Source organism: Gymnoscopelus braueri (genome assembly GCF_963280865.1).
Source record: "Gymnoscopelus braueri genome assembly, chromosome: 4".
NCBI classification, from domain to species: Eukaryota; Metazoa; Chordata; class Actinopteri; order Myctophiformes; family Myctophidae; genus Gymnoscopelus; species Gymnoscopelus braueri.
In genome coordinates, this window is record NC_137605.1 from 10450804 (window position 1) to 10594982 (window position 144179).

Here is a 144179-nt window from a genome sequence, read left to right on the forward strand (position 1 = left end):
TACATCACTGTAAAAAGCTGTCAAAAATAAAACAAAAACAAAGCATAGAAAAAGATTCAATTTATTTGTTAATGAGAGTTTTTTCTGGATTGCTTGAGCACATTTACTCCAAACAGTGTATTTTACAACAGGGGTTCTCAAAGTGGGGTCTAGGGACCCCCAGGGGTCCTTGAGGGGGTTGCAGGGGGTTGCAGGGGGTCCCCAGCAAAATGATGGTTGTGAACCAAATGGACCCTTACAGATCTGTAACTCTGAGAGTGTACAAATGGAACCAAATGGACCCTTAAAGGTCTGTAACTCTGAGAGTGTACAAGTGGAACCAATTGGACCCTTACAGGTCTGTAACTCTGAGAGTGTACACATGGAACCAAATGCACTCTCAGAGTTATGGGCATCGATGGCCTAATGGTCGTCGTTGAAATGTTTGAGAACCACAGTTTAAACACTGTCCTAAAACTAAATGACACTTTTAATTTACAAAATGCACTGAGGTGTTCAAAACAATACAAACACAATTTGTTTAACTTCAGTTCAAATGTCACTATGGTCCAAAATTCAGATTAAATAAGAAATACAAGTTTAATATAGTGAAAACTGCAGATGCACAACATGTCACATCGTAACATGTGAGCCTGTATACCCCCCTTCTTCTTGTTCTTTGAAATACTAATAATGATAATATCAATCATTACATCTATAAACCACAACCCCATTATTCTACAGTCTTCTTCCTCCTCCCTCTGCCACACAGAGACACTGAGGAGCGTCCATACTTCCAGCAGTAGAACGCAGCATAGAGAGGTTCCGTGAATGAGAACTGGAAGGTGTACAGGTGTGTCAGTCTGTCAGAGGACACTGTGTAGAAGGACACAGTGCCAGCAGAGCAGTCTACATACACTGATACTCTGTTGGAGGAGGAGGGACGGACAGGGAGGACAGTTGTCTTCTTATTGTGAATCGCAGTGTACCTGTTCTTAACACCATCACATTCCAGACTCCAGGACTTGTCATTGAATCCAAACCCAGTGTCACCATGACCCTGTCTGTTGATTCCTCTGTATGTCACTGCTATATCAACCCCTCCACTCCACTCTACCTCCCAGTAACAGCGTCCAGTCAGACTCTCTCTACACATCACCTGTGCTCTGTTCTCAAATCTGTCTGGATGATGAGGATACTTCTGATCCTTTCCGACATCTACCACATTCATGTTGTCCTCAGACAGAAAGAGCTCTCTGTGCGCTGTGTTTGGATCCAGTGTGAGTTCACACACATCTGATGGGAAGAACAACATACAATACAGCACCAGTTTACAATCACACATAATTATTATTGATAATATTAATAATAATACAATTGTGTGTGTGTGTGTGTGTGTGTGTGTGTGTGTGTGTGTGTGTGTGTGTGTGTGTGTGTGTGTGTGTGTTTACAGGTAGGGCTGTCACGATTCCAAATTTAAATCGTCAAATAATTGTCACAAAAATAATTGAGATTTACGATTTAATTGTGTTTTTGAAATTGAACATTGGAACATGAATAGAATTTATTTTTTTGTTTTCTGTTTGTTTTTGTATTTGCTTCATAATCTGTTGTCACGATTACTTCACAAACTGCACAGGGCAGATATGACAAACAACTTAAATATGCAAAGAAATTACTGACACATTTAATAATTTTATATCAAACATTTTTTTAAATAGCGGAAATAGCTGATCTACAAGCTTATAGATCACTTTGTGACGTGTTGTAAGCTATTTACACTATTTTTGGACGATGTTTGAAAATCTATGAACATTTTCAACATGGAAACGATTATGACGATTATACAAAAAATAATCGTGATTATCTCAAATAATTTCAATTAGGCAATTATGTAATAATTGTGACTGGCCTATTTGCAGGCGATAATTGGCTGCCATCTTCAGCCCTATGTTATACTTTTACTATTTGAAAATAGCAGATCTACAAGCTCACAACGCGCCGTGACGCGTTGAGCTCTCTCTGTCTCTGTCTCTGTCTCTGTCTCTGTCTCTGTCTCTCTCTGTCTCTCTCTCTCTCTGGACACAATGGTATTTATATTATTCTATAACTGTGAACACATTATTATCTAGATGTGTTCATTGATTAAGTTAGATTAGCTGACTTCACAGGCATATTTGTTGATTCATCCACAAGTTTCCTAAGGCATGGTGGGCATCACTTCCTGTCGATTTGACACATGATCAAATCGACAGGAAGTGATGCCCACCATAGGAAACTTGTGGATAGCCTAACAACTGTAGACTATATTTGATTTACCAATGTGTAATTTGAAGTTGGGCTGCTGACTGTGTTAATTGAAGACATACAGTATGCATTGATATTCACTGTCTACCCAGGCACATATTTCACCTCACATTACTGTAACAGACCATCCTTCAGTCCTCTGGTTTGACTGGTAACAGATGGACTGTAATGCCCACAGGTGACAGCTAGAGGGCACATCATGCCCATGACAGACAGCTATATGGTGACTTGATGACATACAATGACAGTCACTGTCAGTCTGGTGCTTGGAGGTATGTTTTTGTTAATATCACATACTGTATTAGCCAACACATTATGGTTATTGTCTCCGCCAGGCCAAAAGGCATGGTGAGAGAGTATGTTTTACCCCCTGTCCGTCCGTCCGTCCGCGTGTCCGTCCGTGTGTCCATCTGCCTGTTGGCAGCTAATCTCCGGCACCGTTGGCCCGGTCGCTGCGAAACTGTGCACACGCACTCCCTGGATGCCAATTCAGAACCTCTGCCCCAATTATTTTACATGGGCCTATTATAGCGCCACCAGGAGGCCGATTTGTGCGAAACCCATTTTTTTATATTACTCCTAAAGATTTGATCCAAACATCACACAAATCAGTACACATTATCTCTATAGTCATGTGATCAACACTGATCTGTCCGATTTTCCATATTCCATCCTTATTGGCTAAGGTTGGCTTCCAAAGTTTGCAGGATTTGTCTGTTTTGAACAAAATGCCTAAAATCATGAACGCAGCTTGCGATTTCCGTGAAATTTCACACGCGCATTCCCACTAGGCCGAGGAAGAAATGCCACCCTTTACAAATTTGCCTGTTATAGCGCCACCAGCAGGTCTAATTTAGCAAAACACATTTTTGGCACAAAATGCCTCAAATCATGAATGCAGATTGCCGTGAAAGGCTTAAGAAGAAATGGCACCCTTTTCACATTGGCCTATTATAGCACCACCAGGAGGCCACAATAACGTACCTGACCTGGCGGAGACCTGTGCTCCGAGGAGCACTTTTTCTAGTTATCATCTTCATTCAGAGTAGGATGTGAATGAGTGAATGTCACATGCTGATGTGTATATGAGCTGCTCATCTAAATAGCTGGATGTAATGTTTTGATTTCATGATTACAGCAGAATAGACACTTACTTATCATGCTCTTCCTCAAACCTGGTTTCAGCCAACACTCTCCACCATGGTCCACACTGGAGTTGGAGGAGAGACAGAAAGTCAGGCCTGAATATTCTCTTTAATCATATAAACTATGATTGATAATGATTTTACACCATTAAACATCAAACAATACAGAATAGCATCACAGTATGATTGAGAAAATTGTTCCCTACTCTAAACCTAGTAGATCATATAGACATCAAGGCTGTGGGTGAAAGCTCATACTGTCTATTGTTCAGTGTACTGATATGACAGGATTTGACGGGATGTATAGATGTACATAATCTCTTTCTGTGTGAGTTCTGTATCTTGATGTAAGTAAGTAAGTACATTTTATTTATATAGCACATTTCACAGAGGAGTCTCACAAAGTGTGTATCAATGAGGACCAGAGGGAGTAATGTTCTGAGTGGAAAGTCATTCGGATCAGCTGTTGTCCAAAACCAAAAACCCACATATCTCTCTGTATCTGTCTTTCTCTCTGTCCCTTTTATGCCCATAAATGGAGATCCCTGATGTCATCAATATGACGTCATCGTACTTACATCATAGACTGGCCTCCAAGTGGTTCTGCCAAGTTACTATGACAACAGGTACAACAGATATTGCATAAGAGAGGGAGATGCGTTCCGAAAAACATCACACTAGCACTGTATTAACAAGACAGGGTGTAATAATGGTGTGGCTTCCCTGTAGATCTCTGACATCAACATTATGACATCAATTTACTTCCTTGACCTACTGGCAGTGTGCACAAGACATTAGACACTGATTGGTGAAGTGGTTTGCTATATTAGCTGAGGACACACACACACACACACACACACGCACACACACACACACACACACACACGCACACGCACACGCACACACGCACACACACACACACACACACACACTCTTCTAGATGGACACATAGGCCTCGTCATCCTAGATGAAAGTTCTAGATGGCTCACCTCATAGGAACCATGGCGTAAAAAGGTTGCCAAATTTGTCCCAAAATGTATAGGCTCAAAACTGTAAGGTTTTCTTATTTCCTGGTTTTGTTGACTATACATTTAATGTAACTATCCAGTCATCCATCCCACCCAAACATGAGTCCTACCCACCCAATCACCCAACACAAATGTTGCGTTTGTCTCACGCACACAGCCTCGCCTGAGTTGAATTGCCTAACTTATTTCTATGTGATGCCTGGTGTTTACACAAGGTCTGAATAGACAGTAGAATAGACAGTAGACACTATGAACATTCACACACAGACCAAGTCTCTCATACCTCAGAGTGTCCAGTCTATAGTGTGGATCCTTCACAACAGCAGAGAGCATCGTTTCTCCTGGATGATTGAAGGTCAAGTTCAACTCTCTCAAATGCAAAGGGTTGGAGCGCAGAGCTGAGGTCAGAGAAGAACAGCCTTTCTTTGTGACCAGACATCCCGACAAACTACACACACAAACACACACACACACACACACACACACACACACACACACACACACACACACACACACACACACACACACACACACACACACACACACACAGCGTATACATACAGTGAGGAGTTTCACAATGTTATATTGTGTTCCATTGATTTTAGAAACTTTTGTTTTATTTAAACACAGTTGAACACAGTTTAGTTTCAGGCATACTGACTTGAGGGTCTCCAGTATGCAGTGTGGACTCCCCAGTCCCACTGCCAGCAAGGTTACGCCAGAATCCTGAAGGTCATTGTTACTCAGGTCCACTTCTCTCAGACTAGAGCTGGAGCTGAGAACTGACGCTAACCCTTGACAGCAACTCTCTGACAGGTTACAGCCACTTAGCCTGAAGAAGCATTAGTAACAAAACATGTTTTTGAATTTACTATTAAAGAAAGATCATATAATATATGAAATATATCCATATATCCAAATATATCAGTGCACCTACATAGCTTTATTGGAGGCTTTGAGCACGGGCAGCAGCCTTAGAAGAGCCTCCTCTGACGCAGAGTATTTCTTCAGGTCAAACACGTCCAGCTCCTTTTCTGAAGACAGCAACATGAAGACCAGAGCTGACCACTGAGCAGAAGAGAGCTTGTCTGTGGAGAGGCAGCCTGACGTCAGGTACTGTTGGATGTTCTCCTCTAGAGAATGATCATTCAGCTCATTCAGACAGTGGAACAGATTGATGCTTCTCTCTGGAGATGGATTCTCTGTGATCTTCTCCTTGATGTATTTGACTGTTTTATGATTGGTCTGGAAGCTTTTTTCTGTCTGTGTCAGCAGTCTTTGTAGGAGTGTCTGATTGGTGTCCAAAGACAGGCCCAGCAGGAAACGGAGGAACAAGTCCAGGTGTCCATTTGGACTCTGTAAGGCCTTGTCTACAGCCCTTTGGTAGAGGTGATTTAACTTAGGTTTGTCTCCAAATAACTTGGGCCAGTTGGAGGTTGCTTGTGGTTCTGACAGTAGGTTGACACCAGTGTTGATGAAGGAGACAAAGACATAAAGAGCAGCAAGAAACTCCTGAACACTAAGATGGACAAAGCAGAACACTGTGTCCTCGTACAACCCACTCTCCTCTTTAAATATCTGTGTAAACATTCCAGAGTACACAGTGGCATCTCTGATATCAATGCCACACTCTCTCAGGTCTGCTTCATAGAATATCAGGTTGCCTTTTTCTAGCTGTTCAAATGCCAGTTTTCCCAAAGACAGAATGATCTTGGTATTTTCTGGAGTCTTGTCAGCATGTGTCTGAGCTCCATCATGATATTTCACATTCTTCTGTTTGGACTGAACCAACATGAAGTGGAGGTACATCTCAGTCAGGTACTTTGGCAGCAATCCTTTCACATCTGTTCTCAACAAGTCCTCCAGAACTGCGGCAGTGATCCAACAGAAGACTGGGATGTGACACATGATGTGGAGGCTTTTGGATTTCTTGACGTGTGAGATGATTGGGCGTGCCTGCTTCTCATCCCCAAATCTCTTGATGAAGTACTCCTCCTTCTGTGGATCGGTGAATCCTCTCACCTCTGTCACCCTGTCAACATAATCAGTTGGGATCTGATCGGCTGCTGCAGGTCGTGTAGTTATCCAGATGCGAGCAGAGGGAAGCAGGTTTCCGTTGATGAGGTTTATCAGCAGCACGTCTATCGAGGTTGGCGTTGTGACATCAGTTACAATCTCATTGTTTTGGAAGTCTAAAGGAAGCCTCAATTCATCTAATCCATCAAGGATGAACACAACTTGGAACTCTTTTAAGCTGCAGATTAGTGGTTTCATGATTCCACCAAAGAAATGACGAAGAAGTCCCACCAAGCTGTACTTCTTCTCCTTCATCAGATTCAGCTCTCGGAAAGTGAGTGGAAACATGAAGTGGATATTCTGGTTGGCTTTGTCTGCTGCCCAGTCCAGAGCACACTTCTGAGTTAAGACTGTTTTACCAATGCCGGCCACTCCCTTTGTCATCACTGTTCTGATTGGTTCATCTTGTCCAGGTAAAGGTTTGAACATGTCTTCAAATCTGATTGGTGTCTCTGGTCTCGCTGGTTTCCTGGATGCTGTTTCAATCTGTCTGACTTCATGTTCTTTATTGACCTCTCCACTGCCTCCCTCTGTGATGTAGAGCTCTGTGAAGATCTGATTTAGAAGTGTTGGGTTTCCCTCTTTAGCAATCCACTCAGACAAATTCTTACACTTCTGCCTCAGATTAGACTTGAGTTGTTGTTGACTAACAGGAGCAAGAGTTTCTAAACCAAAGAACGGAAGACACCAGTGAGTATATATGTTAACGTAAGTGACCGACCAGATAGTAATAAAACAAATTGCCAGAAGAAGATCTTCATCTTTATTACTGTTGTTATTGTTGTTATGTTGTTGTTAGCACAGTATTGTGGACATCATCACGCTTGCATTTGGCTGCTTATACCTGCATGACTAGTGACAATTAAATCCTCTAGATTATTGATTCCTGGTGTGTCTACTACACTTGTACACTTCTGATACAGATTATATTTATCCTTTCCAATGCATGTGTGGCAGGGTAATGCAATTGGTCCTTTATAAGTATTATTTGAATATTAAATAAAGTAACAAATGAAGTTATAGTTAATAGCTTATTGTGTGAATTGTTTCTAAGAATCATAGAGATCTGCTTGGAGATATGTTTACATCGACCACAGAGTTGTCGAAATGTATTATTTTGCCTCAATTTCCCTCCATCATGTATAAATATGTGAATAAAGACTTTTTTACTGCTCTCCATCATGTTAAAGGTGTGAATAAAGACTTTCTTACTGCTCTCCATCATGTTAAAGGTATGAATAAAGACTTTAAAAAAAAGACATGTTAAAGGGATATTTCACTTTCAAAAAAGACTTTTGGTCATTTAATCGTCTACTCAGGCTTTTGTGAGCCCCCCAGACAGTTTTTAAGTTGCTTGATTCAGTATTTAGATATTTGATATTCATTTGATCAGACACGCCCCCTTCTTATACAAACCCATTATAACTTCAAACTCCATTCTTAACATGTTAGATTCATCAAAAACACCCGTCCTTGGTTCTGGTGACTCACCCTGCCCTCCTAATACGCGAGGGGGCCGTGTTTTTTCGAGAAAAAAAAATTAAATAATTAATTAAATACAATAAAAACATTAAATAAAATAAATGAAAAAAAGAATCGAAAAAACACGGCCCCCTCACGTATTAGGAGGGCAGGGTGAGTCAGCAGAACCAAGGACGGGTGTTTTTGATAAATCTAACAGGTTAAAAATTGAGTTTGAAGTTATAATGGGTTTGTATAGGAAGGGGGCGTGTCTGATAAAATGATTATCAAATATCTAAATACTAAATCAAGCAACTTAAAAACGGTCTCACAAAAGCCTGAGTAGACGATAAAATGACCCAAAGTTTTTTTGAAAGTGAAATATCCCTTTAAAGGTGTGAATAAAGACTTTCTTACTGCTCTCCATCATCTTAAGGTATGAATAAGGACTGTCTTACTGCTCTCTATCATGTTAAAGGTGTGAATAAAGACTTTCTTACTACTCTCCATCATGTTAAAGGTGTGAATAAAGACTTTCTTACTGATCTCCAGGATGTCAGCCAGCTTCTCCTGCTTCAGACTCCTCAGGAGGTGCAGTGTGATCTTCAGAGCTCCCTCTGTGATGCTTCTCCTCTCCTCCTCATCCTCACCATCCACCTCCTCCCCCTCCTCCTTCTGACTCTCTAAGCATTCTGGGTAATCTTTTGTCAGAACCCTCTGGAACCTCTTCATCTCCTTCTTCACAAATGTTACGAGATTCTCTTCAAGCAGCTGAAACACATAATAATATAATAAAGTTTAAATTCAACAATATTGAATTGATTGATTCATTTGGGCAGACCAAGGACCAGATGGGGGGATTATATCTCCATGCTGGCCATGGAACGCCTCAGGATCCCCCAGTATGAAGTGGCTAATGTTGCCCGGAGCTCTCTGCTGGAACTCTTACCCCCACGACTGACTTAGTCTGGATAAGCAGATGCGGATAGATGGATTGATGAATTGAGTTAACCCTCGTAGGGTCCTCGGGTCCTTTTAACCCGGTTTAACATTTTCAACATGAATTAAAAGTATGTAAAAAAAATGTGTTCTCTATGAAACTTCTTCTATTTGTCTTATTTACTGTACTAAACATGTGATATGAAAATGAAAATTTTCATTTTCATGACTAAAACACGAAGACCCTACGAGGTAAAGTCCATCACTTTTCATTACACTGGGCAACAGTGTACTGGTCATTTTCACAGTGTCATAGAAGAAAAGTCTTGGATATGCAATATCTCCCAAAAGCGTCCTTGTCCTTGTGATGAAGGTGAAGTGTCATCAAACAATAAATACCACACCTCAAGCAGACTGCCAAGAGCAGAGTGTGTAAAATATGAAAAAAAAGTGCATAACAATTACAGTTAATTCATAAACTGGTCCTATGAGAAGTGTTTATCTTTGTAAAACCCAGTTCATATAAGATTGTCTCAGAGAACAATGGCAATAAGTAAAATACATTTATATTAGGCCTAGGCCACCAGGTCCTGTCAGCCATTGCTGCTCCCAGTTCTTTTTGTTTTCAGCTGGATAAATGCTTTGGTGGACACACGACCTACGTGTCTCTATTGTGATCACCTCACCATGTTTCCACTTCATTGCATTTGTAGAGGAAATACCTTAAATATGGAGTCCAGCTCTGTGTGATGTTCCTGAGCTGACTGACCACTGGGACCCTGAGATATATACTGGTCTCTGTGGAACACACACACATGCACGCACGCACGCACGCACGCACGCACGCACGCGCACGCGCACGCACGCACGCACGCACGCACGCACGCACGCACGCACGCACGCACGCACGCACACACACACACACACACACACACACACACACACACACACACACACACACACACACACACTCCAGAGATTAATGTGAAATACAAATAAACTTTTTCACTGCAGTTTGGGGTCCTCAACATTTTCAGAAATTGAGCCATCGTAAAAATGCCTTGTGGCGACCATGGTGGCCATGGTGACCATGTGTGTTGTAATATGTTGACCATATAAACATATAGACATACTATATTCTGTATTTTCATGTTTGGTTCAGGAGATATGATGAAAAGTAAATAATTAGGTTATGGCATAAAAAGTGGCGGCCTTAGCTATGTTTCACCTGTTTCAATTAAAACGGGCCCCGCCCTCAGGGCTTACTGTCAGCCCCCCCTCGCACCGGGGCTCTCTCTCTCTCTCTCTCTCTCTTGCTCTCTCTCTCTCTCTCTCTGTAAGTTACACCTATTTCCTGTTAATAACAACCTGGGTAAAATGTGGGGCATTGGAGGGTAAAGGGGTGACACTTTATTGTGAAAGGACGACAGGAAGAGGAGAGGTTTTGTTGCTGCAAAGACGGCAGCGCACGGTATTGAACAGTCAAAAAACAATGTACATTAACGTTACCACTTCAGCTGAAAAGCTCTAAGGAGACAATGATCATCACAAATGCATAAATCAACTTTCCCCCGAAGCTCTCCCAAGCACAGACGCATGTGAATAGCCTCTTTATTGCCTGAACAGGTCAGCTGAGCAAAGTAAAGGATGTAGCATTGTCATATTTAAATATTATTATAATATTATTCACATTAGCTCTTGAAACAGGCCCCCTGATTATTAAAGGGATAGTTCACCCCCAAAAAGACTTTTTTTTCTATCGATTAGTCACCCCATGGAGACTTGAATTCATGGATATTGAACCGGCAGCGGTTCCGGCTAGGGTTGCCACCCGTCCCGTAAAATACGGAATCGTCCCGTAATTGGAAACTAAACCAAGTTTATTAATTTGATGAAAAAGTTAATGATTCACAGATGTGGCACTTATCCTGTGGATTACACACATACCCTCTTATAGACGGCTAGTCTCCTGCAGAGTAACGTTGTAAGAAAAGTCAAAGATATGAATAGTTGGTCCAATAATCCCAGGACTTCTGATATTTGATCAGTAGAGTCTGATAACAAAATTATGCCATCTGTTGTTTTCTGATACTTTAACCTCTGATCAGTCCAGTGGTGTCCATCTTTGAAGTCAATTTGTATAAGCTACATTGAGTTTCTACATACTGCTCTTTCTGTAGCGCCGCCATAAGTGGGCAGTATACAAAGGTGTGCTCAAAGCTCCGAATAGTGTGGAATAAACTTACGATCAATCATTGAAGGAGCCATTCTGACTTTGTGCCTTTAAGCCTGGTGTGGGCGGGTTGTGTGTGCATAACATTCTACGTTGCCTGTAGATATCACCAGATAGGTTATTTTTTAGGTTATTTGATCTCATCACAGACCTTAAAGCCTCACTATGTAACGTTTTAACAACTATGTCCCACACAATTATAGAGGTACATGTTTAAGCAATAACAATCATCCTTCCATAAATGCATAGACTCAGGGGGTCCCTGCAAGGGGCTTGACTGTATTCGGTTGTTAAGGACGTTAACAACCGTTGCGCCCCGCCAGAATAACTTCCGGGTCCAAGTGTGTATTTTCCCAATATGCGCAGTGTGTCCCTCGCTGTTTTAACAGATCTGAGACTAAAACAACGACTAAAGTGTCATTCTACCTCTTTCCTGGCAATGACAAAGAGAAGAGGAAAAAAAATATATATATATAAATACATAGAAAAAATATGTATATTAGAATGTTAATAATAATAATAAATAAATATAAATATAAATATATATATTAGCCTAATTTTTACTGTCTATGATATTAGCATTAAGACCCTTATTAACCCTCAATGGTTCATTTCTGAAAAAGGAGGTTATTGTAAAAAGATTGACGGGTTCCAACATGTTTGTTTACAATGAAGAGTGGACGGCGCTGGTGCCTTTTGGACCCGGACGTGACGTCGGACTACAAAATGACGTCAGACTTAAAAACTGAATTACTATGTATAGGGGGGACAATGAGTTTCATCCTGGCATCTGCAAAGGCAGAACTGCCAGTCAAAGCGAAGGCTGTCCAATAAAAGCACGTCCTCGCCAGGTATGCTTGCAGAGAAAGGGTAATGAAGTCAAAGACATTGGCTGCCATGTTATTTGTGTCCAAAGTGGCCACTGATACCCCAAACTACATATTGCTGCTTTAAGGGCTGTAACAGACAGACAAAATACAGGAAATTACAGTTTACTGTCTTCCCTACTTCTAATAATCATGATAGTACTCTGCTTTGCATTGTATATGATGTCACAGTCTGAGCCATATTGAGAGCAGACCCTCAGTTAACTCCCTGCAACTATAATGAACACTTAATTTTGAATTGAACATGAATTAATTTGTTCTAGATGTGTCTTCAACCCCTGATTCAGAAACAACAGGCTCATTTAAGATGCTGCATTACCTGTAGGAAAGACATTGTGACATTTTTACATTCTGACCTCTGATCAGTAGAGTGGTGTCCATCTTTGAAGTCAATCCATCTTCCCTTGGACTGGTCACTCTTCATGGAGACACAGCTGGGTACAGGAGACTCAACCCTGACACCATGACAACCAACATGAAACATTACATTTATTCATATGAAGATTACATTAAAATATGAAGATGAAAGTGGTGTACTGTGGATGTTTAAACTAACGGAGCGCAACGTCAGGTGCGCGTGCACACGCTCGCACATACATGTGAGCGATATTTAATATGTAGGCCTATTTATTAACCCACAATCGAATGTTATTCTATTTAATTTACTTGCATAAATCTTTTGAAAATAGCAGATCTACAAGCTCACAACATGTCGTGTTGTGAGCTTGTAGATCTGCTATTTTCAAAAGATTTGTATACATATTAAACGGATCATCCGTGAGAGTACACATTTTATTATTATTATTTCTACAAATTATATGTGTGAGTGTGTGTGTGTGTGGGGGGGGTATTTTTATCGATTTATTTCACTGTATTCGTTACGAAGGGCCCCAGGCGCTCGTAAGAAACTGCTGCGTAGGACAGCACTACATAGGCTACAAAGCTTTTCGGGAAACAGGTTTGCTTCTAAATTACTTCGTCCAGGAGGTCTTACGTGCTGTTTCCCCTGAAGCCAGTTAAGCAGACACGTAACGCTGTGCTCTTGAGAACCTGCGACAGTGTTTTTTCCCGAAGCCAGCTAGATAGCAGACAGCACAACCAGCTGCTAGTGCGTAGATGTTTTGCTAATGCGCAGCTGTGTAGGAGGCTCTTATGCAGCTGAAATCGCTTTGGGAAACCCGGCCATTGTGATTATTGGACACTTTGAAACACTTTCTCCTCTCAACAAATGACATGCCATCTGTTTTTGCACCATTTTCACTGTAGTCACTCATATACCATTGATTTGGATTGTTTCATTGTCTGACATATCTCATATTCGTACACTCCATTAATCATTGTCTTAAAAAAAACATAAATGTATTTCTCCTTCAAAGATAAATATATTTATGTATGTCATTTTTCTTTTCATTGTGAAGTGTTTTTATTGTGATATTTAATTAATTTAATTGAATACCGTAGATAAGACATTGTGATAGTTTTACATTCTGACCTCTGATCAGTGGAGTGGTGTCCATCTTTGAAGTTAATATATCCTCCCTTGGAGTGGTCACTCTTCATGGAGACACAGCTGGGTACAGGAGACTCTGCTCTCTGCTGATCAACCCTGTCACCATGACAACCAACATGAAACATTACATTTATTCATTAATCAAACACCATATTTTTAAATTAGGACATAGAGACTGCGTGCGTGCGTGTGTGTTTGTGCATTCTGCATGGACAGTTCCATAGGCGTGTCAAAAGTATTACATAATCGCCTGTTTGCAATTATTTGAGATTTCGCAATGATGTTGCATAATCATTTCCCTTCATCTGTATAAATGCATCTATGTGACACGTTCTGAGATTGGAGATCAAGATTTTGATTATGGGTACTGGTCAATTTCTGTGTGTATTCATTTGTCGTATCTGTCCTGTGCAAAATGTTTTGTTTAAAAAGCCTAAAAGGTAAACAGAAAAATTCTGTCCAAAACTCACACATATCGGTACACATTATATATATATATATATACACACACACACACACACACACACACACACACACACACACACACACACACACACACACACACACAGTGGCGTAACGCAGAATCGCGGGGCCTCCCCGCGGGAGTTTCACGTGAGGCCCACGTAGCCTACATGCACGCGCGCACACAACCTGAAAAATTTCGGGTCTAATTCGGATCTAATTGGGTTCTATTTGACCAATATAAATCAACTTTTTTCTTTTTTTTTGCTGTAAAAATATTTGTATTAGCGCAGGCGGGGCCCCCCCTGCTGGTGGCCCCCCCGCACCGCATCACTTGCTACCCCTCCGTTACGCCACTGCACACACACACACACACACACACACACACGCATACACACTAGGGGTGTCACGATACGCCTAATCCACGATTCGATTCGGCTTTCGATTTTACGCTCACGATTCGATTCGATATTCGATTTTTATTACATTTTAAGGCTATTGTCTCTTGATTTGTAAAGAAAAACACTTGTTTCTCAATAAATACATTACAATGTTTATAAGAATTATACATTAAAAATGAGAATCTAGAATAATACAATGTTTAACATATTAATAATATAAACTTTGGGTTTTATCAACTGTCATTGACATTTTCAGATTCTTCTTTAAGAAGATTAGTTAACATTCTTTGAAAGGTTATGATTTTTCCCATTCCAAGTGGCTATCACTGAATTCCAAAGTTTGTGGGCCCTAGGTAGACAACCCGGCCTGGCGGAGATTGGCGGAGATCTGTGCTCTGATGAGGAGCGTTCTAGTTAATTCTACAGTTACTACTACTATATTAACTACAGTATAGTAATTCTTTAGTAACTCTTGCCTTAATTTCTCATACATCGCAGGCAACGCGCTTGTGCTCAAATGCGATCTGCTGCCATGGCACTTTGTAACATTACATATCTGTTTGAATATTTAAATACAGCGTTCTCCACCACTGAAAAGGTTTGCATATCACAAGACTGTGCTCGTTATTTCTTGAGTGCGACCCGCCAGTCGAATTACGTGTGAGTTTGGGAAGAAACACACGGTTTCTCTCTCTGTCAACCCGGCTATGAGGCTTCCTTTTTCCCCGTCGGAAGGAGGAACGTACAGAAAAACAGCAACCTTTTTTTTTTCTTTTTTCTTTTTTTTCTCTCTTCATACCAGTAACCTGAAAGCTGATTGTATGACATTCTGTATAGTAGTGTGTATATCTGCCTGCCTCTTATATATCATCATGATTTGTGTGCATGGGGTTCTCATCTTAAACAAGCTTAGTGCTTAATGAGAGTTCCAGTTTAGTAGACCTTGTATTGTGAATTTGTACTTCCATGTACTGTTATGTACTGTCATGTACTATTCTCATGTCTTACTAAATAAACTACATCAATCAATCAAACCTGCGTTGCCAGATGTTGTGAGAGAAACAAGCAACCAGTTCTATGAAAAGAACCCTAACCCTAACCCAAAATAAGCGAGCCCAAAGTAGCTTATAATAAGAAGACTTAGCAACACTGCCTTGGCAACACTGCCTTGGACGCTGGACAGTGAGAATAGCGATACGGCTTATAATTTCGGTACACTGTATCGAACGTCAATTTCGATTCATTTTCGGTACGTATCGAGTATTGTGACACCCTTAATACACGCACGCACGCACGCACGCACGCACGCACGCACGCACGCACGCACGCACGCACGCACGCACGCACACACACACACACACACACACACACACACACACACACACACACACACACACACACACACACACACACACACACACACACACACATTATCTTTGGGGTCTTGTGATCAAGACATATCGGTCCGATTTTTCAGTTTCATTCCAATTGGCTATGGCTGCTTTCCAAAGTTTAAGGGCCCTGGGTAGCCAACCCGGCCTGGCAGAGGCTGGCGCTCAGAGGAGCTAGTTATTATGGATATTGCTGACTTTACAGACGACAGTGTTACTTACATTGAGCTGGTATCCTCCAAACAGACAAGGCCTCCCAGGGATCTTTGGTGGTTTTGAACCCTATACTTCATGGCTCAACACATTCCGGAGCATTATCAACTTGCAGATCTAATGTTTTCCCAGAATATTCATCCAAGAATAGGGACACTAGGGTTTGTGTTAAGTTTCAAAACATCACTTTGAAGACAGATCTTTTATTTTATTTGTATGAATAAATCTAAATAGAAACAAGTGACCTCTACTGAGTCTACTCTAAACCATGTGTTGTTTTCTGATAGTTTTAGATTCTGACCTCTGATCAGTAGAGTGGTGTCCATCTTTGAAGTTAATAAATCCTCCCTTGGAGTGGTCACTCTTCATGGAGACACAGCTGGGTACAGGAGACTCTGCTCTTTGCTGATCAACCCTGACACCATGACAACCAACATGAAACATTACATTTATTCATCAACTAATATATGTGTGTGTGTGTGTGTGTGTGTGTGTGTGTGTGTGTGTGTGTGTGTGTGTGTGTGTGTGTGTGTGTGTGTGTGTGTGTGTGTGTGTGTGTGTGTGTGTGTGTGTGTGTGTGTGTGTGTGTGTGTGTGTGTGTGTGTGTGTGTGTGTGTGTGTGTGTGTGTGTGTGTGTGTGTGTGTGTGTGTGTGTGTGTGTGTGTGTGTGTGTGTGTGTGTGTGAGAGAGTAAACATGGGGATAGACATACTATATTCTGTATTATCATGTTTGGTTCAGGAGATATGATGCAAAGTAAATAGTTAGGTTATGGCATAAAAAGTGGCGGCCTTAGCTATGTTTCACCTGTTTCAATTAAAACGGGCCCCGCCCTCAGGGCTCACTGTCAGCCCCCCCCCCTCCTCCTCGCACCGGGTCTCTCTCTCTCTCTCTCTCTCTCTCTCTCTCTCTCTCTCTCTCTCTCTCTCTCTCTCTCTCTCTCTCTCTCTCTGTCTCTCTCTTTAAGTTACACCTATTTCCTGTTAATAACAACCTGGGTAAAATGTGGGGCATTGGAAGGTAAAGGGGAGACACTTAGTTAGTTCACCCCCCAAATGACTTTTTTTCCTATCGATTAGTCACCCCATGGAGGGTTGAATTCATGGATATTGAACCGGCAGCGGTTCCGGTAGAAGACACAAAGAGTCTCCTTTGTAGCTCCTACCGGAACCGCTGGTCATAAAATTATTGGCTTAGGAATGTGACAAAAACTAAAAAAATATCCTTGAATTCAAGTCTCCATGTGGTGACTAATCGATAGAAAAAAAGTAATTTTTGGGGTGAACTATCCCTTTAAGGCCGCCCCTGGGCGTAAAGGTAAATGGCTGCTATCGCCGCCAGGAGGCTTTTTTGCAATAGCTCTATTGTTTTTGTCATGTTTTTTTGTATAAATTATATATATATATGTTTATTTAACAGGGACAATACAAAAAACAATGTATCAAGTTATAAAAACATGAAACCATTGCATTGTATGTGGGGTTTCTAGCCGTGGTTAATGTGTGACCCCTGTTCCTGGTTTAGGCCTTTCTATACAAATATCTACCTAGTTAAAAAAATATTCAATTACAATAAGCACATGCAAGAAGCTCTTATCTAAACAAAGCAATAATATTCCCAAATAATAGTTATGAAAGCAACGACGTTGATGTTTTCAAACGTGCCTAACATATTAGTGTTCACAGTTTTGGTTTGACCAGTATTTAAGCCTTTCATTAAATATTTTGAGTCAGTTTCAGTTGGTAGGGCATTCCACAAGTGTATCTGCAGTTGCCATTCACTGGTCCCCTTGTGGTGACTATTAGTTCAGGACCTCAAACTGTGCATGTGTACCAAGTTTATTAATTTGATGAAAAAGTGAATGATTCACAGATGTGGCACTTATCCTGTGGATTACACACATACCCTCTTACAGACGGCTAGTCTCCTGCAGAGTAACGTTGTAAGAAAAGTCAAAGATATGAATAGTTGGTCCAATAATCCCAGGACTTCTGATATTTGATCAGTAGAGTCTGATAACAAAATTATGCCATCTGTTGTTTTCTGATACTTTAACCTCTGATCAGTCGAGTGGTGTCCATCTTTGAAGTCAATTTGTATAAGCTACATTGAGTTTCTACATACTGCTCTTTCTGTAGCGCCGCCATAAGTGGGCAGTATACATAGGTGTGCACAAAGCTCTGAATAGTGTGGAATAAACTCACGATCAATCATGTTAGCTTGTGCATAACATTCTACGTTGCCTGTAGATATTCCTATCACCAGATAGGTTATTTTTTATATAATAGGCTAAGTATTTGATCTCATCACAGACCTTAACACATTAACCGCCAAGGCCGTAGTACTACGGTCCATTAAATCCACCTGTTAAGCGCCAAGACCGTAGCCCTACGGTCTACGGTCTTTTTAATGTTCCAGGTTAGATTACCCCCTCAGGCACATTGTCAGTTAATCTCATCCATGAAAATTACATAGAAGTTGAAAAAAAAGTGGGGGAAAAAAATATTATCATTATTATTGTTATTATTATTATTACAAAACACTAAAGCCAAGATATAACGTCAATCAGGGGGTCAGGGGTCCGCCATCAACCGAAGGTAGGACTTTGTTCTTTTTACAGCGCCCTAACCCGCCTCGGGAGTCACCGTCCCTGGGCGCGGACGTGGAACCAGGGACCCCCGGGGGTCCCTGGTTTCTCTCCTCTCTCTCTCTCTCCTCTCCTTTCTCTCTCTCTCCGCAGGCTCGACGCCACCGTCCCAGGGCACGGAGGGTGTGTGTGTGTGTGTGTGTGTGTGTGTGCATGTGTGTGTGCGTGTGCGTGTGCGTGTGCGTGCGTGTAGTTGCCGATCGCTGTAGTCGCCGATCGCGTTGTTGTTTGAAACAAAGAGAAACAAAGTGGAAACAACGTTGTTGTTTGAAACAAAGAGAAAAAGTTACGCTTGTGTTTGTGTGTGTGCGCGCGCATGCCTCACACAGACGCACACAAGAGTTGCCGATCGCTAGTTGTTGTTATGAAACAAACAAAGAAAAACGTGGGCGTGTGCGTGTGTGTGTGAGGCTGCACAGACGCGCGCTCACACACATACAGTTAGTCTCTTTGAAACAAAAAAAAAGGCTTTGGCTTCCGAGGCTAGCTAGTCTCTCCCTCTCCCGTGTTCGGATCGCCGTGCTCACAACCGTGTGTTGTGGATCGGCTATTTCCCCACTCGACTTGAAATGTGATGTGTGGACTATTAGTCAATGTAGTAAGTTACGCGGTACAAATAGTACATATCTATCACTTTGTTTTTTGGGCATGTTTTCATAGACCTGGTTGCTTATTTCTCTCTCACAACCTGGCGTGGAATGTGTCTCACATGACCGCTAGCAGAGGGTCTTCAACCTGTGGGTTGGGATCTCAACGCCTCGTTGTGAGCTTGTAGATAGATATACTTTATTGTCCTTGCGGAAATTCATTTTGTACCAAGCAGCCATCAGGATACAAAAAAATCACAAAACATAACATAAATATATAGACAGATCACACAATACAGACAGACAGACAGACAGACAGACAGACAGACAGACAGACAGACAGACAGACAGACAGACAGACAGACAGACAGACAGACAGACAGACGACAGACAGACAGACAGGAGAGGAAGAAGAAGAGAGGGCTAGCTTGTAGATCTGCTATTTTCACAATATTTATCTGTGGAAGCAGTCAAACAAAATGGTGGTCCCCTGTTCAAATATGATTATTTTGGGGGGTCACGCCCTGGCATCCCTTATTTTTATTTATTTATTTTCACAAATTGTCATAAATGGCATAAAAGAAAAAAAAGCTGATCTACAAGCTCAGTAAAAGCTTGTAGATCTGCTATTTGTTGCTATGAATACAGGTGTGGCTTGAGATTTTGACTTGTGTGGGCAAAAAGTTTGGAAAAGGAAGCTCTCGTTGAATGTATTGATGTTGCACTTTGAACTTTGAATTATTATTTATTATTTTTTGGAAAAAAAATATTTAGAAAAAAAATAAATACAGTGAAAAATGTTTTTTGAAATGAGCTGAAATAAGCTTGCACTTTGGAAACAGTGATAAATGTACAATCAAAGGCAGTTTATTTTACTTTATTTTATAAACAAGTATTGTTTACATGACTGATGTCAATGAAGGTGCAAAATAAATGTCAAACACTTTTGAAATCATTTTATGCCTCTAAAGTGTGTGTCTTACTAAAATACTCATAACTCTGATTCTAAACAAAAGGTCTGTTTTTGGTGAAAACCAAGCTGTATTCAACTACCTCTAGCTAAAAAAACGGAACATGCTATCAACTCACTTTTTTTTCAGATGAAAGAAGAGATTCTAAGCTTTGTTTTGAGATATTCCATGTGTTCATAGTCATAGCACAAACTACGTAAGTCCTCAAAGATGAGTCAGAATGGTCAAAATGTCTGGCAGTCAGGGCCGCATTAACCGTGGAACTTAGTGGAACTTGTGTTCCACGGCCTGAGCCTGCAGGGGCCCTGTGTGAATTATGTATTTAAAAATATATATATTATTGTAAAAAAAAATATATATATATATTATTTTATTATAATATTATATATATTCTTCTTCTTATTATTTATAAAAATGTATATATTCGGGCCCTGCTGTGTGAATTATATATATTTAGAAACATATGTTGCTTTATTTTTAATGTTGCGCGGGCCGCGGCAGAACAGATGCAAACCTCTTGCATACCGTTGCTGGTACTGATGTGTCACCTCTACTTCCTGTAAGTAGACAAAAAAATAAAACTACTGTCGACTAATCTTTACAAGCGGCTCTTATTTTGAAATCCTCCGCTTTTATGGTAACTTTGTTTCTGTTAACCAGTATGAGTCTGCTATCATGGTCTGTGACCGCAACACAAATAAACAAGAACCATGTGGATTAAACGCAAGATTTGGGCCAATGTTCATATTATTTACGATATGAAAACCAGCTCCTGTGACTTAAACATTGTACAAAATTTGGAAGTGCTGTGTGTTAAACTCTTTGAACCTCGGCGCAGCATGGTGAGTTAACCTGACAATGAAGATGTGTGTGTGTGTGTGTGTTTGTTTGAAGTAGACTGTATCTCACGTGCTGTGTTTGAATAATGTAGCTCACGGTTGTTAATGTCATCTCTGTCTGTCTGTCTGTCTGTCTTGCTACCATAATGTACACTGTGAAAATCTAAATGACATATTCTTAATACATTTGTACTGTGCAAATAGCTGAATAGGATGGGTATAGGTCTACGCTACTGTATTTTAACATCAGTCGGTCATAATGGTGAGCCATAATATTATTTTCTGAGGTGGTAAAAAGGTTGAGAACCACTGCGGTAGACTTCAAGAGGTCTTTTTACTTTAACTTTTCAAGTACATTTCAGAGCCTGTACTTTTGTACTTTTACTTGAGTAATTAGTTGAATGAGTACTTTTACTAAAGTCGCTTTTTACATAAGTAAATGTATATGAGGCTACTTCTACTTTAAGTGAAGAAAGTGAGTAGTACTTTTACCATCTCTGCTGAGTATTGTTTTCTCAATTCTAAACTTGAATTGTTTAATTTCTTATGAAGAATAAGAAAATAAATATGAAACATTTGTTACCCATCTCATCACCATATGTCTAGTAGGCTACGACTGTAATGACCATAAAGTAACCTCCTTAATAATAAATGTAATTTGTAATGATAGACACTGTAGTTATAGCATAGACTGAAGTTGGAAAGGCTCTGCCCAGTGCCTGTGTCAGCACCGATCGTGCTGGCGGTGGCACGTGCACCAAACGCACGTGCGCGTGAACGCACCCAATATTGTCCGATTAATGTTGAGGGGGGGCCTTTGATTTGGTGTAGTTCCACGGCCCTGAGGGGCCTTAATGCGGCCCTGCTGGCAGTGGGGAAGCCTTTTCTAGAAAACCCCTTGGCAGTCAATGTGTTAAAGCCTCACTATGTAACTTTTTAACAACTATCAATCATATTATGTCCCACAAAATTATAGAGGTACATGTTTAAACAATCATCCTTCCATAAATGTATAGACTCAGGGGGTCCCTGCAAGGGGCTTGACTGTATTACTATGTGTAGGGGGGACAATGAGTTTCATCCTGGCATCTGCAAAGGCAGAACTGCCAGTCAAAGCGAAGACTGTCCAATAAAAGCACGTCCTCGCCAGGCATGCTTGCAGAGAAAGGGTAATGAAGTCAAAGACATTGGCTGCCATGTTATTTGTGTCCAAAGTGGCCACTGATACCCCAAACTACATAGTGCTGCTTTAAGGGCTGTAGCAGACAGACAAAATACAGGAAATTACAGTTTACTGTCTTCCCTACTTCTAATAATCATGATAGTACTCTGCTTTATATTGTATATGATGTCACAGTCTGAGCCATATTGAGAGCAGACCTTCAGTTAACTCCCTGCAAATAATGAACACTTAATTTTGAATTGAACATGAATTAATTTGTTCTAGATGTGTCTTCAACCCCTGATTCAGAAATAACAGGCTCATTTAAGATGCTGCATTACCTGTAGGAAAGACATTGTGATAGTTTTACATTCTGACCTCTGATCAGTAGAGTGGTGTCCATCTTTGAAGTCAATCCATCCTCCCTTGGAGTGGTCACTCTTCATGGAGACACAGCTGGGTACAGGAGACTCTGCTCTCTGCTGATCAACCCTGACACCATGACAACCAAAATGAAACATTACATTTATTCATATGAAGATTACATTATAATATGAAGATGAAAGTGGTGTACTGTTGATGTTTAAACTAACAGAGCGCAACGTCAGGCGCGCGTGCACACGCTCGCACATACATGTGCACGTGATCCTATTTAATATGTAGGCCTATTTATTAACCCACAATCGAATGTTATTCTATTTAATTTACTTGCATAAATCTTTTGAAAATAGCAGATCTACAAGCTTACAACATGTTGTGTTGTGAGCTTGTAGATCTGCTATTTTCAAAAGATTTGTACGCATATTAAACTTGTGAAATGGGACATTCTGCAGTTTAAGTATATTTAATTTACTGTGTATATTTAATTTACTGAGATGTTTATCTCAGCATCATATATCTACCTTTAGTTAACTTGGCATATGCTTAATATTTTTATACGATGATCGGATCATCCGTGAGAGTACAATATATATATTCTTTTATATAAATGATATGTGTGTGTGTGTGTGTGTGTGTGTGTGTGTGTGTGTGTGTGTGTGTGTGTGTGTGTGTGTGTGTGTGTGTGTGTGTGTGTGTATGTGTGTGTGTGTGTGTGTGTGTGTGTTTGTGAGTGTGTGTGCGTGTGGTATTTTTATCGATTTATTTCACTGTATATATTCGTTACGAAGGGCCCCAGGCGCTCGTAAGAAACTGCTGCGTAGGACAGCACTACGTAGGCTGCGAAGGTTTTGCTAATGCGCAGCTGTGTAGGAGGCTCTTACGCAGTTGAAATCGCTTTGGGAAACCCGGCCATTGTGATTATTGGACACTTTGAAACACTTTCCTCCTCTCAACAGATGACATGCCATCTGTTTTTGCACCATTTTCACTGTAGTCACTCACATACCATTGATTTGGATTGTTTCATTGTCTGACACATCTCATATTCGTACACTCCATTAATCCATTGTCTTAAAATAAAACATAAATGTATTTCTCCTTCAAAGAGAAATACATTTAAAACTGTGCACACACACTCTCTGGATGCCACAGCAGAACCTCTGCCCCAAATTTTTCACATGGGTCTTTTTTAGTGCCACCAGGAGGCCGATTTGTGCAAAACATATTTTTTGACATGCTTTAAGACATGCCTCAAATCATAAACACAGCATGCAATTTCCTTGAAATTTTGCACACATGTTTCCACTATGCCGAGGAAGAAATGCCACTTGAACATTTTCAAATCAGCCTCATGGTGGCGCTATAATAGGCCGATTTGTGTTTTTACCTATAACTGCACCGATCTGTGTAAAACTTTGTAAGCGCACTCCCTAGAGGTCAAGGAAAAACCTTTGCCCTGCATTTTTCACATCTGCCTTTTATAGCGCCACCAGGAGGCCGACTTATATAAAACAATTCTTTTTTATATTACTCCTTCCGATTTTATCCAAATTTCACGCAAATCGGTACACATGATCTCTATAGTCATGTGATCAAGACGGATGTGTTTGATTTTTCATATTCCATCCTGATTGACTAAGATTGACATCTAAAGTTTGCAGTAGTGGCTTGTTTTGAACAAAATGCCGCAAATCATGAACGCAGCGTCCGATTGCGGTCAAACTGCACGCACATTCACACTATGTTGAGGAGCAAATGTTACCCTTTTCACATTGGCCTATTATAGCGCCACCAAGAGGCCACAATAACCTACCTGACCTGGCGGAGACCTGTGCTCCGAGGAGCACTTTTTCTAGTTGTGATATGGATCTCACCTGTGTCTGAACTAAAGATTTAATTGAATACCGTAGATAAGACATTGTGATAGTTTTACATTCTGACCTCTGATCAGTGGAGTGGTGTCCATCTTTGAAGTTAATATATCCTCCCTTGGAGTGGTCACTCTTAATGGAGACACAGCTGGGTACAGGAGACTCTGCTCTCTGCTGATCAACCCTGACACCATGACAACCAACATGAAACATTACATTTATTCATCAACTAATATTTACATTTAAATAAGGACACAGAAACTATCTGTGTGTGTGTGTGTGTGTGTGTGTGTGTGTGTGTGTGTGTGTGTGTGTGTGTGTGTGTGTGTGTGTGTGTGTGTGTGTGTGTGTGTGTGTGTGTGTGTGTGTGTGTGTGTGTGTGTGTGTGGGTGGGTGGGTGGGTGGGTGGGTGTGTGTGTGTGTGTGTGTCTGTTTTACTCCACTCCAAACGATGTAAATCAATATGTGTGTGATGATAAACAATTATACAAAATAGCAAATACAATTAAACGTGCATATTTGTTATTTCGTGTTGTTCCTCAAATGAGCTCAAATGAGTCAACTGTAGATGTTGATTTATTATATATAGTGGTGACTGGTGAGGCTTCATTTGTTTATGTTTGGATCAATGATTGTGGCTTTAAAGAGTGTAGTTAAGTTACAGTTACAATACAGATGTGTGTGACGTGTTGAAAATCAATATTTAAAAGATAATGGAAGAATGAACACTGAATACATTTTGAATTGAACATGAACTTTTTTCAACCCCAGAATCAGAGACAACATAGGCTCATTAACAATAAGACGTTGCATTAATTACATCTGCATCATCTAACAGAAGGTTACAGTCATTCATCTGTAGCAAAGACTTGTTTTCGTATCACTTTATTTAATTCAGTGGTTCTCCAAGTGGGGTTCCAGGGGGCACTGAAAATATCAGATCTACAAGCTCACTAGTTCATATCATAAGTAAAGAAATATAATCTATCTAATATAAGATATGTTTTAAACAATCCTATATTAAAGTTGGCTAATGGGGACCACCGCGGCCCGTCACTATGACTCAGACAGAACCCTGTCACATTACTGATGGCATCAAGGATCTCCATATATGGGCATAACATGGACAATGGCCGACAGATACAGAGATCTCATAATATGGGCTTATCGGTTAGATCGGCGGTGTGATGTAGGTGTGACTCTAGTTTAACAAAGGTGTTTGAGAAACAGTACTTTATTGAATAGATATTTTACCCTGTTGTTGGTTGACTAGGATCCATGTTGGTGCTGTGATCTTGTCCTTAGTAATTCACTCTGGATAACAGCGTCTGATGAATGACAACATTGTAAATAGTTGTAAATGTAAGAGTTAAGAACCAGACAAAAGGCAGATGTTTCCCACATTAAAACACAATATGGACAAACCAGTCAAATCTGCCATGACACTGTTAGTTCACTTTAGTTAACATACTTTTTATAATATATGTTATTATAAAAATTAAGTTAACTAAAGTGAACTGTGTGCGTGCGTGTGTAGCTGGGCTGACTGACAGTTTTCTTTTCTTCTTTTTATGTCTCCATTTCCTAGTAGGATAATAGGATTATATATCCTATTATCCTACTAGGAAATGGAGACAAAAAAAGAACAACAAGTCTGTGTGAATCAAATCAAAGCTGTCTCATCATGATGTGTCCTTTACAATCAACTCTGTAATTAATAACATAAAAATGTTGTAATCACAGAGAGTATAGGGTGGGGCTGACTATGACAGACAACATTCCTCTGTGTGTGGGTGTAAACATAATGTCTCCATTTCCTAGTAGGATAATAGGCTTATATATCCTATTATCCTACTAGGAAATTGAGACAAAAAAAGAAGAAAAGAAAACTGTAAGTCAGACCAGCTACACACGCACGTGCGCACACGCACACGCACACGCACACACACACACACACACACACACACACACACACACACACACATATGTATGTGTTCACTGTAAAGTGTTGAACTGCATGCTCTTCATAGGTCTGTGTTTGTGTCCTTGTTCGTGTCTGTGTGCGTGCGTGCGTGCGTGTCTGCGTGCGTGCGTGCGTGCGTGCGTGTGTGCGTGCGTGCGCGTGTGTGTGAGTGTGCAACAGTTCTCCTGCCACATTGAAGAGAGTGGTTACTATTCAGAGTCCATCCTAACATCAACAGAAAGTCCAGACTCTCACATCTTCACAATGGGCGGCTCAACATCCTTGGCTGAGAAGAGCAAGTCTGTATGAGACAAATCAAAGCTGACCCATCATGATGTGTCCTTTACAATCAACTCTGTAATGGCAACAGCCTAGCCTGGAATCCAGTCTGACTCTACATTCATCTTTTGTTTACATTTTTTCACTCCACTTCTCAGTCTGGGAGGCTTCCATTTGAGCCTGATTTCTGAACACCTACATAATAGAGGTGTGCATTGGCACTGCCTTCACGATTCAATTTGATTACGATTCACCAGGTAACGATTCAATTATGATTGACCTTGTAATAATTCGATTCGATTCGGCGATGCACACTACACTTTTCTATATTACTGCACAACATCGCACATTTTTCATCAGAATTATATTATATATAATATTATTAGAGGTGCGTGATGTTGTTTTTTTTTAACCGATATCGATAACTTCCTGATTCTCAAGACCGATACAGATAACCGATAATAAATACAAATTTATATCCATATATTAAAAAACATCATACATATATATTTTTTAAATGCATATGAATCTGTAGTATTCGCACACCTTAAGGCTTAAGGTAAGAAATACTAGTAGTGGGCAAAGGTGGATTTAACATAGCTTTGACCTAACCAAATACAATATATTATGACATCATCATCACTATTAAAACAAAACCACAGGGCTTGACATTATGTTTTTTAGGCACTTCAGACAAGTACATTTCCCATGCACTTGTCCGGGCAATAAAGTTACTTGTCTGACTGAGCTCATATGGATGAGATAGAATACATTTAATCATATAACCTTTTTATTTATGAATGTAGAATTTCTTTCTATTAATTGTGTAGCTATAAATAACAATATGTCTCAAAACACTGGCTTACAGTTGAATTATTGGCAACTAAAGAAATAGGAATTCAACAAATTCAACAAATACTGACAATGCCTCTGAACATTGGCTAGCAGTTATTGCACATAGCCAAATTGCAATAATAATAAAAGGCTTGTCATTGAGAATGGAAAATAAAGTCCTTTTTGAGGAGAAGTGTAACTTAGAAGTCACTTTAAGCTTCATCACGAGGGAGAGAGTCTACCCTCTACAGGGAATGACTTGATATCTAAGCTACAGAAAACATTCAGAGGGGAGGGGGGTGCCTGATATGCTTCTCCACATAACGGTGTCTAACCGACAGTGATATACTTCTCCACATAACGGTGTCTAACCGACAGTGATATACTTCTCCACATAACGGTCTATAACCGACAGTGATATACTTCTCCACATAACGGTGTCTAACCGACAGTGATATACCTCTCCACACAACGGTGTCTAACCGACAGGGTGATATACTTCTCCACACAACGGTGTCTAACCGACAGGGTGATATACTTCTCCACACAACGGTGTCTAACCGACAGGGTGATATACTTCTCCACACAACGGTGTCTAACCAAGAGTCCATCCAGATCACAGCTCACAAACAAAATTATATAAACTGCCCACAAAAAGTTCGGAAATTAAAGAGGTGGTGCCATGTTTTTGCACTTTTTCTGTTTTTCATGTGTCTATGAGGTTGATAGAACTTCATTAAGCCCCCCGGTGGTGTTTTTATGGTGTTTTATGTCTTCTCTGACTATTTGGAGTTTTTTCCTGGAGGCTGAAACCTTGAGGGTCAAATGTGCCAATAGAGAAACAGCGCTTTAGTGACATCACAAAGCCCACACCCTCCCCCTCATTATCATAACACAACAGGTGTGGGCATGAGGAGGAGGAGGGACTAGGACAGGTGGGTGGTGCTAAGGTGGTGGAGGAGGTGCTAAGGTGAGAACCAGGTATACTTAATGCACTGGTGGGTGTGTCTACATAAAAACAACATTTTAACACTTACTGTACACTTTTTTTTTGTTGAAAAAAATCCTTACATAATAATAATACCTTATGATCAGGTTTTAGGGTTGAAAAATATCATGGCACTCCATGTTTAACTTTGGGCGATTATTTCTCCCCTTTAATAATACCAATTGGTATTGTTTTATTATTTTTATCGTTGATTAGTCACCTTTACAACGAGGTACAGCTTGTAAGGATTGTGCAATCGTGGAATGAGCAACACAGCTAAACGTGTAGGTATCGCCCCCAATAAATGTGCCGAAATCCCCCAATATGCTTCTGTAGATAATCACTCTTGTTTTGAGTGATCTGCCAGTCACTCAGGTGACTGGCACAGGTGTGTGACTGGCACCTAAGGGCATGGGTCATGCAACTTTGTTTGTTTATGCTCCAAGCAGCAGCACTGCCCCCATGGAAAGATTTGTCATGCAAACATTGCAATAGGGCAAGTGGAAGCATGTTCCGCTCAGGTGCCAGTCACAGGTGTGTGACTGGCACCTGAGCATGGGTCCTGCAACTTTGATATCTGTCTTTGGTACCGTTGTGCAAATCTTGCCTGTAAATCTCTGGAAGAAAACCTATGGTTCCTCAGTGAAGCAATGTTGAGGAACCGGTCTTCTTGGGTTGTTGTCTTCCTTTGACTTCACCAGTCTCACAGAACTTGGTCTTAAGTTTGGAAGTGGTACCAGGACTGACACCAAATAATGGTACCACTCTGCATAACGGAACATGCTTCCACTTGCCCTATAGATGGGTTTCCGCGCGACGTCATCACAGAGCAGAGTGCGCGATCTGCGCATGCGCGGGGGAGAACGAACCGGAAGCGCCATTCACTCTCTCGTTATTTTCGGGATTTAGATAGGCATAATGCTGCTATTATAGGCATAATAGGCATAATGCTGCTATTATATACAAACAGATCCAACTTTCGACAAATCATTTTTATTGAGTAAAGAAGATATTACAAACTGCATCATTTAATCTACTTTCATTAAACCTGGTGAAGACCATTTATTTTCTGAATGTACAGTGGCCAGAGATGCTGCGGGTAATAGCGCCCTCTACAGGCTCATCCCGCCACTGCGCGCGCATCATCCTCTATGTTTACAAACAGGAAACCCATCTATAGGTCCGGGGAACATAGGTATGACCCCCAATGTTTGCACGACAAATGTGCCATCTTTCCATGGGGCAGTGCTGCTGCTTGGAGCATAAACAAACAAAGTGCCAGTCACACGCCTGTGACTGGCACCTGAGTGACTGGCAGATCACTCAAAACAAGAGCGATTATCAACTGAAGCATATTGGGGGGTTTTGGCACATTTATTGGGGACGCTACCTACACGTTTAGCTGTGTTGCTCATTCCACGATTGCACAATCCTTACAAGCTGTACCTCGTTGTAAAGGTGACTAATCAACGATAAAAATAATATAAAATACAATACCAATTGGTATTATTAAAGGGGAGAAATAATCGCCCAAAGTTAAGTTTCCAAACTTTCTGTGGGCAGTTTATTATCGGAGCTATTATTAATGTTATCGGTTTATCGGATATATTATGTATAATTATATAATCGATGTCACGTTGCTCCATCGATGCAGAATCGTGCACGGCCGAATAGCGATGCATTGCTATATCGATAATTTTTGACACCACTACTACATAAACACATCATTGTTACATAAACACATCATTGTTACATAAACACATCATTGTTACATAAAGACATCATTGCTGAATGGATAGCAATGCTCAACAAACCACAGTAGCAAGGGAATTCAGGGGTTTCCTGTTTACTAGTGTTGCCATGTCTGCTTATAAGCAACTCTGGGCTTGTTCTTAAAGTGTAGTTGCTTAATTGGCCTTGCTTTTTTAAACCAGTGGTTCCCACATCTTTTCACGTCAGATTAATATGTATTTGTCCGCGGACTCCTATCTGAAAATATGCCCTCCATATCAGAAAAAAACACTTTTTCCCCCAATATATTTTTGAAAATAGCAGATCTACAACCTCACAACGTGTCAGGATGTGACACGTTGTGAGGACTCTAGCCTTGTAGATCTGCTATATTCAAATAGCCGATGTAACGTCATAAAACGTAGCCTAGTTGCTCCTTTTGGGCTTGTTTTCTTAGACCTGGCAGCTTGTTAATCTTTCCAAATCTGGCAACGCACTGATCTCCAGCATTAAACCTGCAGCTTATTGGGGAGGAAATGACTAGATGTTGAATGAAGCAGCAGAAAATGGAAATGGCGCCGCCCTGGAAAAGGGCCAAGAATAAGGTGAATAGGTGCAATTATTTTGTTGTGATTTTGCAACGAGGCCTAAACCTAACCCTAAACAAACAACTATGGCTCAACCTAACCTTATCCAAAAGAATATGCCTAAACTTAGACCTTAACATCACAAAAAGGTTTTCTTTCAGATAATAATAATAATAATAATAATAATGTCAAGTCGTGTTTTATTTTACACGACTTGATCCTCTGCTTGCACTCTCTCTCTCTCTCTCTCTCTCTCTCTCTCTCTCTCTCTCTCTCTCTCTCTCTCTCTCTCTCTCTCTCTCTCTCTCTCTCTCTCTCTCTGCCTTAATCTGGTCTCTGACTGCTGAGGAGGGAGGGGTTGTTTGTGCAGAGAGAAAGAGAGAGAGAGAGAGAGAGAGAGAGAGAGAGAGAGAGAAATTCTCACCTTGCATACTGTCTGTCTCTCCGTTGTCTCCTTCTCAGCTTTCCTACTGCCTGTCTCTCCTACACTGTCTCCCTCTTAGCTTGCATACTGACTGTCTCTCCTACACAGTCTCCCTCTCATCTTGCATACTGTCTGTCTCTCCTACACGGTCTCCCTCTCATCTTGCATACTGTCTGTCTCTCCTACACGGTCTCCCTCTCATCTTGCATACTGTCTGTCTCTCTTACACTGTCTCCCTCTCAGCTTTCCTGCTGTCTGTCTCTCTCTCTCAGCTGTCCTACTGTATGTCTCTCCTACACTGTCTCCCTCTCATCTTGCATACTGTCTGTCTCTCCTACACGGTCTCCCTCTCAGCTTTCCTATTGTCTGTCTCTCCTACACTGTCTCCCTCTCATCTTGCATGCTGTCTGTCTCTCCTACACTGTCAGGAGAGACAGTGTAGGAGAGACAGACAGCATGCAAGCTGAGAGGGAGACAGTTATTTTTCTTAAGATAAAGTATGTCACGAGGAAAACTTGAGAGAATATCCGTTTCCATTAGGACTGATTGAAAATAACTTTATGCTAGATCTGCTGTGTGTGTGTGTGTGTGTGTGTGTGTGTGTGTGTGTGTGTGTGTGTGTGTGTGTGTGTGTGTGTGTGTGTGTATGTGTGTGTGTGGGGGGGGGGGTTCAAAATGTTGTAATCACAGAGAGTATAGGGTGGGGCTGACTATGACAGACAACATTCCTCTGTGTGTGGGTGTAAACATAATGGTATCCAGATGTGTGGCTGACAGATACAGAGATCTCATAATATGGGCGTATCGGTTAGATCGGCGGTGCGATGTAGGTGTGACTCTAGTTTAACAAAGGTGTTTGAGAAACAGTACTTTATTGAATAGATATTTTACCCTGTTGTTGGTTGACTAGGATCCATGTTGGTGCTGTGATCTTGTCCTTAGTAATTCACTCTGGATAACAGCGTCTGATGAATGACAACATTGTAAATAATTGTAAATGTAAGAGTTAAGAACCAGACAAAAGGCAGATGTTTCCCGCATTAAAACACAATATGGACAAAACAGTCAAATCTGACACTGTTAGTTCACCTTAGTTAACATACTTTTTATAATATATATTAAAAATTAAGTTAACTAAAGTGAACTGTGTGCGTGCGTGTGTAGCTGGGCTGACTGACAGTTTTCTTTTCTTCTTTTTATGTCTCCATTTCCTAGTAGGATAATAGGATTATATATCCTATTATCCTACTAGGAAAGACAAAAAAAGAAAACTGTAAGTCAGCCCAAAGACAAAAAAAGAAAACTGTAAGTCAGCCCAGCAGCTACACACGCACGTGCACACAGCACACGCACACACGCACACACACGTATGTATGTGTCCACTGTAGAGTGTTGAACTGCATGCTCTTCATAGGTCTGTGTCTGTGTCCGTGTGCATGTGGGCTTTTCAACAGAATGTGGACGATAGGGTTCATGTGGTCATGGTGGAGCTGGATGCCTTCGGTCTATAACAGACACAACGATAGAACAAACACAGCTACTATTCTTCTTCAATCCATGCTCTCATCATAAATGCCCTGTCAGGAATGTCATCCTTTGTCTTCCTTATTCTCCTCACACACAGCTCTCACATTCATTCTGAACCTCACCACACTTCCTGTTTTTCTGCATCTCGGGTCGATCCGCTCGTCTCTCCCAATTTCTCTCCCAAATTGCCTAAACCTAAACAATGCCTATGCCTAACCTTAAACAAACAACTATGCCTCAACCTAACCTTAATCCTAACCTCCATGTCTCCACCATGTCTAAACCTAACCTTATCCAAAATAATATGCCTAAACCTAGACCTTAACATCACAAAAAAGAAAGCCTTTCTACCAGAACGGTTTTCTGTCAGATAATAATAATGATAATAATAATAATTAGTCAGTCATTACTTCCTCATGCAAGGTTATGCCATCATCATCCCCCTAGTGTTTAGTCCCGCCCACAAACCAATCAGAATCCTTGGCTCCTGGGTGTCTGAATCACCAACCCGATCTCCAGAGATTACCGTAACATTGCACGGAACGAGTGCACTTCATTCCGTGGATAGCCGCCTCGGAACTCCCGAATTGCGTGCATATGGTACGGCGCTGCCTTTGTGATAAAACCATTTCGGAGGCGCGCAGTCACAGGCGAATTGTCCCCCCGTGAAGGACCACCGAGGGAGCTAAGGCGACCGAGTTGCCGTCCTGAACGGTGGGACATTCGCCTGTGCCTACTCAGCGCCGTTTGAGTTATGTACCGATAGGCACAGAATCGTAAATTTTATTGTGCGGACTGCTCTGCTTCCGGGTTTTTCCGTGTTGCGACTGGTTACGCCCACCGTGGGACTCGCCGTACATATGCACGCAATTTGGGAGTTCCGAGGCGACTATCCACGGAATGAAGTGCACTCGTTCCGTGCAATGTTACGGTATTCTCTGGAGATCAGGCTGGAATCACATAAAATGGATTCCAGACTGACAAAGCAGAGTGAAAACTATACAAAAGACGTAGCGAGCAGCACACAGCAACAACTGTGACACACAATCACATGACAATATTTCTACAATCAGACTGAAATCATTCCCATCACAGATTTGTTTACATGGACGTTAAATAAAAGTGATCCTCGTTTACATACCCCAAATATTTGATCAGAATATAACTTTTGACATGCAAAGTGGTTCCTCCCTTTTTCCTTTTTTTTAATGGACCCACACTGTGTCCTCGGCTATTTGTGTTTTTGCTGTTCTTTCTAACTATACATAGTTTATATGCTAATATTTTCAGCATATAAAAATATCTATACACTTCTCTCAAACAGATTCAACATTTCTTCCCATTAGACTAGTCTCTTCCAATTGAAGTGTTTACATGAGGCATTTGTATTATGATTGAGTCATCATTCTGATTATTAGTGGAATATTAGGATCCACTGTCTCCCTCACAGCTTGCATACTGTCTGTCTCTCCTACACTCAGGGCCGCAGGAAGGGTGGTGCGAGCGGTGCGGCCGCACCGGGCCTCACACTTGGGGGGGCCCGCAAAAAAACATTTTTTTTGTTTTTTTGTTTAATGAACAGAATCACATTTATTAAGAGTTATAAAAAGAAATAACCGCAAATAACCACCAAAAACTCGGAAATATCCGCCCAAAACCGCCCGAAATGCTCTCCCAGACGGCTCTGCCTACACTGTCTCCCTCTCAGCTTGCATACTGTCTGTCTCTCCTACACTGTCTCCCTCTCAGTTTTCCTACTGTCTGTCTCTCCTACACTGTCCCCCTTTCAGCTTGCATACTGTCTCCCTCTCCTACACTGTCTCCCTCTCAGTTTTCCTACTGTCTGTCTCTCCTACACTGTCTGTCTCTCAGTTTTCCTACTGTCTGTCTCTCCTACACTGTCTCTAGGATTGATTGAAAATAACTTTATACTAGATTTGAACCCCAGCATCCCTAATCTGAGGGGGAACATTCCCCAAAAATAGCCGATCTACAAGCTCACAATGCCTTGCAAGAGATGTGATGTAGATGGAGGATAGAACGCACCAAGTACAGTGCAAGTATAGAGGGTTTAAATGGTTAAACTGAAGTGATGTTGATACATTCTGGGGGAGCGAATAGGGAGGGGGTGACTCTGACAAACAACATTCCTCTGTGTGTGTGTGTGTGTGTGTGTGTGTGTGTGTGTGTGTGTGTGTAAAAGTAATGATATCCAGATGTGTACAGTATTGAATAAACTGTGTGTGTGTGTGTGTGTGTGTGTGTGTGTGTGTGTGTGTGTGTGTGTGTGTGTGTGTGTGTGTGTGTGTGTGTGTGTGTGTGTGTGTGTGTGTGTGTGTGTGTGTTGGATGAAGGGGAAGAAAAACTCCATTCTATTATTCAGCATGTCTGAACCACATCAATCCTAGCCTCACTATTCAGTTGGCAAAAAAAAAGCTGATCTACAAGTTCACGTTGCATTGCTACACACTACTCACCTACTCACCTCTTTTACAGTCACTTAGACCACTGTGGGCAATAGAAAAGTAACTGTTGCATACTGTGCAACGGGCAAATGTATCATTATGCTTCACTGGGATGAAACACTGGTAATGCTTGAAATATTCTGATGTAAAGTGGGCTTTATATTCCTTTTTTTGCCCCGATGCCAACTTTCAAGACCTCTCTTAAAAAAACGTTATTCCCTCTCCTCTCCGCCTCTCAGACCATTGGCTGGTCACAAAAAAAGATTCACAGTTCAGAAACATGAGAACCAATCAAGAGGAGGTGAAAAGACATGAGAACCAATCAAGAGGAGGTGAAAATGGTGTTGCAGGTTACAGATCTGTCTAGAGCGGATACAGAAACGATCTGTGTGTCTGACTGTGTTCATGTGTGAAAATAATTTGGTTCCATTTGTACACTCTCAGAGTTACAGATCTGTATGGAGCCATTTGGTTTCATTTGCACACATCTCAGAGTTACAGATCTGTAAGGGTCCATTTGGTTCCATTTGTACACTCATGGAACCAAATGGACCCTTATGGGTCTATTCCTGGCCAGGGCAGGGAGTCAAACACCTACCCAGACCACCCTGCACACACAGAGCAACAATCTGGCCGTAACATACGTCTCATACAGGGCTCATGATTCTATACGTTTTATTTTAATATAATTTGAGATAAACTGTCATAGCACACACACACACACACACACACACACACACACACACACACACACACACACACACACACACAACACACACACACACACACACACACACACACACACACACACACACACACACACACGTGTGTGAATGTGTTTCCTGTGTGTAACAGGAAACACATTCTTGGCTGATGACTTTATATGGAGAATTTCAGACCATTGTGACAATGATGTATGATGGTGTCACATGGCATCACATGTTATGAGATGAATACAGCAGATCTACAAGCTGTAGATTTCACAGTTGCGATGTGAGCTTGTAGATCTGCTATTTTCAGTTACTTGACACTGCCGTATAAATCGAGCGTTGCTGTGAACAAAACTGAGGACAGTCTGTCCTCTTTTACTCAAATGCAATTTTGTTCTCTGTCTCTCCTTTCTGTTGTCAACCTTGCAAATAACTCACAGCCCAAGTATTTAACATTTTATTGTTATTATTATTATTATTTATCATTATTATTATTACTTTAACTTGACATGCACCATTGGTGTGATTTTAGGATAGAAAGAAAATACATTTCTACTCACTCTTTTCAGAAGTTTTAACAGCAAAATGTCCATCTTCTGTCTGTCTGTCTCTTGTTTGCCATCTGTCGTTATTGCGTATATGCCAACGTTATATCTCTCTCTCACTCTCTCTCTCTCTCTCTCTTCTCAACAGCAAACAACTGGAATCTTTTCTCTCTCTGCTTCAATATGGTCTTGCGTCTGTCTGATGAGGAGGGAGGGGTTGTTTGTGCAGAGAGAGAGAGAGAGAGAGAGAGAGAGAGAGAGAGGAGAGAGAGAGAGAGAGAGAGAGAGAGAGAGAGAGAGAGGAGAGATGAGAGAGAGAGAGAGAGAGAGAGAGAGAGATTCTGATCTTGCATACTGTCTGTTTTCTCATAAATAGACACAAACAAGAAGCCTTAAAGAGCAAGACCACTTTGGTAACTGGTGTGTAGTTATCTTGCCATGATGTAACTCCAAAGGTGGACAATAAATCAAAAATAATTGCTCCATTGATTAGAAATTCATAATTATAAATATGCTCCTCATTGACTTACATTGTATGGTGAAACTAGTTGCTAAAAGAGTGACTTTGAGCTGTTTTACCGTACAATGTCATGTACAAGTCAATGAGGAGTATATTTAGAATGATCAATTTCTAATCAATGGAGCAATTATTTTGATTTCTTGTCCATCTTTGGTGTTACATCATGGCAAGGTAACTAGACAAACCCAAACCTCTACCCAAAGTGGTCTTGCCCTTTAAATTAATAACATTTTTAGACCCACTGAATTCACTGAATGAATGTTTACCTAAACTGCAGGCCTTTTCTACCAACAGCAGATTATATAAATATAATAGCTGTCCTTAAATGATAATTAAATTCCATTTTATTAAAGTGTCAAATCACAACAAGTTGTCTCAAGACATTTTACATGTAGAGCAGAGACCCGACATTGTCCCACCCTGAGCAAATTGTCTTCTCTAGCGGAGCTGCGCACCCGCTATAACGTTCGAAGCGGGTGCAATACTCCCTCTGCTCTATTCTGTCTCTCTTATCCTCTCTCCTCTCTATCTGCTCTCTCACCCCTCTCTGGCCCAATTCCAATGTCCGCCCTGCACCCTCAAACCCTGCACCCTCGCAGACTTCAGCTGGTAAGAGCTTGAGGGTGAGAGGCTGTAAGGGCTCCAAATGGTATAAAAGGAATGGGACAATACTTTGAAGATTAATCTTTACATCACTTTTAAAACTCTTGCTGTCCTTATATATAGTCAGTGCTAATGCTTGTGATCGTTGACTATTATTGTCATATTTTTTATTTTAGTTAAATTGTTGTAATTTGTGTTTAGATTAGGGATTGCAGTATTATTAATTTACAATCGTTTTTAAAAATTCTGTATATCATTTATGTGTACTGTTCATTTCTTATCTCGTGTCCCTTATTTTTAGCAATTAGCCTATATATCCTCCCTTCCATCTCCCTTTCAGAACGTTGAGAAGTTTGTTGACATTAACATGCATGACCAATTTGCATATTTAAATGATTGATATTTGGAATATGCCCCTCAGTCCCCTGGTTACGCTATGAACTGTGCAATTCCCTTTGCCAAAGTCTGCATGGATGCTGACTTACAGAAAGGTTAGGGCTCTGTCTGAGACCTCGCATTTCACATGGGAGGGGCAGACAGACAGGCAGACAGACAGTCCTCACAGACTTCACGTGAAGGTGCACCAAGTTAAGGCAGTGGATTGGAGTTGGCTCTCTCTCTCTCTCTCTCTCCCTCCCTCCCCCCGTTGAGAACTATATATGGCCTGATCTTATAAAATTCCATTCCCCAAAGCTCGGTCACTCGCTAACTCTCCTCGCTTCCTCCACTCACGCCTAAGCCCCGCCACTGCGAGGAGCCGAGGATTATTTGCGAGGATGGAGTGGTCGACCGGTTGCCCTCAAAGGATCGGACTGCACTCAGCGTCATTTCAAAGCGACGGCAAATTCCGCGATCACTTATGACGTCTCAAACAGCTGGACCAGAGCGGTGGATGAAAATATACATGCATAGAATAATATGCAGGTAGGCCTATAGAATAATACAGAATATAAGAATAGACATTCATCAATGTGGATGGCCACATTGTTATCTTTATAGTTAACATTTTGTGCAAAGCCATTTATTCCTGAGATAGTGAACGAAGCGCCAGGAGGAGCAAACTTTTACATTCATGAATTAAATCCTGACCCGTCCCTCTTTTGCTCGTACAGTCCCCAGACCCCCCACCCCCCGCAGCAGTCCCGCACGGCACTGCTGCTTATAACAGCCACCGTGTATATTACAGAGTATGTCTGACTCTGAATTACATCATTCATGCAGGGTGGCCATACGTCCTCTTTTACCCGGACATGTCCTCTTTTGGGAGGCTGTCTGGGGGGTTTTATAAATCCTTCAAATGTCCGGGGTTTTGAGAGTTTGGGTGATATCCCCCCACTTCTGGGACGAAGAAAAAAGAAAAAACTCAGACGATTTTGTGATTTTGCTTGATAGCCTATTGTTTGATGGCGAAATAAATCATGACTGATAGACAAAGAAGACCCTTCACAGCTAATAGAGAATTTAAAATTTGAAGAATCGGTTCAGAATTGAATGAGTACGGCTATAGTTAAATAGCGTAAAGTGTCCCTTTTGGGGAATTCAGAATATAGTCACCCTAATAATTCAGTCTATGATATAAATACAATACATTATTTTAAACATAATCTTTGTCAGAGTAATTTATAGTAGTCCATGCACTGCATTGAGGCATGCACGGAGAGAAATGAACTATCAGCTTTTGAGACAGAAGAAGTGTGCACAATATAATAACAATATATAATTGTATTATGCTTTATATCTGTCATACAAGGCAATAAAGCCAGTGGCTTGTTGCGTCTTTTTAGTTAATTTAGACTGTGTGTGTGTGTGTGTGTGCGTACGTGCGTGTGCGTGCGTGCGTGCGTGCGTGTGTGCGTGTGTGTGAGAGAGATGCGCAATGAGTGATCGGCGGGGGCGAATGGGGGGGGGGGGTTTTCGGCATGGTTTCGGGTTTCAAGCATTGTTTGTGTGGCCACATGTAGAGGAGGACCATGTATACGTCACGGGAGAAGGGAAAAAAACGTACACGTGATGCTGAAGTCTGCCGCGGAGGAGCTGTGGAGAGTGGTCGAGCGTACACTTGATGTATACTCGCTCAATGCGGAAGTGGAGAGCCTCCTCGCCTCCTCCACTCGACTCCACTCGACTCCACTCGCCTCCTCCAAGAAGCACATGAACAATTGGACCCTGACTACTTCGGTTCGAAGTCGGAGTGACCGAGTGGAGTGAGCGAGTAGCCGAGATTTTCGGTATTGGAATTTGGCACGCCCGGAAGCGGAAGGCTACAAATTCATGCCCACTTTTTGAGACAGCGCCGCTACTCGAGGTCCTTTAGAACGATGTCATGCAGCTGCACCTGCCAATGCATTCCCTATGAGAGGATATGAGAGTTTAGCCTACTTTTTTTTTATTTGCCACTTTAACGAGTTACCCACATAATGTTAACACAGCAGAGGTGAGACGGCAGATAGACAAGTTGTCGCATTTCAGTGACATCACTGTCTTTACGAGCGCCGAGCGGCGACCAGTGGCGTACCCACTGAGGCAGGACAGGCGGTTGCCTGCGCAACTAAGATCTCACCTCCCCTAAAGAAAACAAATAACCCGAAAATATGTCAATGCGTGCTTAATGTCCTCAAAGTCACGCATCCAACAAGCTTTGAACTGAGCAGATTGGACATTCTGTTCCAGAGATAATGACCAAAACATCTTGAAAACGGCCACTTTCACCAGTTTTCTGGGTATTGAAAACCTCAAGGGATGCGTCCGTGACATATATACCATGCGACCACTTAAACTCTAGATCTCCGATGCTAGCGGTTTTGACATACTGATGGAGTATATTATATATATTAGTATATGTGGGTAGTATATCGAGATGGCAGATATGGGACATTAAAAAGGATAAATTAAACAAATGGGACACTTTATTAGATCACAAAAAAAACAGCTTCAGTAGTTAACCAGTAAATTACGGTATTTTACAATGCCTCTCATAGAGATTGCATTGAGAGCTGCAGTTCATTGTTCTAAAGGACCTCGAGTAGCGGCGCTGTCTCAAAAGTGGGCGTGAATTTGTAGGCCTTCCGCTTCCGGCCGTGTGTCTCTATGAATGAGAAATGATTGTCAAAAACCAGTGTTTTGTTTTGAGACACACATTTTATTTGAGACACAAGCCCAAAAGAAGCCACTAGGCTGCATGACAACACCTGAAAATTACTAGCATCAAAACCACTTTAACCCTATATACTGTACATCAGCTATTTGAAAATGGCCGCAAATTGACCTGTTGTAGATCTGCTAGATCTATATGAGCTTGCTATTAAAAATATTAAAACATTAACATCTTAAAACAAATCTTGTATGGGGGTTCCTGGCACAACATGTTTTCAGATAGGGTTCAGCAGACAAACAATTTGGGGGTCCTTGACATGAAAAAGTGTGAGAGCCAATGGTTTAACAACATTAGGAAGGAAGCCCAAATAAGCAACCACCAACCAGCAATATTTACAAGCAACAAGTCATGCAGTGTCAGTGGTTGGAGGTCGCCCCCTCCTGGGTGTGTCGGGTAGGACACCTACTAGTTGACATAATAGCACTGCAAGAAACTCAAATATCTCCCCTGAACAAGAGGACAAAAGATTTCCTTAAAAACGTCCTGGGGACCTGTTTCCATTGTGGTCCTATGTATTCAATTCATCAACATAGCATGAAACACAATACATGTCATGAACAAATACAAACACTGTACGTGCAAAAGGAGATATAATTACATTTCCCTCCCCTCGTGGTCTCCTGATAGATGCTTTTTCAGGCCAGTTTTGAAAGAAACCAGTGTTTCACATCCTTTAATGGATGCTGTTCCAAATTCCACATGTTGGTGGCAGAGCAGTAGAATGTGCATTTTCTCATGTACATTTGGGTGGTAGCTCCTACCAGATTATGGTCGCTCCATCACGTGTTGTGGGTGTCACTCGCTTTGGAGAAGTAGGCCTAGTTAGTCAGGTATAAAAGTATAAAACCAGTATAAGAGCTTAAATAGTTCTTGGAGGAAATAATATTAAAACTGAAATAAATATAAAACAAAACCCAAACATAACAAAACAGCAGTGGCAGTCATAGTCTACAAAAGAAACAAATGATAAACATTAATACACTGTAAAACAGATCTATTATATACAAACAAAATACTGACAATTACCTCTGTCTGACTATCTACCTTACAATTCGCAAACTGGCTGAAAGGGGAAAATCGGGGAAAATCAGTCACCGGTGTTAAACTGCGCATGCGTATGCCCCGCTGTTGCCAGATCGTGGGCGAGCAACAAGCAACCAGCTTCATGAAAAAACACAAAGCTGCGCACTGCGCACTGCGCACTGCGCATGCGTCGCCGCACTTTCTCTAACCAATTTACACCCACTTCACGCTTACAAAACCTGGACATGGCAACGTCGCTCATCGTTCTGTGATTGACAGCAAAAGTTGGCCAATCAGGTGGCGAGTTCGCAGCCTGAAAAAATACGAACGCCAGCCATTGTTGGTTGTCCGAGTGCCTTCACTTCTTATTTTCGCTTATTAAACACTCTCAAACTACTGCTTTGAGGCACGGAATTCACTTATAACATATCGTTTGGATAGAATTTAGTTGTTTCACTTCATATGTGTGGTCAATTAATCATGACAGAGCCTATTTAAAAATAAAAATTCAGAGAACCGTCAGGGGCGAACAGTCACACGCATGTATCCGAATAAGTCAACCTATTTTGCCAACAGCCATCTCAAAAGTCCCGTTGCGTCATGGCTGTCCCCCCCCGCCCCACCCCACCCCCACCACCCACACACACACACACACACACACACACACACACAGGGAGAGAGAGGGAGGGTGGGAGAGAGAGAATAGCCAGCTAAACAGCGCGACATAATTTTCGCTGACGCAGAGACAGAGAGACAGAGAGGGAGAGAGAAAGAGAGGGAGGGAGGGAAAGACAAAATAAGCAAGCCCTCGCTTATTTTCCCGCGGACGTAATTTATTTGTCATTGTGGTGAATGTTTGCCGCTGATGTTTGTTGTGTGAAGCTTAATGTCAGAGTGTTTGTGTTGGAGCGCCTCAGTGCGGCTGCTGAGTTCATGTGCAACATCTTGCATGCTGGCTGTGGGTGGCTTCACAGTTTCCCTTCGCCGTGTCTGTAGGTCATGGCCTGTCTCCAGGGACCCCCAAGGGGGGGGAGGGGGGGCACCCTCTGGGTTTTTTTTTTTTTTTTTTTTTTTTATCCCATGATTTTGTACCCCCAAACAACATTTTCTTTGGCGGGGTTAGGGGGGGGGTACTAGAATTCTGCCCGCGTAGCGGGCAGAACTTCTAGTTGAACACAACCCATGTGGAAGGCACAACACAGGAGAGCAGAGTCACTATGGAGCAGGGCCTAAAGTGTGACAAACAAAGGGTCAGCCTCAAGCAGGTAAAACATACATGTACTTTCACCTATCATCTACAATATACACCTACTCAGAGCATTGCACCGAGCAGAGGCAACCTGCTATAACAGGGATGGAAGGGGGAGAAGCCCCTGCTCAGTGTGGCTTTTATAGTGAACCAAACAATTAGGAAAACAGGAAAAGTGGGAGGGGCTGTGGCATGTCTATCTCCACAGTAGCCTAGGAGGGACATTTCCTGACTGGCTACACATACAGTAAAACAGTCAATACAGTCAAACCAACACAAAAAGTCAACCGGCTACGTTTTCGGAGTGTGTTGGTCAAACACCATAAATACCATAATAAATTACAAAATAGGGTTACAAGCAAAAATTCTGTCCGAGACTATGCCGTGTTTTTATCATGGTCACACTCGACTTTCATAACGTTCTAATTCTATCAATAAAAGTTCAAATGAAAGGTTTGAACACATTTGTTACGTCTAATGTTTTGAGTGGAGTTTATGGGTCACAGATGTGTTCCTCGTAAAGTAGAGGCATACGTGTAAGCAGCAGGGCAGGTTTCATGGTTGTAGGTAAAAACGAGGGATGACATGCCTGGCCAAAGTTCACATTTTCCATCGATTCTTATAGCCCCCCCCCCCCCCAATTCATCTATATAGATGTAAATGTGACCTGTAAATGTGTACATGTTTTCGTTATCGTCAGCATAAACACGGAACACGCGAAACATACATTACTGTAACACTTTATTTACTTAAATACAACAGAATATTAGTACAGTCATTATAACCACATACAGAATTGTACTGTTCTCTTTTTTTTTAAATAGGCATAAAACATTCTGGTCCCTCATGGCCCCGTCCCCAGGTACACATACATACAGTATAGGGTACATTTGGCTATCACCAGTGCCAACGCACACAGTGTACATACAGGGTACATTTGGCTGTCACCAGTGCCATGATTTGTATAAAAGTTCAGAACACCCAGGCAGTGCACAATAACATCAGGTCAGTAGTGTCATTCAATGAGTTTTAACATTTAACATTTTTGTAAGGATTCCTGACTAGGATTAAAGCTTATTATGTGGAATATGTCGTTGCTGTCGGGCAGAAACCTCTCATCTCCATATTTGAACGTTTTTATGTGTTTATTTCGTAACTTAATACCCTACTTTGTCGTACAGTGTCACACACAACTAGGAAAAAATACAAGCTCAAATCGTGTTCATATTTTCAGCTTGTAGATCTTCTATTTTTGATATTAAAAAAGAAACCTGAATCCTGAAAAGTAACAGTTTTGGACATACAAGGTTTAATTCCACCTGACAGCAACGACATGGCAAGTAACTCATTACTGTGGAAACCACTTAAAGCTGCACTCTGGAACTTTCCTGCTTCACACCAGATTCAAACCGGGGGTCTCCTGCGCAAGCGCTGCATATTAGTTTTTTTTTGTTTTTTTTACCACTGAGCTAATAGAGCCTACCTGCTTGCTCAGGGGAGAAACTGAATGTTGACCCTCAGGCTAGCGCCACGTGTCAAACCACACACAGGATCTAAAACGTCTCAATAGAAGAGCAGGGAGACCAAATACAACCACCACAATTGTATTATGTTATAATGTATTAACATACTCTACCGTACATATTTTACAAAATAACATTGTATTCCCACAAAAAAAGTTACATAGTACAGCTTTAATATCATGTCAACCTGTTGCATGATTGTGAGAGGAGTTTGATGTTTTGCGTTGGTCATAGCCTCACTGCCGCTGTAACAGAGTCATTGGCACAAACTGTGGCGGAGATTAGATCGCTGATGTCAACCAAAAGTCCTGAACTCATGACATCAGCGGGAGTCCCCCTACGAGGGGAAGGGGCGTTATGCTGCGTTCACACTGGCAGCGACAAAGCTAGTCTACAGGCCACCGTTCATTTTCAATGGAAGCCGGCGACATGAGGATACAAAGCGACGTGTAGCTCTGCTACAAAATCTACAAAGCTACAATCCTAGTGGAGCTCTGGCTTCAACTGCAGCTATAGAGCTACAAAAAAAAGTCGTCACCTTCTTATACGAATGGCCTTTTTTTTAGGATTTTTGTATTTTTGTCTTTAAGTCAGCTCCTCATGACACTGGCCACCTCTGGCCTATCACCTAATTGAAAGCATGCTGTTCCCTCCCCTTTTAGTATAATGACCTATCTCCCTAGTGTGACTTGGGCCAAAATAGGCTTTGTTTTTGCCTAAGTCACATGGTTTTGTGACTTAGGCCAAAAAATATGCCTAAGTCTAGAGTAAATCAGTAAATCATTTGGCCTAAGTCAAGTTAATCCTATTTAAACCTATTTACATCTCTTATGCTACATAACTGATAGACAGTCATAATTTGTTATAAACGTTTTGGGTGAAATGATTAAAGGACGACTTCACCACTTTTCAACATATCTTCATATAATAGGTCCTCACTAATGCTCATGATAAAATTATACAATTTTTTTCTACTTGGTCTGTGTCTCATAGGAGGACTGTGGACAGTCCAGAAACCCGTCTACCAGTGACATCATCGTTAGACAGGATTTTTTCCCCCAAAAAGATTACAATTTTTTAATTCCGATTTTTATTAAGGCGAGAACAATGGGATCTATTATTGCATTGCAACTTTCCAGGAATACAAAGCCTGCAGTTTCTATTAGCTTGGATTCCCCATCGATGATGTCACTGGTAGACGGGTTTCTGAACTGTCCACAGCCCACCTCTGAGACACAGACTGAATAGAAAAAAATTGTACCATTTTATCATGAGCATTAGTTAGGACCAATTATATGAAGATATGTTGAAAAGTGGTGAAGTCGTCCTTTAAGAAACATCATATAGTTTTGTTCTGGATCAGTTTTTATATTAAAAAAAATAAATAAATTGACTTGCCATTAGTTTAAGAAGGTGACGAAGTGTTGTTTAACCACACGATTCCTTCTTGTAAATGGGGTAGTTACGTGTATTGTTGTTTTTTTTAACCCCAGGCTTTATATTTTGCTTGCACTTGCCCCAACGAGCGTGTCACTCAACATAACACGCCGACAGCAACTTAGCGACAGGAATGCCGTGTCGCTTTGTATCTTTTTGTAGCTGCCAGTGTGAACGCAGCATTACTATTTTGTCATGTTTGTTACGGGTCCATTTGGTTCCACTGGTACACTCTCAGAGTTACAGACCTGTGTCCATTCGGAACACCCTCAGGGAACCATGAGGGTCCCTGGACCCCTCTTTGAGAACCACTGCAGTATAGCTGATCATGAATAGACGGGTGGGAACCTGGGACAGGACACCATTTGACAAAAATACGGGGGGGGAAAAACTGAAAATGTGTGGGAAATGAGTGGTCACGGTTTTATATTCACAACACAAGAAAGCAGTGCAAGGCGACGCTTTAGACATTCACATCTGAACCACATACCAACACATGTAAACTCAAAGACATGCTTAGAAGCACACGCACACGCACACGCACACACACACACACACACACACACACACACACACACACACACACACACACACACACACTCACACACACACACACACACACACACACACACACACACACGTTAAATTAAAATTGCTGCTGTCAGGCAGAAACCTTGTATTTCCACATTACCATTTTTTAAATAAATGAATGCCCTACTTGTCATACAACCGTGTTGTCTAAAAGCTAGGTTTGAAACATTGTGAAAGTGGTTAAAGTCTGTCTGTGGGTTTTTATAAATATGTATATCAATATAAAGTATTAACAAGAGCTTGTGACAAAATAATAACCACGCTGGGTTCACTGGAACATTCCTGAAAAGTAACGGTCTCGGACATACAAGGTTTCCAACGGACAGTGACGATATACAGATACACCAGAACAACATACTCTCATAGGGCTTTATAGCAAGTCAGTCAAGTCTAACAAACCAACCAAAATAACAATGCACACGAGAAGGCATTGACATCATGGGGCGTGAAAAGGCAAACGCTGCAGTACCAGCCCTCTTTGAGTACAAAAAAAACAACATTGTCAAAACACAGACATCATAGTAAATCTTGGGCACAGAATTCTTCCAGTGTTGAGTGCCAGCCTCATTGCTCTGCACCGTTCACTGACACAGAGAAGGTCTCCCTTTAGTATAGAGGTACGTTTGGCTTGCAAACTAGTTCTTAACGGTGATGTTTTGGCCAAAACAAAACATTTAGTTATTTTATTTTTTATTTTTGTTAAATAGTTATATGGTTCTATATTCTGAAAGTAATCGATGCTACAAAAGCAATTGCAGAACAACATTTGAATTGGAGCTCTATAAAAATGTAACCCATTTAGACCGATTTTGAAAAAACGCCTTCTAAATCCGAACCCAAGTTTTGTATATACATAGCAACATCTAAAATGACACAGATGCTTTCCCGGGTTGTAAGGGTATAAGAACGTATAAGCTTTCCAGGTCTAAATGGGTTTACTAAACCCTCTCCTGAAGGGATGGAATCGGTGTCCCACCTGAAAATGTATTTTCTGTTTACTAAAGAGCTGGAGAGACTGGGAGACTGCTGTTGCTGGACAAAATGTGCTAGAGCATTGTTTACTATAGGAATATAGAGCTATTTGAGTCTCATTTTAACAGAAAAATATCACTTCCAGCACTCATTCGGTAATATATTGTGGCACAGTGTTTTACCGCCATGAAAAAAAAGGGACACAAATGCAAACATCCCTGTTTTTGAGGTCAAAAGTAGTACAGCAGGAAGCCAGTTAGTGAGAGAGAGAGCAGAAGCCTTGAAATATCATGAGACACAAAATTACAAAAATAAATACGCTGAATAAAGAGCCGCAATTTGATTAGGGGAGGCGGGTCACAATACATATTATCAAAACATGGTTATGTTCGGTTAAAAAAAGGCATTCTTAATTGACTCAATTTGTCTGCTCACTGCGTTTAAGAGCTCATATCTTGTTTGTCGAGGTGCAACATTCTTTCAGAATCTTTAGTGAAAACCAGTGGTGTAAAGTAACTGAGTACATTTACTGTACTTAAGTACAATTTTGAGGTATTTGTACTTTACTAGAGCATTTCCAATTTCCAATACCTATCCAATACCTTACTTCTACTCCACTACATTTCGGATCCAAATATTGTACTTTTACTCCCCTACATTTATTTGAAAACTAGTTACTAGTTACTTTGTAGATTTGGATTATTATTACAAAATATACATTTACCCACTTCAGCCCTGTATAGATTTCGGCCATTTGAAAATAGCCGTCGCGAAGCGACGCATTGTGAGCTTGTAGATCTGCTATTTTCATTTAAAAACTTGACATGGGACATTCTGCTTAATGAGTACTTTTACTTTTGGTACTTTAAGTACATTTTGATGCCAATATGTTTGTACTTTTACTCACGTACATTTTCAATTCCTGACTTTTACTTATTCCGGAATATTTCCATATTGCAGTATTGATATTTTTACTCAAGTAGCCTAAATAATGTGAGTACCTTTTCCACCACTGGTGAAAACTATACTTTGGAGGGAGGCCAAACGGATTCTCACCAGAGAGAGAATGGTGATTTTTTTCCTTTTTTTGGAGATAATAGCTTGTGGAAAAATAAAACAATAACTTTTTCTTCATGACCACTTGTGTCCTTCATTTTACCATGTGCAAAGATGTTCTGCCGTGTCTAATCACAAGTACAACCTGTTCTGCAAGAAACAAAAGAACTAAAACAGAAAAGAATACAAACTTTTTTTTTTCATGGTCAGTCACAAAAATACACAGTTACTGGAATAACACTTTGCCCAGCACACTGTCGTTTGGCAGGCCACACGAACAACATTAAAAACCATAGGTTCATCAAGAACAAACGGCTGACGTCAACCCATTAAGACCGCGAACGCATACCGTGTCATTTTAGATGTTTATAGCAATAACCATTATTTTATACTTTGGGCTATTCAATAACAGCAGATCTACAAGCTCGTAGCGCGGCACTGCTTGTAGATCTGCTGTTATTTAAAAAAATCTTGAACATTTGTGTTGAATAATGCTTTTTAAAAAAAAAACATTTTTAACTCAAATCTTTGCTTCTGGGGGGTCCCTGGAACGATATGTTGATGGGGATCGGCGTACATTTTGGGTGGTCCTTGACAAGAAAAAAATTGGATCACCACTGATATAGCAACTATAGTTTTTCAGAAAAATGAAGACATTTTGTTGAGACATTTGACAAAGGTTTGCACACATTTTCACGATTTTTCAAAAAATAGCAGATCTACAAGCTTGTAGATCTGCTATTTTTGAATAGCCCAAAGAAATCTTAGAATGACACAGTATGCGTTCCCGGTCTTAAACCCGGGTTAAACAATGTGAACATTTAAAACTGTAATGCATCGTCTCTCCAGTGTAAAAAAACTAAAAATCAAGACCGCTTTGCGTTGTCCTCTCGGTCCGGTCCTCCACCTCCTCCTCCTCCTCCTCCTCCTCCTCCTCCTCCTCAGTGCTCCTTCTTCTCCAGGAGGGAGGCGCGCACGCGCTTGCGCACGTAGAAGGCGGTGAGCGCGCTGCAGCAGGCGGTGAAGATGAAGAGGGCGACGGCGTCGTGCGCCAGGTCGCCGTGCAGGCGCTCGTAGAGCGGCCGGCGCTCGGTGAAGTCCGTGCGCAGCGCCTCGATCTGCACCAGCGTGCACAGCACCAGGAACACGTGGAAGATCTGGTGGCCCTGGCCCACGAAGTCACAGCGGCCCGGGAACCAGCGCTCCGGGTGCGGGTAGGCGAAGAAGTAAGCGCTGGCCAGGAAGAACAGCACCTGGTAGCAAAGGGTTGCCAGATTGGGGGAAAATGTTAAGATTATCCTACTGGAAGGCATATAGGCGATGTTTGCCTCTACCAGCAGGGGGGGCAAAGGAAATATATGAACATATTATGTTTTTATATATGCAACATATATATGTTTATCATATATGTGACATATTCTAAATTGGCCGCCTGTATATATGTGGACGTATATAAGTATAAATATAAGACATATAATTCCTATATATCCACATATATAATGCACATTATATGAACCTGAATATGGCATATATGCAGCATATATTCTGCACTTGACATATATTGACAAAACACAATATATAGTAAAAAAATATATATTATTATATTAAAACAAAAACATATTTCGGCTGCCAGGGTTGCCCCCAACCCCCCCCCCCCCCCCCCCCCGCTATTGAATCGCCACTGCCGGAAGGCTTACATTTATTGTATTTTAAAAAAACTATCATACACAGCCAAAAAAGATGTCGTTGTTGTCGGGCGGAAACCTTTATCTCCATATTGTAACTTTTTGTGTTTTTTCGTAAATGAATGCCCTACTTGATCATACTAGCCTACAGCGTCACACAAAAGTATCAAAAATAGCAGATCTACAAGCTGGAAACGCAGCATGATTTATTTTATTTTTTTGCATTTTTTAATATTTGAATCCTGAAAAGTAACAGTTTCGGACAAATGAGGTTTCCACGATATAATAATCCCAGGTATAAATATGCAACTTCACTAAAATGGCGAATTTCAAGGTTTTATGTGTCACTACTCATACTGTCACTGTCACAGACTTTCGTATCATCATTGATTGTCTCTAGGTCTTGTATTTCTACGCATTTGTTTCCCCTGGTCTAGTTTTCTTGGTTCTATGTTTCTGTTTGCTCCAGCTGTATCACATTTGTAATCAGCCCTCATGTGTATATCAGCGTTGTTCTCCAGTCAGCCCTTGTTGAGTCATGTTTTTGTTTGTTTGTTTTAGACATGTTCTTGTCTATGTTCACCTGTGTCACCGGTATTAAAGGGATAGTTCACAAAAAAAATTATATATTTTTCTATCGATTAGTCACCCCATGGAGACTAGTTTTTGTCGCATTCCTATAAGCCAATAATCTGATGACCAGCGGACCAGTAGGCAGTGGTTCCTATCGGAATCGCTGCCGGTCATCAAATTATTGGCTTAGGAATGCGACAAAAACAATAAAACTCCATGAATTCAAGTCTCCATGGGGTGACTAATTGATAGAAAAAAAGTCACGTTGAACTATCCCTTTAAATGCCAGTCTTAGATTGTGTTCTTACTACCCGCCATGCTGTCTGTATTTGGGTTCTCACCAGAACCTGACACATGACAGGTACAAGAAGCTAAATGCAATTTACTGTGCTACAAACAATGACAATGAGAAAAAAAAACTTAAATAATCCTCATCAGCATGGCATAGTAAGGGAAGGGAGGAAGACATATGTGTAAAGAGGCATATAAATGTGATGTGCATTAAAGCACAGCCATTTATCTGTTTATTGTAAGCAACAACCTTGTTTGACGTGCCTATATTTTAGAAGAAAACACCCCACATACGATGTGTGGATGCAGGCAACTTCCCGGACCCTACGCAAATAAAAGCCTCAAAAGCTGCTGCCATGGCAGCATGCACGTCATGCATCAAGCAGAGATGGGGACTCGAGTTAGGGACTCGGACTCGAGTCGCACTCGAGTGGCCAAAAACGAGACTCTCGACTCGACTCTGACTCGCCCCTCAAAGACTTGAGACTTGACTCGACTCGAGCCTCAAAGACTTGAGACTTGACTCGACTCGAGCCTCAAAGACTCGTGGACAATCTTTATTTTATGTTTATTTTTTGGACAAATAAATGAATGAAATGCCCAAAAAACTTCCACTCCCCTGTCCCCCCCCCGCAAAGAAACCTCCGCTCCAGTGCGCGCTGCGCGGAGCCGGATTCAGTCAAGCTGTTTCATGCTGCTCATTAACCTAAACATGGAGAGGCGAGCGCAACAGCTGCTATGTGTGTGGCCGCCGCGGCCTTTCATCATAAAGTTTAAATATAAAAACTTCGAAATTAAACAAATATGTTTAGCTCAGAATCAGCTATATAACCTCAGTTATCTTGGCATATGCTTACATTTTTTATAAGATGGTCGGATCATCTGTGACAGCACGTTTAGGAAACATCGGATTTTCATTTCGTTAAACCCAGCTGGGTGAATATTCAACACTTCACCACGGTAAACGCTACGCTCATGTAATGTTCACTGCATAAAAGCTGTGGTTCTCAAACCTTTTCAGGCCCCAAAAGAATCATATTTGAACTGGGGATCCACATTTAGACAGTTTTTTGGTGCGCAACACAGCCCTCGTTTAAGTGAATTGCTTTCACCTGCTCTGCTGTTGGACTGCTGTGCGGAGTAGAGTGTGCGCAACAGGGCATATCTCCGCCAAGCCAGGGTGACCTACCCAGGCCCATGAAATTCATATGCAGGCATAGTAGCCAATTAGAATGAAATCTGCAAAAACTGACTCATATACTGATACAGAACCATATTGGCTATATATTATCGCTGTCGGGTGGAAATCTTGTATGTTCCTTTTTTATTATTATTTAAAAACAATTAAAAATCATGAAAATAGCCAATCTACAAGCTGTAATTATTAATAATTAAGAAATACTATATTTTAAATAGTGAAAAATCAACTAAAGTCATTATTAGTGCAAGTTCAATCACATTTCATTTGAATGAAAATAAATTGTGGGGAAAATACATAAAATCTCTAATCTGTGAATCTAATGTGATTTATTATGACCTGTCTATACTTTAACATCTATGCCCCCCCCCCCCCCCCCCATTTTTTTTTTTTTTTAAAAGACTTTAAAAAGACTCGAGACTTGACTCGGACTCGACCCTCAAAGACTTGACTCGGACTCGACTCGACTCAACCCTCAAAGACTTGAGACTCGACTCGACTCGAGCCTCAAAGACTTGAGACTCGACTCGACTCGAGCCTCAAAGACCCGAGACTTGACTCGGACTCGACTCGACTCAACCCTCAAAGACTTGAGACTTGACTCGACTCGAGCCTCAAAGACTTGAGACTTGACTCGGACTCGAGCTCAGAGACTCGTGGACATCTCTGGCATCAAGCATAATGACTGATTGGAAAGACACAACCTGACTTTTTTAATGCCTTCAAGTACAGATCTAGGATCAGATTTCCTTTACCCAATCCGTATTGTGAGAAGCCAAACCAGATCCCACCGCCAGATCCCTGAACAGCTTCCATCAGGCTACTGTCTGACTGTTGTGACCAAGGCCTGATCACCGGCTGATCACCAGGCTGGCCTGTCGACTATAACACTTTCCTTGACCACTTAAAACCCAGCATGATGCATCCTTATCGTATTGTGGCGAAGACCTTGGCAGAAAACAGCAGATCAACAAGCTCGTTGTCAGCTTATAGATCGACAATTTTCAACAATAGATCGACACTTTTCTATTAAATTAAATTCAATCTTTATTTCAGATCCAGGGAGATCCATAAATTTAAACCTGTGATGTGACAATAACCTTGATTCTTGAATCCGCCACTAGGGGTTTTAGTGAATTCATGCACCTTTTTGTGAAATGGCAAAATGATCTGACATTTTGGCATTATTGATCGTAGGTCATACTGATTGTAAAATAATTGTATAATAAATACGATAATCAGTGGTGGAAAAAGTACTCAAATGTTTTACTTAAGTAAAAGTAATAATACCACATTATAAAAAATACTCTGTTACAGGTACAAGGCCTGTGTTCAAAGTGTTACTTGAGTAAAAGTACAAAAGTATTGGCATCAAAATATATTTAAAGTACCAATAGTAAAAGCACTAAAATGTTTGAAAATAGCAGATCTACAAGCTCACAACGCGTTGCTACGCGTTGTGACCTTGTAGATCTGCTATTTTCAAATAGCCTGTATGAAATTTGGCTAATAAGTGGTTAATGTATGTTTTATAATATAATAATTTATATCTGCAAAGTAACTAGCAACTAAAGTGTTCAAGTAATTGTAGTGGAGTAACAGTACCATATTTGCCTTTTGAGATGTAGTGGAGCATAAGTAAAAGTATTGAAAATTGGAAATATTCCAGTAAAGTAAAGAATACCTCAAAATTTTACTTAAGTGCAGTACTTGAGTAAATGTACTTAGTTACTTTACACCACTGACTGATAATGAATGAAGCGACTGCCGACCTGGAGGCGGTGGTAGGACACGGCCTGGTCGGAGCAGCCCTGCTCCTGCTGGTGGCAGCTGTAGATGCGATGGAGCACGGGACTGATGTCCAGGCAGTAGGCCAGGCCCGAGGGCACCACCTGGAACAGCTTGTGGGCGAACTTGGGCATGGAGGGGCTGGCGAACTTGCCGTAGCAGCAGCCCAGGCAGGAGAGCCAGGCGAAGAAGGCGGCGGCGGGCAGGAAGAAGCCGCGCACACGGGCGTGCCAGTCCTCCTCGATGGCGTAGTAGTAGTGCGCCAGGGCGCTGCCGTACTGGTACACGGCCACGCCCACGTAGTCCAGGAAGTAGAAGGTGTAGTGGGAGAGCTCCGACCTGGCGGAGAGCAGGTGGGCCAGAGCGCTGCGGGGGACAACACCGACACAGTCATTTAGGGCGGGGGTTTTCAACCCTTTACATGTCAAGGTCCATCATTTATTCGGCATTTGAGCCACGGAACCATTTGATGATATTTAGACCCTCTCAGACCCAAAACTTAGAATATTGTGTTATCGTTGGATAAGATTTTGTCAAAATAAAAAAAATTCTACATTCTCTAATTGTGTAGACTTCTTTAATTAATAAGTAAGTAATGCAGATGTTTAACAATAATGTAACTCTTGAGAGCGTAAAATGAAAAAATAAAACATTTTACACTCAAGAGTTAAAGATATACTGTATAAGGGTCCATTTGGTTACCATCATTTAGTTAGGGACCACCTGGACCAACCACTGGTTGAAAACCACTGATTTAGGGGGGGGGTGAGTGTGGAACGGTTAATAATCTCAGATTCACAAAATCACAGATCTCACAGTTATAAAATATATTATTTTGTCGCCGATTTGTTAATAAAAATAGTTGCAACCCTTTTTTTTATGTGAATAAATACATAAATTAACTTATAAACAAACAAACAAAGTTACAAGCACCTGCAGGTGAGGTAGGTGATGGCCGCCACCAGCACAATGAAGAGGGGTTGCGAGTGCGGATCCCGCAGGAAGTCCACCGTCTCGGCGATCTCTCGGCACTTAACCAGGATGACAAACGCCGCCAGTAGGTGCGTCCACACGTTCAGCGCCTTGGTGTATAGAGGTAAAATGGTAACAATGGTAAATGGTGCATTTATACAGACACACAATGTGTATATTCACACTTATTACACAGCTTGGTTGAATGCTCCATTCTGATCGGTCAATTGCCAAATTCATCGGTGAGTTATTTTTTTACGATGACCGCTGAGCTCAATAACAGACCTCTGTCTAATGTCCCTTAATTTATGCCAGATGTGTCAAGTGCAATGCGGTTGCCTATTAAAACAACGGGAATTTTGAGCAGGTGCTCTGAGTCTCTGATTAGAGTCTAATCAGAGACTCAGAGCACCTGCTCATATCAATCTGCGCTGCTTGATTTTTAGCTGTATTCAACCTGGCAGCCATGTAAACAAACACACCATGTCATTTACAGCTAAACATTGCTCTCAAGAATGTTTTTGAAAACATTTGAAGCGAGAAATAAGACAATGTAACCGAATATTGATTCCATTTCATCAAAAATTCCCGTTGTTTTCATAGGCGACCACGTTGCACTTGACACATCTGGCATAAATTAAGGGACTACCTTCACTACTAGCGTAAGCAATGAAATCCTTCATGTTGTTGTTGCATTTGGGTCAATGTATTAATGTCCTTATTAAGTAGCCGTGTAATAAGAGGGATAATCAATTGGATGCGGGGTCATTATTGAGACATAAACCCCTTCTGGGTGATGAAGACCGGGGTTTATTCCTCTAGTGTTTTGACTTGAGCTTGTGGATTTGATACCTTTGATACTTTTGTGTGACGCTGTGGTATGATCATCAAGGCATTAATTTACAAAAAGAAAAACACAAAAAGTATAAATATGGAGATCAGAGGTTTCCTACCTCGTTGTGCCTCTGGAACAGCGTGAGGAAGTAGTACCTCCAGCTCTGGTCGGGCTGGCGGTACCCGGCCAGGATGTGCGGCTCCCGGAACACCCAGGGCACGTCGGCGGACTTGACGGTGCAGGGCAGCGTGGGGAACGCCGACTCCAGCAGCCGCGGGATCTGACGCAGCTGCTGCGCGTTGATGAACAACCGGCCGATCTGCTCCATCACCACCGTCGCCATGACAACGCTGCTGCCGGAGTGGGCGAGAGACGAGGGGGAGAGAGAGAGAGAGAGAGAGAGAGAGAGAGAGAGATAGAGATATCAATATCTGGATGGACTTGAGCACCGCTCATCGTTTGGTTTATCTTACTACAGTGGTTTCTCAAACTTTTTTTCATGTCAAGGACCTCCACAATTATATGTATTTGACTACAGACCCCCCCCCCACTCCAAAAAATATTGTGCCAGGGATTTAAAAAAAAATAGCAGATCTACAAGCTCATAGCGCGGCACTCGGTGCCGCGCTATGAGCTTGTAGATCTGCTATTTTTGAATAGCCAAAGTATAAAAGATGGTTAAACTGGTTAAAATGATTGTGTTACTATATTAACTAATTTTGCTGGGAACCCCCTGGTACCCTTGGGGGTCCCCGGACCCCACTTTGAGAACCAATGTGTCACTATACTGTACTTGTGTGCGCCAAATGTCCCCACAAGAATAGTATAATTTGAGAAATGGACAAATGTAAGTAAATAAGTACATTTTATCCATAAAGCTCCTTTCGGAACAATGTTACAGTTAAAGGGATAGTTCACCTAAATTTATTTTTTTTCTTTTTATGGATTAGTCACCCCATGGAGACTTGAATTCATGGATATTATTTTGTTTTTGTCGCATTCCTAAGCCAATAATTTGATGACCAGTGGACCGGTAGGAGACACAAAGGAGACTCTTCACTCTTTGCGTCTCCTACCGGAACCGCTGCCGGTCATCAAAACATTGGGGGGTGAACTATCCCTTTAAGGTGCTGTACAATGGACCACAATATAAACAATCAAGTTAAAACAAGTTAAAACAAGGCACGATAGAGTAATAACACAACAAGAATTAAAGCAAAACATTGACGTCAGGGATGGATTAACTTCATGAGACAAAATGCTTACGAAACAAATATGTTTTTTAACATGCTCTTAAAACCGTCGACTGACTCAGCATTTTTTTTTTACAGCCAAAGGTAGGGCGTTCCACAGTGTAGGAGCAAACCACCCTTTGTTTTGGGTCTGGCCGCGGGTATGTCCAGAAGGCCTTTGTCAGAGGACCTGAGAGATCTCAATTGTCCTCGCATGGTTTTATACAAATCATTGTTTGTGTTTTAACTCGTATAAAAAGTTCAAACTGAAAAAGTGAACATGGAACCAGCAGTGTTGCTTACGCAACTGCTCATATAAATATTTAATTATATATTTTTTTTGGCTCAGGCTTACTTATCATTCCAACTGCATTGCTCTCTAGTTCCGTAATAGAAACTATACACCCCCCCCCCCCCCCCGGCCCCCGGTACGCAGCATTGCAAGAACCAACACACACACACGCACACGCACACGCACACGCACACGCACACACACACACACACACACACACACACACACAGTGGTGGAAAGTAACTAATGCCTGTACTCAAGCACTGTACTTATAAGTAGAGCTTTTGAGGTATTTGTACTTTACTTGAGTATTTCCAATTTCCAATACTTTTACTTCTACTCTACTACATTTCAGAGACAAACATTGTAGGCTACTTTTACTCCACTACAATTATTTGAAAACTTTAGTTACTACTTACTTTGTAGATTTTGATTATTACTACAAAACATACATTAACCACTTCAGCTCTACATACATTTAGGCCATTTAAAAATAGCAGATCTACAAGCTCACTTGTACATTTTGAATTCTGTACTTTTACTTGTAACAGAGTAGGCCTATTTCTATATTGCAGTATTGATACTTTTTACTAAAGTAAAACAAAATTTGCACTTTTTCCACCACTGCACACACACACACACACACACACACACACACACACACACACACACACACACACACACACACACACACACACACACACACACACACACACACACACACACACACACACACAAGCCACACACATTTATAATGCAGGAGGGAGTAGCAAATTATTCAGTTTGACTTATTAGCTGGAAAGCCTTCCACTCCAGAGGGAAGACTGTATTTATTTCACTGTCTGCCACTTCTAATCTACTTACTGCTGTTTCCAAATCATTCTTTAAAGAGCGTCCCTGTGTGATCCATCATAGTCGCTAAATTATTCTCCCCCACCGGTCTTCATTGTTGTGGTGGCCATGCAAACAATGACACAATGTCATTTCACAGTTAAAGAGTACATAAAGCAGGGGTCTTCAACGTTTTCAGGCCAGGGACCCCCTAGCTGAGAGAGAGATGAAGCAGAGACCCCCTCTATAATGTATAAAATTGTGTTTCAGATTAAACTTTCTTTTTTTTAGTTGGTCTACTCTTTTTTTCCCTCTACACCTATACCTCTTTGCCAAAAATAGCAGATCTACAAGCTACAAGCTCACAGCGCCTCGCGCTGCGAGGCGTTGTGAGCTTGTAGATCTGCTATTTTTGGCTAAAAATAAAATCATATCACACAAAGATTTGTCAGACCCCCTGTAGTAACTCTGAGGACCCCCTAGGGGTCCCGGACGCCCTGTTGAAGACCCCTGCACTGAAGAATGTTTCTAAGAACATTTGAGGTGAGAAATAGGTCAATGCAGTATAACAGATGAGAATATTGATGTTATATTTTATCCACACTTTCTACCAGACTTTAGCGGAACCGACCGCGTTGCACCTGGATGCACCGGGCATAAGTCTGAAGGACTATGTATTTAGCATAAGCAATTAAAACCTTTTCAAATCAATAATTTTACGTCAATGTATGTGTTTATTTATTTATTAAGTAGCCATGTAAGCTGGATAAAGACCAGTGAGCCGGTCATTATTGACCGGCTAACTGGTCAATTCTCACCCCTTCAGGGTGATTAGACCCCGCCGCTTCTAATCATCCTGATCATCTCTTGCATATTGTAATAATTGTTAGTGCGGTCTTGTGGAGCATGCTACACATACCTTTTTGGGTCACAGACTGATTTTTTTAATTATGAGTCACAAGTAAATATCCCTTTTATTTTTCGTTTCCAACATTTCGTTTTTAATTATTAACATTTCAAAATATTTTCAAAGATTTACCCCCAGGTCTCATAAATTAAAAACTAATTTGAACAAACAAGAAAATACAATCAAAGAAATCCCATAAATTTGACAAAGAAATTAAGAAGTAGTGACGCGTTGGAGATTGGCTACTTTCAGTTTGGGTCCTGGAGAGACATTAAATTTGTCTTTTGGGGGGTCTGGAGCTAAAACCACTGAGCTACACCAACATGTCACTGATACCTGTAATATGAGTGAGTGACAAATATAAACCCTCTTGATTGTTGAATCTAGACTAGTGATGGTGAGGCACTGACACACAGCAACCAGTGTTGCCATATATTGCGAGAAATAAGCAGCCAGGTCTATGAAAACAAGCCATTTGAAAATAGCAGATCTACAAGCTATGCGACGCGTTGTGAGCTTGTAGATCTGCTACTTTTAAAACAAATCTTGAAAAAAGGGAACATTTCAACACTAATGTGGTACATGGCTCACAACATACTTTTATATGGGGGTCTGTGGACAAATAATAGGGGCCTACATTAATTTGGGGGTCCTTGACGAGAGAATGTTTGAAAACCAGTGTTTTAAACAACATTTAGGAAGCAAGCCCAAAATAAGAAACAAGCCAAGAAAAAACGCAACCCGCAACTACCAATATTTACAAGCAACTTTACAGAAAAACAAGCCCAAAGTCGCTTATAATAAGCGGACATGGCAACACTCACAGCAGCACAGGCAATGAATATTTTACCCTGTAATGTAGTACTCTGTTTTACACTTAGGCTATTCCTAAGTTTCTCAACCAGTGGTCCACGGACCAGTAGTGGTCCATGGCGATACTTGCATAGTGGTCCATGGAGAAATTATTATAAATGTTTAAACATGTATATATTATGCAGTGGTCCACCGGCCGACCCTGTGACCCACCCACCCATTAGACCATTTTAATATATGATAGGATAATGATATAGGACAGGGGTCTTCAATGTGTTTCAGGCCAAGGACCCCTTAGCTGAGAGAGAGAGAGATGGAACAGGGACCCCCACTACATAATGTTGTGTAAAATTGTGTTACAGATTGAATAGATTGAACTTCATAGATGTGAGAGCTGTTGTGTAAATGAATGTTTTTGTTTGTTTGGTGGCCCCCCTGTAGTAACTCTGAGGACCCCATGGGGGTCCCGGACCCCCTGTTGAAGAACCGTGATATAGGATATGGTAATATTAGGATACAGTAGAGACCATGGGCTATTTGAAAACAGACGATCTACGGGTCACATTGCGATTCGCTGGGAGCTTAGCTTGAAAGATTGTATGCACTAGTGAGCTTGAAGAGCTTGTAGATCTGAGCTTGTAGATCTGAGCTTGTAGATCTGAGCTTGTAGATCTGAGCTTGTAGATCTGAGCTTGTAGATCTGAGCTTGTAGATCTGAGCTAGTAGATCTGAGCTTGTAGATCTGAGCTTGTAGATCTGCTATTTTGGAACCGGTTTGACATTTATTTTTTTGAAAGATTGTGCAAACAATTTCAAAAACATTTTGAAAACAAATCAACTCTTCTCTTATATGGAGGGGTGCCTGGCTTTTCAGAGTCTTTTCAGAGGGATCTCAACTCAATATTCAGCAAAACGAGTTAACATAATGCAATCCCGGAACGCATCTGTGTCATTTTAGAATTCAGCTATAGCGATTTTCTTATAGTTTGGCTATTCAAAAATAGCAGATATACAAGCTCATAGCACAGCACCTAGTGCCACGCTATGAGCTTGTAGATCTGCTATTTTTTTTTAATCATGAAAATTTGCGCAAATCTTTGAATATATGTATTTTAAATATCCCTGGAACAAAACAATTTGAGATGGGGGTCCGCGGCCAAATAAGTACAATTTTGGGTGGTCCTTGACATGAAAAAGTTTGAGAGCCACTGATATTATAGCAACATACGGTTTTCAGAAAACTGAAAACAAGACATTATGTAGATGCGTTCCCGAATTGAATGGGTTAAAGGTAGTATAATAATAATGTAAGCCTTGCCTATAGCCATGAGGCCCACAGGGCAGGACAGCATTAGGCGGCTTGATGTACAAGTAAGTGTGTAAGCAAGCACATTTTACTTGTATAGCACATTTCACACAGAGAACTCACAAAGTGCTTTACATACAACAGAAATGAAAACAGCGAGAACCATTCAAATGATAAGAAACGGAACAAAAACACAATGCATCTCAGAGAAAAGCAAACAGCAGACACATTTCACACCTGGAGGAGAAGCTCAATGACATTACCCAAAGGCGTGTTGAAACTGTAGCCTGACAATAGTGTTTTAGCTGATTCTTAAAAAATATCCACAGACGCTGCAACTCTCAGGCCACGAGGAAGGGCATTCCAGAGTCTAGGCGCTACAGGCTGAAAAGCAAACCGGGAACGCATGTCATTTTAGATTTATTTGGCTATCCAAAAATAGCAGATCTACAAGCTCATAGCGCGTGTGCCGTGCTATGGGCTTGTAGATCTGCATTTTTTTTTTTAAATAGTGAAAATGTGCACAAATCTTTGAATATATATTTTTAAAGCGAACATTTGTAACTCACATCTTTCCTTCTGGGTAGTCCCTGGAACAACATATTTTGAGATGGGGGTCCGCGGCCAAATACATATCATTTTGGGGGTCCTTGACATGAAAACGTTTGAGAACCACTGATATTATAGCAACTTAAGTTTATTTTTATTTTTTAACTGTCAGGATATTAAATAATCCCCCAGAAGGAAAGATCTGAGTTACAAATGTTTGCTTTAAATATATATATATATATTCATAGTTTTCCACACATTTTCACGATTTTTCAAAAATAGTCTACAAGCACATAGCGTGGCACTCGGTGGCGCGCTATGTGCTATATTTGAATAGCAAAGAAATCAAAAATGACACACAGATGCGTTCCCGGTCTTTATGGGTTAACCTGGTAGGAATGACCACTGGTCAGGCTCAGCTGACCTCAGGGTCCTGCTGGCTACATATGGTTCAAGCAGGTCAGTTAGATATTCAGGTGCCTGGCCATGCAGAGCTCTAAAAGTGAGCACCAGGACCTTGAATTGAACTCTAAAAATGACAGGAAGCCAGTGCAAAGTAGCCTGGTTCCACACGAATCTGCTATTGCAAAAGAAAATTGCCCTTGGCAGATTAGGTCTGGCCCCTCTCAATAGATTTCTCTCCCTCCGAAGTTGTGAGGGACCAAGACCAATCAGCCCCCCCCCCCCCCATACAACACTTGATGCTCAGTGCCAAGCAGGGAGGCTCCCATTTTTATAGTCATCGTTATCAGTGGTGTTAAGTAACTAAGTACATTTACTCAAGTACTGTACTTTACTTTACTAGAGTATTTCCCATTTTCAATACTTTTACTTTTACCCCACATCTCTGAGGAAAACATTGTACTCCACTACAAATATTTGAAAACTTTAGTTACTAGTTACTTTGCAGATATAAATTATTATATTATAAAACATAGGCCTACATTAACCACTTGAGCCCTATTTTATACATAGGCAATTTGAAAATAGCCATAACTTTCATCCAATCAGGGGGGAGAAACCCTCAAAGATAATTTATCAGTTTGTGTAACAATTCCAATTTTGTTTGTTTCATCACTTCCAATGTCACTTGTTTTTCCTGTAGGCTACACTGTATGGTTCTCTCTCCTGATTGGTTGAAATTGGTATGCTGTGCTTAAAATGTATTTTATGTTAACTAAAGAGCTGGAGAGACGGAGAGAGAGACCCCTTTTATGGAACAAACACCCTATGATTACTCTGGAAATACAGAGATATTTAACACAACAAAAGGAAATGGCACATGATGCACTAATCATTATCATTGGTTTGTGATGGATAATGAAGCCTATAGGCCTACTGTAGGCCTAGCACTGACTACAGTGGGCTACACTGTATGTCAGTGGTTCTCAAAGTGGGGTCCGGGGACCTCCAAGGGTCCTTGAGGTGGTTCCTCGAGGGGGTTGAAATTAAGTTGATGTATAGCATCAAAATCAGTCTAACCGCTTTAATCTTATTTTATGCATCAGCTATTTGAAAATAGCCGATTCAAAACTCCGAAAATTCTCTACAAAACCTTTCCAGATGGGGGTCTGTGGCAAATACATTCTCAATAAGAAAATGTTTGAGAACCACTGACTGGACTACAGTAGGTTGTGGTTCTCAAACATTTCCTTACTGTTTTACACATAAGACAGTGGTGGAAAAAGTGCTCAAAAGTATCAATACTGCAATGTAGAAGTATGTAGTAAAAGTCCGTAATTCAAAATTTTAAAACATAACAAAAGTATTGGTATCAAAATGTACTTAAAGTACCAAAAGTAGAAACTATAGCAGAATGCCCCGTTTCACAAGTTTTCAAATGTATAAAAATATATTTGAAAATAGCCGATCAACAAGCTCACAATGCGTCACATCGTGACGCATTGTGAGCTTGTAGATCGGCTATTTTCAAATGGCCAAAATGTATATAAGGCTGAAGGGGTTAATGTATGTTTTGTAATAATAAATCAAAATCTACAAAGTAAACTAGTAACTAAAGTTTTCAAGTAAATGTAGTAAAAAGTAGCCTACAATATGGATCCGAGATGTAGCGGAGTAGAAGTAAAAAATATTGTAAATACTCAAGTAAAGTACACATAATTCAAAATTGTACTTATATTACAGTACTTATAATAGTAAAGCACTTGAGTAAATGTACTTAGTTACTTTCCACCACAGACAGTAGGCTATAGATGGAATAGCCTCCTCCATATTATTAATGAAGTGTATGCTGTCATCACCGTCCAGTTTCACTGCCAGTCAGATACTACAGTAAACCTATAGCTCTGGCCCATAGCGTTAGAAGGAGTTCTCCTTAACGCTATGTTACTTTCCAGCCGTTTCCCGCACAGCCCCGGTAGCGCAGGCCTCTAGTCTGTAGTAAAATATAAAACATACGCTTTCACTACTCACCAAAACAAAGACGGTTTTGAGATGGTGAAAGCCTACTGTTCTTAGTGGCAACACTTGGAGCCACCCACCTCACGTCTAAAATACACTTTTTGTCCAGAAAAGAAAAAGACAAATTCCATTAACCAGATCTGTAGGGGACGCAGTGGAGTAACTAAAACATGTTTTCCTTACGGTCAAATATTGTCTTTTCTGGACAAGAAATTTATTTTAGACGTGAGATGGGGGGCTCAGAGTGTTGCCACTAAGGAGAGTAGGCTTTCACCATCTTAAACCCGTCTTTGTTTTGGTGAGTAGCGAAAGAGTATTTTTTATTTTGACTACAGACGAGAGGCTGCGCTACCGGGGGTGTGCGAGCAACAACTGGAAAGTAACATAGGGTTAAGGAGAACTCCTTCTAACGCTATGGACCAGTCCAGAGCTAACCTATAGCGGCTTATATCTTAGTTTTTAAAGCCGTGTTTTCCTGTTGCACATAATAATAATACAGGACTTTAGCTTTAGGAGCACAGGAAGACAGAGAGACCAGAGGAATGAATGCATTCCAGCCTGTGGTGTGACCGTGTGTAATTATGATGGATGGACGCTCTCTAGGACGCAGGGCTGTAGAAAAAAAGGCGTGGAGTGGAGTGGAGCAGTCGTGTAAAGTAACTAAGTACATGTACTCAAGACAAGTACTGTACTTAAGTACAATGTTGAGTTATTTTTACTTGAGTATCTCCAATCTTCAGTAGTTCTACTTCTACTCCAATAGAGGCTAATATTGTACTTTTACTCCACTACATTTATTTGAAAACTAAATTTACTACTTTGTAGATGTAAGAACATTTTGATAACAATACTTTTGTGCTTTTACTCAAGTCAATTTAGAATTCCAGACTTTGACTTGTAATAGACTAACATCGGAGTATTAATACTTTTACTTAAGTAAAAAAAGGTGAATACTTTTTCCACCACTGGAGTGGAGGAGGTACGCACGCACGCACGCACGCACGCACGCACGCACGCACGCACGCACGCACGCACGCACGCACACACACACACACACACACACACACACACACACACACACACACACACACACACACACACACACACACACACACATGGCACGGGGCGGCGATGAATGGGAAGACATTACGTAACATAAGCCCATCCAACACTGTCCCCACCCTCCCGTTACTCAGGCAGCAGGCATTACAATATTTATTACTTCAACAATCCTCTTCAATATGACGAAACACTCACTCCTCTGGAAACACACGGCAGGCAGAGAAACGATCAGCGCACAGGTTCTATATATAGGCTCACTGTAGGCTACATTGTGGCTTATAGCTCTTATATGAATGGTGATCGACACATAGTGTCCAATATATTGTATGCATGGATACATGTGATGGCTCGCATCCTCCGTGGATCAAAGGCCCTGCGGTGATGAGATGATGATTGTCTCCTATTATCATCATCAGCCGATATTACATCCAAAACGTTAAAAAAAAAAAAAAAAAAAAAACGATCGAAATGTAAAAATATAATAGCAACAGTTTATGTATTTTGTTCGTTGACAGGCCGATTCATGCAGCTGGGCCAAATCACCGGTACAAAAAGACAAATTACATTAGCCTAGGATGTAAAACACATCAAATATGACATCAAATAGAATAGGACTCTTACCTACCTTATTTAGAGGGCAGAATCTGTCCTAAATGTCCGAGCGTGACTCTGATAAACGGTGTAAAAAGAGGATCATGGTTTGAATGAATAGGCGGAGGAGAAGAGACTGAGGATTCCGTTCTGTTCTGTTCTCTCTGTGCGTGAGGAGAGAGAGAGGAGCGTGCGCGAGGAGGGAGAGGAGCGTGCACGAAGAGCGTGCGTGAGGAGAGAGAGGAGCGGCTGGACACCGCTGTAAGAGAGGAGGGATAGCCGTGGATCACATGACGCTCGTCCGTCAAGAGCGTCATGGCTGAACCTCGACCTGGTCTTTGCACTTTGTCCATTTATGGTCCGTACATCTACATAAACGTTCTGATTTCAAATATAAGGTGCTTAACTTATGGCAACGGATGTTACAATTATGTACGGTTCCTCAAAAGTATGCTTGTGTTCTGTATTGTTTAATAAACATCATTTTAATTTGATTGATGGCCATTTTCTCCGATTTTCTCCATATAGTTTCAACGACGTGAGCTTATCGGTTGGGAGGTGTATTGCACTCCTGATACACTAAATGGCCACCAATTGGATTAAAATGCATTTTATTGAACAATACGGAAGATACCGGCACTTTTGAGGACCCGTACATAATTTTACCATCCGTGGTCATTGGTTAATCACTTTATATTTGAAATATGAACGTTTTATGTAGATGAAAAGACTGTAAATGGAGATGTGCAAAAACCAGCTTGAAGTTTCGTCATGACTGTCATGATATGACAGTTGTGTTTCAGGGCTAGAGGAGGGACCGCCGTTTGACGGGCGTCCCTTCTAAACCAATCGGCGATCGACCTGCTGCCCTTGTTCCGGGTCTTCTAACCAATGAGCGTCGCTGTAAGCGACCACACCCACCCATTGTACCGAGGCATCCTTGTAGTTCTGAATGATCAGTTCTGCATCATGTAATGCTAATGTAACCAGTGGTGGGAAGTTACTAGGTACATTTACTCAAGTAGGCTACTGTACTACAATTTTGAGGTAGTTTTACATAACTTAAGTATTGCCAAATTTCTATATTTTTTATTTCTACTCCAGGCAAATATGTTTTTATTTGCCTCTCTCCATTACAATTATTTGAAAACGTTAGTGAATAGTTACTTTGTAGATTTGAATTATTATTACAAAACATACATTAATCACTTCAGCCCTATTTTATAGCCGATCTACAAGCTCTAAACACGTCGCATCGTGACGCGTTGTGACCTTGTAGATCTGCTATTTTCAAACGTATTTTAATACATTTTATATAGTGAAACGGGACATTCTGCATAATGAGTATTTTTACTTTTGGTACTTTAAGTATATTTTGATGCCAATACTTTTGTACTTTTACTCAAGTATATTTTGATTACCTGACTTTTACATGTAACAGAGTATTTCTACATTGCAGAATTGATACTTTTAGAAAGTAGGAGAACATTTTACTTTTTCCACCACTGCACAGTGGTGGGAAATAAGAGTACAATTACTCAAGTGCTCTAGCCTAATTCATACTACTTTTAAATTATACCACATACATTTGAGAGGTATTAGCTTTGATTGAGTATATCCATTATTTTTTGATACTTTAAACTTCTACTCCGCTGCACATCTTAGAGGCAAATACTGAACTTTTTGTTTTTTACTACACAACAATTATTTGACAGCTTTAGTTGCAAGTTACTTTGCAGATGTATATTATTAGTACAAAACATGCATAGAGAAGAGAGTAGAGAGTTTTGAAACCCGCCTACCAGTGACGTCATCGATGGGGAATCCAAGCTAATAGAAACTGCAGGCTTTCTATTCCTGGAAAGTCATTGTTCTTTTTTTTTTTTTTTTTTTTTTTTTTACAATTTTGAACATTAGTGAGGACCAATTATATGAAGATAGGTTGAACATGACTGAAGTTGTCCTTTAAATTAAACCAAGATAACACTGAAATCCCTATCACTGGCACAGACGCTCAAAGGCTTGCAAAAGTTGCAATAATGAGTGAACTCGTAAATATGTCCTCACAGGTGAAACCAACTGTCAAAAACCTGGGTGTTATCCTTTAACCTCACTCCGTCAAATGGAAGAAGCTTGCGACACACATTTTGTTTCACAGCGTACTTGCATCTGAGACTTCGGGCGCAGAATCGATGACAGACGGAGTTTCATTTTTTCAAGCTACTAGGCAGGTGATTGGATGATCCCGCCCCTAGCAGCCGCTGATTGGTTCGTATGCGCAGCGGTTCGGGCAGCTTTACTCTGTGAGCAATCCCAGACCCTCCTTCCTGAAACCAAATGCAATGCAATGCATGAGATTTCCGGAGGGAGGGGGTGTTTACCAGGCTAGTTATCCTTGACCCCGACCTCAATTTTGGAAAGCACATCAGCAATGTCACAACAATAGCCTTTAATCACCTGAGAAACATTGCAAGAGTCAGACCCTTCCTCTCCCTAGAGGAAGAAACTGACTCATGCCTTTGTATTATCACGACTAACGCACTTTACACAGGCTTGCCTAAGAAAACTACTGAGCGGCTGCAACTTGTACTTGCGTACTTGCGTCCGTGCAGTGCACTGGATCCTGGAAGTTTAGGATAGATTTTAAAGTTATTTTACTTGTTTTTAAAGCCTTGAATGGTCTATCACCTTCCTATTTATCGGATTGCCTGCAGAAGTATGTCCCAGGCCGCCCCCTCAGGTCACTCGGTGCTGGACTGCTGACGGAGCCATCGACAAATGGCAAGACACATGGTGCTCCTTTGGTAGCTATGCACCAAGGATTTGGAACTTACTCCCTCTGCATAACAGACAGGCGACCTCGGTTGATGGCTTTAAGAGGCAGCTTAAAACCCACTTCTATGACCTTGCTTTTAACTGATCTACTTTTAACTGCCCCCCCCTTGTAATTTCACTGCTTTAATGTTACTCGTGACTAGTTTTTATTGATTTGTTAACCTGTATTTTCAACTTGAATGTAAAGCACTTTGAACAACATTTATGTCTGAAAGGTGCTCTATAGATACAAAAAAAATGTAATATTAATATTAAAACAAATTAGTTTCTTGTTCAAAGGTTAAAGCTCTATATTCTGATAGTAATCATTGCTATAGTATAGAGTGTTTGTTCAGTAAAAGGTGGGTCGCCAATCATCAGCAAATCAGGAGAGTACTCCCCCAGAGTTAGTGTCCAAGTGTCCTTGAGCAAGACGCTGAACCCCTAATTGCTCCCAATGAGCAGCTTGGTGCCTTGCATGGTTTCCTCCGCCATCGGTGTGTGTGTGTGAATGTGTGTGTGAATGTGTGTGTGAATGGGTGAATGTAATGCACAATCTATGTAAAGCGCTTTGGATATAAGCGCTATATATAAATGCACCATTTACCATTCATCAGCTTCATTTTCATAGTGTTGCGGTTCCAATTGTGTCTGCTCATTTCTTTGTGTCATCACTTCCAATTTCACTTGTTTAATCTGTATACTGTGCGAATTCTCTCTCCTGATTGGATAAAATTGGTATCCCGACCTGAAAATGCATTTTATGCTTAATAAAGATCTGGAGAGACATGGAGACTCCTGTTACTGAACAAACACTCTAATAGCAACGAGTACTGTCAGAATATGGAGCTATTTAACACTTATTTTAACATTATTTATTAAAATAATAATCACTTATCCTTTAACCACTTAAAACCTCTAGTCGTAGAGACTCAGACTTGAGGTACAACTGTACGTTTTCTTCCAACTACACCAAATCTCGTCGCCCACAAATAGCCGAACTGCAAGCTCACAACGCGTTGTGAGCTTGTAGATCGGCAATTGTTTGACAAATGTTCCACCCAGAATGGGCATGCTCCTGGGGTTCAAGTGGTTAAGTAAATAGTACTTCTATCACTGCATGTAAGTCAGTTCCATGATGTAACTCCTATGAGACCAATTCCTCCAAATGACGCAGGCTATTTCAGTAGAGACTACCCTATGTGTTGCATAAGAGTGTTGACATGCTGTGAAGTCTCAAGGTTTTTAATTTCAGGCCTCCACCCCGTGACATTTTCTTTTAATTATAATTATAATGTATTGATTATCATTTTGGTTGCATATGTACGTACACCTCCCGGTGGGGGCTCCTCACTGGCAGGAACAACAGCAGTGACAATAAGCAGTGGATGAATTCATTGGCTTCACAACTTAATTGGAAGAAAAAAAAAATGTTAAAAAGAAAAAAGTAATGCTATTCTAAATTAAAAACGCATTGATTGATTGAATCATTTATTAACAAGATTGTTAACAGTACAGGTAGTACAGTCGAAGGTTATGCTAGAAGGATAACACAAAAAGCCCCAGGGAGCTTGTTTCCATTGTGGTCCATTGTACTCAGTTCATCAGTAATACATAATGTACGATACGATTATACATACTGGTAGAAAACTCAGCATAAAAAGGTGTATTTACATAGAAAGGAGGGGTAATTCTGTACCTAAGATATACAATGAAAGAACAGTTTGAACAAGAGATATGTATAGCCTACACCCTGTTGCTTGGATACGGAGTAAACACTGCTGTTATCTGGCATCCAGTGCTGTAAAATGCTCTAAAGTCGCCTCCCGGACAACAGCGCTTTACAGAGGAGCATGTCTGTGTATCAAATGAGACACCTATATCCTAAAACCAGCGGTTCTCAACATGTGGGCTGGGGCCCACTGGTGGGCCGTGAGGACATAGCAAGTGGGCCCCCCACATAATTGGCAAAAAACACCACAATTTCAATGATAGTATAACATTAATAATGTAGAAACAAGTAAATACATAAATGAAGTAATGGTATTTTTTCATCGTGATACCAATCAAGTATCGTTGCTGTCCGGCATAAACCAGCTAACTCCATTTTGACGCTTTTGCATTTTTTTCCCCATAAATCAGGTCCATTGAACACCCTTTACGTCTGTGTGTTGGTAAAAAAAATATTGAACCAATGAAAAGCATTAAAAAGCGCTTCTGACAAAACCAGCTAACTCCATTGGATCCTCAAACTTTCAGCAAAACCCCAGCTAACTACACCGGAGTTAGCTGGTTTTGCTGACTCCAGGTTCCAGGTCCTTCAAGGGGTTCCAGGGAGTCCCCAGCAAATGAGTTAATGGTAGGGTAAGTGATATGTTTTGGTCAAAACAAAACATAGTTTTTTGTGTTAATAATAACAATAATAATAATGAATCGCATTTTTATAGCGCTTTTCCAACTGCTCAAAGCGCTTTAAAATGGTTCATTCATTCATACAGGGGGGGGGGCATTGGGAGGTGAAGCGGCGAACAATCGACGCCAGCGTCCTCACTTTTCCCACATTCACACACCAATGGTGGCAAGCTAGCGCCGACAGACTCATTGGAGGCAATGTCAGCTTCAGTGTCTTGCCCAAGGACACTTTGACATGTAGACAGCTAGGAGGAGCCGAGATTCGAACCGCCGACCCATGGATCATTGGACAACCTGCTCTACCTCCTGAGCCACAGCATGCCCTAAAGCTCCATAATCTGATTGTAATGATTGCTATAGAGTGCTTGTTCAGTACCAGGGGTCTCCCTGTCTCTTTAATAAACAGGAAATACATTTTGAGGTGGGTTGCAATTGTCATCCAATCAGGAGAGAGTACCCATTTGTCAGCTTCAATTTTATAGTGTTCCAGTTCCAATTGTGTCTGCTCATTTCTTTGTGTCATCACTTCCCATTTCACTTCACTATCCTGTATCCTGTGTGAGTTCTCTCTCCCGATTGGATAACATTGGTATCCCGACCTGAAAATAGATGTTCTGTTCACTAAACAAGCTCACAAGGGCACAAGCAACATTGAACACTTTAAAAAAATCTTGGAAAAAAAGAAAAACGTATTTTCAGATGAGGATCTGTGACCAGATACAAATGAACTTGGGGGTCCTTGACATGGAAATGTTTGAGAGCCACTGCAGTGGCTGTTTGTTTATCAAATGAAACAGTCATTCTCTGTAGACAGCTGTGAGGCCTTTGAGCTCCCTGGCTCGGACACTGGAGTACAACAACGTGTCTTTGTTTGGAGTCAAAGACTGTATTGTGTGGTGATTCCATCCCGTCCCACTGGTCAACAGCAGCACACACGGACAGATGGACTGCTGGGTGTGTCCTGGTGACTTGATGAAGATAAAACGTCTAAGTCTGTGTTCATGTTTACATGTTAACTACATGTTAACTACAGGTTAACTACAGGTACAGTCCTCTAGGTCTGTGCTCATGTTTACATGTTAACTACATGTTAACTACAGTCTTCTAGGTCTGTGTTCATATTTACATGTTAACTACAGGTTAACTACAGTCTTCTAGGTCTGCGTTCATGTTAACTTACAGGTTAACTACAGGTTAACCACAGGTTAACTACAGTCTTCTAGGTCTGTCTTCATGTTAACTACAGGTTAACTACAGTTTTCTACAGTTCTACAGTTGCAGCGTGGACAATGTATACGCTTCTTTTTGCGCTCCTTCAGCAGCTGCTGCTTCTAAATCTCTGCGCTTTGCGGCGATAGTTCAGTCTTCTTTCACTTTCTCCCCGCCGTTTGATGCCCCCCCCAAGGTTGGTGCCCTGTGCTTCAGCACCTAAAGCCCTTCCGTTAAGCCTGCACTGGGCTCAAGGAGGTGTTTTGTATAAAGTATAGTTTTGGACCGCGACGGAGGCGTGCCGTCTAAAGCGAACTTGAGCCACGAGAGGCACCACATGATCCATGATGGCTTTCCAATTCCCTGTGTCACTGCCATTCCATCCATGAAGAGTTACCTTCTTAGTTTACAGGGGATAACCATCACTGCTAGTGTTCTGTGGTTGCTGATCTGTAGGTCTGTGTTCATGTTCACAGGTTAGCTACAGGTCAATCTCTGTTTCTCCCTCTCTCTCTCTCTCTCTCTCTCTCTCTCTCTCTCTCTCTCTCTCTCTCTCTCTCTCTCTCTCTCTCTCTCTCTCTCCCTGTGTCTGTGTCTGTCTCTCTGTCTCTCCCTCCCTCTGTGTCTCTCCCTACCTCTCTCTGTCTCTCTCTCTGTGTCTCTCTATCTCTCTCTCTCTCTCTCTCTCTCTCTCTCTCTCTCTCTCTGTGTCTGTGTCTGTGTCTGTCTCTCTGTCTCTCCCTCCCTCTGTGTCTCTCCCTACCTCTCTCTGTGTCTCTCTATCTATGTCTCTCTCTCTCTCTCTCTCTCTCTCTCTCTCTCTCTCTCTCTCTCTCTCTCTCTCTCTCTCTCTCTCTCTCTCTCTCTCTCTCTCTCTTCTCCCCCCACAACATGGTCGAGGCAGATGGCCGCCCACCCGAGAGCCTGGCTCTGCCAGTTTAAGGCGGAGTTTTTCGTTGCCACCGGCGCAGAGATTGCTTGCTCAGCATGGGACAATGTCGGCTCTCTGCTCTACATGTAAAGTGTCAACTTGTTGTGATTCTGCACTATATTAAAGTCGAAATGAACTGAATTGCGTTGTGAGCTTGTAGCTGGGCTATTTTCGATTGTTGACACCGCTGTACGCAGTGGTGTACAGTAACTAAGTACATTTACTTAAGTACTGTACTTAAGTACAATTTTGAAGTATTTGTACTTTAGGCCTACTTGAGTATTTCCAATTTCCAATACAATTACTTCTACTCCACTACATCTCGGATCCAAATATTGTACTTTTACTCCACTGCAATTATTTGACAACTTTAGTTAGTTACTTTGTAGATTTTGATTATTATTAAAAAAAAAACATACATTAACCACTTCAGCCCTATACATTTCGGGCCATTTGAAAATAGCCAATCTACAAGCTCACAATGCGTCACGATGAGCTTGTAGATCTGCTATTTTCAAAAGGTTTTTATACATTTGAAAACTTGAAATGGGACATTCTGCATAATGAGTACTTTTACTTGTGGCACTTGAAGTACATTTTGATGCCAATACCTTTGTACTTTTACTCAAGTACATTTTGAATTCCGGACCTTTACTTGTAACAGAGTATATACAGTATATTGCAGTATTGATACTTTTACTTAAGTAAAACAATTGAGTACTTTTCCCACCACTGGTGGTTGTACGATAATGAATTGGGCTTTCAGGCTAATGGCTCAACGATCACATCACATCATAGTTTGGCCTTGCAGCAGCTGACAATGACAGGTTGTGTGCCGCATGGAGTGACAGCAACATGCCACTGTATGTGACTGAATGTTCACAGTACATACCATACATACGCACACTCTATCTATACATGTGTGTGTATGTGGAAAAGCCCACAGCAGCCTACTGTACATTGTGCTTTTCTTTGAAGGACTGGAGGACTATTGTTTATCCTGTTTCCCTCATGAGTGATACTTTATCTGTGTTGAATGAGAGAACGTTTCTCTGCATTGTAAAAATAGGTAAACGGTGGGGTATAGGCCTAGATATTGATTCATTAAACCAAGAGATGCCTTTGTAACAATTTACAGAAAACAAACAGAAGTCACAGTGTGGGGTGTAGTGAGAGCCATGCCACACATGAAACTCACATGACAAACTCAAAACACTGAATATTACAGTGTCTATGGCTCGCTTTGTTAATCAATCAATCAATAAATACATCAAGTCTGTGACCAAGTGCGGATCTCAGACGCTCTCATAGATCAGTGGTTCTCAACCTTTTCAATTGTAGGAGTTGAGTCATTACATTTTGTTTGACTGAGTTTCACAGATAAACATTGTGAAAATAGCAGATCTAAAGCTCACAACGCCTCGCAATGCAAGGCGTTGTGAGCTTGTAGATCTTCTATTTTCACAATTTCTGCCTCTTTCTCATATTATTTGACAATTTGGCCAATGTTTGATCAGATTTTACAGCATAGTTTTTTGATCACTTGCGGTAATGGTCCTTTTTTAGGTAGGCTTAAAAGGTCTTAAACGTCATAAAATTGTCACTTCACTTTCATCTGCATGGGGGACCCCCCCCTCCCCCCAATCATATGTACAGTACATGCCACCTGTAACCAACGTCACCAGGCCAAAACCATGTAAGTGGGCCTATTATAATTCTAATCTCTGACCATGTCTGCAACTCCATGAACAAGAGTAACTCTGTTCACTTTAATGAGATGATGTCCAATCATTCTGTAGAGAACTCAGTGGAGGAGGAATCATTCTGTAGAGAACTCAGTGGAGGAGGAAACACAGTCCTGTGGCTGTGAGTTGATGACTTGGCGCCCTCTGGGGCATCATTGCTCTCATGACATGTTCAACAACATTATTGCATTTCAGTCAGACAACTCTTAGATTGGATTAGAATATATATTTATTAGCAATATATATTTGCAAGCTTGAGCATGGTATAGAAAACAAGAGGAAGCATAGTTTGGCGTCAGGCCTCTGAATCCATTCATTCCCTGTAAGGATAACATTTTAATGAATGTTACATGCCAATTAGCATTTACAGGGAATGAATTAAACCCCCAAAACAGCAAGAACCCCCAAAACGGCTTGGGAGCACAGAGCCTGACGCCAGACCAACCATCTGTGAGAATGGTGGAGCTCCATGAACTTGTTTCTTACTAACATGATAGTGTTCCTCAACTTTTAATTTTTTAAGTTTAACTTAAACAAATGCAGCATGCAACCATGTGTTCAACAAGCCTGATGAATCCAGGTACCGGTTGATTCCTGAACCCAGGAGTCCTAGACGGTATCCTAACACTACGGTGTCCACTGCTGTGCCGCACCACGAGTAGGATTCGAAAAGGACATTCTATATTTATTTCTTTTTCAAAGAAATCTGCTATATATATACGTATATATATATAAATGAGATCATCCTATGATGAATGATAACTATTGTTTATCATCCATAATAAATAAAGTGTACTGACTATGTGTGTAAAGACGTGCTATCTTTACTTAACATCTGAATCAGTACCCAACGATACCTGAGCAGCAATTACTAATAGACTGAGCTTGATATGATTAGCCTGACTACATAGCCATAGAAAAACTTTTTAGCGCTATAGGAATAAACCAACATTTTTTAGCACCATGACATCACCACTAAACTAAATCCCCAGCAATCCACCCGAGTTGTAATTAAAGCGTCAATAATACGCAAGCAGCATTTATTGAATTAGCGATAGAACAGCGTGAGCACTCATACTCATGAGCTTTTAGCCTGCAGAATGTAATCCTTAACCAATATCTACGTAAGCTCCTGAGGACCATTGCCCCAGAGATTTAAGAAAAGCATAGACAAGCAGCGCTGTAGATGTAGCTGCATCAATACGAAGGTTGGAGAAAGCCCACAGCTTGAGCCGATCTCTCGCAGCTTGCAGTGAACCAGTTCAAGTTTAGGCCTACAGATGGAGAGACAAACACAATATTATTGCAATTCTGGATTAGCCCGGCCATCCTATGACCAGTTTAACCCATTTTGGGTTCATGTTGCCATTTACCGTATAGCAACATGCATTTGTATTTTTTTTAATAACTATTTGAAATTTCCAGAACTTAGTCAAAATTTAGAAGCGATTTTAGAATCGGCCTCGGTCTAAATTGGTTAAGCGCCCTGTGGCGCATATTAACAATTAGTCTCATAGCAGTTGATGCAGAAAGAATATGGTATACAAGCTTAAATTATAGCTTGCAGAGCTTGACGCAGATTGTTAGACATGTGAATAATATTAACTAACGCCGATATCCCTCTCCATCCATAGCCTAATAGATTTAGCACGAAATGCCATCTGTTGCAAGTCTGGATCGGCCCAATAGAGCCAGACGCCAGAGGTTGGCAGAATTGATTTAGCAGAGTTTAGCAGCAAGGCTAGGCAGCTCAGTAGATGATGCAGCATAGGTGCCGAGAAGACATTGAGAAGCCCACATCTCAAGCACAGTAGATGATGCAGCATAGTGCTGAGAACATTGAGAAGCCCACATCTCAAGCAGCTCTCTCACGCTGCCTTGAGAGCTCACAGTGCCGCCAAGAGCGTAGGTAGCTCAACCTGGAATCTAGAACCAGAAGCAGAATTATTCTTGCAATTACCATGATAAGCCACCCTGGACGAGATGACGCCGTTATAGACCGCTGGGACAGGAATTTACTTCCTGAAGCCACTCACACATCCACGGTGAAGCGTGCGTGCTTCACTGTGGATGAGTGGGGACGCATGCTGCACGTCAATGCACGAGTGTGGCCTCAATCCTGACACAGTCAGTCGCACACCGCAAGCTGCTGGTTGCACTGCAACACTCGTCACCAGTGATGAACACACCGTGATGTGGTGCTAAATATGCCGTGAGCATCCCACTCTGGCGGATACCGCAGCGCCTCTTATACGGGGACAAATACTTCCAGTCACCCAGCTTTTGATAAGCATGAGACAAGCAAAGCCCATCAACATAGTGTAACTATTGATAATAGGAGCAGCCAGGATCGGAGTCCCTCTTTTATCCGTCCTGCGAGATATGTCGCGGCGAAATATATATATTTTATTTTATTTAATCGATGCGCACCAGCCAATCATGGACAAATGACTGATATCTTGACTCTACTGAAGCCCCACTATCTATCCTGTTGCAATAACTTTACTTCTGTAATCTTGATGCTCATAATATGACAACATCACTTGGCAGCCAACTTTTTTATATACCATGTACCTCCCACATGGAAGCAAGCATGCAGTGTTTAGCTTGTGCTACGACAATCCAGAGCTATCTACATAAGTAAGCATGCTGAGTTTAGCTTGTGCTACAACCAATTTGATAGCTTTACGCATGGGAAGCAAAACATGCTGTGTTTAGCTTGTGCTACCAACAATCCAAGCTTCCACATGAGAAGCAAACATGCTGAATTAGCTTTTGCTACGAACAATCCAAGCTTCCGCGTGGGAAGCAAACCATGCTATGCTAGCCTGTGTTACAAACAATCCAGAGCTATCCACGTAGCGAGCCTGCTGAGATAGCTTGTGCTAAGACAATTCGAGCTTCCACGTGGGAAGCAAACCATGCTATGCTAGCCTGTGCTACAAACAATCCAGAGCTATCCACGTAGCGAGCCTGCTGAGATAGCTTGTGCTAAGACAATTCGAGCTTCCACGTGGGAAGCAAACCATGCTATGCTAGCCTGTGCTACAAACAATCCAGAGCTATCCACGTAGCAAGGCATGCTGAGATAGCTTGTGCTAACAATTCGGCCTCCACGTTGGCAAAACATGCTGTGCTAGCCTGTGCTACAACACTCTAATCTTCCACATAGAAGCAAACATGCTGAGCTAGCCTGTGCTACAAACAATCTAAAGCTTCCACATAAGCAAACATGCTGTGCTAACCTGTGCTACGACAATCTAAAGCTTCCACAAAGAAGCAAACGTACTGTGTTAGCCTGTGCTACAACGTCTCTACCATCTCTTATCCAAGTGTATGCAGCAAAATGAGAATCCCTTTAGCTCACCTTGATCCTTAACAAGTGTAATTTAGCAATACGAGAGCATAAGCAACGATAGAATGCAACCAATAACGTCTAATCTGCACTGCAAGTTCATTTGTTTATTTCATCGTAATATGAACGCCCTACTTTACCTCCACCACATATTAGAGCAATTGAACTGCTACATGAATTGACAACGTCTGGTGCCATTTTCCTACTCTGCAAATAGATGCCAGACATAGCTACACGAGAGATAAACTATAGCCACCATCAGCACCATAAATAAAATTAACGCGATATAATGCCAGTCTGCACAACTACAGACTGCTTTAAGCATAGAATGATCTATGCACATCCTTACAACATGCTCGCAGCCTTCTGATAAAGATACTGCTAAATGATGATTGGAATCCGAACGGACCCGTAACCTATGATATTTAACACCAACTAGACTTGCACATTTATTAATCCTACGCTGTGATACTTAGTATTATTGCTGTTTAACTCGTATTTGCAAGTCACAAGCAAGTTCATAACGTATAATAATTTTATCAATATAATGCTTTAGTTGCTGTGGCTTACTGAGATTACTTAACAACATCTTATGCCATCCAGCCTGATTGAAATTTATTTTACCACGCAGACTACATAAAATAAAAATAGCTTATGCCACGATTGGCACGTGAATAAAATCTCTCTGCCTGTATCATAACCACTGATCTGACGCCGGAGGCTTGAGCAGAGACTACAATTCCCAGGTTACACCAGAAAAGTCAACCAATCATAGAGTCAGACAGCATGACTACGGAACAAAACGTATCCCTTTATCCCATAACGTAATAGTTCATCCGTTCCAGCCCTACGCCAAAACAGAACCTCCTATAGATAAATGCTAAATCAATTTCAATGAATTCTAGCAGCATTAACGACTACTTCTTGAACGCTACTCACAAGTTAGCTTAGCTTCCCATCTCTCCTTCACATGGGTAGAGAAGTGTTCGGTCATCAACTATAAGCCTCAAACAACATCCGGTGGACGAGCTCTTCAGAATAAGAGAACCGTCTGAAGCCACTGAACTAACCATGATACATTAAACTATAAATTAAGCAAGATGCAGCCAACTGAGCATATCCGTGTTTTAACCAGTACATAAAGATATTAATCTGAACAGAGCCAGAATAAGCAAAGCAAATCACAAAGTGAAGCCATGCCCTCTCTCTACCAAGGCAGTAGCACTTACCAGTTACCAGCGCGGATCCGTTCCTCTGTGAACGATAGATCGGTGACGTCATCTCTTGAGAGAGAAGCAAGCAACCAGTCTAGAAACCCAATCTTGAGATAAAGTGAACTACTTTGCACAAATACACGCTAAACTGGGGACCATAAAAGAACCCCAAGCCCATCGTTGCTTACGATAAGAAAACATAGCAACTTAAGCAACACTGTTGGTGAATTACCGTCAACCCAGTGCCATAGAGAGAGTTCTGACACTAGCGTCGACTCCCATTGAAAGAATGGAATGCGGAAGTGCTCCGTCTAACTCAATGAGGCAGTCCCAATGTTTGGAACTATAGCCCGGAATGCGGAAGTGCTCCGTTTAACTCAATGAGCGGTCCCAATGTTTGGAACTATAGCCCAAGGAGCCCGTTTTGCGGCGGAATCAAGCGTGTCGTTACTCTATTTCTACACTCTCTAGTTGACCATACTGATATTGATCAATGACGAACGCTACTGCTTTTGAGCTGAGCGTTTAGCAAGCGATTTAGCCATAATTTAATTTAGTTTTTTACTTAAGTAAAGAAAGTAATACCACGATTAGAACTATAAGCACACAGCTGAGTAGCTATGATTACAACCATCAACCAAGGAACAACGACGCCGAATGACCACCTACGAGAACAATATGAGACTATTCATGGTCAGCAGCATACGTAGATACCCAGCTGTTTTTGGACTACCAGCCGGGAACTACTCTTTGGCCGGGGGACCCGCTCCCCGTGTCCGTGGAGGAGGAGGACATGGCGGGGAGTACGAACGACCAGGAGATGAGTTTATATGACTTCATGGGCGGCAGCAGGTAAGCAGCGAACGGCGGTAGCAGGATCTCAGCAAACAGCAGCAGCAGTAGCGACACACGTCAGCTCAGCAAGACAGGGCAGCCAGAGTGAGCAGGTAACAGCGCAGTACCTATAACCGCCCGATCAGGAGGAAAGTGCATGTGACTAGTCACCTGATCGGTTGCCCCAATCCCTTAAGTTGCCTGGCCTGAACTAGCTCCGTAAACTGCGCCTCATTTAGTGGTTAAACAATGAAGACAGCTCCTTGGGCCTATACAGTGTATTATTAGCGAGTGGTTCTTAAGGTGGGGTCCGGGGACCCCAAGAGGTCCTTGGGGGGGGCGGGGGGGTTCCAGGGGGTCTCCATCAAAATCAGTTAATATAGCATAAAAATCAGTTTACACAGAATATACATAGACATAAGCAAATAGTTGTTTGTTGTTTTTTGTTTGTTGTTTGTTGCTCATTGTTTTTGATGTAAAGCGTCCTTGGGGTTCATGAAAGTCGCTACAGTATATAAATTCATCATTTCTGATACTGATACTCGAAGGAAGAAAATATGTTTCTCATTTAAAATAAAGATTCATTCAATTCAAGATTCATTGGATTGACTGGACAGTTTAAGGAGAGAGAGAGTACTGTGAAGAAAGAGCATCTTCAATATTGAACACATTGTTGTTAATGAAATGGAATCAGAAGAATCCTGGGACCAACCCCACACTGACTTCATACTGTAACGACCAACCCCACACTGACTTCATACTGTAACGACCAACCCCACACTGACTTCATACTGTAACGACCAACCCCACACTGACTTCATACTGTAACGACTAACCCCACACTGACTTCATACTGTAACGACTAACCCCACACTGACTTCATACTGTAACGACCAACCCCACACTGACTTCATACTGTAACGACTAACCCCACACTGACTTCATACTGTAACGACTAACCCCACACTGACTTCATACTGTAACGACCAACCCCACACTGACTTCATACTGTAACGACTAACCCCACACTGACTTCATACTGTAACGACCAACCCCACACTGACTTCATACTGTAACAACCAACCACACACTGACCAAGACACTTAAAGGACAAGACCACTTTGGTAGAAGTTTGGGTTGTGTATTTACCTTGCCATGGTGTAACTCAAAAGGTGGACAAGAAATCAAAAATAATTGCTCCACTGATTAGAAATTGATATTTCAAAACATGCTCCTCATTGACTTACATTGTACGGTGAAACATCTCTCAAAGTCACTCTTTTAGCATGTAAACGAGCACAAACAAAGCTGATTCAGACGATATGGAACATCACCAAACCCAGTACTGTTTGTTTTTTAAATAAAAATGTAAACTTCCTGTTGATTTTACTATTTTTATTAGGAAGAAACCCGGACTGGATCTGTGGATCTTCAAATAGTAAAATCAACAGGAAGTTTGCATTTTTATTTAAAAACCAAACAGTACTGGGTTTGGTGATCCATATTGTCTGAACCGTACAATGTAAGTCAATGAAGAGCAAATTTCAAATTATCAATTTCTAATCAATGGAGCAACTATTTTTGATTTCTTGTCCACCTTCGGAGTTACATCATGGCAAGGTAACTACACAACCCAAACCTCTACCAAAGTGGTCTTGCCCTTTAACCCTTAACCCATTCAATCTGGGAACGCATCTGTGTCACTTTGGATGTCTTTGGCTATTCAAACATAGCAGATCTACAAGCTCATGGCGCTATGAGATATTTTTGAAAAATCGTGAACATTTGTTCACAATCGTGAACATTTGTTCACGAAATTAGATTTCTTTGGCTATTAAAAAATACCAGATCTACAAGCTCATAGCGTGGCATTGCCACGCTATGAGCGTTTATTGTGAAAATGTGTACACATTTTTTAAGTGAACATTTGTAACTCAAATCCCTTACAGCTTTGTGTTGTGTATTCTTAGTAGCTTTCAATATTGTGATATGGTTTATTTAGCAATAGGGGGCATAAGTTATATTTATTTACCAGGGTATTGATGTCTAATAGAATGTGATGTGGGTTATGTGGGGTTTTAGATGTGTTACATGTTTGAGGTTACCTGCAATATGGTAGAGCCCACACTTGATTGGCTCTGTTGAGTATAAAAGTAAATACAAATACATTGAACATAAAAAAGACAATAGAATTTGTATACTAGTCATTAAGCTACTACTATAGACTGAAGTAATTAAAGCAGGTACTGTTTGCATGTTTGGAATTTTAACAGCTGAAATCAATAATATCTCAGTATTCCGATATTAACCTAACGGCATTAAGTGAAGGTGGGGGCCGCATGTGGCCCCCGGGCCACCAGTTGCCCATGTATGTGCGAGTACATGGTGGTGTGCAGACCACCATGCCACCTTTTGCTGCCTATTTCATGTTTGTAAACTTAGGTGAAAGAGCCCTTTGGTTGCACTACCTCATGACTCTGTGTCGTTTCCAGCCGCTTATTGGGCCAGCCCTTCACAAATATTATTTTTATATTTTAATTATTCTTTTTTTAGGGACACATCATGTGGTCTACCTGCAAAGCCGTTGTGACCTACTGGTAGATCGCGATCTACCTTTTGGGTACCCCACTATAAATGGATAAAGTGTTTAAAATGATTGTGACTGATACAGCCCCCCCCCCCCCACTCTCTTTGAGAACACATTTTTTAAACTGGTAAGTTTTGTCCATTCTATCTCGGTGATGGTATGATACCTACAGTTTATAGTTTGGCTATATCTTTGTTTTCATAGTTCCTAGAGCACCAGATATGATTATATCCTAATAGTTTGTAGTCACTTTAACACCTGCTTGTCTATTCTGCTCCAAATCCAGCCTTCAAAGGTTTGAAACCAGATGCTAACCTCACCTAATGGAGGTTATATTACCTGTTATTTTATTTTTCTGAGGTCTTTTCAGCTGCAATTAACAAAAAAACAAAAACAAAACCTTAACCCTAAGAAATTTTATGTAATGAAACCTTTAAGTGGAATTCAACCTGCCATGGGTCCACAAGTTATAATTATGACATTTATTTCACCCGGATGAACACCACAGTGATCCAGTAATGGGTACAACATAGGATCAGTTTTCAAGTAAAGCCTGCAATTTCTCTTTTCTGTGCACTCAAAAAGGGTAACAAGGCACATACCGTATATCCTTAAAAATACTTTATTGTTTGGTGGTTATATAATTCAAAAGGATGCCCATAGAGGAAAACAATACATTATGAGAAATGGTAGTCATTACAGAATTCATATCAAGGGAAGAATGAACCTTACTAAAGATACAGCAGGACAAATGAAAAGAGGAACAAGTTAATGACATTAAAGTAAACCAGTAAAATCAATGTTTTCACTGAGGCCTGCATAGTCAAAGACATCAATGCAGTGAATGTTTCTCTTTGGGTGTGTTTGTGTCACCGGCCTGTTGTTAGGGGGTCTAATGAGTTCAATTCCTTTGATTATTGAATATAATAAACAGTCTTGCCATAAGGGTAATCCTGATTACTGTACATGTCATGATGGCATATTCATGCTCTGCAAGATGATGTGGACATCTTTTAGTACAGCCCATTTAGAATCTACAGTTAAAGGACAAGTTAAATGTTAAACTAAGGTGGTAGAACAATGTATGCAATCCATAATCGTAAATATAGTTTCATTCAGACATACTCCCAACACACCAGAAAGTCAAACGTTAAAGCTCTATATTGTGATAGTAATCTTTGCTACAGTATAGAGCAGGGGTCTTCAATGTTTTTCAGGCGAAGGACCCCTTAGCTGAGAGAGAGATGAAGCAGGGACCCCCACCACATATTGAAATCGTGTTGCCCATTAAACTATTCCATAGATATAGATAGCTTCAAACATAGACCTGTTTGACAGCACTATCATCAGTGTTTTGTAAAATAATGTTTTTTGTTTGTTTACACATTTTCTATTAATACGTTGGATTCTAGTTAATTTGCATTTTCAGACATTTAACCACTTAAACCCTCATTCCTTGAGCTTTGGCTTTTTACTTGGTCCGGTCTTTTTTCCCTACACAACAAACTTCTTTGCCAAAAAATAGCCGATCTACAAGCTCACAGTTTTGTTCAGTAAGAGGGGTCTCTCCGTCTCTCCAGCTCTTTAGTGAACAAAACATACACTTTCAGGTGGGTCACACATTTCATCCAATCAGGACAGAGAACCCATTCATCAGCTTAATTGTTTCCCTTCCGATTCATCACTTCCGATTTCACTTGTTTATCCTGAATCCTCCTGTACGAATTCTCTCTCCAGATTGGATGACATTGGTATCCCGACCTGACAATGTATGTTTACTAAAAGGCGAGGATCCGGTTACTGAACAAACACTGTTTAGCAATGATCGCCATGGGAATATAGAGATACTTAACACTTATTTTAACTAACAATCAAACCAACACCCCCTTAAATGTTTCAATATATATTTGTATTGCAAGCTAACAATGGTTCTCAATGCCTGTCACCATGACCTGTATGTACAGTATGTGGATTATAACATACTGTATGTAGGATATATGGATATATAATCATGTAAAAAGGTTATTATGATCTTTCTCTTTTCTACATTTAGAGTAGCCAATTATTTTTTACCCCTTTTTCTTGCCAATTTAGTCGTTATGCCAATTGATTCCTCCAGGCGCGCGGGAAGTCCTTAATACCTAGGGGGGCTGTACGTCGGGGGGAACTCGCGCGGGCGCGCGACTTTTTTTGTGATTTTTTGGGGGTTTTCTGTGTTTTTCCCCACACAAAAAGGCAGAAAGACAGTGCAAACACCAGGTTGAAGTTCATCCATGACCGTAACAGACTGCTATGATCCATAAAAAATATATATATTATAAAAAATAAAATAAAACGTTTTTTTTTTTTTTTTTCTTCCCATCACCAGGGGGGCTGCTCCCATCACCAGGGGGGCTGCAGCCCCCATAGCCCCCCCCTTCCCGCGCCGCTGGATTCCTCCCCCACACACATTTATGTGTTGTCACTGCTGCCAGTGAGGAGCCCCCACCAGGAGGACATAGAGCCTTCGTGCTACTCCTCCCGCCCAACACTCCCCACTGACAGGTGCCGCCCCCAGCCCGTAAGAGTACGTGCAATGAGCAATATTACCATCCTCCCCCGCCCGGCTTCCCTCCCCAGAACACGGGCCAATTGTGTTCGTGTAGACGCCCGACAAAGCCGGATGCACCACGGTGGATTCGAACCCACAACCTCCGTGGTGGTGGGCAGTGACTTTACCACTGCACCATCTGAGCGCCACATGATGTGTGTGTGTGTGTGTGTGTGACTGTGTGTGTGTGTGTGTGTGTGTGTGTGTGTGTGTGTGTGTGTGTGTGTGTGTGTGTGTGTGTGTGTGTGTGTGTGTGTGTGTGTGTGTGTGTGTGTGTGTGTGTGTGTGTGTGTGTGTGTGTGCGTGCACGCACGCACGCACACACACATTTTGGACAGTTCAGCGCATTCTTACTCCCAACGTGTCACATACAGACACTTTAGTCACACTTGACGTCACATGTGGGTCCCTCTTTCACATAATATTTCAATGTTCAGTGCCGTCTGACTTCTATAGCAGTGATTATCAAACATGTCAAGGACCCCCAAATTAATGTGTATTTGGCCGCAGACTCTGAATCTGAATACATATCATTCTTGACATGAAAAGGCTTTTTTTAAACGGGTATGATTTAGAAGACATTCATAGAATCCCCAGAAGCAAAGATTTAAGTTACAAATGTTCGCTTTATAATATACATATATATTCAAAATGTTTTATATGTATATAGAATTTGAAACTTTTGACTGATTGGGTTGTTGAGGCATTGCAGTTTGGGATTGGTAGTTGACTTATCTCAGAGTGTTGTTATCAAGCATTGCTTGGTCTGAAACAAGGTTAAAATATAGCTTTTTCCACTGAGAAAGTAGTATGTGACACGTTGGGAGTGAGAATGTGTTATACTGTTCTGTGCAGCAGTTAAAACATAATTATCTGTTATGCCTCTCCATAATTTGTCTCTTCATTTCGCCCATTTGATGGTTAATCTCCCGGATGCTTCCCGTGTGCTCTTGGATGGAGAAATCTGTAGACACATTCAGTGGTGGAAAAAGTACTCGAATGTTTTACTTAAGTAAAAGTATCAATACTGCAATACAGAAATACTCTGTTACAAGTAAAAGTCCAGAATTCAAAATGCACTTGAGTAAAGGTACAAGAGTATTGGCATCAAAATGTACCAAAAAGTAAAAGTAGTCATTATGCAGAATGTCCCATTTCAAGTTCTCAAATATATAAAAATCTTTTGAAAATAGCCGATCTACAAGCTCACAATGCATTGTGAGCTTGTAGATCGGCTATTTTCAAATGGCCGAAATGTATATAGGGCTGAAGTGGCTAATACAGGTTTTGTAATAATAATCAATCTACAAAGTAACTAGTAACTAAAGTTTTGAAATACATGTTGTGAAGTAAAAGTACAATATTTCGATCCGAGATGTAGTGGAGTAGATTAAGCAAAAGTATTAGAAAATTGGAAATACTCAAGTAAAGTAAAAATGTCTATTAACTCCATACATGGAAGGTTTTCTCTTTTCTTCTCGTCATTGTTCAAACCTCGAGCAAAAGACAATTCAACATGGTTGATGATAATTCTTATCAAAAACACAGTGCAAAGAAGTGCATCGAGAATAATGCAAATGGTTTCATGTTCTTTGACTTGGAAAAAGCAACGTATACTCACTATCAGGAGGTAGACATCACATGCTGGCTTAAACTGTGCCTTTGGTGTCTGCGCCGACTGCAACGAAACAGATGCATTATTTTCATACTTTATTTACCTTAACACTACGGGTCCATTAACACGAATGATTTGTACTATAGTATATGGATTATGGCACTACAATATATGCATATATGCATATTGCTGCCAATGACATCCATACTGTTTATTAATGTTTCTTTTGACAGTTAGGTTATTTATATTTTTCTATGTAGTACAATATTCCAACAGCCAAATAATAACCGATTCCCTGCAGAAACGAGGGGTGAGTGTATGGATTTGTGAAGACAACTGTTCTTTGCTGTTTCTACTGTACATGCCAGATGTTTTTTATTTCTTCTTCTTCTTCCAACTCTGTATGCAAACTCAACCAATTACTGTCATACACATACAGTACATTCATTAAAACCACTAACTGCACTCAATATTGACAAATTAAACTGGACATAATCCATAACTACTGTATTGTGCCTCTTCCATTGCTCGTCGATAAGCTGAAGAGAGAAAAAAAACGTACCTTGTGGAGCAGGTCCATACGGGTCAATCTTGCTTTTGATGGTATTCTGTAGGTCTGTCTTTATTGCCTTCAATAGTTGGTATCGGTCCTCCTCCCATTTTTTCTCTTTCTCTTCTAGTTTCTTGGTGATGTTCTTCAATTCAGTTTCTCTGTCCTTCAGTAGTTTGTCGTTTGTGGTCAGCAGTTTATCTTTTTCCTTTAGTAGTTTGTCCTTCTCCTCCTTCTCTTTGGTGGTGTTCTGGAGTTCAATATATCTTTCCTTCAGTAGTTTGTCGTTTTCGGTCATCATTTTATCTTTTTCCTTCAGTAGTTTGTCTTTCTCTTCAAGTTTCTTGGTGGTGTTCTGCAGCACAGTATCTCTTTCCTTCAGTAGTTTGTCTTTCTCCTCCTTCTCTTTGGTGGTGTTCTGGAGTTCAGTATCTCTTTCCTTCAGTAGTTTGTCGTTTTCGGTCAGCATTTTCTCTTTTTCCTTCAGTAGTTTGTCTTTCTCCTCAAGTTTCTTGGTGGTGTTCTGCAGCACAGTATCTCTTTCCTTCAGTAGTTTGTCTTTCTCCTCAAGTTTCTTGGTGGTGTTCTGCAGCGCAGTATCTCTTTCCTTCAGTAGTTTGTCTTTCTCTTCAAGTTTCTTGGTGGTGTTGTGCAGCACAGTATCTCTTTCCTTCAGTAGTTTGCCTTTCTCCTCCTTCTCTTTGGTGGTGTTCTGCAGTTCAGTATCTCTTTCCTTCAGTAGTTTGTCTTTCTCTTCTAGTTTCTTGGTGGTGTTCTGCAGTTCAGTATTTCTTTCCTTCAGTAGTTTGTCGTTTTCGGTCAGCAGTTTATCTTTTTCCTTCAGTAGTCTGTCTTTCTCTTCAAGTTTCTTGGTGGTGTTCTGCAGCACAGTATCTCTTTCCTTCAGTAGTTTGCCTTTCTCCTCCTTCTCTTTGGTGGTGTTCTGCAGTTCAGTATCTCTTTCCTTCAGTAGTTTGTCTTTCTCTTCTAGTTTCTTGGTGGTGTTCTGCAGCACAGTATCTCTTTCCTTCAGTAGTTTGTCTTTCTCTTCTAGTCTCTTGGTGGTGTTCTGCAGCACAGTATGTCTTTCCCTCAGTAGTTTATCTTTCTCCTCCTTCTCTTTGGTGGTGTTCTGCAGTTCAGTATCTCTTTCCTTCAGTAATTTGTCTTTCTCTTCAAGTTTCTTGGTGGTGTTCTGCATTACAGTATCTCTTTCCTTCAGTAGTTTGTCGTTCTCTTCAAGTTTCTTGGTGGTGTTCTGCAGCACAGTATCTCTTTCCTTCAGTAGTTTGTCTTTCTCTTCAAGTTTCTTGGTGGTGTTCTGCAGCACAGTATCTCTTTCCTTCAGTAGTTTGCCTTTCTCCTCCTTCTCTTTGGTGGTGTTCTGCAGTTCAGTATCTCTTTCCTTCAGTAGTTTGTCTTTCTCTTCTAGTCTCTTGGTGGTGTTCTGCAGTTCAGTATCTCTTTCCTTCAGTAGTTTGCCTTTCTCTTCAAGGTTCTTGGTGGCATTCAGCAGCTCATTCCCTCTTTCTCTCTGTTGAACTGTGAGCTTTTCTACCTGGTAGCTACTTACCTGCAGGTCCTGTGAAAGTCTCCGTTGCTGTCGCTTGCTCTCCTCCATCTCCTGGGTAGTGTTCTGCAGCATTCTTTCTCTTTCCCTCTGTTGAACTGTGAGCTTTTCTACTTGGTGGCTTCGTCCCTGCAGGTCCTGTGATAGTCTCCGTTGCAGTCGCTTGCTCTCCTCCATCTCATTGGTCTTGTTCAGCAGCTCATTCTCTGTTTCCTTCTGTTGAACTTTGAACTTTTCTACTTGGTTGCTTTGTCCCTGCAGGTCCTGTGATAGTCTCCGTTGCAGTCGCTTGCTCTCCTCCATCTCATTGGTCTTGTTCAGCAGCTCTTTCTTTGTTTCCTTCTGTTGAACTTCGAGCTTTTCTACTTGGTCGCTTCGTCCCTGCAGGTCCTGTGATAGTCTCCGTTGATGTCGCTTGCTCTCCTCCATCTCATTGGTCTTGTTCAGCAGCTCTTTCTTTGTTTCCTTCTGTTGAACTTCAAGCTTTTCTACTTGGTTACAGCTGTTTAGCAGGTCCTGTTTCATTTTCTCTTTGATGGTGTTGTGCAGTTCTTCTTCTCTCTTTTTTTCCTGTTCCCTGCCTCTCTCTATCTTTAACTGTTCTTCCTGTGATGTGAGCGCTGCTTGTCTGCTCTCTTCCTTCAGGTCCTGGATGAGTTTATTTTGCGCTATGTTGCTGTCCTCCAACTCTCTGATGGTGTTCGGCAGTCCTTTGTCTATGTCCTTGTTCTGCTTCTTTACTTTGTTGCTCGGGGGTTGCTGGTCCTTGTTTATTGCCATTCTGAACCTAAAATCTACAACGTGCTCTCTATAATCTAAAACAATAAGTATGTTGTAAGACAATGGCATACATTATTTTATCCTAGGATAGGTAATGTCTATAAGACCAAGGGTTTGAATACTGTAGTTGTGTATAGGCACAGGAAAGGATATTACATAAAATGTTAGAATCATTTTAGAATATAAGATATATTGAATACTTGGGAACAAGAGAATCCAAACGGATTTGATTTTGAGCTTTTAAAGTTGTAAATAAAAACGTCCTCACCGCTCTCCATTGTGTTGCTGGACATCTGCCACCTCGACTCAGTGTTCTGGACCACAACATGCACTGTTTGCAAGAGGAAAAGTGAGTGATTTTTACATCCCCACATAGTCTAACAAATGGTGCATTTATAGTTACGGAATACTATATTGAAGATGTGCTCATAGTCTAACTAAAGGTAGCATCAACCAACAACCTTCTCTCTGGTTACCTCAAACATTGAACTGTACCAGGAACCAGTGGTGGAAAAAGTACAAACATTTTGTACTTAAGTAAAAGTATCAATACTGCAATGTAGAAATACTCCATTACAAGTAAAAGTCCAGAATAAAAAAAATACCTGAGTAAAAGTACAAAAGTATTGGCATCAAAATATACTTAAAGTACCGAAAGTGGAAGTACTCATTATGCAGAATATATAAGTTTTCAAATGTATAAAATGTTTAAAAATCTTTTGAAAATAGCAGATCTACAAGCTCACAATGTTTTGTAATAATAATCAAAATCTACAAAGTAACTAGTAACTAAAGTTTAAAGTAAAAGTACAATATTTGTCTCTGAGATGTAATGGAGTAGAAGTTAAAGTACTGAAAATTGGAAATACTCCAGTTAAGTAAAAATAACTCAAAATTGTACTTAAGTACAGTACTTGAGTAAATGTACTTAGTTACTTTACACCACTGCCAGGAACTGAAAAAGCTCACCTTTGTTTGCGCCACCAGCATCCTGTTGAACACAATCATGTTATTTCAATCGTTATCATTTCTGAGCGCTATTTGACAATGTTCATGTCTTGTATGTTATTGGCTGCAGTAGTGGTTTTCAACCTATAGAACCCAACCCCTGAGATGCACAAACACACTGTCCAGCTGTATGGACATGTAGTGAAGTCACCTGTTCACCTATCTCACCAAAACAAGACTGGAGAGCTCCAGTGTGGCAACAAACTCTTACCTGGTTCGGCGGAAGTCCTGTCGTCACATGGTTATATGGAATATTAAAAAAAAGAAAATAAATGTAAGAATCGGTCTTGTGAAGGAATAGATTCTATTGAAATCAGGCTGGTAAACGTGTGTGTGTGTGTGTGTGTGTGTGTGTGTGTGTGTGTGCGTGTGCGTGTGCGTGTGCGTGTGTGTATGTACTGTATATATTCAAAGAAATCAGCATGGAATTTATGCCCTTAGTAATTCATTTTGTCCACAATCATGTGAATGTGTCACAGTCAGTGGGGGAAAAAGTACTCAAATGTTTTACTTAAAAAAGTACTTAAAAGTACCAATACTGTCTGCAATGTATAATTACTCTGTTACAAGTAAAAGTTCGGAATAAAACATTTACTTGAGTAAAAGTACAAAGGTATTGGTATCAAAATGTACTTAAAGTACCAAAAGCACAAAGTACTCATTATGCAGGATGTCCCATTTCACAAGTTTTCAAATATATTAAATGTCTAAAAAAAAAGAAGAAAATAGCACATCTACAAGCTCACATTGTGTCGCATCGTGATGCATTGTGAGCTTATGCTTAAATGGCTTCTTAATGCAAGATCTTGCACACAAATCGAATAATTAGAACATAAGTCTTGTAAATTTCCCCAATTTGAAAGTATATGCTGAGAACCAACATGTTCCTAATGTCTATAAAAAAATGAGGACCTGATTATCACAGAGGCAGACTTGACTAACTCGGAAATAGAGGACTGCATTTGCTTAGCCTGGCCCCTTATGTGTCCCAGAACCCCTGAAACTTCTCCCTGCCATATCCCTCCCTTGGCCTTGTCATACACTCCTCCTTTGTATCTGTCTTTTTTTTTTTTTTTTGTAAAACTGAAATGTTCACCAACCCAACAGCCTCCGTCGGCCTTCTGGGTCCCCACTTTCCGTATACATTTCCACATAACTAACTCATCTTACTTGATCAACTGATCAGTGTCCTTCAAACTCTCTGTGTCATATGAAACAAACTCATTCGTTAATTTTGGCTTGAGGTGTATAAAAAGGTAAAACAAAAAAAATGCTTAAAAAAACTGCATTAATTTATGCCTGCTCACAGTATTTTCTTATATATGAGTGATACATATCGATATTGAATATTCCCTCGTTAAAAACCTTTGACTCTAACATGACACAAAATGAAAATAAGAATGTTGACTCTGGCTTTATCCAATATTGGTTCTGGAAAGTTATGCAAATATGCAAATATAATGCCCAATTTGCATATTTGAATTTCAGAAAACTTGTAATACGATAAATCTTGTCTTCATGTAAGTAATCAAGTGGGGAGGTTTCATGGTGATAACTATTTCTTTAACTTTTTCATCCTATTCACCTATCATGTATATGTGAAAATAACAAAATGTGTGATAAATATCAAAAAGCTGCTCCTGTGGAAAGGTTATCATGTATTAATTTACTTATATTGACCCTATAAGCAACTTAATAGGTATGGTTTTGCCCACTCATTTGATAATGAAATCTTGTCTGGCTCATGGACTATATATTAGCAGTGTTTCCGAAACAGTGGGCAGGGACCAATTTGTGGGTCGCTGACACATTTGTAGGGGTTACGAGTAAATATCCCTTTTTTCAAAAGAACATACATGAAAAAATATCTACATGCTCACAACTACACTATATTTATTTTGTCTTTGTTAATCTTTATTAATTTGTTACTGTTTATTATTGCTGCACAAATGTGTGAAGAACCAAAACAATGAATACATCAATTTTACTCATGTTATCAACCTCTATGCGAGGCGTGGCAATAAACATCTTGAAACTTGACTACGTTTTTTTTTTTTTTTTCAATATATCTTTTATATATCTGTTTCTTTTCTCTTCCTGAAAACAACAAAAACTAATTTCACCCACTTCCTATCACCTGTCAAGCTTTCATTTACAATTGTGACTTACCATGACCTCTGGCATCTGCCATGTCTCCTGTATAAAGAAAAATAGCCAAATTAGCAAAATTGCCTAACATTCATAACATTAAATGTCTAAATTAGTTTTTCACAATTTTAGAGCATATCCATGGTCATCATATGGGCATACTGTACCTATAGATGCAAAAAAAAAAAAAAAAAGCCAATCTTAATTACTTCCTGTGAACGACAACGTGCTGCGTGATGACATAGATACACTTTCATGAATTAATCTCAATTACGTTCACCTGTGTGATTCCCATATTCGTACGTTCCTTCGAACACACCTGATTTTAATTACAGAACTACTCCGTCTTGAATCTCATTCAAGATGACATCTAGACGTTGTATTACTCATTGTAAACTTAATGAGCACACTAAAATATGTATCTGAAAACATTTTAGGTTAGAAATAATAAGCAACTTGGGAACAAACATTCTGCACAGTGGCCATATCTCTCTCCCTTGGCCACTGTGTGCCTGCAGGCTATAAACAATAACACTGCCCACCATGTGAGTGAGATTCTACTGTGCCATCACTGCCATAGCCTGAGGGGATGGCACCTTCTGATTGGTTGCAAGGCCGTTTCAGACTGAAACTCCAAAATAAAATGACCAAAAATGTCATTGCACTGGACCTTTAATCTATAAATAATTTGTGCATAATTGTGACTTGCATTCTCCTTTGTTTGCACGGTGAAATCAGGTCTCAAGTCCCTACAGTGATCGACCACAAATACTGAAACATCCAATAAATATCTATGCACTAAAGTTGGAGACATTTCAAAGGAGATTCTCTTACCTCTGACTTCTTGTGATGCTTAGTATAAGAAAAGCAAAAACTAAATGAAATCTAAACAGACTTTCACGCACGTTACTGACTCCTATACAATGACAGCAAAAACTGTTAAAGTGTTCATGTCAGATCTCTCCCAGCAATTGAGGATTATCACATACATTGGTGCCTTATATATCTCCTCCCTCTCTCTCTCTCCCTCTCCCTCCCCCTCTCTCTCTCTCTCTCTCTCTCTCTCTTTCTCTCTCTCTCCCTCTGTGAGAGACACACACACACACACACACACACACACACACACACACACACACACACACACACACACACACACACACACACACACACACACACACACACACACACACACACACACACACACACACACACACACACACATACACACACACACACACACACACACACACACACACAGGTGTACACGTCACATGCACAGTATTCTCGTTTGATCTGTTTTAAACGAGAAATTCTGGGAACTCAGATTACATGCTCGCTCACTCACTCACTCACTCACTCACTCACTCACTCACTCACTCACTCTTTTATTTATGAAGGTAAATAGGTTGCAAAACTCGAGCGCTTGTAGACTTGATCAATGCACAGTGCACAGACATGTAGATAGATGCAGGCTATTTCATAAATAGCCCTATTCATGAATACTAATACAATTATGAAACATTTACACAATCCTTACTTACTTCTAATGCATTATCTCCCAGTTTTCATGATTTCAGTTAGCTGCATTATATAGACCATATTACAGTAATCCTGTGGGGGAAATTCAGTTTCAGCTTCACCCAGTGGTTGCTGCTGTTGTCTTGCTCAGAGGCACTTCAACACATAGACCGGGTGAAGGACCGAGTGCCGCGCTATGAACTTGTAGATCTGCTATTTTTTTATTTGTAGATCTGGTAATCAGTAGTTTGCCGGTCCTTCACCCGGTCTATGTGTTGAAGTGCCTCTGAGCAAGACAACAGCAGCAACCACTGGGTGAAGCTGAAACTGAATTTCCCCCACAGGATTAATATGGTCTATATAATGCAGCTAACTGAAATCATGAAAACTGCACCGAGTGCCGCGCTATGAACTTGTAGATCTGCTATTTTTTTAAAAATCGTGAAACTTTGTGAAAATATTTGAATATATTATTTTTTAAAGGGAAATGTTTTGACTCAAATCTTTGCTTCTGGGGGTCCCTGGCACAACATATTTTGAGATGGGGGTCCGTGGCAAAATACATATCATTTTCGGGGTCCTTTACATGAAAAACTTTGAGAACCACTGATATAGAAACATACGTTTTTCAAAAAACTCTTAGGATTTAGAAGACATTTTGTAGAATCCCCAGAAGCAAAGATTTGAGTTAAAAAATGTTTGCTTTAAAAAATATATATTCAAAGATTTGCACAAATGTTCAGGATTTTTCAAAAATAGCAGATCTACAAGCTCATAGCACGGCACAAGTATAAAATAATGGTTATAGCTCAAATCTAAAATGACACATGCGTTCCCGGTCTTAATGGGTTAAACCTGCTCTTAGGGACGACAAGCAGCAATTGATCAGCTGACCTCAGAGATCTCGATGGAACATATCATTTGAAGCAAATATAATTTCGCACACTAATAATTTCACCCACTTTCAACCTCAGACACAATGTGTATTATTATGTTACAGTACATGTGGGAAACCAGTACATGTGGGAAAAGCGGCACTGGGAGTTCTCGTTTTTTGGCCACGAGTTGGCACTGGCCGAACGGGGTGGGGTCACAGGCCGGATGTGTTTTGACAAGGATTTGAGTGAGATTAGTAAGATGCCACGAAGGACATGAGCTCTCACCCCAGGCATTAATGAGCTGGTTTCAACATCAGTGTAAATATAAAATGGATAAAGAAGGAATTATTAATATATTTAATGACTAAATGTGTGTTAATGAAAACAATATCCCAGTTGCACACTAAAATGCAATGGTGAACAAAGTAGTGAACCTCACGCAGTGCTGGTGTCTATACTCCTGGTTAAATTTAACTCAACTACAAGGGCAAGTTGCTAAAGTCAAAATGTAAAGCAGGCAGGAATGGAGTGGGAAAAACTGGCACGACTTTTGCTCATCAGATTTCCTTTGATTATTATATTTCAGCATGAATTCATTCATCAATAATAATATCTCAGATTATTAGGTACTCAAAGTCGCTTCACATGGGAGGAGGGAGAAAACTAAAAATAATCAACTTTATTAGAAAAAAACAAACAATAATATAAGTCTGTCTAAGAGTAACATCAAAGCAGTAAACTCAGGGGGTAAAAAAAAGAGAAAGAGAGACACTTCAAATCAAATGTCCAGGTATGGAAACCCTGAACTCTGACTGAAGGATATCACGGTGAGTATCTAGGTAGGTTTGGTAATTGCTCTAGAGTCTAATGATCATTATCATTACAATGTCCTGATGTGAAAGAAAATGTTCATAACAAGTCATTGTTATGTATTTGGATAATCTAAATATTTTATTTTCATGTGGTGTCATAATGATACTTAATGTTGATATGGCACACTGACGAGAAAATCGAGAAAATTAAAATATGTCATATAAAAAAAAATCATGCACACCGGCTCTGAATTTGCCGTGCGGCAAGTGGCTGCGGCGATGCGTTTTTTTTCTCCAATCGAACCCAGTTCGATTCGTGTGTCTTTTCGCATGCGGTAAAAACTGATTGACCCTGTCCGCAAAGGCCTTAACAGTAATAGGGTCAACAGAGTCCTGTCTCTATTTCATTATTGTGCACTCTGCCTCTGGGTGAGTGTTGTATGATTCTGCTAAGGGTGTCTGAGTTCATAGTCACACCCCTACCGACTACCGTACATTCCTCTCCTTACCTCTAATGACTTGCCCAGCTGGTGTGTTTGTGTTCTGACGGTATGTGGCTAAACTAACAGTTTATTAATCTCAGCTGTGCGTGTTTCTTTTAAAGTGGTTTTGCACCCTGAATGCGCACACCCCCACTAATCCTACATATCATTTTAGGAATGTCATTCATCAGTCATCAGTCATCAGTCATCAGTCATCAGTCATCAGTCATCAGTCTTTCTTGGTTCTCCTCAGTGGCTTAAGCAATTGCTCTGTACTTGCACATGGCCATTGATCTTTAGCATATGCACACCGTGAGGAAGCCCTTTTTTCTCTTCGCTACAATTTAACATGTTTATTTGCGTTTTGCTGTAAACAACGGACATTCTGAGCTCGGCCGATGGGACTGTCGTCACGGTTATAGCCCCCCAGCCTATGGGAGCGCATGTGCTCAGTTTACTGCTGCTGGCCACGGAGCAGGGACTACACCAAGCCCAGTGGTTGCATACTTGCATTGAAGCGCATTGGACATGCTGGCCATTCATAGGTACTGCAGCTGGGGCCACTGTACATGAACAAGCGAAAAGGGTTTCTACCAATGGGCTCGACTCACAAGCTTGCGCACGAGCTTGCGCACGGTGCTGCGCACCGAGGTGACGCAAAACGCGTCACGAGGTGACGCAAAACGCATCACAGAAGCCCCAAATAGGCCTTTTTCATCACATTTCACAACCCGGAAGAAGGGGTGATTTCGGCCCATGCGCTGGGTGAGCACCTCAATGCAAGTGTATGGAAGCGGATTTTCGGTGCCTTATTTTTAACTCCATGGACTACACTCCATGCGCTCTGTTCACCTCAGTAGGCTACACCAGGGGTTCCCAACCTTTCTGTTACCACGGACCAGCTGACAGTCCATAACATTTTTGCGGACCGGCATGGTTCTGGTGGGGTGGGGGTCTGGTTATAGATTCATGGCGGGGAAAACTTGGAATTCCCGGCCGCCTTCTCACGGACCGGTGGTACATGCAGCGACAGGTCGCGCGCGCGACGGCCGTGTGTGTGTCAGCGACGGGTCGCGTGCGCGACGGCCGTGTGTGCGACAGCCGTGTGTGTGTCAGCGACGGGTCGCGTGCTTGACGGTTGTGTGTGTGTGTCCGCGACAGCCGCGTGTGCGTGTGTGTGTGTGTGTTGGAACTGTTTATGAGCGGGTGTTTGTGTGTCACTTTCCATCCCTGACATACTGTCTGTGCACAGAGCATAACCCACACTGCACATACTTTGGATGCTCATATCCCCGGACGGGTATGGTCTTCTAGTGTTTGTAAACAAGAAACCTGTCTATACTGTTCATCCAGGGGTCATCAGCATGGTATTGAATTTTGTCATCAATATTTAATTTTTGCCATGGACATGTAAAATAATCATTTTACCAAAAACACATTGGCCTAGCCCTAAATGTATTCAAATGGACTCCTAATGTGTCATAGGGTAAAACAATAGTATGTCTGCATTCACTACTGAGCCACTTAACCACCAAAAAGAAAATCCTAATTATTTTGGATAGTAATAATTGAGTCTCATCAGTACAGACATTGCTTCCATCGCAAAAAGGCCACTTAGCTGTAAAGGTGAGTGGGTGTGTGTATTATGCATCATATGGCTACGGTATTATAGAGATTGCTGGCTTTTCAAAGGACAGGGTTACTTGAGGACAGAAGGAGATCAAGTTCTACCAGCTAAACCATTTGTTTGGTTTGACAAGGTACGGTAGCTAGTTGTGGATTAAGGTGATCAGGTGTTCTCTGTTGATGAGAAAGTCCAAGGCATGCAAAATGTAACAATGGAAACAAAGAGACACGCTTGATTTGTTTGGATTTGTTAGACGTAAGAATTACATGTTAAATGTACACTTCTCACGGAAATGTCAAGGATAAAATGCCAATCCACACCACATACACTCCATGATGTTGTCTTAAAAAAAGAATATTATATACATATTATTTTCTCCAACAAAGGATTGAAAGGACATTTTGCTATATTTTCGCAGAATTGACGCAGCTATCAGCAATCATTTCTACTGGCTGTCTTGTTGTCTTCACCTGATGCAATTGTGTGTACAGGTACATTATGCAATACTACAAATCTCCTGCAACATGTTAATGAGCATGTTACATTACGAGTCACCAAAGTTATTATGTTTTTACATTATAATGAAGAAAATATATAGGCTATAATTTGATTTATTTTTCCAAAATAAAACATGTGCCATGGACATACACATGTCTTGCCATGGACACGTTTGTCCGTGTATGGACATGTTGATGACCCCTGCATGGGAACAATGGATAAATGAACTTGACATTGAAAACAGACACATAGTTGATGAGTGATGGCAGGATTTAATGGAGTGCAGTGTAATATCTCATTTGATGCTGAATCTTCCAGTCAACAGAGAGGGATAAATAGTTTCTAACAAATGCACAATCAACACTTCACACGCAAGCTAGGTTGCAGATTTACAAATACAAAAATGTAGGTGGGAAGCAGACTCTTTTGTAAAGAAGGGTGTGGGAAGCACTCTTTTGTAATCTCAGTGGTGATTTGATTTGATTGATTTAATTGCTTGCAACCAACAAACACATAAGGTGAAAAAGACAATTAAGGATTTTTAAAAATGCAGTATTGTCATAGACTTATTTACACTGTGGGTTCCCTAGACAGAGCCGTCTAGGAGAAATGCGAGGCAGGGAGAAATCGGGGCCACTTAGCTGCAAAGGACAGGGTTACTTGAGGACAGAAGGATATCAAGTTCTACCAGCTAAACCATTGGTATGCTTTGACAAGGTACGGTAGCTAGTTTTGGTTTCCATTGAGGTGTTCAGGTATTCTCTGTTGATAAGAAAGTCCAAGGCATACTAATGTAACAATTGAAACAAAAACACACACTACACGCTACACTTGATTTGTTTGGATGTGTTAGACATAATAATTACATGCTTCTTAAATGCTTCTCACGGAAAGGATAAAATGCCAATGGAACACTCGAACAAAGACACTTTAGAGACAAAAAAATATATGTACATGATGAGTGACTACTGAAGGGCATGCCAGGATTTGAATTGAACGCCATCTTCAAAACACATATTTCGCTACTACTCTGATTTTGTCCAAAACTCACACAAATTGGTATTACCTATACGGTTCAAAATGTAATACAAATTTTCTTTTTTGGGGGGGGGCCCTAGACTAGATTCCATCAGTAGGTCATAAAGAAGCCTCATTAAAAATGTGCCATTTTCATCCGCTTCGTAACGGTAATTTCGCCAAGCCATCTCCTCGCAGAGTGATCTCAGCCCCTTTCATACTGTATGATACTGTCAGATGTCCAGTCGGCGACAGAGCCGAATATCAAACCTAGATCTGATACAGTCGGGAACGCATCGCCGAGCGTAATTATCGTGACCGGATTTTTTCACTATATAAAAAAAAAATTGCAGATATACACAGCTACGAGCTTGTATATCTGCTATTTTTTTTAAAGCCAAATAAATCTTAAAATGACACAGATGCTTTCCGGCCTAAATCCCCTGGTTTCCACGCCCCTCCCCCGCCCCCACACCTGCACTAGACAGACAGGTGATTGACACAGACACCAGCTCCATTATGTTTGGAAATTAAAGAATGAAACAAACAACTTATAATGTAGTTCACGTTCATGGATGTTGGGTGGAGTTGTCTATGTCCAGGGAGTGAAAGCTGCTAAAAGACATGCTGCCTGTGACAGTTGAAAGAGAAGTGAAATAATTATCTTCATGACAAACTGAACTTCTTTCCACCTGAGGTTCTCCAGGTGAGCTACCTACAGTTAGCTGCTTAGCACCAGTGGTGTAAAGTAACTAAATACATTTAATTAAGTACTGTAGTTAAGTAACATTGAGGTATTCTTTTTACTCAAACATCCCTATGTTCCCCGGGTTCTATGTTCCCCCACTAAGGTTAGGGTTAGGGTTATAGGTTTAGGTTTAGGTTTAGCAGACATCCCACCCCACCCTGGCTAAAATCATTTGCGGGAGGTGCACGCACATGCATGCGTGCGCAGCGCCTGGTCGGCATTTGCTGGAGACTTATGGTCGCTCGCGGGCTTCAATTTTTTTCCGGGTTTTGGTACTTTTTTGGGGTTTTTTTTTCTTTAATTATGATTCTTTTTTTAATGTCATTTAATTCATATTTTTGCTTGATTTTACCATCTGTATTTGACCAATATAAATCAATTTTTTTTCCCGGGTTTTGGTACTTTCTTTGGGTTTTTTTTCTTTAATTATATATATTTTTTTATGTAATTTAATTCTTATTTTTGCCTGATTTTACCATCTGTATTTGACCAATATAAATCTACAGTACAAGCACATAAATGACGTGACATGAAATGTAAACATAAGGTTTGTACAACATAGTCAATGACAGAAGAAACCCGCCGGCACCAGCCTTTATCTATAAATCCACAATCTGCCTGCCTGCCTGTCTGTCTGTCTGTCTGTCTGTCTGTCTGTCTGTCTGTCTGTCTGTCTGTCTGTCTGCCTGCCTGCCTGCCTGCCTGCCTGCCTGTCTGTCTGTCTGTCTGCGGCCAAATATAACCAAATATGGTTCATCACCTGCATTTTCTGTTTTATAAAGAGCTGGAGAAACCTGGAGACTCCTGTTACTTTTGGTACTTTTTTTGGTTATTTTTTTCTTTAATTATGATTTTTTTTTAATGTCATTTAATTCATATTTTTGCTTGATTTTACCATCTGTATTTGACCAATATAAATCTTTTTTTTTCCGGTTTTAATTCGTTTTTTTCTTTAATTATACATTTTTTTTAATGTTATTTAATTCATATTTTTGCTTGATTTTACCATCTGTATTTGACCAATATAAATCAATTTATTTTCGGTTTTAATTCGTTTTTTTCTTTAATTATATATATATTTTTAATGTTATTTAATTCTTATTTTTGCCTGATTTTACCATCTGTATTTGACCAATATAAATCTACAGTACAAGCACATAAATAGATCTACGAAATAATCTACAAAGTAAAGTTATCAAATAATTGTAGTGGAGTAAAAGTACAATATTTGTCTCTGAGATGTAGTGGAGTAGAAGTACTCGAGTAAAGTAAAAGTACAGTGCTTGAGTAATTGTACTTAGTTACTTTCCACTGTACCTGCACGGGTCACAGACAAGGTCACAGAGAGAAGGTTGAGGCTGGCTGGGCACTGCGCCAGGAACCCGGGACTGGTGGTGAGCAAACTGACACATGGGAGGAGCCAACACCAGGTACAGCTAGTAAGGCAAAGAAACGCCCCACCTATGTAGACACACTGTGGCGTGACAGCGGAGCTGACAACACTGTAGGGCTAAAGACCCTGATTTACTCAAGTATTTCCAATTTCCAATACTTTTGCTTCCACTCCACTACATCTCAGAGGCAAATATTGTACTTTTACTACATTTATTTGAAAACTTTAGTTACTAGTTACTTTGTAGATTTTGATTATCATTACAAAGCCACTTCAGCTCTATATACATTTCGGCCAATTGAAAATAGCAGATCTACAAGCTCACATGTATTGTGAGCTTGTAGATCTGCTATTTTCACATTTTGTGAAGAAAGCCTACTCATTTAGTAACTTACTCATTTCATATCATGACAATCTTTTTGTCTAACAACGTTTGGCCTAATAATTCAAAATGTGGCTGTATTATGTTGTTTCCTTCATTTAAGCTGTGCACATCCCTAATCCTTGCTGCTTAAAACCAAAAAACACAATTTTAGGGAAAAGTGCCTCACTGCATTCTGCTGTGTGGCCCCTGCGCAATGTTAAGTTGATATAACATAAAAAGCAATTACCTTGTGTGTGTGTGTGTGTGTGTGTGTGTGTGCGTGCGTGCGTGCGTGCGTGCGTGCGTGCGTGCGTGCGTGCGTGCGTGCGTGAGTGCGTGCGTGCGTGCATGCTGTGCGTACAGTCTGACCTAGCCTTGACGACCATGCAGTCTTTGCTTATGCAAAGGCTTAAATGTAATGTAGATAGCATGCTATTTAGACATATGTCAGGTTCATGTATTGGCCTGGCATCCTACAGTTTGTATAGTTTCAATGTAAAGTATATTTATGTTTTTGATATTATATTGCTTAGAGACGCTAGATGCTAGGTTCTTGGTTTACCTGTGATCCCAGATTACGGAGGCACTACACTGTCTCTATGCATTACATGTACTAGCCCATACCCGGTCGACGACCCACCAAGACAGACAGAGGTTACTCCAATTATATATAGTAGGATGTGTTTACCTCTGGATAAAGGGCGTCTGCTAAATACCTAATTGCTAAATAGTGTGCATGCTTGCGTGTCCACCACAGGGCGTAACATATGTCACAAGCTTAGTGGAGAATGTTGTCTTTCCTTTACGACTAAATTGTCGCGTGTGTGAGTTAGGGTTAGGATAGTTCTTGTGAACAGGGCATGGCATTATGTAACATTCACCTAGTGGGGGGGGGGGGGTAGACTCTGATAGGCAGGCCTTTGTGAGACGTTAGTGCAGGGCTTCGCGTGACAAATGCAAAGGGGGTCACACGCTATCAGTAACTAACTGGACTATCAGTAACTAAACGGGGCTATCAGTAACTAACCATATACCCTCTTTCGTGACATGAAATGTAAACATAAGGTTTGTACAACATAGTCAATGACAGAAGAAACCCGCCGGCACCAGCCTTTATCTATAAATCCACAATCTGCCTGCCTGCCTGCCTGCCTGCCTGTCTGTCTGTCTGTCTGTCTGTCTGTCTGTCTGTCTGTCTGTCTGTCTGTCTGCCTGCCTGCCTGCCTGCCTGCCTGCCTGTCTGTCTGTCTGCGGCCAAATATAACCAAATATGGTTCATCACCTGCATTTTCTGTTTTATAAAGAGCTGGAGAAACCTGGAGACTCCTGTTACTGAAACAAATACTCTATAGCAATGATTACTATCAGAATATAGAGCTATTTAGCATGTGTAACCAAAATAAAACCAAAATAAAACCACTTACCCTACCAATTAATCCCTCTGTACACGTAAAGCGTACCTGTACTGTTTTTTCTCGACACCAGTGGTTCTCAACCTTACTCCTTACATTTGTACTTGTAGGAGCGGATGTGAGACACAAAACGCTGTGCTCAGATGAGCAGTTCTCCAGAACCAGGGGAATGTGTTCACATGCCAACCAATCTAAGAATCCCAGATTTATATACTGTATACGGAAACCTGACTGTCAAGTATAAATGTGGGATTCTTAGAATGGTCAAAATGGCAGGGAAGATTATGGGTTTGCCCACACCGCCCATCACCCCCCCAAGTTATTTCTGAACAATCCACCAGGCTAATACAATTGTGTATAGCCAAAACAGTGGTATAGCCACATTTCAAAGATGAACTAAAGCTGTGATTCTCAACCATTTTCATTTCAAGGACCCCCATTTTGAAACGCATTAGGCCACACCCCCAGTTTGATATGCATTAGGCCACACCCCCATTTGATTCAATTTGTTTAAATATCTCTGGGACAGTCATCCAAATTCTACACTGTAAAATCCCCAGTGTGTATTGAACTCAGAGAGTAGGCTACACATGGAAGCAAACAGACCCGTAATAATAGTCCAATTGGACCCCTGGTGGCCCCCGGGCCCGATGTTGAGAAACGGTGAGTCACAGTAGACAAACAGACAGACAGACAGACAGACAGACAGACAGACAGACAGACAGGGAAAACATAATCTCTGCCCCCAGACGACCTTCGGCCTGGTGGAGATAATAATTATATCTATGGCTCATTCTTTAATGTTTATACTTGTTTATTCATCATTATTGTATAATGGTTATCTTTAGGTCATGTTGTGATACTGTGTTTTACAGCAGTGGCTGTCAACATGGGGCCCGGGACCACCATATCGGTCATTGAGGGGGTTGCAGGGGGTCCCCATGAAATGTATCAATTTGTATTATTTCTGTAATATTTCATTTACAAGAATTTGTAAATCAGAAAATGTGGAATAATTATAATTATATATTATAATATTTTGATCATCCTTTAACATCAGGACTAGAAGAAATATTCTAAGATTTGGGTCTGAGAGACTAAATGTCATCAGATGCTGGTGCGTGGCTCTGATGTCAACTAAATTAAGGTTCTTTGATATGAAAGAGGTTGAGAACCACTGTTTTATAGTGTAGAATCTTTCATTAACCCATTAAGACCTGCGGCTGATTTTACAAATGCCTTCTAAACCAGTTCTCACCCTTAGGGTACATCCGTACAAAAATTACGGATGTACAAGCTCACAGCGTGTCACAAAGTGACGCGCTGTGAGCTTGTATATCTGCTATTTTTGAATAGCCAACACAAACATCTAAAATGACACCGATTCTTTCCCGGTTTTAATGGGTGAAGAGTTTAAATTTTGAGCACAAGGGATAATAGTGCTGCTTTGGTTGAAGAAGTTATTTTAGTCCATTTGATTAAAGATTGTATTCTTCATGGAAGGAGGGGTGCATGTTGCATGGTCTTTTTTCTTTGAAAACATTCCATCTTCAAAGAGGTATTGACTGCATATATTAAACGACACAAGAGTCATTTTCCATGTTTGTCAACATGCTCGCATTTCATTATCTCCGCCAGGCTGGAAGGCCGGAGGTGGAAACGGTGGTTTGTGGTACAAAGCTCTTTCCATCCCTCCAGTCAGTCATTCATTCCTTCCTCCACTAGGGGGCACTCATGATCTATACATCCTACAACATCCTCACGGCTCCACTCCTGGACTCAGAGAGGTGGTAGGCGACTATGAAGTCACTGCCAGGGAGGCAGTCACATTATATAGGTTGCATATTGGACAACACATTATCGGCATCGAAAGTCATAGCAAAAGTAGATAAAAAAGTTAAATGTGTCTCGACGCAGGTAGATCAAAGAGCCCTGAAAATACAAGCATCAGCGCTAGTACAATGTCATTTTAGACTATGCCTGCACTTCCTGGTAGACCAGGCGTTCTGAAAGTGGGTGCCGTGGCACCCTAGAGTGCCGTGACACAAGTCCAGGGGTGCCACAGAATACTTTGATAATATTTGGAATTTATCAATATCTCTTCAGTTTAACCTCTTAGTTTGTAAAACGGAGCTCACTGTACTTGGTGCGTTCTTTTTCTACCTACATCAAATCTGTTTGCCAAAAATAGCAGATCTACAAGCTCACAACGCATCGTGCTGCGATGCGTTGTGAGCTTGTAGATCTACTATTTTTTTTTCTCGAAAGTTCCACCCAGAATAGGGACATACTGTATCTCAGGGGGAAAGATTGACATATTTCCGTACCGTGATATGACATGAATGTAAGGTGCTATAAAGTAACGAGGTCATTCAGGGGTGCTGCGGATGAAAACAAATATTTACAGGGGTGTCCTGAGCCAAAAAGGTTTGAGAACCCCTGCCTTAGACTACATCCCAGAACCAGTGGTGTAAAGTAAGTATGTACATTTACTCAAGTGCAGTACTTAAGTACAATTTTGAATTACTTTTACTTTACTGGAGTATTTCCAATTGTCCAAAAAAACATACATTAACCACTTTAGCCCTATTTTATACCTAGGCTATTTGAAAATAGCCGATCTACAAGCTCACAATGCGTCGCATCGCGACGCATTGTGAGTTTGTAGATCGGCTATTTTCAAACATTTTAGTACTTTTACTTCCGGTACTTTAAGTACATTTTGATACAAATACTTATGTATTTTTACTTGTAACAGAGTACTTCTACATTGCAGTATTGATACTTTTACTTAAGTAAAACGTTTGAGTACTTTTTCCACCCCTGCCCAGAACTCATCTCCTCCCTGCCCATTTTCTTAGCCTACCCTGGCTTCGAGTCGAGGAGAGAGAATCTCACACGAAAATGTGCGTGGTTCACAGGACTGCGAACAGTGAGGTTCCCATGTATCTAGTCTAGTCTATGTATTTAGTGAAGGTCAGGGACACCCATAGGTATAACACCAGAGGGAGCATGCAAATGTAACAGCGGTAAGGGCAAGAGCACGTTCTTACACTCAGCAGCTGTCATGTGGAATGGGCTTCCTAAAGTCTGAGATCCATGCGGTCTCAAAGGACCATTTTTAATCTGCACACAAAAGATGGCTGAATGATAGCAGGACCTATTCATAACTATGCCCTATATTGGTAACATCATCTAGATATATCACGTTTATATATATTACTGTTGTGTGTTGAACCTTCTTCGAAAGGACCACGATGGAAATAAGCCTGCGAGCGTTCTTGTGTTTATCCTTTTGATTATTGTATGCACATGTTTTTTTTCATTATGCAAATATGTCGATAAAGAAGTCAATCAATATAACATGCAGCACCAGGTCCCACCACTGTCAGGTGCCGTTGTCATACTAGTATTCTGATGCAGCTTCACTATTCCGCAATAGGATTAGAAATAAACAAGTATGAACAGAAATACAATGCTTCAGTTCATCCAATCTAAATTATTTTCAGTTAAGAGCATTGGTTATTGACAATTAAATACTTTGCATTATTTATGAATATCTTTAACACCACACATCTAATGTTTGTAGCGCAGAATAAAGCAAAGAAAACGGCAAAATAAATCAATTTATTTGCGGAACCAGTCCCTCTTTGAAAACTGAATTATCTTCCTGAACAGCTGCTATGGTGTAATATTAATAGAATTAATGTCATTATTCATCTGACTGTCGCTTCCTCTAAGGACAATTGCTTTGCATTTGTGTTTGTTTGTTTGTGTGTGTGTGTTTGTGTGTGTGTGTGTGTGTGTGTGTGTGTGTGTGTGTGTGTGTGTGTGTGTGTGTGTGTGTGTGTGTGTGTGTGTGTGTGTGTGTGTGTGTGTGTGTGTGTGTGTGTGTGTGTGTGTACATGCAGTATAGTTGGCTTAATCCCACATTCAGTGAATAAAGATTCCTTCATCCGTTAATCCATTCACTCACTCACTCCTTCATTTATTCCATCAACATATTTGAATATAGGAGCTTTTTTATTTATTCTTTGCATATTTTCATCTGTGGTTAAATCAGGATGTGAGCTCATGTATATTAATGCAAGGTGCATACATTCACACCAGATAAACTCTCACCAAGGCTTCATTCCTCCGTTCACCTCTCTCTCTCTCTCTCTCTCTCTCGCTCTCTTTCTCACACACACATGCACACGTACGTGCTCAGAATGAGTGAGTGGAAATCTATACAGCGGCCGCGCTAGTTAGAGCATCACAGAGCTGAAGTAGTATATATTCTGCAGACGGACGGATAAGTATCATAGATTGATCCCCCACGTATCTACCCTGGGTGTGATTCATTCTCTTGAGTTATTCTATATGCTTAGAAGACCCTACAATACATCATGTGATAATCACATTACACCCTGCTGCATGTCCTCATGTCCTCTAACTAGAACACACTCTGGTTCCCATCTATGAGCATAGGACTGCTTCACCAGCACTCTCCTCCTCCTCTCCTCTCCTCTTTTTTCTCCTCCTCTTCTCTTCTCCTACCATCCCCTCTCCTCGGTTCACCTCCGCTCCCCTTTCCTCTAATCTCCTCTTCTCTTCTCTTCTCTTCTCTTCTCTTCTCTTCTCTTCTCTTCTCTTCTCTTCTCTCCTCTCCTCTCCTCTCCTCTCCTCTCCTCTCCTCTCCTCTCCTCTCCTCTTTACCCCCCTTCTCTTCTCTTCTCTTCTCGGTAGTGAAGGAGTGTAAAACCCTTCTCTCCTTCTAAACTGCCCTAAAAGAGTACCTTCAGGAGGTTGCAATTCGAAACTGTCCCCGGTAAAAGTCATAACCCATGCATAGTAGTGTATATCTGTCATTTAATGTCACTATGAATTGAATACAAAAGGACCCCAATTGAAACAAGCCATAGGATTTTTTATTTTATTTTTTATCCTATTTAGTTGACCTTGTATTTGAACTGTATCTTTCATGGTCTTTTTTTCTGCAAAGTTCTAAATAAAGTATTCAATCAATCAATCAATTTCCCCTCTTTTCTCCTCTTCTCTTCTTGCCTCTTTTCTCCTCTCCTCTTTTCTCGTCTCTCCTCTTTTCTCGTCTCCTCTTTTTTCCTCTTTCTCACCTCTTTTCTCCTCTCCACTTATCCTCTCCTCTTTTCTCCTATCCACTTATCCTCTCCTCTTTTCTCTTTCCTCTTTTCTCCTCTTTTCTCCTCTCCACTTATCCTCTCCTCTTTTCTCCTCTCCACTTATCCTCTCCTCTTTTCTCCTCTTCTCTTTTCTCCTCTCCTCTTCTCTTTTCCTTCCATCCCCTCTCCTCTGTTCACCTCTGCTCCCCTTTCCTCCGATCTCCACTCCTCCCCTTTGTCTCTTCTCTCCTCCTACCCCCCCCCCCCCCTCCCCTGTTCTCTCCTCTCCTCCTCTCCTCCTCTCCTCTCCCATGGTTCCTCAGGTCCACCCTCCATGGTCCATCTCCACTGTGTCTCTCTCTTCCTTTCTGGAGAATGATTTGTATCAAGGTTGTGGAGGTAATATTGAGCGGCCTCGCTTCTCCCATCTTGTTTTCTAATTAAAGATCGGACTTGCTTGGAAGGACGGCCATTGTTCAGGAGTTATTAACCCATTAAGACCGGGAACGCATCTTTGTAATTTTTTGATTTCTTTGGCTATTAAAAAAATAGCAGATCTACAAGCGCTATGAGCTTGTAGATCTGCTATTTTTGAAAAATCGTGAAAATGTGTTCTCTAAAAGCGAACATTTGTCAAATATTTTGTTACAGGGACCTCCAGAAGCAAGGATCTGAGTTACAAATGTTCGCTTTAAACATACATATATTCAAAGATTTTCACAAAATGTTCAAGATTTTTCAAAAATAGCCAAATAAATCTTAAAATGCGTTCCCGGTCTTAATGGGTTAATTCCCCCCCCCCCTCTCTTCTTGCCATGCAAAAGGCAGCCTGCTGTTTTTTCCCTGCATCCCTTCACTTATTTCTAAATGAATTCCTTCTGCTCTGCCAGGTGTTTTGTTCCTTCCCACACACCTCTGTTGTTAGAGAGCCGTCTAATTTCCTCCCGTCGTTATTTCACGGAGAAAAGCCCCTCAGAATATCGATGAGTTATGAAGGCTGCATAATCAGCACCATGAGATGGAACGGAAGGTGTTATCGGACTGTGTGAATTATGCAGTGGTGGAAAGTAACCAAGTGCATGTACTCAAGTACTGTACTTAAAGGGATATTTCACTTTAAAAAAAACTTTGGGTCATTGTATAGTCTACTCGGGCTTTTGTAAGCCGCCCAGACCGTTTTTAAGTTTCTTGATTCAGTATTTAGATATTTGATATTCATTTTATCAGACACTCCCCCTTCCTATACACACCCATTATAACTTCAAACTCCATTTTTAACATGTTAGATTCATCAAAAACACCTGTCCTTGGTTCTGGTGACTCACCCTGCCCTCCTAATACGCGAGGGGGCCGTGTTTTTTCGATAACTTTTTTCATTTATTTTTAATATTTTTTGGGGGAAAAAATAAAATAAAGAGTTTTTGATTTTGAACATGTTAAAAATTGAGTTTGAAGTTATAATGGGTTTGTATAGGAAGGGCGCGTGTCTGATAAAATGAATATCAAATATCTAAATACTGAATCAAGCAACTTAAAAACGGTCTGGGTGGCTCACAAAAGCCTGAGTAGACGATAAAATGACCCAACGTTTTTTTTAAAGTGAAATATCCCTTTAAGTAAAATTTTGAGGTATACGTATTTGTACTTTACTTGAGTATTTCCAATTTCCAATACTAACCTTAGTTAGCCAAGCCACATTCAACTGCCCACTATGGAATAATCCGACGGCACGCTCCCCCACCCACCCCCCCCCCCCCCCCCCCGATTCTCCGAGACCCACCTACGTCTTTTGAGGCGATCGCTGGGTGGATCGCTGTGAAGAACAATATTCTGTGATTTTTCAAAGGTTGTTAAAAATGCTCGAAATAGCTATAGACGATGTTTTAACTCTGGCAGTTAAAGAGTTTATTTTTTCTTTTTCCTTTATCTATTCAGGGAAGCCCATTGAGAGCAAGCTCTCTTTTCCAAGGACGCCCTGATAACAACATAAAATACACACATAATGAGAAACACTAACAAACATTTGAATCGCATTACAATGGCACAGATGCAAATGAATATAGTGTTACATGAAACAGGTGCAGTTACTATGTAGTGTGTCCTCAAGAAGCACCCTGAATGTCTCTATTGAGACCAATCGCACCAGTTTCAGAGAGTCCTGAAGTTTGTTCCATTTGTGTTGGAGCATAATACGTGAAAGCAGTCTTTCCTTGTTCACTGCTCTTACGTTAAAACCACATTTTATGCACACGATAGATCCCCTCTGTGTGAAGTGTTCAGCGTGAAGAGAAAGCAGAGGTATACAGTGTTCCTACATGTCCGTGTGGTTAATGTGGTTTTAAATGACAGTGGCTGGAACCAAATGCCTGGTGATTTACAACGCTCTGCCCTGGCCCTCCTAAAACACTGTGGAGCTTGAAAAAAGAAAGGCTGTTATCCTAGAAGAAGAGAGAGAGTCCATCATTTGGAACAGTCCATCATTTGGAACGAGTCGAGGCAAAGGGCTGGCCTTTTGGTGTGAAGAATTCTGTTGGGCTGAAACCTTGTATCTCCCTATATTTCAACTTTTTATGTTTTTTTTTTGTTATAAATGAATGCTGTACTTTGTCATGCAACAGTGTCATGCGCAAGTAGCGAGCATTTTTTGCCATTTCTGAGGGGCAAAAAGTGTTTGAGTGCCTCTGTTTTTTTTAAATATATATTTGCGATGCGAGAGTGCGGTCTATCCAACACCAACTCGGGGACTCCTGGATGACTGCCCTCCACACTCTCCTATCTAACATCAGGGTGTTGAGCTCTACACAGTGTTGTTAGCTAAGCTGTCGCGCCGCAGTGCTTCTAAGACGGTTGAGGATCATCCTGTTGGCCGTCTTGGTGACTTGTGAGCTCAGGCTGATGCCCCGATAGTTGTCCGTTTTGGTGAAGTCGCCCGGCTTTGGTACTGGAACGATGATCATTGTGCGCCACATAGCTTCGGCAGCTCGCCAGACGTGAGTGCTTGGTTGATCAAATCCAACACCACCTGGTCTACATGGGCAAATACTTCAGACCCTCTGGTGTCACTCCATCCATTCATGAGTAAAAGCTCTCGAAAAGTATTAACAAGAGCTTGTAACTAAACAAGACATGACTCAGTCATGTATACCAGCTTACTTTCTGTTTTCTCTGATTTATCTAGCAGAATCTGGCAACACTGATTAGTGGCTCCCCATTGGCTTAGACCTGTTGCTTATTTCTCTCACAGAATCTGGCAACACTGCCATAGAGGCGAGAGGTGTGTCTAGTACCATAGCTTGGGAGTTCAGAGTATGGGAAAGTATCCCCATTGGCTTAAAGGACAGCCAATGATGAAAAAGTGTCGAGAAAGTGTTGTCTAGACTCAGTCTCTTCTTAGACCAGCGTGCTTTGCAAGCTGGTAATAATGTAAATATACCTTTTGCTGCAACTGGGGCTGTTACCGTTATGTAGTATGTATTGTACATCTTACTGATGAATTGAGTACGTTGGACCGCAACGGAAACACAACTTACTACATGCACTGTTAACTAACTTCAATCAATCACAGGTGTTTTAGTTTTTGACATGGTTTAGTTTTTAAATTTTCAGTATTTACCGAAAAGTAACGGTTTTGAACATACAAGGTTTCCACGTGACAGTGTTTTGAGCTCCTGCCAAGCAGCCTGGGTTCCTCAGATAGTAATTAACGTGTGTTTGTGCGTGTGTGTGTGTGTGTGCGTGTCACTGCCTTCCCTCTGTGCATGCATTGATAAAGCAGCGTGTCGTCCACATTTAAATAGAAGATCACTTTTAGCAACTTTACCCCATTCTGTCCTTCAAATGACATCAAGCTGTTGTACTGTATATGGATTGCTGTTGTAGGGGGCCGACCCTATAGCTGAATGGTTAGAGAGCCCGCCTGGGGAGCCGGAGGCCCCAGGTTCGATGCCAGGCCGGCAATGTGTTGAAGTGTCCCTGAGCAAGACATTTAACCCCTAACTGCAATAATCAGCTGAGTAAAGCTGAAAACAGAATTTCCCACATGGGAGCAACTATGTCTAATTATTATGGATGTCTGTCCGTCCGTCCGTCCGTCCGTCCGTCCGTCCGTTCCAGTTGTTTGAGTGTTGAACCCATTCAATCCAATCTGTGTCATTTTAGATTTGAGCTATAACCATTATTTTATACTTTGGCTATTCCAAAATAGTAGACCTGCAAGTGCCAAGTGCCGCGCTATGAGCTTGTAGATCAGCCATTTTTGAAAAAATCTGAACATTTGTGCAAATCTTTGAATACATATTAATTGAAACAATATTTTTAACTACAATCTTTGCTTCTGGAGGTCCCTGGAACAACAAATGTTTGCTTTAAATATTATATATTTTCAATGATTTGCACAATTTTTTTTTGCACATCAAAAATAGCAGATATACAAGCTCAGTGCGCGGCACTCTGTGCCGTGCTATGAGCTTGTATATGCTATTTATTTAATAGCCAGAGAAATCTGAAAATGACACGGATGTGTTCCCGGTCTTAATGGGTTAATGGACCACAATGGAAACAAGCCTTTGGCTTTTCTGTGTCTCATCCTTCTGCTGTTTAGTTTCATTTACTGTTTTACTCGTTGTACCGCTGTGCTTTTAAAAGTAACATTTTTCATACAGCACTTTTCACTATTTCTACATTACAGTCTCGCTACTTTTACTGAACTGACAGGAACAGAGTATTTCTACATTGCGGTCTCACTGAAGTGACAGAATAATACCAGAGGACTCAATAGAATTCAGACACGTAGTGTCGTCGTCGTCGTCCCCCCCACCCCCCTCCCCCCTCTGTCTTCTTACGCTAACAGAGATGCTAGCTGCTTTGCTAATCAGCTGCCCGCCTGGTGATAGGGTCTATTCATCATGGAGCTGTTTGAGGAGATAGCGGGTGCTGGCTGGGACGTGTGCATCCTATCTGAAGGTCACTACGCTGCTGCCGCATGAGCAGTGGGGGAACAAGTACATTTTCTTGTGTAAAAACGCAATGTGAAAATACTCTGTTACTTCTGTATTCAAAAAGTATTGGCATCAAAATTTACTTACCGGCCAGGACAGCTGGCGTAGCGTTCCGGCCACCTATAGACTCATTGCAGTCTGACTGCGTGTTGCGGGGTTCGAGTACAGATACCGCCGACCTTTGCTGTGTGTCACTCCCCGTCTCTCTCTCCCCATTTCCTGTCTGTATACTGTATACTATCAATATAGGCAGAAAACCCCCAAAAATATCAACAAAATAACTCTGCATGCCATGGCAAAAGTACTCAACCTTTTCCAAATTTGTCAAGCATTTTCAAATAACAGTCGATCTACAAACTCACAACGTGTTGCATCGCGACGGGTTGTGAGCTTGTAGATCAGCTATTTTATAATAGACAGAGTATAAAATAGGGATTCATTGATTAATGTATGTTTTGTAATAATGATCTAAATCTACAAAGTAAATAGTAATTACAGTACATAAGTGCAGAACCGGGGTTACAGATGTAGTGGAGTATAAGGTATTGAACAATGGACACGCTCAAGTAAAGTAAAGGCACCTCAAAATCGTGCTTTTAAGTGCAGTACTTGAGTAAATGTATGTGGTTACTTAGCCTACTCATCAATGAGCTGCTTGAGGAGATAGCATGTGTGTGTGTGTGCACCACGAGGCACGTGAAGGTCAGTCCTTTGCCAGATGAGCCCCGCTACAAAGATAATGAATTCCCTTCTACTCCTCTGGCCTCCGTAACCTCCTGGTACACAGCCTTGGTCTACTCCTCTCTCTGTTGTTTTTTCCTTTGTATTTGCCACTGTTGTCCTGCACTTTTTTTTGCCATGAGAAAATAATTGTGTGTTGTTGCTGTTGTTGTAACTGTTTGTTTTTTTACTGTTGTTGAGACCGAAGACACATTTCCACACGTGGACAATAAATGAAACTAACTAACTAACTAACTCCCTAACACAGCCTGGGTCGAACACACAAAGACTCCCGATGCTGTAACACTCATAACCTATAGGGGTGCACTGGTCGCTTTGTCATTATCTTTTGCACACACAGGTACGGTTACGGATGTGCACGCGCGTCCACGCTAGAACGCGTCCCCTCGATTCATGAGCCAAGTACCCACATGGCTGTGCGTGTGCCGTGCACATGTGTGTGTGTGTGACGTGTGCACGTGTGTGTGTGACGTGTGCACGTGCGTGTGACGTCATTAAAACAGCATTCTGCCGGGTTCCGGTTGTGACGCCAACAGGATGGCAGCATAGTAAAGTCGCTCCCGATAAGAAATCAACAGAAAGCCCCATAAACTGCGAAATTGTTAGTCAAACGTATAAATAAAACAACGAGAGAGGGGCGGAAATGCCTGGTAACAAAACCCCGCACAGAAAATCCAACAGAAACATGAACAAATACGACGAAGGTGGAGAAAGCCGCAGCAGCTCTCCTGGTCACGACAGCCAAGATGGCGCGGCCCAGCCTGTGAATTCAGGCATGGCGGCCACAATCCTCAAGGAAATACAGGAGTTCAGACAAGATAACAAGAAACAACTTGAAGATATTAAAGAGGAGCTACAGAAAACGAACAAAAGAATGGACGAAGCAGAGGACCGAATCACTAAGACGGAGGAAAGGATCCAGAACACGGAGGATGTCACGTCGGAAATGCTAAAGCTATTAGCCCAATTCGACGCTAACATACTCGACCAACAATGCCGTTCCAGACGCGAAAATTTGCGGGTGTTTGGCGTCCCGGAGGAGATGGAAGACGATGCCACGTCAATGAACGAATTTGTGGAGAAATTACTACAAGAAGGTTTGGGGCTGCCGGCCACAGAGCCTCTTCAGCTCCAGAGATCACATCGCTCACTGGGCCCCAAACCACCGGCAGACGCGCAAGCTAGGTCCATTGTGGTCAAATTTCTTAGCTTTAAAACTAAAGAAATGGTGCTCCAAACGGCGTGGCAAAAGAAAGGATTCACGTGGAAAGATCATCGCATCAACCTGGACAATGACCACCCCCCACGCATCCTACAAAAGCGCAGAGAATACACGGAGGCACGCAAGGTACTGAAAGATAAGAATATAAAATTCAAAACCCTCCACCCCGCCCGCCTAAGAGTGGATTACAACGAGGGAACCAAGACCTATGATACAGCGATGGAGGCGACGCAGGACATGGAGAGAAGAGGCTTCCCCGTCACCGTGATCCAAACCCCGGAGACGCTAATGGAGAGAATTCGACTACTGACATGGCAGAAGAACACCCGACGTGGGAACGAGAAACGAGTACCTCGCCCAAGCACCTCACGCTACAAGGAGAAACTACAGTCTTTCAGAAGACACACACCACCACCCGAAGCTACAGAGAACATTGAGGAGGAATCTTAATGACAGATGGGTGAGATGGAGTACATTAAAACAAAGAAAAGAATGGCCGACCTGCGGTAACTTAAATTAGGATTTGAAATTGAGATCGGTGAGTCAAATCACAGTAGATGTTGATCCTTTTTGTTTGTTTGTTTATGTTTCCAATACAGTAAAATTGTTTACCAAGCCGATACTTTAAAAAGATAGAAAATCGGACTAAGAAGCATGAGACTTAACTATGTTGTCAACTTTAAGGGCTTCCCCTCTAGAGAGGGGGGTCTACCCCTTAACCTTGTTCAGGGTTGGTGTAGGGTCGTAGCTAAGACCTCTACCTTGGAACCCAGATATGCATTTTTCATTCTACCTTATATGTTTTTGTTTTTACATGTCTGGTGCATATTTTTTGTTTTTTCGCAGCTTTGTCGGGCAGCTAGGGGGATGCTTTTCACTGTGATGATGTTCACGCTGGGTATAACCTAAATGCAGGACACAAGGATAGTTTCATTTAATGTAAATGGCCTGATTAGTCCAACTAAAAGAGGAAAGGTACTTTCAAAGTTACAAAAGGATAGAGTACAAATAGCATATCTACAAGAGACCCACCTCAATGATATAGAACACGCTAAATTGAACAAATCAGGGTTTAAATACGTATATTCATCTTCCTATAAGTTCGGTCATAGGAGAGGGGTGGCTATACTGATATCCCGCTCTGTGAACTATGAACACATAGCAGAGTTTAAGGATAAGGAAGGTAGATTCATAATGATAATAGGGAAGATAGAGGGGATTACGGTGAGCCTGCTAAACGTGTACGCCCCACCGGGTAGTGATTGGACATTTTACAAGCAAATATTTGATTTAATGGTGACAAAGTCACAAGGCACTCTCATTAATGCGGGAGACTATAATTTCCGCCTGCAACCACATCTTGATTCCTCTGGGGGCAACCCAGAGCCCAAACCAATAAGTAGAAAGACTACTGCATTGATGAAGGAAGTAGGATTTGTAGATGTTTGGAGAGAAATGTACCCCACCAGTCGAGACTATACCCATTACAGTGCCCCACACTCAGTATATGCCAGGTTAGATTACTTCTTCGTGTTCAATAGAGACTTTCATAAAATAAAAGGTTGTGATATAGGCCCAATAGCCCTGTCAGATCACAGCCCTATATATATGACCATATGCCTGAATGGAAAACCAAGGACCACACTGTGGAGATTCAATTCTAGCATTATGAATAATCTAGCGATTAAAGCGAATCTGAAAAGTGATATTGAAACGTATCTTGAGCTGAATGATAATGGGGAGGTTTCACCGTCTGTGCTCTGGGACTGTTTAAAATCGGTTTCTAGAGGAAAAATCATAGCCCTTGCCGCCTTAACTAAGAAACTAAGGAGACAAAAAATACATGATTTGGAAATTAAATTAAAACACCTACACCTAGAAACCATGCCAATAGCTTAGATGTTGGGGTGAAAGAAGAGATGAGGGAAATAAAGAACGAACTGGATGACATGGGCACGCAAGAAATAAAAAAGAAATTACTATTCACCAGACAGCGATATTACGAAGTAGGAGGAAAGTCAATGCGCCTTTTAGCATATAAATTGAGAAAACAAGAAGCCGACAGTACTATCCACAAGATACGGAACCCTGAGTCTGGTGCCATAGAGAATAGCCTAGAAAAAATCAAAGAAAGCTTCAACACTTTTTATAAGAAATTATACTCACAGCCACAAATTGATAATGAACACCAAATTGACTCATTCCTTACATCTCTTGATTTACCCACGGTCACAGAGAACCAAAACAAAGAATTAATAGCTAAAATAACAACAGAAGAAATAGAATTGGCCATCTCTAGACTGAAAACAGGGAAATCTCCAGGCACAGACGGCTTCACGGCAGAATGGTATAAAGGATTGAGAGAGGTCTTGACTCCGATTCTCTTTAGAGCTTTTAACTGGGTATTGCAGACGGGAGAGACCCCGTCATCCTGGAAGGAAGCAATAATTACAGTCATCCCAAAAGAGGGCAAAGACAAAGTAGAATGTGACAGTTACCGACCCATCAGCTTATTAAATCTAGACTACAAGCTATTCACATCCATACTGACACAAAGACTAGATAAGATTCTACCTATAATTATCCATAATGACCAGACCGGGTTCATTCGCCAGAGACAGACACAGGATAACATTAAAAGATCTTTACATATTATCAGTCACATGGCTCAGAGTGGAGAAGAGACGGCCTTAATAAGCCTGGATGCACGCAAAGCTTACGATTTAGTGGTTTGGAGCTTCCTTTTCAAGGTTCTAAAGAGATTTGGGTTCCATGACTCTATTATCAAGACAATCCAGGCATTATACAAAAATCCATCCGCTAGAATAAAAATAAATGGTGACTTGTCAGATCCGTTTACACTGGAACGTGGAGTTAGACAAGGCTGCGGGCTTTCGTGCGGACTCTTCGCCGCATTCATCGAACCATTAAGCCAAATGATTAGACAAAATGGAAGTATTAAGGGAATAAATATGGCAGATGGAGAACATAAACTGGCCCTTTTCGCGGACGATGTCCTTTTATATATGTAAGGCGGCCCACACAGTCAGTCCCGATCCTAATGGAAGGATTAGAGGAGTACGGATCCCTATCGGGCTACAAACTCAACGTAGAGAAGACCCAGGTTATCACTTTTAACTACAACCCACCTACCAGTATAATAGGAAAGTACAACTTGAAATGGGACTCAGACTCAATTCGCTACTTAGGGATCGTTTTGCCCAAAGATATCTCCAAAATAGCAGATCTCAATTATGGCCCACTAAATGAAAAACTTAAATCTGACGTAGCACGATGGAGTCTTATTCCCTTCCTGAGTCTGAGCTCCAGAATAGACTCGGTCAAAATGAACATTTTGCCAAGGCTATTGTACCTGTTTCAGTCCCTCCCGGTTGAGGTGACACCCAAACAGTTTAGAGATTGGGATAAATTAATATCTGGCTTTCTATGGCAAGGGAAGAAACCTAGAATTAGATATAAAACACTACAATTAAGAAGGAAGGCAGGTGGTCTGGGTTTACCATGTTTGAACGAATATTACTGTGCTGCTCAACTGAGGCCTCTTGTGTGCTGGTGTACCCCATCATATTCGGCAAGATGGAAAGATATTGAGATGGCATGCTCACAGGGGGTCCCTCTGGCTGCCATAATTGGAGATGATAGGCTTATAAACGAAATGAAGGACAAAAACAACCCCTGGATTAACACAGCATTACAAATTTGGCAAGAAACACTGAAAAAATTTGGCCTAAAAAACGAAGTCAAAATGCTGAGATGGTGTGCATACGACACTGACTTTATCCCAAACAGTAATGATGGCCGATTTAAGAGCTGGACTGAAAAAGGCATCTCAAATTATTACACATTTGTACACAAGGGGGCACTCAGGAGCTTTGAATCCATCCAGAAGGAATTTGGATTGGAGAAAAAAGACTTTTACAGGTATCTTCAGCTCAGACACTATATCCACCAAAAATTGGGAGGATTCTTGAACTTCAGAAGCATCAGAATTAATGAAGGTATTCTTGTCAGCAGGAAGTTCTCCTACATGTAACAGGATTATTTCCAGACTGTATAATGGTCTCCAACAGAATACAACTGAGGACACGATATATGTCAAGGATAAATGGGAAAGAGAGGGTAATTTTACTATAACTGAGGAGGAATGGGAGAAAACAAGCACAATATTATGGGAAACGACATGTTCAAACACATGGAGGGAATTTAATTGGAAAAATCAAATAAGATACTTCATAACACCTCTGCAAAAAAGATACAGAGAGACAGGGGTTAACTGTTGGAGATCATGTGGTCAGAATGTAGCAAATCACTTTCATGTCTTCTGGGAGTGCCCAGTCTTGAATTCATATTGGAAGGACATTCACGAACACCTAGAGGCTGTTTTCGGAATTAACATTCTCTTCCAGTTCGATGCCTTATATCTGGGTAACCTCCCATATGACTCTCTGGACAGCAACGATAAGAAACTGATTCTGATCCTTCTGGTGGCATGCAAGAAGGCCATTACTAGAAAGTGGATGCAACCACAGACACCCACCGTGGAGGAATGGATTGAGATAGTTCATGAGATCTATAGAATGGAAAAACTGTCTTTCTCAATCAAAAATCAAGAAGAAAAATTATTTTGGATTTGGTCTAAATGGACTGAATATGTGAAACCAACCCGCTCAGACTTCTGCTGAAAGACTAAACAAATTCTAAGGTGCCCTGTTTCTTCCTTCCCTTTTCTTTTTCTTTTGTGCCCTGTAAGTGTTGACCCTGCAACTGTTCTTAAATGCGCAAGATTATGTAAAGCCCCCCCCAAGCTGCTCACTGCCAGATACTATTATGCTATATTTTATTTATTTTTATCTTTTGTCTCTGTTTTTGGTTTTCTTTCTTTGTTTATTTTTGACTGCAAAAAAAAATGAAAAAATGTCAAACTGTCGTCATCAAAGAAAAATGAACATTTCAAAAACTCTGAAACTGTACAAAAGAATGCGTATACATATATATGAATATAAGAAACTGTCTGTACACAAGATGACTTCAATAAAAACAAAATTTCAAAAAAAAAACAGCATTCTGCCGATAAAATAATCATCATTACACCTCTCTCTCTACGTCCTGCATATATAACCCCAAACACACTGACTCCCAATGTGCCAAATGTGCCTTAATACATTATAATTGTCCTCTATAACAAAAATGTCAAATTAAAAACACCTTAAAGGTCCTTACACACGATTTTTTCATGCGAATAATACGTTTTTTTTTAAAACCTTATAAAGTCAATGCAAGCTTCCACATCAGTTCCGCGGAGCGAAAAAGCGTATTTTATTTATTCCGACCGAGTCCGAATTTTGCGTATATTCGCATAATCGCCGGTGTGTAATGACCTTTAATATTTTATTTATTTTAGAAACCGTTAATCTTTCACTCAATAGGGGCAATGCCCGTCGAAGTATAACATGGGTTTGAAGTGGTTGAACTGTTCCTCGTTTTGCTGGGGACCCCCCCCCCCCAGGTACTCCCTCAGGGACCATCCGGGTGTCCCCGTACCCCACTTTGAGAACCTCAATCCCACAAGCCTTTTGGTTTTATTCAGTTTGACTCTGGCTGTGAATTTGAACTTGAAGAGGGAATTTTGTCTAAAGCATGATTTATACTACATTGTGTGACACTGGCACGTAGCTGAGTGTAAATCAAGTGCCCAGTAAATCAAGTTGGAGTTGGACGACCCCATAGCTGAACGGTTAGAGTGCGTTCCACATGGGCACAATGCTCCGATCAGCCAGGCCCTGGTTTGATTCCCGGCTGTTCCGACCATTTGCTGTATGTCATCTCTGCACTATTCCCTCTCGCTCTCTCTCTCATATGAGCTTGTCCATCTATAGTAAAGGTTTCAATCATTGTGGGATTACTTCTTGAATCTGTCTTCCTTTGTGGAGTGAACCACTTGAACCCTATTATACTTCTTCCTTGACGGGATCAGCTCGGGGCTTTATACTAGCACCTTGAGACTCAAGAAGTGATGGTGTGTGTGTGTGTGTGTGTGTGTGTGTGTGTGTGTGTGTGTGTGTGTGTGTGTGTGTGTGTGTGTGTGTGTGTGTGTGTGTGTGTGTGTGTGTCATATGAAATCATTTGGTGCCATACAGATTGAGTCCTTATTTCATGCCTTGTGAAGCTGACATAGACAAGACTTGAAGACAAGACTTTATTAACAGTCCTCACAACCTCCAAATCTCACATGCCTGGTCTTATCTCTCACTCTCTGACAGACACACACACACACACGCACACACGCAACACGCACACGCACACGCACACACACACACACACACACACACACACACACACACACACACACACACACACACACACACACACACACACACTCCTATCAGACAATGATGTGTAATGTGCCAAGTGTATCTTGACAACATCTAAATGGAAGTGTCTGTGGGAAAACATGGAACGGAATGATCCATTCCGCTGAGGGTTGGGGTCCCTGTGGATCCACAGAGGTAACAGAGTACATTTACTCAGGCACTGAACTTGAGTAAAACAAATAAATAGGCACTTTTACTTGATTTTGTCAGTTTTTCAACACTACAAATATTGTACTTTTTACTCCACTTTTTATTTGACTGCTTAATTACTCATTACTTTGCAGAATTAGATTATTAACTCTTTAAAATCTTTGGAAAATAGCTGATCTCCACGAACACAATTGGCCCGTGTTCGGGGGAGGGAAGCCGGGCGGGGAGGTAGGGTGATACTGGTCACCGCACGTACTCCTACGGGCTGGAGGGTGGCCCCTGTCAGCGGGGAGTGTTGGGCGGGAGGAGTAGGACGAAGGCTCTACGTCCTCCCGGTGGGGGCTCCTCACTGGCAGGTGAGTCAGTAGGATACGACAGCAGTGACAACACATAAATATGTGTGGAGGAGGAATTAATTGGCATAACGACTAAATTGGGGAGAAAAGGGGGGAAAAATCATTGGCTACTCTAAATAAAAAATAAAGTTTAAACTTTATTTGAAATGGAGTTTGAAGTTACAATGGTTTTGTATAGGAAGGGGGAGTGTCTGATAAAATGAATATCAAATATCTAAATACTGAATCAAGCAACTTAAAAACTGTCCGGGGTGCTCCCAAAAGCCTGAGTAGACGATAAAATTACCTATTTTTTTTTGGTGAAATATCCCTTTAAGTAAAAGTAGCAATTACGAAAACACTCTTTTACAAGTAAAAGGCCTGTGTTCAAAATGTTACTTGTTACTTGTAAAAGTAAAAAAAAAAAATATTGGCATCAAAATATACTTAAAGTACCAAAAGTTAAAGTACTAAAATGTTTGAAAATAGCAGATGTACAATCGCGTCGCATTGTGAGCTTGTAGATCCGCTGTTTTCAAATGGCCTATGTATAAATAGCGCTAAAGTGGTTAAGGGCACGGTCACATCGCACTTTTATTTTACTTATGGGGCGGAATCTGCCACTGCTTTGTCAATGCAAATGTGTGGAGTCCACCCCATAGGTAAAATAAAAGTGCGGTGTGACCGTGCCCTAATGTATGTTTTATAATATAATAATTTATATCTGTAAAGTGCCTCTGAGATAGTAGTAGTGGAGTAGAAGTAAAAGTATTGAAAATTGTAAATACTCCAGTAAAGTAAAAATGTATCAAAATTGTACCTAAGTGCAGTACTTGAGTAAAATTATTTAGTTGGTTTACACCACTGTGCCGTAGTATGATCAAGAAGGGCGTTAATTTACACAAAAAAAAGGTTTCTACCCGACAGCGACGATATTTCTCTTTTACTTTGAAGTACTTCCAACATGGGGCTGATAGATGACAGCGTCCAGGGCTGACAGCAGCAGTAAGTAAATCCCAGAGAAGAGCTGATAAAAAGCTCCAGGCCTGACTGTCTGTCACACTGTTTCTGATTAGACTGTCCTGCTGCTTCTGGAAACTTCACCAGTGGTGGAAAAAGTACTCACATTTCTTACTTAAGTACATGCATCAATACTGCAATGTAGAAATAACTGTTACAAGGAAAAGTCCGGAATTAAAAATTGGCTTGGAGTAAAAGTACAAAGGTATTGGTATCAAAATGTACTCATAGTACCAAAAGTAGAAAGTACTCATTATACAGTTTTCAAATGTATAAGAATTCTTTGAAAATAGAAGATCTACAAGCTCAACAATGCGTTGCGTTGCGACACATTGTTGAGCTTGTAGATCTGCTATTTTCAAATGGCCGAAATGTATATAGGGCTGAAGTGGTTAATGTATGTGTTTTGTAATAATAATACAAATTTACAAAGTAACTAGTAACTAAAGTTTTCAAATAATTGTAGTGGTAATATTTGTCTATGAGATGTAGCGGAGTAGAAGTAAAAGTACTGAAAATTGGAAATACTCCAGTAAAGTAAATATATCTCAAAATTGTACTTAAGTACATGTACTTAGTTACTTTACACCACTGAACTTCACAACTAAACGTGGAGAAGCTGCGTTCCGTTTTCATGCTCCACATCATTCTGGAACAAAACTCCTAGAAAACTGCAGCTCGGCTGTAGAACTTCCTTTTTTTTTTTTATGAATTGAATACTTTAGTAACAAGATTGTTAACGGTACAAGTAGTACAGTCAAAAGTTATGCTAAAAAGGATAACACATAGAGTAAAGCTCCGGGGGGGGCTTGTTTTCATTGTGGTCCATTGTACTCAATTCATCAATAAGACATGCAATACAATACATACATAACGGCAAAAGCTCCAGTAGCAGAACATGATATATGAATATAAGACCAGTTGTAATTTGAGGTCTGCAATGGTTTTAGGTTAGTCTTAAATGTGGTTTAGGGAGTTAAGATCTTTAATGGCTGTTGTTAGAGCACTCCACATTTTGGGTGGCAGCATAGTAGAATGCATTTCCCCCCCATGGTTGTGTTAAATTACAGGGGGGACAAGGTCATTTAACCACTTGAACCCTGAAGCTTCCACATTCTGGTGCAAATGTTCACTGGAAATAGCCCAACTACAAGCTCACAATGCATTAGCCTTGCGTGGCCAGACAATATCACAAGGGCATTTTTTTTTTTGCAATGGCAGATTTGTCTGGAATCAGGCTAACGATGCAATGAATGCATCACGTTGTGAGCTTGTAGATCGGCTATTTTCAGCTAACAACTATGGAACGGATACGGATGATCACGGCGGCTCGCTTTTTCACCCCCCGATTCTACGAGACTCTGATACGTCTTTTAAAGCGATCAGGGGATCGATCATACTGGAGATAAATATTCTATGATTTTTCAAAGGAGAGTGAAAACACTCGAACATCGCTGGCAGTGGCGTGGCAAAATTATGTTTTATTTCTGGCAGTCAATGAGTTTTAACAAGAGCTAGTGACTAAATAATAACTACAAGGTTATTTTATTTAACATTTTCTGAAAAGTAACAGTTTTGGACATACAAGAGTTCCACCGCTGACAGTGACAAAAAAATACAATTATTCCAGTTAAAATTGTCATTTTCATGTTGCAAATAACAGGGTTAGATTGTTCTTTTATTTAGTTGAAAGATTAATGAACATGCACACTTCAGATAAAAGGGCCATTATCCAGCTATAGCGCGGTGCATTAGCATTGTGGAGGAGAAGTGGATGAGCCCTCCTATCTGAGGAGGTGCTTCAGAGAGAGAGGAGCGCTGGGCTGGCTGTTTGGAGCTCTGCTCTGTGAAGAGCTGTGTTTGTGCTTTCAAATCAAAAACGCACCCACTTGTTAAACCATTAAGACCGGGGAAAGCATCTGTCATTTTTATATTTATTATTTATTATTTATTAATTTTATTAATTTTATTAATTTTATTAATTTTATTAATTTATTAATTTATTAATTTATTTATTTATTTATTTAATGTATTTAATGTATTTTATTTATTTTATTTATTTTATTTATTTTATTTATTTTATTTATTTTATTTATTTTATTTATTTTATTTATTTTATTTATTTTATTTATTTTATTTATTTTATTTATTTTATTTATTTTATTTATTTTATTTATTTTATTTTGTACTTATATCTTATACTTTGGCTATTTGGCTATTCAAACATAGCCAAATAGCCAAGATCTACAGCAGATCTTGGCTTATAGATCTACAAGCTCATAGCGCTATGAGCTTGTAGATCTGCTTCTTTTTTTTTTTTTTTTAAAGCGAACATTTGTAACTCAAATCTTTGCTTCGGGGGGGGGGGGGTATTTTGAGATGGGGGTCCGCGGCCAAATACATATCATTTTGGGTGGTCCTTGACATGAAAAGTTTTGAGTACCACTGATATATATATAATATATAGCAACATAAGTGTTTCAGAAAACTGATTTAGAAGACATTTAGTAGAATGTGCCTCAGGTCTGAATGGGTTAACTGTGACTCATCCTCCTCTCTGTCTCTGTTGACACTCGGCTCAACATAGGAAATTATAAGGGATAAATCCCAGTGGTGGAAAGTAACCGAGTACTTTTACTCAAGTACTGTAATTAAAGGTAGGGTGATCTTGTAAAAAGGTTAAAGCTCTATATTGTGATGGTAATCATTGCAATATAGAGTATTTTGTTCAGTAACAGGGGTCTCCCCGTCTCTCCAGCTCCTTAGTAAACAGAAAATACATTCTCAGATTGTTTTACTTACTGTACGTACATTTTAAGTAGAAATACCAAAATGTAGAAATACTCTGTTACGAGTAAAAGAGCAAGTCTAGTCTGTACATGCTGTAGTGTGCGTGTGCATATCCCCGGATATGGACTAGTATTGGATATAGTTGCCATGTCGGTGGTCCAAAAACATGCATTACTTTTCATGAAATGGAAAATAAACTAACCTGTGTTCCAATGGATCCGATGTAGTAATTATTTAGTCACAAGATCTTGTTAACACCTTTCATTGGTTCAATATTTATAAAACCCACAGGCACACTTAACTCATCGACTGTTAAAACATCGTCTACAGCTGCCCTTGCCAGCGATTCAGAGCGTTTTTACTAACCTACTGACCTTTACTAACCATTAAGGCCTGAGTATCCCATTCTACAAAATGTCTTCTAAATCCTAACTGTTTTTTGAAAAAAACGTATGCTATTATATCAGTGATTCTCAAACTTTTTCATGTCAAGGACCCCAAAATGATATGTATTTGGCCAAGGACCCCCATCTAAAAATATTTTGTTCCAGGGACCCCCAGAAGCAAAGATTTGAGTTACACATGTTCGCTTGAAAAAACATGTATTCAAAGATTTCCACAAATGTTCACGATTTCTCAAAAATAGCAGATCTACAAGCTCATGGCGCGGCACTATGAGCTTGAATATCTGCTATTTTTGAATAGCCGAACTGTAAAATAAAGCCTTTTTTCTAAAAAAAAAAAAAATGACAGAGATGCGTTCCAGGTCTCAATGGGTTAAAAGACGAGACCGAGTCTTGTAGAAAATTGTGCCGCCACGGTAATCCATTCCATAGTTAAGGGCAGTTGAATGTGGCTTGTTTATTTTTCTAAATCCTTTAACATTAGATCTGTTCGGGGCTGGGTTTGTTGTGATCACATTATTTCCGGGTCCACTGTTCTCCAGAAGTCAAAGGATAACTCATAGGTTGGCGAACAGCGCCTCAAGCGTAAACCATTGAAAACACCACACACACGTCAACTCGTCATAGGCAATGAGTTAACCACTTTCATGTTATTTAACTTTTTCAAAAATAGCAAAAATAGCGAAGCCCACAACGTGTGGCGATGCGACGCGTTGCAACCGTGAAGATCCGCAATTTTTTTGCTACTTTTGTGTGACACTGTAGTATGGGGCAATTAGGGGCATTAGTTAATAAAACATTATAGAAATTGAAATATGGAGATGCAAAGTGTCAGCGACGATGTTAATATTGAATATTCTTGGATGACAGCGGAAGTCATAACTCTCTCTCAATAGCTGTGGTTATATGGACATGTAGATGAAGAAGATATTGGACACGGCACCAGACATGAGACTGAGAAGTGGATCGATAGCCATTCTGAGACGCTGTGGCCGTTTTCCTTTTAAAGTGCGTTGTCGTTAGCATGAATCCATCCTGTGTGGAATGAATGTCCAACATGGGAATACGATGTGCTTCTGCCTGGCAGGACCACTTTAATCATACATCTAGTCTCTGTCAGGGCAGAAACCTCTTATCTCCATATTCCGGTTTGTGTTTTTTCGTATATTAACGCCCTACTTGATCATACTACAGCATCACACAAAAGCATCAAAAGTAGCAGATCCACAAGCTCGAAACGTGTCACTTCGCGCCGCGTTTTGAGCTTGTAGATCTGCTACTTTTGATGCTTTTGAATGTGAATCCTGAAAAGTAAGAGTTTTGGACATATGAGGTTTCCACCCAACAGAGACGATATAGTCTCTGTTTGGTTGAAACCTAGTATCTCAATTTTTCAACTCTTTTATGAGAAATTAATACCCTATACTTTCTTGTACAAGAGTTTCACGTAAAATGAGCTAAATGGCCGATCTACAACTGCATTGCGACGCATCGTGACTCGTGAGCTTGTAGATCTGCTATTTAAGCTATATTTGGGGGGGAAAAAGTCAAAGTAGTTAAGTGTGTCTGTCGATTTAATACATATTGAACCAATGAAAAGCTTGTGACTAAGTAATAAACTACATTGGATCAATTGGGGAAACAGGTTATTTTATTTTCCATTTCCTGAAAAATATGGGTTTTGGACAGTGGTGGAAAGTAACTAAGTACATTACAGTTTTCAGTACTTTTTGCTTCTACTCCACTATATCTCAGAGGCAAATATTGTACTTTTACTCCACTACTATTATTTGAAAACTTTAGTTACTAGTTACTTTGTAGATTTTATTATTATTACGAAACATACATTACAGTTTAGGCATTTACCACTTTAGCCCTATATACATTTCGACCATTTGAAAATGGACGATCTACAAGCTCACAATGCGCTGTATCGCGACGCATCGTGAGCTTGTAGATCAGCTATTTTCAAAAAATATATATACATTTGAAAACTTGTGAAATGGGACATTCTGCATAATGAGTACTTTCTACTTTTGGCACTTTAAGTACATGTTGATGCCAATACGTTTGTACTTCTACTCAAGTACATTTTGAATTTCCGGACTTTTACTTGTAACAGAGTGTTTCTACATTGCAGTATTGATACTTTGACTTAAGTAAAACATGTGAGTACTTTTCCCACCACTGGTTTTGGACATACAAGCTTTCCAGCCGACAGAGTGGATTTGGTTAATGGTATCCCAGTCCTCAGTGTGTGAGGCGAGGTGTGAAGCTAATATGACAGAAATCCATACATCACGGCCATAACGAGACCCCAGGCTCTCATATCCACGCTTGAATAAGCCTGCAGTTAATAGTTTAAGATCTCATGCTGGAGTTTAAGTGCCAGATCACAATGACCATGTTTTAATACAGTTACCATACCTCTTCACTATAATGTGAGGATTCGTCCAGGGGTGGTCCTGAGGTTACAGTGTCCCCCACCCTCACATTGTTCAGGGTTCAATCCCCGGCCGAGTCGTACCGAAGACTATTCAAAACGGGGCCCAATGCCTCCCTGCGTGACACTCAGCATTAAGGGTTGGATAAGTCCTTGTGACATAAGCATTATGTAGGGTTCAAGTGGTTAATAGAATGGGAAAACTGGCGCTTGGGTGCATTGTGACTTTATTTTACATTTTTAAAGGGATAGTTCACCTCCAATTGACTTTTCCTCTACCGATTAGTCACCCTGCATGGAGACTTGAAATCATGGATATTTTTTTGTTTTTGTCGCATTCCTAAGATGACCAGCGGACCGGTAGGCAGTGGTTCCGGTGGGAGACCAAAGAGAGGAGACTCTTTGTGTCTCCAACCGGAACCGCAGCCGGTCAATTATTGGCTTAGGAATGCGACAAAAACAAAAAGAATATCCATGAATTCAAGTGTCCATGCAGGGTGACTAATTGATAGGGAAAAAAAGTCATTTTGGGGGTGAACTATCCCTTTAACATTTTTAAACCTTGAATGGGGGTCCCTGGCACAAAACCTTTTCAGATGGGGGTCCACGGCCAAATATATATTAGTTTGTGGGTCCTTCACAGTAAAATGCACTTTCCGTCCAGTAGCCTGATGCTATGCTGGCTGCTGTGACAGCGGTCCTGTTGGCTCTGTTCACTGGCATGGTTTCTAACTATTAACCACTTTAATATGCATGGGACATATTGCAGGAGCTACGGTAGCAGTTCATACTTAAAAGTAAAGGGGCCAACTGGAACCAAAACATGATATTGTTGCTGTTGGGGCAGACACCTCTTATCTCCATAATGTTGACCTTTTTAGGTTTTTTTTTGTAAATGGATGCCCTATACTTGCAGTGGTGGAAAAAGTACTCAAATGTTTTACTTAAGTAAAAGTATCAATACTGCAATGTAGAAGCACTCTGTTACAAGTAAAGTCCGGATTTCAAAATGTACTTGAGTAAAAGTACAAAAGTATTGGTATCACAATGTACTCAAAGTACCAAAAGCAAAAGTACTAAAATGTTTGAAAATAGCCGATCTACAAGCTCACAACGCAGCGAGCTTGTGAGCTTGTAGATAGGAAATAGAAAAAGCTAAAGTGGTTAAAAGTATGTTTTATAATGTAATAATATATATCTGTAGTAAGTAACTAGTAACTAAAGTTTTCAAATAATTGTAGTGGAGTAAAAGTACAATATTTTCCTCAAAGATGTAGTGGAGTAGAAGTGAAAGTGTTGAAAATTGGAAATACTCCAGTAAAGTAAAAGTACCTCAAAAACAGTACTTGAGTAAATGTACTTTACACCACTGCCTACTTGATCATATTACAGCGTCACATAAAAGTATGAAAAGTAGCGAATTTATGAGGCTTCCACCCGGCAGAGACGATACTGAACTGTGAAATGGAACCGATTCACAACACTTAAAGTGAGGAGAACATAACAGCAGTCCACACACACACACACACACACACACACACACACACACACACACACACACACACACACACACACACACACACACACACACACACTCCCCTACTTTCCAAGCACCCCACCCCCCCAATCTATATTCAACAGCAGCACTCTGTATGGGTATCTTCTGGATGCTCCACAGTGATATAATGACAACATACAAATGAAATCCTCCCGCCGTCAGTCACTAAATCACTCTGATGGAGGACGAGGGGGAGTCAGGAGAGGTGTGAGCTGTTTACACAGAGAGAGGAGGAGGATGGAGGGAGAGCTACGACTATCTGAGAGATAAACGCTCTCTCAGGTACAGAGAGAGAGAGAGAGAGAGAGAGAGAGAGGGGAGACAATAAGATTGAATACCCAAAGCACTAAAAACATACACATTCCGTTACTGCCTTACAAAGCCAAAGTGCAGTAACACATTTTTTGAACACACTGAATTATTTATTTGTCTCAAAGGTCAAATCAGGCTTTGTGATTTTGGGGGGATAAACAATTACCTCATGAACGGATGTACGATTACGGCAGTGCAATATCATTTATACCAATAAACCATTTATATACCAATAACCCATTTGGCTGGCCAGTGGAAACATAATAATAATAATAATAATAATACATCACACTTATATAGCACTTTCTTAGTACCCAAAGTCGCTTTTCAAAACAAATCTAAATAAACGACTTTATTAGGAGAGAAATAGTTAAAAGGCAAAGAGAAAAACATTAAGCTAAGGCTATAAAGGCAGAAAGGGAGATTTGATTAGAGTTAGGCGGGGGAAACGCTTCAAAAAACCCTTTTTTATCAGTTTAATTATTTGCACATTATTGTACTTTGGCTTTTATTTGTAGGGCAGTGTACACACACAGTCCTCTAACTTGGGAGGCTAAAGCACAATACATTACATGCTCCTGTAGACGTCCAAATCTTTCTTTGAAAAGGGAGCTAGGTGAGGTTATGTAACTACAAATTGACATCATTCCGAACTTCTCATGGTCATTCTGGTCTCAGAACGTTTTTATCGGAACTCGTGCACCTCCAAATGTCCTGACTCTGCCATTTATAGTTGAGAAAGCCTCTATGTATTGTATTGCGCTTTAAGCTACTCTCACACCGACTCGTTTTTGTTTTTGTTTTTCTCCCCAATGTAGTCATTAAGCCAATTGATTCCTCCCCACACAGATTTCTATGTTGTATCCTACTGACTCACCTAGTGAGGACTGCATGAGGAGCCCCCACAAAATCAGTAAAACCATGTTTGAAAAGCAGTGTACAGTTTACAGTTTACAGTTTGGGCAGCAGACACTCTTAATCCAGAGCGATTTACCGTAAGCAAGGGCACGTGATAATACATCAAATGCATATAAATAGTAATCTGATAATAAAGCAATACATAAGTAAACCAATAATCTAATAACAACTAATACATACGTAAGCCAAGAACCTATCATCAGCCTACATTGAAACTATACACACTATAGGATGCCGGGTCAACAATGGCCTGGCATCTGTCTACATAACATGCTATCTACGTTACATTTTAGCCTTTGCATAAACCTGCAAGGTCGTCAAGGCTAGGAGGGCAAGTGTTACGGGCTGAGGTGGAGTCTGAAGAGGTGAGTCTTCAGAATACGGCTGAAGATTGGGAGTGAGTGTATAGAGTCAGGTGATGACTCTACGCCATGCACGTGCACACATAGACATGAAAGGGGGCTTGAGCCCCTGCCCTTTTACCTGTCGCTAAAAAAGTGCCCTCTCCAGACTGAAAAAATAAATAATAATAAACGAAAAACGTAACGGTAAGGCTGACGGAAATGTCAGTGGATGTGTTGGATGCAGCTTAAAGTGAACTTTACTCAGGTATCTAGTTTGTCGCCGTACGACCTTCCTAGCCCGTGTTATTAAAGAAAAACGGGCGACAATGGCCAAAATTCAATCGAAAATCGGCGATCGAAAACCGGCGAAAGTGTCCGTTTTCAAGATGTTTTGGCCATTATCTCTGGAACAGAAGGACCAATCTGCTCAGTTCAAAGCTTTTTAGGTGCGTGACTTTGAGGACATTAAGCACGCAATGATCCCTCTTCGGATTTGTCGGGTTTTCGGGCCTAAAAGTATGGTAATTGTTTGTTTTTAAAAAATCCAATAGGTGCCCTATTCAAATTCCAGCCCCTGCCTCTCCAAATCCTTCTGCACGTCCCTGCTCTACGCTCCACTGGTTGCCTGTTCGATCCCAATTAGTTGAGGGCCCACCAGTGTGCCACCTACATATCTGGTCAATATAATGCCATTGATCAGAACTGTAGGTGGCGCACTTGAGTAAATAAAAATATTATCCGTCTGGTCGACATATTTCTTTTTCTGGCCAAAGGTCTGGATTCTGAGATGTTTTTCCACCACGGATATTAGTCTTTCAACATAAAAAAAATGCCTTGGTTTTGGTGAGTATCGAAATTGTTTTCTTTATTTTTACTAAAGTTTAGACCTCGGACGTTAGTGGACGTTTCAGTCTATGGGAATAACACTGCTCCATGGCAGAGCGCTAGAGAGACCTGGCTAACGCTCTGGACCAGAGCTAGCTGGACCAGAGCGCCAACAGATGGTGTTTAACTGCTGAAAGATGAGAAGCAGATGAAGCGGTATGATCTAATTAAGCTTGGCATGGTGGGTCAACAAACAGCGCCACAACGCCAAGAAACACTGCAGCAACGGTTAAGCCAAAGAACAGCAATGAAAAGAATGAAAAGTAGACAGAGGAGAGGATACCGGTGTCTGTGGAGGAGAAAGGCGTGGAAAAGCTTTGAGGCGTCATGCTGTACACAACCGGGCCATGCTGTTCAACACATAACTGTATCTGTACACAACCAGGCGGCAATCATTCACTCTAGAAAGTGAAGCCAATAACGCGGAAGTAATAAAAACACTGCAGTTCTCATTAATGGTCCAGCAGATGGCGCTGATTCCCCTCCTCTAGCTGCAAAATAGTTCTCGTTCCATGTGAATACAAGTCATTGGAAACGTAACGCAACTTTACACTTGATGTACACAGTATTACCTTAGAAAACGTTTTCATAAACCCTTTATGTTTTCAATCGCTAGTTTCAAGTCTCCTTTCACACAGCATGATGTGCGGTTTTGTAAATGATGGTCCCATTATGTTTTTTATAATTGAGCAGGGTACGCTTTCGAGGCTTGCTGATCTAGAGGCCTCAAAGCTGGCAGAGGGAGAGTAGCGCCCAGGAGTACAGCTTAGCCAATTGGCAGTAGGTGAAAAAAATGGGTTACAAAAAAATCGTGGGATAAAAACTGAAAAGGGAAACAATGGGAGACGTCACGTTCCCTGCATGTTTTTTGTATTTATTGAATACATCTATTGAATACATTGTTGTGCTTCATCAATCCCACCGTTCGCAACACTGAAGGCAGTGAGTGTCTCAGGAGGTATAGAGCTGCCGTCTTGGAATCGCCCCGGTTGCCGGTTCGATCCCCGGCTCCTCCTGGCTGTGCGTCGAACTGTCCTTGAGCCAAAACCCTATATCTGCTCCCGATGAGCAGGTTGGTGAATGTGAAAGCCATTGTAAAGCGCTTCAATATTCACTGAACATGGTTGTGATCAGAGACAATGTTGTTGGCAAGTATAATTATGTTATTATGTTAGGCTGATTCACAGAGTTTCTCAAGCGGTTGTTGGCCAACACTCAGAGCAGATTTTAATTTCTACAGTACAATACTGTGTAGAACACTCACGATGATTAAAGTAAAACAATAAAAGAACAATCTGTATACACTCAAAACACCCAAAAGACCCAAAATGCGACTGACAAAGGCTTTAACCCATTCAATCCGGGAACACATCTGTGTCACTTTAGATGTCTTTGGCTATTAAAAAATAGAGCTTGCAGATCTGCTATTTTTGAAAGATTGTGATTTTTTTTGAAAATCTTTGAATATATATCGTACAAATGTCTTCTAAATCCTATGTAAAAAAAAAAAAAAAAAAAAAAAAAAACATGTTGCTATATCAGTAGTACACCAACTTTTCCATGTCAAGGACCACCCAAAATTATATGTATTTGGCCGCGGACCCCTAGCCTGGCATGGCTGCGTAGATATTAGTCTGGAATCTCTGTGTGGAACCTGCATTTTCAAGGGGTGGATTAAAAAACTGCCTCTGGTGATAAACCCGCCCCATATTTGCATACTGGGCCCTGATTGGTCCCTCACTACTTTGGAGGGAGTGAAATCCAATCACAACTGAGCGGTGCCTGACCAAATCTGCCGAGGGCAATTCGGGTTTTGCAATGGCAGATTGGTCTGGTTTCCAGGCTAGCGGACCCCTATCTCAAAATTATGATGTTCCAGGGAAGCACAGATCGGAGATCAAAATGTTCGCTTTAAAACACATATATATATATATATATATATATATATATATATATATATATATATATATATTTATCCAAACATTTGCACACATTTTCAAGATTCTTCAAAAATAGCAGATTTACAAGCTCGTACCACGCTATGAGCTTGTATATATCTGCTATTTTTGAATAGCCAAAGAAATCTAAAATGACACAGATGCGTTGCCGGTCTTAAAGGGTTACACAAAATGACCAGGGTTGTTCTGTCCAGGCTCACCCCCCCCCCCCCCCCCCCCCCATCACACTAGTAATAACTATGCGTTAGCGGTCTCCAATCCCCCGCTGGTATAGAGCAATTTCATCCACTGGCTTTGTAGCTCTGAGAGCTGCTTCTCTCTGGCAGCGCCGTTTATGCTAACAAGAAAACACAATGCAAGCACGGGGTCAGGGTTAATGAAGCTGTTTAATAGCCTTGGTGTTTTCCTGGACTTGGTTTGCATGCAGGGGGGCCGCCGCCGTCCGCTGGGTTTGGTAAAGCCCGGTGCGACATCAAGCAGTCTGTCTGGCTTTGTTTTTACTTCTGCTAAGGCGCTTCTTAATTGCATGCAGATGAGAATGACCCGGGTTCAGGCTACACGCTGCCCCCCTCACACAACTCTTTAAGTAATTTAAATAAAGCACAACAACGTGCCTCCTCCCCGCAGTGCCTTGTAATCAGTGGTGAGAAAGTAACTAGGTACGAGTACAATACTTTACATTTGTGCATTTAATACTTTATAGGCCCTACTGTACTCCACTTTATCTCACTGGCAGATATGGTACTTTTGACTCCACTACAATTATTAGATAAAACGTCAGGTACTAGTTACTGCACACTGCATGAAAATACTTGTAGTGTACAGTAATGTAATCCACAGTGATACCCCTCATGTTTAACTCATTCACTGCCAGAATAAATACGTAAATAATTCATCCACTACCAGTGATTTTTACATTTTCTTACCTTTTCAATTAGTCACATAATATTTATCTCCAGTATGATCGATCCCCTGATCACGGGGGGGGGGCTAATCAAAAAATGTTGTGGATGCTCATTGTTAGCCCATCCAATCTGGGAACGCATCTGTTTCATTTTAGATTTCTTTTGATATTCAAAAATAGCAGATCTACAAGCTCATAGCACGGCGCTATGAGCTTGTAGATAGATTTATTTGTACTTCTTTGTACAAACACTCAAATCTTTGGGGGGGGGTCCCTGGAACAAAACATTTTAAGATGGGGGTCCGATGCTTATCTGAAAATGTTTTCTAAATCCTAACAGTATGTTGCTATATCAGTGGTGCTCCAACTTTTCCACGCCAAGGACCCCCAAAATCATATGTATTTGGCCGCGGATCCCCATCTCAAAATATGTTATTCCAGGGACCCCCCCAGAAGCACAGATCGGAGTTAAACATGTTCCCTTTGAAACATATTCAAAGATTTGCAAACATTTTCCACGATAAAAAAAAAAAAAAAGGCAGATCTACAAGCTGATATATCTTGCTTTTACATCTGCTATTTTTGAATACATTTTTAAATAAATCTTAAAATGACACAGATGCGTTCCCGGTCTTGATATTGTGAAAGACTGCATGGTCTCCATTCTGCTCTGAACTATCCAAACATAACAGCCTCTCTGCGTAGGAGAGAAGAAAAGGTGAGCAATCAGACGCTACTTATCACAGCAACATGGAGGCCATCAGCCTTTCAGACACAGTGCTGAGAAGTGACTCAGAACATTTATTCCAGTATTGTACTCAAGTACAATTTTGAGGTACTCTTACTTTACTTGAGTACTGTCTGTATGGTCTATTATTTTCAATAGTTTATACTTTTACTCGACACTACATTTCAGAGGCAAATATTGTACTTTTTACTCTACTACAGTTATTTGAACGCTTTATTTTTAGCAGCCTAATGGCTTCAGCAGTCTTTTCTCTTAATTGAGATGGACACACACACACACACACACACACACACACACACACACACACACACACACACACACACACACACACACACGCACACGCACACGCACACGCACACACACTAAAGGCACAGCAGTATAGAATTGAAGGTTCCCATGGCAGCCTACTGCCAGCCTCGACCACTGCTGGAAGTACTCGGATATTGTACTTAAAAGTAGCAATTCCAAAACATAGTAATACTCTGTTACAAGTGAAAGCCTTGTGTTAAACATTTTACTGGAGTATATATATATATATATATATATATATATATATATATATATATATATATATATATATATATATATATATATATATATATATATAGGGGTGATGCAACTTTGATGATGGAGAGGGCCACTATATTTCCACACTCACTCCAGAGGGCCACATTGCTGTCATGTAGACACATCTATAAATATTTGTACTTCGCCAATCTGTCACACAAAAGTTGCAAAAATAGCCGATCTACAAGCAGTGCGGCGCGTTTTGAGCTTGTAGATCTGCATTATTTTTGCTATTTTTGAATTGGAATCCAGATTTTCTTTTGTTGGAATCCTGAAAAGTAAAATGTTTATTTAATTTCAAATGCATTTAGTTGTACTTATGTTAACTTTATGAATTTAAATACAAATACATTGGACATAAAAAAGACAATAGAATTTGTATACTAGTCATTAAGCTACTACTATAGACTGAAGTAATTAATGCAGGTCATGTTTGCATGTTTGGAATTGTAACAGCTGAAATCAATAATATATCACTATTCCTATATTAACCTGCGGGCCGCATTAAGTGAAGGAGGGGGCCGCATGTGGCCCCCGGGCCGCATTAAGTGAAAGAGGAGGCCGCATGTGGCCCCCGGGCCGCATTAAGTGAAAGAGGAGGCCGCATGTGGCCCCCGGGCCGCATTAAGTGAAAGAGGAGGCCGCATGTGGCCCCCGGGCCGCATTAAGTGAAAGAGGAGGCCGCATGTGGCCCCCGGGCCGCATTAAGTGAAAGAGGAGGCCGCATGTGGCCCCCGGGCCGCATTAAAGGTTTCATGACGTTCAGTTTTACCACACATTAATAGTCTTTGTCATGGTCCTTCAAACGTGTATAGAAAGTTTTAACAAAAAATTCCACTCCACTGTGGTTGATCCATGGCAGGTGTTTTTCGCTCACATTTCTAAAGCCTTTTCAACTGCAATGAAAAAAGAAATCTTTGCCTGCGGGTGTCGCTGGTGAGGGATTTTGCCTGTCAATCATCGCCTCTGCTCCGCCCCTCCCAAAGGAAAGGATAGGGGAGGGGAGGGGCGAGGAGGAGAGTGGGCGGGATTAATCGGCTGTGACCTCACTGTCGAAGGGCCAAGCTCAGATTACTTTTCAGCCTAATTATTCAGAAAACCCCAGACCACAGAAAATCCACTGAATGTTCAAAGTTCAGATTTTTTCGGTGTAATTGAGGTCATAAAACCCCCAAAAACACATAAAAATAAAAATAAAGTGAAAATGAATGTCATAGAACCTTTAAGTGAAGGAGGGGGCCGCATGTGGCCCCCGGGCCGCCAGTTGCCCATGTGTAGTGGGCAGTGGACTGCAGGTTTTGATTGACTGGATATTTTATTGACGGTTTAAAAGTACAGCATGTATGCTAAAAAGTAAAGGTACAATGTATATAAAAAATGGAAATACTCAAGTAAACAGTAAGTACAGTATTTGAGTACATGTACTTATAGCTACTTTCCACCTCATACGCCATCATCCCAGAACTTACTTATTTGAAAATAGCAGATCTACAAGCTCACAATGCGTTGCGATGCGACATATTGTGAGATGGTAGATCTGCTATTTTTAAGAGATTTTTATACATTTTAAAACTTGTGAAATGGGACATTCTGCATAATGAGTACTTTGACTTATTTACTTCAAGTATATTTTGATAAAACTACTGTTGTACTTTTTAATTCCGGACTTTTCCTTGTAACAGAGTAACTGTAGTGATACTTTTACTTAAGTACAAAAGGTGAGTAGCCTACGTTTTCCACCACTGTGTGGGATGGTCTGCATTTTGGCATCTTGTTAGCAGTGTCTTCTGCCTAGCAACAGAGAAGAGCTTAACTCTTTGACTGCCAGAGTATTTTCATAAAGTACTCCCCCAGTGCCAGCAATTTTCGTGTTTTTTTATTTTTATATTTTGAATTTTTCTCATGAAAATAATTTAAGGACACATAATGTAAAGACCCAGCACAAATCCGCCACTAGAGCGCAGCACATGACAGCTTTGATCATGTCGTTGGGTCTCTCTCACCCTTCTTCATAGATTAGACAAGGAAAAACATGAAAACGGATGTGACGTCCCCCCCATTGTTTTGATCGGCGAAAATTACGTTGTGATATACGACGGCGATGACTGATCGTCACCCAGACCATAGATTATAGAAGAGAACCGTTCCGTTTGTCCGTTATACCGTGTGAAAACCCGTTTATTTACCTATTTTGGACGAAAATGACTGGGGAAAAGAATCAAAAACCGGAAACGGAATCCAGGTCATGGAACCGGATGCAGATGTCCGTGAAGTAAGTGGAACTCGAGAATAACATTGAATATTAAGCAGCATAGCGCAATCAGAGATTAAACAATGAACGCGCGTCCAGCGCGTCGAGCGCGTCGACGGCCAACTGGACAAAGTAGCACTTGACGCGTTATCGCGTCGTCCGCAGTCAAAGAGTTAATGAGAGCTGTGCCCACTCTTCCTTTAATTATCTTATAGCTGAGACTGGAGTTTGGAAAGTAATTAACCCATTAAAGCCGGGAACGCATGTGTGTCGTTTTAGATTTCTTTGGCTATTCAAAAATAGCAGATATAGTACTCGGTGCCACGCTACGAGCTTGTAGATCTGCTATTTTGGAAAAATCGTGAACATTTTGTGCAAATCTTTGAATATATATATATTTTTAAAGCCAACGTTTGTAATTCAAATCTTTGCTTCTGGGGGGTCCCTGGAGCAAAATATTTTGAGATGGGGGTCCGCGGCCAAACACATATCATTTTGGGGGACCTTGAGATGAAAGAAGTTTGAGAACCACTGATTATAGCAACATAAGTTGTTTTTAAAAACTGTTAAAATGTTTGCTTTAAAAAAAAAATAGCAGATCTACAAGCTCATAGCGCGGCACTCGGTGCCGCGCTATGAGCTTGTATATCTGCTATTTTTGAATAGCCAAAGAAATCAAAAAATTACACGGATGCTTTTCCTGGTCTGAATGGATTATTAACTGAGCACTTTCCAAAACTTCATCCATTGTCAAATGAAATAAATAAGCAACATTCTCTTAATGAGCCACAAGCGGATTTTAGTTTCTCTCCCTCTCCTTGGAGTGCGTTTGCCTGCGTGGATGCGATATAGCTCTGTGGCAGTGTGACCCCCCCACTTCGTTATGTTGATAATTATTATGTCTCGTAAATCCAGCACGGTTTTGTTCCAAGTAGGCGTTTTGAAACCCTTCATCATCACACTTGAGGATGGAAGAAACATGCAAACACGCTGGGCTGGGCATAGCGACAATCTGTGAGAGAACCACACATTGTGATTGACTGACTCACTTATTCTCGGTCAGTCACGATGTTGTTCTGCGTAGGCATGTTATGAAACTCTCCAAATTAGAGCTAGGGAGATAGACCAATATATCTGCCATTATTATGACTTTTTTTTATGACAATCATCTGTTGGTATCGGCTGTTGTGCAGCCGACGTGTCGGTGATTTTTTAAACCGCTTTCATCCTGGCTTGCCTGTTTTGGGCAAATAGAATGTTTTTATGTTAAAACAATTGCTGATCTAAGCTCAAAGCGCATCACATTGAATTTGCGACATGTTGTAGATCGGCTATTGTAATATTCCAGCATCCATATCCATTATACTATTGATTGATTGATGTAGTTTATTTAGTAAGACATGAGAATAGTACATGACAGTACATAACAGTACATGGAAGTACAAATTCACTATAGAGCATCGCAGTTCCCGCCCACTTCTTGGTTTTTCCTGGTGCCGGAAGAAAAAACTCAATGCATTTTTCCATTGACATTTCCAAAAATATTTAGATCTATTAATTTAAGCCTCGAATCAAGCCATCATGACATGACATGAATCATGACCATAAAACGTTTGATTCTGTGATTTTTTTTGTTGAAAACGGCAAAACAAAGGGTATTTATTAAATATAGTATATCATATAATTAAATATAAAAAAAAAAAAAAAAAAACAGAAAAAAACGTTTTATGGTCATGATTCATGTCATCTCGTGATGGCTTGATTCGAGGCTTAAATTAATAGATATAAATATTTTTGGAAATGTCAATGGAAAAATGCATTGAGTTTTTTCTTCCGGCACCAGGAAAAAACAGGAAGTGGGCGGGAACTGCGATGCTCTATACAAGGTCTACTAAACTGGAACTCTCATTAAGCACGCAGCTTGTTTAAGATGAGAACCCCATGCACACAAATCATGATGACATAAGAGACAGATATACACACTACTATACAGAATGTCATACAATCAGTTTTCAGGTTACTGGTATGAAGAGAGAAAAAAATATATATATACAAAAGAGGAAAATGAAGGAGGGGGGGGTAGGTTAGGACTTAGACAGGGGCCATTTTCGAATTGCAGCCTCCTGAAGGTGTATCTTTAGGGCAGTTTTGAAAGTGAGTAGGGTTTTACACTCCTTACACGCCACACATCTAGAGTTGCACCACCAATCCTTCCATCTGCAGGAGTTTTATGTTGTGTCTGACATCAGTGCATGTTGATCTGACAGCTTTGGGCACATCACTGCTTGGTTATTTCCTCAGTGTCACTAGCTTGTTCTCTGCACATTGTATGGCCCTTAAAGCTTGCATTTTATCCACAGGGGTTTTATGTTGATTCTGACATCAGCATGTTGATCTCCATTATGTGCATGTGACTCCATATATGTGCATGTGACCAGGGGGGGGGGGGCAAGGGCTGTGGTCCACCGACCAACTGAACTGACCCACACGCGCGCGCGCGCGCACACACACACACACACACACACACACACACACACACACACACACACACACACACACACACACACACACACACACACACACACACACACACACACACACACACACACACACACACACCCATTAGGCATTTTTTATATAGGATATATTTAGTTTAATAAAACAAACTTCAGTTATATAAATAAATATATACATTTGATATTGCACTTTCTGACAAAACATCGATCAATACAGCTAATCGGTGGTCTAGGACTCTCCAAAATCACGATCGAACCCAAAAACTGTGGGTATAGCTGCACTCTAAATGACTCGAGGATGGAGGAAACATGCAAACATGCAACATGGTGACACCTATCTAGGACAGCACACTGTCCTAGATACTGACTTACTGAGTCAGTGTCGGTCTGGAATAATGAATCCATGCAAACTCAGCAACAACTCCTCAGTTATATGATTGATGGTGCCTCAACTCAAATGGGGACAGTCCCCCCCCCCCCCCACACACACACACACACACACACACACACACACACACACACACACACACACACACACACACAAACAAACAAACGTGTCCCAGTTCCTTTTATGCCACTTGTTAACGTCTTGACAGCTAAATCTGAGCACATTTCCATTGGATTGATGCAACAGGGGTGCAACGTTCTGTTGAACCGCTCTGGTGGGCTGGGTTATGAGCGTTAGCATGCGACTCCCACTTGTTTTTACAGTTCTTTCTTCATAAACCAGATGGGACGTCGGTTCCAGATCACATTAAAATGTGACGAATGCTTTGGCATACGGGCTGTTAAGGTTTAGGCTGCTTCTTTTAATCCATTAAGACCCGGGAACGCATCTGTGTCATTTTTTTATTTTCTTTGGGCTATTCAAAACATGAAAGTTTGTGCAAATCTTTTGAATATATATCATTTTTCAAAGTGAACATTTGTAACTAAAATCTTTGCTTCTGGGGGATTCTACAAATGTCTTCTAAATCCTACAGTTTTTTTTTTTTTACTTGTTTCTATATCAGTGGTTCTCAAACATTTTCATGTCAAGGACTCCCAAAATTATATGTATTTGGCCGCGGACCTCCATCTCAAAATATTTTGTAATAGGGACCCCCAGAATATTTGAGTAAAAAAAAACTTTTTTTGTATTTTTGTGTATTTTTGTATTATGTGTAATGTATTTTTTGGGCGGTGAAACCGCCCCTATAAGTGAGGTTTGGATATTTGTACAACAAATCCTGCGCTGTGATTGGCCAAAAATGTACCCCTAACCCTGCACCGTGATTGGCCAATCACAGTCTATTCAGGACTGTGATTGGCCAGTGTCACATGACACATGTGCATAGCCCTATATAAGAAACCATAACTTAAAAAAAAACATAAATTTGTTTTTTTAAAGTTATGGTTTCTTCCATCATAAAGAGTGTTTCAATAAATGTATTTATTATTTGTACATGATTGGTTGACTCCATTCAGTATTGTGATT

At 40.9% G+C, this 144179-nt stretch overlaps 3 protein-coding genes and 1 long non-coding RNA gene across 7 annotated transcripts; 1 reads left to right on the plus strand and 3 right to left on the minus strand.

The window, feature by feature from the left end:
- Positions 1-90: 90 nt before the first annotated feature.
- LOC308083135 (protein NLRC3-like) lies at positions 91-36698 on the minus strand. 2 transcript variants are annotated; one of them, XM_080425293.1, is made up of 15 exons: positions 36558-36698; positions 32187-32260; positions 25744-25817; positions 24560-24673; positions 22616-22729; positions 16334-16447; positions 13548-13661; positions 12412-12510; positions 9658-9733; positions 8539-8767; positions 5397-7200; positions 5121-5291; positions 4743-4907; positions 3441-3496; positions 91-1275 (listed from the first exon to the last, which is right to left on the minus strand). In XM_080425293.1, the coding sequence occupies exons 3-15, from the start codon at positions 25767-25769 to the stop codon at positions 713-715; spliced, it is 3645 nt and encodes a 1214-aa protein (XP_080281419.1). In that variant the 5' UTR covers positions 25770-25817; positions 32187-32260; positions 36558-36698; the 3' UTR covers positions 91-712. The 2 variants fall into 2 exon arrangements, with proteins under 2 accessions (XP_080281419.1, XP_080281420.1); XM_080425294.1 differs by lacking the exon at positions 16334-16447.
- Positions 36699-49600: 12902 nt separating this feature from the next.
- On the minus strand, positions 49601-66175 carry paqr7b (progestin and adipoQ receptor family member VII, b). Of its 2 annotated transcripts, none has more exons than XM_080425581.1 (5): positions 66051-66175; positions 56131-56362; positions 55139-55287; positions 54190-54571; positions 49601-49923 (listed from the first exon to the last, which is right to left on the minus strand). In XM_080425581.1, exons 2-5 carry the CDS (start codon positions 56353-56355, stop codon positions 49612-49614), a joined length of 1068 nt encoding a protein of 355 aa, XP_080281707.1. In that variant the 5' UTR covers positions 56356-56362; positions 66051-66175; the 3' UTR covers positions 49601-49611. The 2 variants fall into 2 exon arrangements, with proteins under 2 accessions (XP_080281707.1, XP_080281708.1); XM_080425582.1 differs by having other exon boundaries at positions 56131-56365; positions 66051-66114.
- Positions 66176-85717: 19542 nt separating this feature from the next.
- LOC308083187 (uncharacterized protein) lies at positions 85718-94347 on the minus strand. Of its 2 annotated transcripts, XM_080425391.1 has the most exons (9): positions 94213-94347; positions 93400-93426; positions 91442-91458; positions 91192-91213; positions 90491-90553; positions 89140-90257; positions 87885-88866; positions 87329-87385; positions 85718-86671 (listed from the first exon to the last, which is right to left on the minus strand). In XM_080425391.1, the coding sequence occupies exons 2-8, from the start codon at positions 93419-93421 to the stop codon at positions 87357-87359; spliced, it is 2253 nt and encodes a 750-aa protein (XP_080281517.1). In that variant the 5' UTR covers positions 93422-93426; positions 94213-94347; the 3' UTR covers positions 85718-86671; positions 87329-87356. The 2 variants fall into 2 exon arrangements, with proteins under 2 accessions (XP_080281517.1, XP_080281516.1); XM_080425390.1 differs by having other exon boundaries at positions 87885-90257.
- LOC308084263 lies at positions 91807-92473 on the plus strand. The gene is made up of 2 exons (XR_013933070.1): positions 91807-91902; positions 92094-92473. It is a non-coding gene; the product is annotated as an uncharacterized lncRNA (long non-coding RNA).
- Positions 94348-144179: the final 49832 nt, after the last annotated feature.

Excerpts from the sequence above, each read along its gene's own strand:
- LOC308083135 (XM_080425293.1), bottom strand. The coding sequence starts at position 25,769 with ATGGATCCTAGTCAACCAACAACAGG. Across the intron at positions 8,768-9,657 it reads AGCTGGACTCCATATTTAAG|CTGCTTGAAGAGAATCTCGT; the intron begins GTATTTCCTCTA and ends TATGTGTTTCAG. Across the intron at positions 3,497-4,742 it reads TATAGACTGGACACTCTGAG|TGTGGACCATGGTGGAGAGT; the intron begins GTATGAGAGACT and ends CTCCAACTCCAG.
- LOC308083187 (XM_080425390.1), bottom strand. The coding sequence starts at position 93,421 with ATGGCAGATGCCAGAGGTCATG. Across the intron at positions 90,554-91,191 it reads TGCTGGTGGCGCAAACAAAG|TGCATGTTGTGGTCCAGAAC; the intron begins GTGAGCTTTTTC and ends TCTTGCAAACAG. Across the intron at positions 87,386-87,884 it reads GTATGGACCTGCTCCACAAG|TCGGCGCAGACACCAAAGGC; the intron begins GTACGTTTTTTT and ends GTTTCGTTGCAG.
- paqr7b (XM_080425581.1), bottom strand. The coding sequence starts at position 56,355 with ATGGCGACGGTGGTGATGGAGCAGATCGGCCGGTTGTTCATCAACGCG. Across the intron at positions 55,288-56,130 it reads TGTTCCAGAGGCACAACGAG|GCGCTGAACGTGTGGACGCA; the intron begins GTAGGAAACCTC and ends CTATACACCAAG. Across the intron at positions 49,924-54,189 it reads TGTCCTACCACCGCCTCCAG|GTGCTGTTCTTCCTGGCCAG; the intron begins GTCGGCAGTCGC and ends CTTTGCTACCAG.